Source organism: Pleurodeles waltl, chromosome 4_2 (genome assembly GCF_031143425.1).
Source record: "Pleurodeles waltl isolate 20211129_DDA chromosome 4_2, aPleWal1.hap1.20221129, whole genome shotgun sequence".
NCBI classification, from domain to species: domain Eukaryota; kingdom Metazoa; phylum Chordata; class Amphibia; order Caudata; family Salamandridae; genus Pleurodeles; species Pleurodeles waltl.
The window spans coordinates 744,258,948-744,403,126 of record NC_090443.1 but is presented as its reverse complement, the minus strand read 5'-3'; the positions used below and the strand labels follow the sequence as shown (position 1 = coordinate 744,403,126).

The following is a 144,179-nucleotide window of genomic DNA, read 5'->3' as shown; positions in this document are numbered from 1 at the left end:
GCCAGTATGCCAACTAGTGAGGCCAAGGATCACCCTATTCCACCACCTGCCAAGGTGAAGAAGGGGCCCACATGCCGTAGGGAAAAGCCGCACCAAACACCCAGCAAGCCATCATCCAAGACAAAAGAGGACAGTGCCAACATCCCAGCAGAGACTTCCAAGGTGGGGAAGGGACACAAGGCTAAAGGGAAGTCAGCTCAGTGCACAGAGCCTCCGGGTGAGGGACTGATGTCACCCCTTCTTCAAGACAGAACAGCAACCTGTACAGCAGTTGCCAATGCCGAAAACACCTCCACCTGCACAGCCACCTGCACGTCTGCTGCCTCTGCAACAGTCCCCAGCATCATCCCCAGTGGGCAGCCATCCGAGGCTGCAGGAGACGTCCTGCTGTCTCCCTCCACAGATGCTGACATATGCACCACTGCCAGCATCTCCGCCACAGACACCGCCGCAACCACCACCACCTGCCCTGCGACGTGCTCAGACAGTGCCACCACAGCCGACATGAACATCATTCCCAGTGGGCAGCCGTCCGAGGCTGCAGGAGACATCCTGGACCCTGCACAGACTACATGAGGCACCACAACCAGCACTGGCAGTACCAGCAGTTGGCAGGCAAAGTCGCCGCAGGGTGGAGTGTGTCTCTGCCTCCATGGAGTATCATGATACCTGTTCCCATAAAATCTTTTGGCTCACACACCCAGGTGAGGGACTGGGAACTGCCACACACCATGTGCAGCACTCTGGGCACCAAGCCCCCTCCAGAACCAGTGGAGAAAAGCATCCACTACCCCAGTCCTTGGCAGGATGAAGCACTCTGGGCACCAAGCCCCCTCCAGAACCAGTGGAGAAACGCATCCACTACCCCACTCCTTGGCAGGATGAAGCTCTCTGGGCACCAAGCCCCCTCCAGAACCAGTGAAGAAAAGGATCCACTAGAGAGTGGGCAACCCACCCACTTGAGACACTTGTGAGACTGTGGCTTTGCACTCCCCAGGACCAATCAGTGGGCAACCCACCCACTTGAGAGACTTGTGAGACTGTGGCTTTGCACTTGGGCATGGAGCCCCCTTGTGGCGCAGTGGCGTCGTCCCATCATCTGGCTGAGATGCTCCCCCTCCCATTCCCCCTGAGGTGCCTGTATATTTTCGACCTGATGCCCCTGCAAGGTTCTCTCCGTTTTGAGGCAGGGATCATGTGTGAGCTTTGCCCATGCATTTTGGGACCACTGGTCCACGGACAATGAATGGAACACTATCCGGACTTGTGTATTTGTTGTACATTTTGTATATATTGCTCTTTAACAGACCTGTTTTCCTCTCTGGATTTTCGATGATTACACTCACTAAAATCATTTAATTTGGTCCTTGCATTCTTCCAGGGGGTCACGGGGTGTAACTGTAATGTTGCTGCATTTATTTGTGTGTATGTTGTTGTGGGTGAGGATGGGGGTGGGGGTGTTTCATGTTACGTGTGTGTCACTCTCTTTTTCCTCCCCTCCTGTGTGCTATGTGCAGTACTCACCGTAGTCGTCGCCGCCGTCTTTGATGTTCCTTGTAGAAGAGGAGGTAAACCAACATTGGTAACACCTGTAGTTCAGGCTCCATGGCGTCCTGGTTCCTCGCTGGGTGTCGAGAGGTGAGTGGTTTCCCTTCTGTGCACTGTTTCCGGCGTGCTTTTGATGAAATTGGTACCGCCCCGGAAAAGCTGGCGGATTGGTGCCTTGTAATACAGTGGGCGGTACATTGTCTTCTGCCTGTCTGTTGGCGGTTACCGCTGCGGTGTTTGTTTCTACCGCCATGGCGGTCGGAGTATTAAAGTGGCTGTCTATGTTGGCAGTTTCCGCCATGGTCGTGATTCAATTTCTTTTACCGCCGGCCTGTTGGCGGTATTACCGTCGCTTTAGCACCGACAGCCAGGGTTGTACTGAGGGCCTATGTCCCAAAACCTAATAACCTCTCTGACGTATCTTCAGGAGGAAATATGAGTTCCGACTCTGAAAACGACTCTATCCAGGGCACATGACAGAGACGGGGATGGCGCGGTTCCCAACGGAGGTGATGGAACCAGCCACACATGATGACCCCCTTTCCTGCAATGAGCAATCAGCCCTGGGGGTGGACCCCCCATTTTGGACCCCCTACTCATTTTCAGACGCCAATGTATCCTCCCCACCCTGCACCCTGGGCATACACTAATGTTCCTTTTTAGGGTCGAGCCTGCGTTGCATGCGCTCCTGCATGCGTATCGCAGGGAGACGCTTTAGTGTTTAGAAAAGGGCTCGGAGCCCTGTTGACGTCACGTCAGTGTTTTTCATTGGTTCGTGGGCTTGCCTATTCAAATCTGCTTGCTTTCATTAGTCGAAGGAATGCATACGTCATGCCTTTTCCGGTGGCTAGCCCTCCTCAAGCGCAGCGACCAAGTACAGAAAACATGCGAGGCTCACTGTTTTCTGTCCGGCTCGTGGACTACTTTTTCTCTAATTTACTAGCGCAATTTCGCTTGGCAGAAGTCGAGCTCTTTACATAGTTAATTGTACTTTTTTGGGTTCCGTACATAAATTCACTTTTGCCGATAGGTGAAAAGTCAGGTTAGGAGTTTACAACGCTATCAGCTCTAACATGAGCAAACGCAAGACCCGTTGCATTGCAAATGCTTGTTTAGAAAGCGGTCAGGGAAGAGGGAGAGGAAGAAAGAAGGGAGTCGATTGGAGACTAAGAGAAGAGACGTCAAAACCTGAGATGCAGAAAGAGAGTACTCCCAGCAAGAGCAAGATATGACTGATAAAGGCAACACTGTCATAAACCTGAGTGAGAGGAACCTAGATGAACTGTAAAAAAGAACACTAGACAAGGGACGTGCTCCAACCCCGAAATTAGACATTTTCAAACTAAGAACTGAACTTGCTGAGTTTTTTTGCAAAGTTCGACTTGAGACCTTTTTTAGGGGACACCCCACCCCTAATGCGGAAGCAAACAGAAACACTGGCCTACATCCAAAGTCTAAGTTCCTTTATCTGAGTAGTCAAATGCCACCAGAAGTTCTAGCCTTTGAAAAATCAGTTAGCTGCAAGATTGATAATATGAGACTGACACCTGCTCAGATATTGCACAACATCAGTACCCAAGAATTGTTAATTATAAAGTCTCACTTCAAATACTACAAGAGTAATCAACCAAGCTATTGTGATAATGCCAACAACCATGTAAAAGGACGAATACCTTTGCCTACTAGGAAACATGCAACACTATAAAAAACTATCCAAAGACCCCACCCTCGAGATCCAAGACAGAGCCGTATTGGTGTCTAAGGATTGGATAATGAGTGGGTCACTAAATACGAGGCAGCTTTTCTGACTCAAGCAAACGCTAAAATACCATACTTTTACATCCTTCCTAAAATACACAAAAGCAAGCATCCGCCCCCGGTAGACCCATTGTCTCTGGGATAGACAATTTTGTGATACCTTCTTGCAACCCCTTGATAAATGAATACCTACTTATTTAAAAGCCACTAACGATGTCCTGAATTTGCTCGAAGGGATGCAGTTTCATACAGATATCAAGCTTTTGATTACTTTGGATGTAGAATCCCTGTACACAAATATACCTAAGGAGGCAACTCTAGAGGTAATTAGTGAAATGCTTGTCAGCATCACATGGGAATCAATAACCCCTCCAGAGTTCGTACTAGACCTATCCCATTTAGGACTAACGAGGAACTACTTTGAATTTGACAACACTTATTACCTGCAAGTGCACGGACATCAATGGGCAGTACTGTTGCCCTGAGCCTAGCCTGTCTATATGTGGACTCATTCGAAAGACAATACGCCTTTCATGAAGACAACCCATTCTAAGAACATATTAGATTATGGAAACGCTATATTGATGATGTCCTTCTGATCTGGATTAGGACACCAAAAGAAGCCTTATCATTTGGCGAATGGCTAAATGACCTGAACCCTTACCTGAGATTTACCATAACCATAGGAGGCACAAAGCTACCCTATCTAGAGCTTCTTATTTATGAGAAAACTGGTTTCCTGGTGACTGAAGTATATTATAAACCCAAAGATCGGAACAATCTCCTCCAGTTCCAGAGCTTTCACCTGCATTCTCTGAGAGAGAACCTACTAGTAGGCTAATTCCTTTGACTGAGACGGAATTGTTCCGATATTGCAGATCATATGAAACATGCCAAGAGACTTACCAATAAACTTCTTGCAAAAGACTACCTTGTCCATCTCATCAGAAGAGCTGATAAAATGCTACGCCACAACCCCAGGGATCAGTTGTTAGAACCTTACAAACGTACCAAGAGTGAAGATAAATTAATCAGCGTGACCGCTTTTAATCCGCTTTCCAGCAGGGTACAAAAAATTATAAGGGAGGATTAGAAAATGTTGACCTCAGGAGGACTGCTTTTTAATCAACCATTAAATGTATTCAAAAGAGCCAGGAGCATACGTGATATAATTGTTCACACATGCCCCGAGCCAGGGGACCAATGAACAAACAAACGACTCTGTGGCATGTGCCAACACCGTCAGGGTATCACCCCTGTGGTAATTGCAGTATGTGTCACTTCACAAGAAAAACGACTAAATTAGATCTAGGTTTACAAACTCCCTGGGAATTAAGAACACTTTCGAATTGCAACAGTAATAATGTTATCTACATGATCATATGCCTGTGCCAACTCAAGTACATTGGAATGACAACAAGAAGAGTTGGATAGCACATCTGTGAACACAGAAGTACTATCCTCTGTAACCGTGATGCACCTAAACTCACAGATCATTATATCAAGAACAACCATTCTCCTGATGAGATGGAATGGTTTGTCATTGACAAACTGGACCAAACCATGACTAACATGAAACAAAAACTCCTACGATATGAACAAATATGGGTCAGGAGATTATGAACAGACACCACAGGACTCAATGATGAACTACAATGGTCAATGCTATACAACTAAAGAGATCAGAACAGAGGACTATACCATGAGCTATACCATGACCATTATCACTTTCACTATTAATTCCTTCGGACTTGAGCCCACTTTCCTCCTTAACCCACTCCTTCTTTCTCTTCCAGGGAGCCCCTTTCACTCCCATCTTTCTTTTCCCTTGTTCTTCCTATTCTTTCTTTGTTTCTCTTCCCCCCTCAATACCTCCCCTTTTTCCATTTTCCTTCTACCCATCACATTTTCCCCTTTCCCTCCTATATCCCCTTTCCACTTCTTCCTGTTTTCCTCCCCCTTCCCCTCATTCACCTTCCTCTCCCTCCCCCGTCTGCTACTCCTTCCTCCCTTTCTCTTTTCCCCTCCCTTCCTTCATTTCCTTTCTCCTCTTTCTTTCCCCACCTTCCCTCCCTCTGCTTTCTTTCCCCCTTTTCCCCTCCCTCATTACTCCTTTTACTGTCCCCCACCAACCCCTTTTGCCTTTCTCCCTCAACCCTCCAGTCCTCTTTTTCCACACTTGTTTTGCAGCAGACTCATGGGACTACAATTCCCATGAGTCTCAGTTCAGTACCTTTGATTATACAAGAGCCCACTGGGCTCATGGCACTACAAATCCCATGAGTCTGGGCCTTGGAAATAGGCATTGCAGGACGCGCCCCTGCGTTTCCCGATCGTTTTTATCGATCAGTTATATTTAGCTCATCCTTGCTTCGGCCCACTAGTGCAAGTGGCTAGGACAGGGACCCATTTAGGTTGCAAAACGGATTGCCACTTTTGGAGTAGTAAGTCCACTGACCTCACTACGGGCGGCAGCGTCATGTTTTCTATATATTCTGTCACTCGTCTCTGTCATCTTTTGTTTTCTACTTTTGCGTTTTTTAGTTCTGGGCAATTCCCTGTGTTGACTTATGCCTGATATCATATAGTTAATAACTAGTTGTCTGTGACATCTGTGTGCTAGACAGATATTCTTTTGGTTTTTGCAATTTGTCCTTCATTCAAAGTACTGAACTTTACGCATTTCTGACCTAATGTTATGATACCCTACTAGAATTCTTCCCTGATTCAGACCTTTATTCCTTCATAGACTGTGACTACAAGGGCCAACCCCCCTCCCTTTTCCCAGACCAGGGGCTAATTGCCCTTCCCTTATAGCGTAAGAGATCAAGCGCCTATGTGTGTTACTTAGGGCCCTAACAGTAGCCTTGTACAGCATTATCTCTACAGCAATAGCATTTGCATGGTTGTATGTGTCACCCTTAGCACGGTTGTTCACATTTTGTGTGCAGTGATTTGCAGTGATTACCACTACGCCATGTGTGCACGCCGTGTTCTTAAATTATCCCACTATTTTCTTTCCCTTATAGGTCTTCCTAACTGAGTTTTCCCTCAGGTAGGCCCAGAGTGCATTTTATCGATTTTTTCACTTTCTAGTTTAGCCAGCCACCCCTGTATACAGGAGGGATCCTAGGCCCTGACAAATGCACCAGACCAGTTTGGCTATAGGGTAGGACAGAAACATGCTGGCCACATAGACAACACCTTGAACCATTATATTCAGGAGTGTCCCAATTGCTTTTAATTTTACCAACAAACACCGTCATTAAAGGAATAGGATACACCGGGGATTTGTCCGGTAATTTTATTTTATAGTCTCATCCAACTGGGTCCCTGCTTTATCCAGAAAGATATAATTTTAGCACTCCCTCAGAGTTCCTTTAACAACGAGGTTGAGTCTGCCCAGGTGGTATCATCCTACCTGGGTGGGAATAGGTGGTCAAAGGATGAAGCATGACACTATAATATATTTAATATATGTATAATTATATATATATATATATAATATATAATTACCACCTATTTCGTAAGGGGAACACCCTCACCCCTCATAGAACACAGGATCACCACCACCACACCCAATGCCGATAATTAGATCACCGCGTTCGTGATCTGGTGGCTATTTGAATGGCCCAGACTAGCCTGTTCACTAAATTCCCCTCCAAGTTACGTTGTTGATTCTTATGTCAGAAAGGTAGTAGAGGGATGAGACACCCACAGATCTCTCTTTGTGTGTAATACACCATTTAAAAAGCCATCAAGAAAGTGACAGACTAGCTGCAGCAAGGTGTCTCTACAAGGTGTCTCTACACAAGCTTCCTCTTTACTCTTTATCAGTCAGGAACACTATAATATTTGCACTGATTTTAAGATTAAAATGTGGGATTAACTACTACTACCCACATGCCCTCTGAATAAAATAGCAGGACTTGTTGAGGGTCAGTGAGTTTCCCATAAAGGTCAAACAGGGAGTAGGTATTTTCTTCACTGTAGTTCTCAGTGGTCCCTTGGCTGTAGCCTCAGACTACCAAAATCTGGTGCACTCCATAGACCTACCACTCTGGTTGGACACACAATTCCGGACATGTTTACAGTCGCCTAATCTTTGGAATAATAAGGATCGACCTGAACGACCTTTTTTACTACTGCTTTTGAAAATCAGACAACATTGTGTCACAATAAAAGCAATGCCTCTAAAATAAATTTTGGCAGGTGGCTGACAGCTCACCAGGTCAGTGGAGGTGTTGGATCCGCTTTCATGTCATAGGACCGCACCAGTTTTAGAGTTGGCTCCTGCATGGTGGAGATCCCTGAGCCTTCAGTGGAGTACAATCAGTTGCATCCACAAAAATGGGGTATAAAATGCAGCATTTTGGGAAATACCACACCAAAATCTCATCTGCATGTCATGGTATTTTCTGGGCCTTTTTCCCTGATAAATATTGCCAGATATGACCTGCTGAAATTTACCTAGGTCAAAATTGAGGGGATGGTGTTTTCCTGCCAACTCCTAATTGTAATAAAAGATACTGCATGTCGCAATTAAATGGGCCACTTTCAGTCAGGTCCTTTAAATTAATGCGATCCGTGCAGAATAGATGTACTTATTTACTGCTACAGGCAGTTGCAGAGGTATGGCTGAGCTTGCCCCATGAAATTAGACGTTGCTGTTTATGTTATGATGCAACATCACAAAACAAAATAAAATGAGGGACGGAGTGTTGAAACTTTTCAAACACTCACCCCCAGTCATAGATCTGGGTTTAATCCATTGTTATTTTGCTTGCCACGTCACCTCAGTTTGGATCCAGCCATATGCAAATCAGCCTTGACCCTGGGTCCCTTGCTCACTGTGCCACTAGATTCATGCTAGCCTGGCTGATGAAGGGTGATACCCTGAAACCAGTCCCATGATGCTTGTTTCCGGTCCAGGGAGGACCTGGCCTGGCAGTTCGGGCTAGACTGTTCCCATGAGGAATAAGGTCAAGACTTATTTGCAAATGGATGGGTCCAACCTGGGGTGGCATGGTGAGCAGAAGAACGATGGATTAAACCCAGATCTGTGACTGGGGGTGAGTGTTTGCATTGTTCAGCACTCCATCCATCATCCTTTTGTGTTGCTATGTTATGATGCAATCAAGTCACTAAAGCATATTTTAGTTGAATGCCCCTCACTCTACAAATGTTGCTGATTATGTTGAACCAATACAGGAGATTTCAAACAACTCAAATTTGCCTGTGCATTCAACTACACTCAAAAGGTTTTACCACATGAATTGTTTTGTATGTATCACATAAAAATCTGTAAAAATAAACAATTGAGCCGGAATATATCCCTATCACAAGAAAGTCCTTGAGCTTTAATTATTAATGATTGCACCCAGCCATTGGTATAGAGTCAAGTTACTCCTTTTAACGGGTATTTCGGTTCTCCCATTTTTTTCATTCTACCCCAGAGTCTTACATCGTGAAACGCATCGTATGAATATGAAAAGCCTACAAATGCCACTTGTACCACCATACACCTCATTTTAATGTACTTTTGTAATATTACATTAAAACCTGTTACTATTGATAATTGAGCAATGTTGTATGAAATTCAGTCTGTTCCACTGGAAATATATTATTACCGTCTGCCCAAATTACGATACTTAAAGTTTGTTAGGAAATCAATGAACCAGTAGATCTACTAAGGTTAAACGTTTTTAGTTCTGGGGTACTTTTATACAATCCTTTTTTAAAGAAAGGACTCAATAAAAATAATCTAAATAAGTCATTACATAAATGCCACCCGCTGGTCTAAGTCACCTAACACAAGACTCTTCCCTATCCTCAATGACTGAAAGTGACAAGCCCTTGTGTTCACAACCAGGACTGGCATTAGGGCAGTGTGACTGGTGTGGGAGCGATGGGTGCTGACCTCGGGAGGAGGGCACTGACTTCAAGGGGGTGGTGTGTTTAGATGTAAAAACACCTACTGCAGAGTTCCTTATGTGTCATGTTTTCAGGCAGCTTTAAAAATGTCAAGATAACTCTTGACTTGACCTGTGCCTGATTAGCAGTTCGCAAACGGTTTTCACCATCCGCCAAACTTTCGATGGGGAGGTTGCCACCACACTCGCTACCTTCCTGCTGGACCAATGAAGAGATTCCCGCTAAGTCAGCTGGCGAAAACCTGAGTTTCAACCCACTGGCCTAGCGGGAGACAGCCTACAGCATTGTCTCCGGCTCATAATTGAGCCGGCAGCAATGCTGTAGAGCGCAGGGTGCATCAACACCCTTGCAATTTTCACTGTTTGCATGGGCAGTGCAAGGGGCCTCCTGGGGCCCTGCCAGCATTTTCATGGCAGTAGTACCGCCATGAAACCACTTGCGGAGAAGGGGGTCGTAATCCCCAGGGCAGCGCTGCTTGGAGCACTGCCCTGACGGATTAGGACCGCCAGCATCTCCAGACCGCTGCGATTTCTGATCCTGGTGGAGCTGGCAGTCCCGTGGCAGCCCGACTATCAGGATTTAAATATGGGGCTGGGACCACCGTTAATGCAGTGGTTCGATCGCCATCTGCGAACCTGGTGGTCTTGTGACCACCAGGTTTGTAATTAGGCCCTTAATGTTCCTGCTGGAGAGAGATAAGAGTTTTTCCTAGTGTCAGTTTTGACTCGCCATAAAGTAGTGCAAAGAGTTAATATGCCTGCTGCAAAGAATGGCACGTGCAGATCACAGATCTGTATTTTATGTGGATAGCTGAGTGAATTACTGCTTTTGTCACAGAGCTCCTTTTGATGTCACCGTAGAAGAGTGACTCTTACAAACTGTCATGAAAGAGTTGCATGCAAACTACATAAAATAGGTTTGGACATTATAAGCCTAAATATGACATTGGCGGTCAAACCACATACTGCCAATGCCTCCCGACTGCCGCATTATGATGCTTCTGCGGGGCTGACAGCACAGTTAGTGCGGAAGCATTGGCTTTGGCTCTAAGGGAGAGCAAAGGCCAATTCCAACTGCACTGACTGGGCCACCAACATATTCCGCATGCGAACAGTTGCCATGGAAGATAGTGTGCATACCGACTGTCCTGGCAGAGAATGTCAGTGCACTGCCAGCAACATGGGCAATATTGGTGCAGGGGCCCCTCTGTGGCCCTTTCTCTGTCCACACCATGAAAAGGTCAGCTGAAAGGCAGATCGTAGTATTCCACCGCTCTCCCGACTGCCGCCGCCGTGATGGGTCAGGAGTTGGTTGTGACGGTCGTCCTGTGGCGGTCCGACTGCCTCCATCTAAGTCAGGAGGTCTGACCGCCACGGGAGGCTGAAGTAGCACCACCAAAGTCAATACAGCAGTCTTCGGACCGCCATACCCGTAATCAGGCCCTATGTTGTACTCCCCGGTCTTTCATTATCTATTTCAAATGTTGCTGAAAAGGGTTTGTTTGGGTAGATATACATTTTTATTAGTAAAACCAACCTTTACTAGTGGTTTAAACAAATGAAAAGTATGGAGAGAGGGGCGATGGAGAGATGAGGGACACATTTGGCCAGTGGTAGTGAGGGAATCCAAGGAAGAGGTCATTGGGGTGAGGGCCAAAAATGATTGTTGCTAAAGCCTAAACCCGGCACAGTGCACAACCATTGCAAAGGGAGAGAAAGGCACGTAGGGTGCACCTCCCCTGAGAGATGGCTGAGGATAAATTTGCAGCAGTGGGACAACGCATACCCTGCTCATTCCAATTACATTTCGTTCTAAACATTCATAATGGTGGAAATCATCAGATGCAATGAGGGTAGTTTGGGGTTGTTTGTTTATTCTTGCACCAATTAAGAAACATTAATGTACAGTTTCACAATAGTTTCTAAAATGTATCAGATTGTCCCTATATATTCAATATTTTTTTACACAAAAACTTCATAACGTTTCAACTGATTTTTGCAGAGAGTTTTGATTGCTTCTAATAATGATAAGGTGTTTAGAGACAAGGCAGAGATCCTGGGAACTGTAGAATTCTGCAAATAATACACAAATATGTATTTTCCTTCAGAAAGGTTCCTATGACATAGCCTCATGGATGGTTGTCTAATATATCATCCCACATAGACTTGTTAACTTCACACCACTATCAAAGTTTCGTGGCTTGGAGCGCTTTTCATTTGAACATAATGTACAAAGCCACGGGCTAAGAACTGGCACGCTTGAGAGAACACTTAGAATGTTATCTTTCGACAAAGACTCTATTACAGGGTTTATTAACTTTTTGGAGGCAAAACTCGGAAGCAATAATGTTACTTCGTGCTCAGGGAAACTGGCTATTGTCAGGAGAATAAGGGAACCAGTCCCAGCAGCCAATACCTCATAAATGTAGATTGTTGTGTCATAGATTCACTGGCCCTCCAATAGCCCAAACTTTGCTTTATTCAGTGCTCATACAGCATGGTTTAAATTAAGCTGCCACCCAGTTGAGGGACATTCTAGAATTTAACTGATGTATGGGTAGCACATTTTTACTTTTATCAGATTGGATTTTGAAGTTGATTGAAAGAGAAGGGGTAACAGGACTTGCAGCAAAAATATAGACCTTTTATGTGTTCTTCCACCTCTGTATTTGGCAATAACCTTCCCAAATGCAGAGCCTGTACAGGCTTTTTTTTTCAGGAATATTATTTGTAGGCTCCACTGAAAATTGAAAAGTGACCTGTAACTAAATCACAGGGTAGAGGATATCACTACTCAAAAAAAACGCCTAATAGTCCCACCATGAATCACACCCTATCATGTGGCATCCATCTTTCACAAAGGATGACATAGTGTTGGAAGTAATTCGCTAAGGACCTTTATGTTTTTTATGTGCTGAATATGGTTCTGTAATGTAGACTTTCCAGTCCACCATAATTTTTAGTGCCCCCACCTACCACGAGAGAGACCACCACATAAACCAATGGCTTGGCATGAAATTACATGACAGGGACAGTTGTAATGTGAATACTGCAAATGCCTCCCTACTACAGGGTACATTTCCAGTGCACATTTGTCATAGTGGCAATTCCAATATGCCACACAGGCATGGTGCAAGTGCCGCCACAGAGGTCTTCCCCTGAGGTGGTTCCCACAAATGCTTGACAAGCTCCCTCAGATAAATAACTGCAGTGGTGGCCACCATAAAATACTGAGAACCATGCCTTTGCCAATGCGAAAGAAGTATTTCCCCTCCCACCCCAAAAGTTGGAACGTTCTCCATAGGAACGTTACACAAGGCCACTGATTTTGCAATCACAACTGCTTTATTACTTTATATGCATTTTTGGAACAGTAATTTACTTGATATTGATTAAAATCAATCAGACATAATTCAGATATAATAATATAGGCCAGCACAGACATAATATTATCACTTCCTTTGAGTTATCAAACAAATTCTGACACTCAACAAATTGGGTGATAGACACTTGGGTTTTCTATTTAACCTGATTTGGATTTTATGATGCAACAGGTGACCTGAATGGTCAAGGCACTTACTGCAGACCTTGGAGCATGGCTTGTTTTGATGTTAACTCCGGTCCTACTGCACCAGTTGAGGAGGAGTTGTTTGCAGTTTGCTCCTGGCGGTCTTCTCCAGCCATTATGAGTGCTTTGTGTTCCATTCTGACCCCTAAAAATTGGTTATTCCTCAATGCTTTTTTACAGTCTCAGAGTTTTCTTGTTTGGATCATGGTCTGTCCTCTAAATGAACTTGAACAAGTCAGTACTGCTCCCATTAGACTCACTGAAGAATATAAGCAGCACTTGTTTGCCAACATTGGCTATATGTTAGCAGGATCTCTGAATATTTCATCATGGACATACACTGATGCACTTCTGGCAGTAGCCTTTGTATCATTGAGATTTAATCTTTTTTTCGCTCCTCCACGTTTGCCACTATATTTTTTTCTAGGCATCTGTGTTGCTGTGGAAGAGCAGCGAGTCACATGTTGGAGGTTTTTTTTTAAGGGAGGGCAGAAGCTCACAACCATATTTGGGTAACCGTCCGCGGTTCTACAGGGTCACCCCCTCCCCGTGACCCTGCTTCTTTTTTAAGAGGAAGGGGTCTCTTCTTTTGTACCACCTCTGCCATTAAACACTGTGCAGTAGTATTTTGTCAACCTGCCTTAGCTGTGTCCTTTGTTCACTCGGAGCCATACAGGCAGCAAAACGTCATTCAGTAGGAAAAGCACTGCACACAAGCTGTAGACCAATAGAAGACTGACTCATTTCAGTACTTAGGGGTGATGATAATAAACTCTTTAGATCAGAGATGTACATTGAATTTTGACAAGGTGACTAAAAACCCCAAAAAATCTATGGATTCCTAGGTTAAGCTACCACTCTAATTGATGGGCTGAGTGAACCTGGCTGTGATGGTTGTGTCAAACACACAAAAAGTGATGGGAGGAATGCTTGCAATTTGCCTAAGCACTGGCACTTACTTGGGGTAGTATTCCAACCTATCTTTCTTTTACTCAACTCACTCTTGTCTTGCTCCAACAGGAACAGTTCAGCCTGAACTGCCAAGCCAAAGTGCTTTCTGAACTAGAACACAAGCAATTCAAGACTAGTTTCAGCCTGATTGGGCATCTTCAGTCAGCATGTCTGGGCATATCCTTAGAATTAGGGCATTACATCAAACACACAAAAGGTGATGGGGGAATGTCTACAATTTGTCTACCCACTGGTAATCACTCTGTTTAGCTTTCTCACATATCTTTCTTTTTCCCACTGTGCCACCTCAGATTAGACTGACCCATATGCAAATCAGTCCTGGTCCTGCTCCAGTAGTAAAAGTCCAGCTAAAACTTCCAAACCAAGGTCCTCTCTGAACCAGAACACAAGCAAGGTAGGACCAGTTTCAGTCTGACTGGGCCTCTTCAGTTGGATGCAGGTTGGTTCCAGAGGCACAGTGAACAAGGAGTCCACGTCTGGGCATTCCTTTGGCCACTTAAGGTGTCAGTTCAAACACACAAAAGAAACAAAAGAAGATGGGAGGAATGCTTGCAATTTGTCTAGCCACTGGCTAGACAAGCATTCCTTGGGGTAGCATTTCAATACATCATTATTTTTCCCACTATACCACAGCCCAGACGTGGGTCCTGTGCTCACTGTGCCACTGGAACCATGTTATACCAGACTAAAGATCCCCAACCAGGGTAAAACTGTTGCTGTGTTATTTGCATGAACAGTTACAAAGTAAAGCATAAACATTGCAAGCAAACCAAAAAAGAGTCTGTGTATGCAATACCCTTATCTCAAATTTCCCCATTCAGCAAGACAATAGTCAATCGTAGTCTTTGGGTTTTGCTACAAAGATTAAAATACCTCAAAGCTTTGATATTTAGAATTCAAACCGACCCCTTCGTAAATGTAAACATCCAAAGGTAATATACTGTTCCAACCACAGTAGCACTTCTTTTGTAAATGATGAACTCCACAATTGGACCGTTTGGGTTGAGAGAAATATTCAACAAGAATCAGGAAAATGCTGTGTCCTGCATGAGTGAAGTTACAGGATGCACACAAGACCAAGTTCTGGGTTCTGGTCCATGCACTGTTTATGGTGCGTCAGGTTTAATTTTAGAATAATGGAGTTCATGGTACGTCCATTCCCAAGGACAAAATCCTGCTAAGAGAGAAAAGTATCAGCAAATGAGAACTCTGCCAAACCAAAATAAAAATCATAAACAGAAGTGAAGTAAAATAACTAACTAACCAAAAGCAGAAACAGATATATGTCCCGTATGTGGCACAACATCTGAAATAGTTGAACATTTCATGTTTTTCTGCCCCGCCTATTCTTCTCCCAGGTCAAAGTGGATTCGTAACATGTGCCGGGAATTGGGGATAAGAGACTGCACCTCTGCTTTGAGGATTTAAAAAAATCATCATTCTAAGGTTTTAATACATGCTGTTAGCAAGTATTTGCTATCAGCATGGCGCATACGTAACTCTGCTATCAGCAATGAGTTTTAAATATGAGCGGATAAGTCCTGTTTACTGTGCATTGCTTGTATGGGTTTTATTGAATTATATTTTATGCCTTTCTGATTTTACTATTTACTATTTATTTATTGTATGTTTGCTTTGATGATCTATTTGATCAAATAAAGCTTGTGACAAAAAAAAAAAAAAAAAAGCTAACTAACCAAATGATAACTTGGTGAGCCAGATGCATTTTAATACGGAGCTAATGGCTCGCATTAGATCTATGGTATAGTGTTTGTTGCAATTATCGGTTGCTATATAGGAATATATGTACCACCTCTTTCATAAGCTTCCAACAGACAAAACAGACAATATGTATAGTCTCCCATCAACCTACTTCTTAACAATGTAAATTGGACCTTTATGGATAGAAAACCCACTCAGGGGAAGTTTTCTAGTCCCTCATAATATTTCAACTCTCTGCCACATTATTTTGATTGTTATCTGTTTTGTGAAGTATTTAAAATGTTGTGTTTGCGTGCTAAGCTTTAGTATAATATTTGTTTATGGATGGTTCACATTTGTTGTGAACAGGCACTTAATTACTGGATCCTATCTCTCCTCTTCCCTTAATCATTGTAAAGCTTTAGTAGATATTTTAACATTTCAGTATATGGTTAATATATTTGTTCAGTTGAATATTTAATATCATTATCATTTTAAATGACGTCTCACTAAATTTAATTTTTTTGTGTTCACATATGGTTTAGCTTGATCTCTAAGTCTTAAATGATCACTTTTCTCGCCTTAGGTCCTGGTTTACAGTTTGGCAGAGAGGGCACTACTTCACAAGGGCGACAGCCTACCCTCTATGGCAAACTGAAGGTCCCCTCCTTAATTTAAAGTCAGGCAGACCTTCAGTATGAGACGCCTTCATCTCCAACATACACCTCTGACAGCCCAACAGGGCGAGGGAGTAAGGGCTGTTGGAGTCTTTGCTAAGTGTCCACCCACCCAAGATAGAGTGGGCAACAAATGAGTAAAACCTGTCAGTAAGGGGCAGTGAAAACTGCAAAATGACCCCCACGCCATGGGAGGAATGGCATGGGGAGTTGCATACGATGGCAACAGAGGGTCATTGATTGTTTTTTTTAAAAACAAAATCCCACTTTGGGGGTTTTGTTTTTGAAAATAAAACAAGTCATTGAAAATTTGAAGTACGGATCCGCCATGTTGATGGAGCTGTACGCCAAACTTTCAATGTATTCACTGTTGTGTCAGAGGTTCCTGGAAATGCAAGTAATGACCGCTGGGATGGCAGGAATCTCTATATTTGGCAGGAGGAGTACTCTCGCCATAGTGGGAGCGAAGTACTCGGACATGGGGACAGTACATATGCTGTCCTCCAAAGCCTTAAGCCGCCCTCAGTCAGAAATGCTAGCTTCCTAATGATTGTGTGATAGTGTCTCCACCCTAGAAGCAATGGAAGAGAGGCCATCTCCCTCTCCTAGCAGCACACAATGATGTTGATGGTCTTTCATGATCTGGATTCAGGTTAGCCTTGCCAACAGAACCTCAAGCTCTAGATAAAGGCTTCTTGACTCTAACAGAGTACTTTCAGTGGCTTCTCACCTTTAATGTGCTAAACGTACTTGGTTTATTGTGGGTAGTCATTTGCTGCTGAAAACCGGCATTTAATGTTTCTGCTACAGTTTGTATGAATTAGTTACAAATAATAAAAAGTAATGCATTTATTATTTACTTTCAGTCCTACAGAAGAAGTGGAAAACCTACAAATGACGGATGATGGAAGTGTTTGAATTGACCTGAGTCACGAGAACTACACCGGGTGAAGCCTATCTATTACTTTAGCTCTCCTGCACCTTTTCAAGCAGGCACCAGGGAAATGCACCATTTATTGAGACCAATGTAGTCCTGCATGTGCTCATCCGCATGTTACTTGACCTGTTCGACATTTGAGCAACTGATTTTTATCTCTCAGCACTTAACCACAAGTCAAACACTAAAAGATGCGTTCAGTGCTTTATTTTATCGGTGGTGGGCACCGGGGCTCATTTTTGGAGACCGGGATTTATTTTTCATCATTAGACTTTGGCAGAGAGCAACAAAGAGAGAGAGGGAGGTAAAGAGGGACAGAAAAGAGAGAAAGAAAAAGGGAGAGAGACATCAATATAGAGGCAAGGGGAGAAAGCATGGATGACAAGAATGCTCAACAGTGAGATAAAGAGACAGTAAATATAGACGGTAGAAGAAAGAGCCTTCCTGGCTAGACATCCCTGGTATTTGGAGCCCCCTTCATTCACCAGCACCAGCAGCCTAGCTTATAACCTCTGGGCTCCTGCAATTATGTTTGCATTTATTTATTTGTTTCCTTGTTTGTTTAATTATGTATTTATTTATTTATTTATCACAAATTAAGCATCAATGAGAATTTTTAAAAAAACTCCTCCAATATGTCGTGGAAGAAAAATACCCTCCCAGAGTAACCTAAGTGACAATCTGTGCTCTAGTGTGACATAACATTAAGAGCGATCTATAAAGAAACAGGGAGTCCGAAGGCATTGGATGGGTCCAGATTTAGTGGTTTTTTCACGTATCTGGTATTTCTTCAAAAGAAGGCAGTAACATTTTTGGAACACTGTTGCTTTAGTTACATGCTGGAACAAAGTCCATACTGTCATTGGCCAAAGCCAGTGTTGTATCAGAGCCAGTGGCTGCGGGTGAGGCCTACTGGCGGTTATTTTTCCTCATCAGACTTTGACCTAGAACAAGAGAAAGATAAACACAGAAGGGAGAAAGAAGGGGGAAGAGAAGGAGAAAATAAACCGTAAAAGGGAGAAAGCAGAACGTGCAGGAGTGAATTTGAGGGGCTTGGTGTGTCTACTGATGGGTGTAAGCTGCATGAGTGGAAATCAAGACTACCCGGCCACGCTATCTGGCACCAGGCCTTCCCTGGCAGCTTCTGAGAAACAGTTTGGGTCCCGGCATTTATTTTTACAAATTAAGCGCTGTTTGTGAAGCGGATTTTGAGACGGGTAATTGCCATAACTTTCAGTAACGTTCTCCATGACCGAGCCAAGCCGAATCCCCGTTCTTGCCTGACCAGTTTGCAACCAGAAGAGAAGCCGCGGTGTGACTGTGTTCAGCTGCCTGAGGGGAACTAGAAGTACTTGGCAATGACCTGCTTCCTACCGGAGAAGAGTGGCCCTATTGTAGGTCCTGCGGTGCCCTGCAGCCCGTGTCTTGGAAGCCACTTGAGCTAATGCGCTGCCCGAGGCCTTCATCTGCAGAGCTGGGTTTACTACGAAAGACACTGACACCGGTTCTGTCCCCACACAAGGAGATAGTCTTATTCCAGTGACCCACATGCCACGCGGGTATCAGTATACGGATGTCACAGTGTCCTCGGGCTCCTCGGGAAAGGCCCAGCATCGGATAGGAAGGTATAACAATATATGTGAGAGGAATAAAACATCAGCTGTAAAGGGAGACAAACACTTACATGAGGCGCCCTGAGCAGAGACGCCATCAAAGAAGAAATTATTGTTTTGCTGCAGTAAATCAATTATTAGAAACTGTTTTAAAATAACCTTTCCAAATTCATCGTTCAAGTCGACTTAGTATTGTTTCTGCCCGGGCCTGGCACACAGTGTCATTGCTCTCCCACAGACTTTACACAAATAATACCCAGTGTTCTGTCATTTCTTAGTTCTGCCTGCCAGCGGTGAAAGGTGAACTGGGGAATTGCGACACGGGGTGCTCAGGGTTTTGCCTAACGCTCTGGGTGCTTGGAAGCAAGTTCTGGCTGGCCTTCCTTTGCAGCTTGGTAGCGCCCATAGGTGCAGCAAGTACAGTGGTGCCGGGATCCAGAGTCCAGAGAAGCCACTAAACCCTGATTATTGCTGCATTTTATAATTCAAACAGAAGCCGGGGAGGGGGTCACTTCCATCCTTGCACTAGGGCCCATGACACGCTAGCCATGCTACTGGTGGCAGTGAGTGTTGGAAACACTCATTAAAATATCGCTAATTATCTTTCATACAAGGTAAAAACAAGTGAGCATAATTCACTTTACAACTGTTCAGGGAATAGATTGTTTGATGCATTACCATGAACATCTCAATGTTAGCTGCATGAAGTTAGGTCATAGAACTCAACTCACTCAATAACAGTTATCTGCTGGGGTTGCTTGGCAGTGAAGGCAGATCCACAAAAGAATGTGCTCTATCCTAATAGAATACCTTTATTTATCAATTTGTTTATTATTGAATTTTTAATGTTACCTAGCTCTCATTTAGATGAGACCAGCAGACACAGCTGAGGATTGACACAGGCGCTGTTGTGGTGGGTTATATGAAGAGGTGGGTCTCAGGAGTTTTCTCTGAAGATCCCTCAGGTGGGTTGCTAGATCAGTGCCAGGGCTGGAATCTGCCTATATCCATATCTCATTTATCTGCATTTGGGCATCAAGAGCGGTTGTTGGCATATTTAAGGTCTCTACCGAAACATTTATTAAGTAGTTAGGGTGAACAGGTACCACACAGTTCTGGATGGTAGGCCTTTACAGCTGTGCCATATGGTAGTTACTGGAGGCATTACAGAAAAGCAGTATTTGTCTCTTCTCTTAAAGTCCACAATCAGTTGTCTACTAACATTTTAGAACTTTTGAATTTGGGCAATCCAGTATTCAAAAGGGTCAGTTGACGGTGCATTTTGTGACCCACTGGCTTGAGTGTCTATTCCACAGTCTTGGCCCCGGAATACTCAGAGGATTTTGTCTGACTCGGTGAAAGATGTTTAAGACCTTATTTATCTCTCGAGAGGTGGTCACTACCTGACTGGGATGCTGTAGGCATCATTGCACCAATCACAGCTGGCCTTCAACATTTAGAGGTCCTCACCCACAAGCCAAAAGTGATATGGCAAACACTGCCGGAGCTCTTTTGACAAAATTATGCAGTGCCAGTCAGCCCACCACACCAAGGTAACATGACAGACAGGAGTTTTTATGTTTTTTAAACACAAACTCTCAAGAGAAAGGCTTGTTTTTGAAAAACAAAACATCAGTGTCTCTGACACACTGGGAACCTTGATACTTTGTGTGTGGGCCGAAGGAAAAAACACAGCGGACACTTTGTTGGAAGTCTATCTGAAATATAATGAACCTTGAGATATAAGTTGAGCCACCAAGTGTGCAGTTATCCACTGTTTTAGTGCTTGTTTCCATCATATTTCGAAGACAGCGAGTTTCTGATGGCTCATTTTTTTTACAATGCTGCCTAATTCAGTGTTTAGGGTAGGTTAAGTGGCTAAGGCTTGGTGGATAGCAAAGAATATACATATTTTTAAGAAAGAGGTTGCCATTGAATATTTCCCAGTTTTATTGCTGGCTCTTATACGCTTTGTCCACACAAAGGCATTATTAATGTAAATACAGAGCACCATGCGAATAAGAGCACAATTTCTGATGGCCAGGTGGGTTTAGAGATGGGATCAGCACTGTTGCATGGTTGCTCAGATGGTTTATCACCCTCAGGAAATACAGTACTTTTAAACATTTCAATATATTTTGGCATACTTAGTCCTGCACTGGCTTTTCCATGTGATTGGGTGCCTGTTCCTGAAGGCATCCGGTGACTTTGCCTCATAGATCTTTGCGCATATTCCAGTGATTTAAAATTGATCCCAAGGGGCACAGCGATACCTTTCAGGGCTGGCCTAATAAGGTTTAATTTCCAAAGGTGCAGGCACTTTTGTTGCAACATCGTGTATTATTTAGAGCCAGGGCCATGCCCACAGCAAATGTTAGTTCTGTACAATAGGCGGTTTAAACGAGCAGGCTGATTTCCAGAGTAGCAAGGTGTACAAACGAGTTCCCTTGGCCATGGTGTTGATTTGTGAAACGAAGATGAGGTTGAAGTCAAAATGATCCTCAAGTTTATAACTTTTGGAATGAAGTATGAGGGGAGCCCATGTTGGAAGAGCAGTTGAAAGGAGTTGACTTTGAGCCAGTCCCTCAGGTAATTAGAACTAACATCTTTGGTTCATTGAAACCGAGGTAAGTTTTTATCACCCACATGTAAACATTGTCCTTGCCCTCTGCAATTTTAGAATGATTCTCTGCTGTTCTCTAAATGGATGTGTAATCTGAGTGCATCGGAAATTGTACTTGGTGGTCTAGGATGTAGCTAGTCTAGAGTCATGGAAAAGGGCAGACACTGAAGGGATTTGTAGTATATTTTTACTGTATGGGGAAGTGAAAGATTCTCCCCATATGTATTTACTGCAGTTGTGAAGATACAAGTGAATCCATTCAAAGACCATTACTGATATCTCGACTGATAACTTGAGAAGGGTAAGCAGGATGGTGTGTTTGACCATGTCGTAGGCTGCTGAATGGTCAAGGAGGATCAGATGTCCCTCACTAAAGATTATGAGGAGCGCTTCTCTCATGTTTACCTATGCTGATTCCGTGCCTGAAGATGGTTTGAATTTATACTAGTGATCATTCTAGCTGGGGGTCCTGTTCCAAGGACTCATGGAACTGACTGGTGACTTCTCTTTCCTAGATTTTGGATGCTTAGCGGAAGTTTGAGATCTATGGTAGTTGGGAGGCACATAAAAGTCTGACATAGGTTTCTCGAGGAGGGAAGGCGATCACTGTGTATTTAAAAGAATCAGGAACTGTAGGACAAATTATGCTTATAACAAAAGCTTTCTTCTTGAAAGCTGCTGAACATAGTTCCACTGTAAATTTTTAAAGGAGGTGGCCAATAAGAGATGTTGGGTGATAAGTGGTGGATAAGGTGATTGCACCATGTTACTAATGATGGGTTCATGGACATTACAGATTTAGGTCTCAAAGGAATCCATCAGATCTCCATAATATGAAGATGAATAATGTGAAGAATCTTCTTCGTTGGATTTAAAGATATAGGTAGCGTTAGACTTTGCATCCTTGGTGTGGTCTCCCCTAACCTTTGCCTCTGTTTCCCAGATTGTTAATGTGTGCTGGACTCTGTTTTTTCTGTTTTTGATCCTCTGGGCACTTTACCACTGCTAACCAGTGCTAAAGTGTAGGTGCTCCTGTACAAAATGTATGTATAATTGGCTATCCATGATTGACATATTTGATTTACTAGTAAGTCCGTAGTAGAGCGCACGAACGGTGCCCATGGCCTGTGATTTAAATGCTGCTAGTGGGCCTGCAGCACTGGTTGTGCCTCCCACATTAGTAGCCCTGTAAACATGGCCCAGACCTGCCACTGTAGTGTTTGAGTGTGCAGTTTTAAACAGCCAATTCGACTTGGCAAGTGTACCCTCTTGCCAGGCCTAAACCTTCCCTTTTTTATACATGTAAGGCACCCCTAAGGTAGGTCCTTGGTAGCCCCATGGGCAGGGTGCAGTGTATGTTAAATGTGTGACATGTACTTATGTTTGTTACATGTCCTGACAGTGAAATACCGCCAAATTCGTTTTTCACTGTTGCAAGGCCTATCTCTCTCATAGGTTAACATGGGGGCTGCCTTTAAATACTATTAAAGTGCAGATTCCCTTTAAGAGCAGATAGAAATCAGAAGTTTAGGGTCTCTGGGCTCACAGTTTGAAAATACATCTTTTAGTGAAGTTGGTTTTTGGATTCTGAGTTTGGAAATGCCACTTTTAGAAAGTAGGCATTTTCTTGCTTAAACCATTCTGTGGCTCTGTCTGCTTGTGAATTCCCTGTCTGGGTCAGTTTGGCAGTTGGGCTGTTTGCACCTCTCCTCCAGACAGTGACACAAAGGGAGCTGGGGTGTAGCTGCATATCCTGATGAGCCATCAGTGCTAGGAAGAGGAGGGAGGTGGTCACTCACACCTGAAAGGCACTGCCCCCACACAATACAGTCTCCAACCCCCCTGGTGTGTGACTGGGGCTTGGCCTGCACACGGAAGGATCTTACAAACACTTGATACTTTGCTTTAAAGTTTGCCAACTTTAAAGGCAGGAAGGGGTATAAACCCCTGCAAATTAGATTACTTCAAGGACTCAAGAGGAACCTCTGCCTGGAGAAGAGCTGAAGAGCTGAGGAGAAGTGCTGCCCTGGCCTGTGACTGTGCTGTGTTGGGCTATCCTGCAGTTACTGCTTCTGCCTGTTCAAGAGGACAGAGACTGGACTTTGTTTTGCATTCTTGCTTGAGAGGTATCTCCAAGGGCTTGGAGAAGAGCTTGCCTCCTGTTTTGAAACCTCAGGGACAACAAAGGCTTCACCCCCCAGTTCTGAGTCTGCCTGCTATGGACTCTAGCTTGCAAGATGGTGCCATTCCAGTTCCTGGGCCCCTGGAAGTGAATTTCTGGAGAAAAACCTGTCTAATGACGCAGGACGATGCTGTGCAACTTCGTAAAGGATGCCGCTGTCCAGAACTGCAGCGCTGCCTGCCCCAAGGCTGTAGACCTCGCAGAAGTGCGACAACCCAGATTAACCTGTAGGCTTCACGTCACTCCAGCCGCTAATCCTGCCAGCTTCACTGACTTCGGAGTGTCGTAAGTCCGACGTCCGTGATATCCAAAGCCATCACAGCGCCTGCAGCCCAGTGATGTCATCGCGACACTGTGAGGTTGGCCCACAGCATTGTGACTTCGCCGGACTTCGTACCTGCTGGAACCAAGGGACCTTCTTCGCAACCGACGTCGCTTCACCTCCACTGCTCTGCAATAAGGACCCGATGCTGCTGCGTGAGGGCTCTGCCCTTCAGCCCCGTAGCACCGGAACCGACACAGCATCGGATCCAGCGACGCCTCACTCCCTGACTCCGTGCACCAGCCTGTTTTCTACATGTTAGCTAAGGTACTGTACCTTAGGGGTCGAACGAGTTCACAAACAGCATCATTTGCATTGCATTGTAGGAAATGACTCAGTCCCTACACTGTTTAATACCAACTTGCAGCATTTGTGCCTCTAAGCACTATGTTTGTGCTTTTAAGTGCTAAAATTCATATTTTTAACTGTATATTGTGGATTTTTATTTTATTTGGTCTTGTTTATTTAGATAAAATATTTACTATTTTTCTAAACCTGTGTTGTGTCATTTGATAGTGATTCACTGTATTGGTGTGTTTGTTGGTACTAATACTTTATACATTGCTTCTGAGTTAATCCTGCCTGCTCATGCCAAGCTACCAAGGAGGTGAGTAGGGGTTAACCAGGTGTGTTTCTCCTTTGCCCTGACTAGAGTGAGGGTCCTTGCTTGGACAAGGGGTACTCTGACTGCCAACCAAATACCCCATTTCTATCAGATAGATAGATAGATAGATAGATAGATAGATAGATAGATAGATAGATAGATAGATAGATAGATAGATAGATAGATAGCACTGACATTCGCAAGTTGTGGATAGGAGTACAGTCCTTAACTCACACAACCATGCAAACCATACCTCGCACAACAAATGGTGATTTCTCCAATCATCCACCTGTGCAATATTTTATGAAACCTTAGCAATCTACATTTATGACAAAATATCTATTATTACAACCACAATAAGGACAACTTTAAGAAAAATACAACACTCCCAAGCCAATACTGAGAGCAAGGGATAGCAACCCTCTTGTCTCTTCTACCTTTCCACTAACAGCTTATCCACTTTTAAACTTGTTTCTGAAGGTCTGGTTTGTGAAAACGTTTATATAATTTCTTCAGGTTTGCTCCTGGACCCATATACTGCACAACAATGTAAACTTTTTTTTAATGCGCTGGCACAACAGGTTAGTGCTCTCTGAAATCTATATTTCTAATCAAGAGTACTTCTATCCACCTAGAAGCAGGAATTTGTCACCCCTTCTCTAAATAAACCTAATTTAACGTAATTTAACACCTGATGACCCTGCTAGCTATCACTACCTTTTTGAGATAAGACTGTGTAGAGTTTCCTCAACACGCAGCTCTGGCAGTTTATTGAAGGACATAAGGTTTTTGACAGCACTCAGTCTGGTTTTCATGCTGGAGCATATTAAAAAAACTGGTGATAACAATGGGTCTGCTTTGTTGATCTCATTACATTTGTCCGCAGCATTCAACACTGTGTACCATTATATTCTTTTCCAGCATTTCAAAGATATCAGTGTAGCGGGCACAGCTTGTAAATGCCCATTTCATTTTTATCAGACCAGTCTCAAATGCTGTCTATGAAGCTTTTCATGTCAGACTTTAAAAATATATTGCTGCTGACTACACATCCTATAGTGTGCATAAACTGCTCATCCTCTCAAGAACATTATAGACTGAAAAGTTGCCTGTGTGCGGTTGATGACTAATACATTTCTGTGTCTTGATGCAGATAAAACTGAATCATTGTTTTTAGAAGGCCCCTCCTGTTGCTCAAACATTTGGTAATTACGTGAACTAGGCCCTTCAGCGTCCAACAGGAACCTGATTTCTGTTCAACAACATATCACAAAGCTTCACAAAGCTTCCATCTAGTTGCTTCCCCGTTTTGAAAACACTGGGAATGATATTTCATCCATTACTTCAGAATCACATGAGAACTATGATCGAGGACTTACTATTTACTTAAATTCATGACTGTAATTCCTGTTATGTAGGACTTACAGCCTATTTGATGTAAAAAAATGCAGCATATTCAAAATGCTGCTGCACGCTGCCTATTGGGGCTCAGGAGAAGATCCTAAATCTCAAAGCATTTCATCTCTGATCCCCTGACCTGCTTTGGGCCAGGAGTACACTTCGGCTCCAACAGCCTGCCTCCGTGTCCCTGACCCCACCGTTTGCTGCAAGAGAAGTTCGAGTCCCTCCACCACCCGCAGGCACCCGACTGTGCCTCATCCCTGGTGCCTAGTGGTAGGCGTGTCTAGTATACAGTGTATTTCATTTTGTTTTGTTTCCATTGCTCGTATTTCGTTTAATGTATTTGTTATTTGTTTTTCCACACTGTTTTAACCTTTAATCTATGTCCATTTACTGCTCCGCTGTGCCCGCAATTTTTTTCCGGCTGGTTTTTGTGTCCCAGCCGCTGCGTCCCCTGCAGCCCTGCCCTGCTTTCACCCCCATTGGACACTCCCTCCCACCTGCCACCTCCCAGCTGCTCCTCCCTCCCACCTCCCCTTCTTAATGGCGGCTTCTGTGCGGTTGCGCCCCGTCCGTGCCTGGACCACGCCCAGCGCCCGTCCCTCTGGTCCAGGTCCACGCTCCTCTGGTCCCCTCAAGCACCACTACTCCTCCACAGAACTCCTTGCTCTCAACCCAGGCCAGCACCCCGCCTGCGCCCAGGCCAACCCCAAACACACACACGGACCTTTCACATGCCACTCATGCCATTTCTCCTGCATTGACACCAGCACCAGCAACACCAACAAGCACCACAACAACACCAAACTCCCCAATCACCTCACCTGCATCCTCCTTAACACCCGCTCCGTCCACAAGCATGCCATCGAGCTTTGGGACCTGCTCACCACAAACTCTCCTGACATCGTCTTCCCCACTGAAACATGGATGAACTCCTCATCAGAACCTGACATCGCCATAGCCATCCCAGAAGGTTACAAAATCACCCGCAGAGACCGCACCAACAAACCTGGAGGAGGTATCACCATAATACACAAAAACTCCATCAAAATTTCCACTAAGACCAACGACACCCTAGACAACGCAGAACACCTACACTTTCAAGTACACATCAACGACAACACTAACCTTAGAGGAACCCTCATCTACAGACCACCAGGACCCTGCCCCCCATTCTGTGACACCATCGCCAATGCTATCAGCTCCCACGCCCTCACCTCCACAGACTACATACTCCTTGGGGACCTTAACTTTCACCTGGAAAGCACGCACGACTGCAACTCCACGGCCCTGCTGGACAACCTCGCGAACCTCGGCCTCAAGCAACTGGTCACATCATCCACCCACTCAGCGGGACACACGCTAGACGCCATCTTCACCTCCAGCAACCACATCATCTTCACTCACACCACCAAACTCCACTGGACTGACCACCACTGAGTCTACTTCTCCTTCATGAAACACACCACCAACAACACACTACACCCTACTGCAAGTGAAACAAGATCTCCAAAGAACACCTGATCTCCAATCTTGCACAAGCTCCACCTCCCATCACCAACGACCCTAACTCTGCCACCCTCAACCTCACACAATGGCTAGAAACTTCCGCAGACTCCCTCGCCCCTTTGAAAACAAACAACAACACCTGCACCACCAAGACCGCCCCCTGGTTCACCACAGAACTTCAGTCTTCCAAACGAGAATGCCGAAAAATTGAGAAAGCCTGGTGCCAAGAACCCTCAATTACCAACTTCTCCGCCCTCAAAACAGCCATGCGCAAACACCAGCAACTCATCCGGACCACCAAACGGTCCTTCAACAAAGAACGCACAGACAACAACACACACAACAGCAAGGAACTTTTTGCCATCATCAAAGAACTCACCAAACCCAAATCCTGCACCATCGACCCCCCACACTCCCAAGAACTCTGCAACTCCCTCTCCAACTACTTCCACCGCAAAATCGCAGACATACACGACAGCTTCACATCATCAGCACCCACCATCACCACCACCGATACAACCAACACCACAACACCCTGCCGCACCAACCTACTGAACACCTGGACCCCCACCAACGATGAAGAAATCGGCAAAACCATGAGCTCCATCCACCCAGGCTCCCCAACAGACCCGTGCCCCCACCACATCTTCAACAAGGCCAGCCAAATCATCGCTCCCCAGCTCAAGGCCGTCATCAACAGTTCCTTCGACACCGGAACCTTCCCAGATATTTGGAAGCACGTGGAAGTCAACACTCTTCTAAAAAAAAAGCACTGCAGACCCTGAAGATCTCACAAACTACCAACCCATCTCTCTTCTCCTCTTACCCGCAAAGGTCGTGGAGAAGATAGTAAACATACAACTGTTGCACTTCCTGGAAGACAACAACATACTTGATGTCTCCCAGTTTGGATTCCGCAAGAACCACAGCACTGAGACCACCCTCATCGCCTGCACAGACAACATCAGGACCAGATTGGACAAGGGCGAGACCGTCACCCTCGTCCTCCTAGACCTCTGTGCAGCTTTTGACACTGTATGCCACCAAACCCTCCGCTCACGCCTTTTCGACACCGAAATTCGGCACAAAGCCCTGGACTGGCTCACCTCCTTCCTCTCCGAAAGAACCTAAAGAGTTTGCCTCTCGAGTTTGACCTCGCCCTCGCTACAGTCCCCTGCATCCAACACACCACCTCCGGTGGCAGATCCTTCCCCCACCTCGCTGCCAAGACCTGGAACTCCCTCCCCACCAACCTACGCAAGACCCAGGACCTCCTAACCTTCAGAAAGCCTAAAAACCTAAAAACATGGCTTTTCGAGCAGCGCCTTGAGACCCTACTGGGTGAGTAGTGCACTAAAGAAATTATTTGATTGATTGATTGATCTCACTCCACTGGCTACCAATCAGAAGGAGATGTCTATTTCAGACATTAAAACTTTGTTATAAAGCCTTTTATTCTCCATCTCCACACATACAATGCATGCAAATTCTTTTCAAATGCTACTCCCTTTGTAGAGCTCTGAGATCTCAATTAGCAGATCCCTTAATCATCCACAATTCTTAAAATCATATAGTGGTAGCTGTGCTTGTTGACTATCACTCCACAAAACTGGAATTCTTTGCCACAAGAACTGCAATCAATCTCTTACCACCTTTACTTTATGAAACACCTGAAAACTAAATGTTTAGCAGTCCCTAAATTACATCAGCTTTCTTCTCTCTAAATCTTGACCATTCTTACCAGGGCACCTAATGAGAAAGTGTCCTGCTTTATAAAAATATCAATAAATAAATGCAAGTATGGTGATCCCTGTTGGAGGGGTACCAGAGAAGAAGAAAACCCAAGAGTTTATGATTCATGTCCCCAACATAATCAGTGCCAAAAGATCCAAGCTGAACAACAATGAGCCTAGAAACAAACTGCACCAAAAAGATTTCCAGAGCATCAGCACACCACCACCTCCCTTAAACCCATTTGCAGAATCCTTTAAAATATTACTTCACGTAAAGGTACATTACTAGTTTACAACTGTTAAAATATGCCAGAATAACCACGGTATGCTACTGAGGTAGTATTGTGGATCTTTAAGAATGTTAATTCAAACATTGTATTTTGTGCTCAAATGTATTTTTTGAATTTGAGCTCATGTGGCACACATTGGTATTTTCATTATATGCATTCCAGTTATTGCTGATTATTTTTCATTTAAAACGTGATCCCAAGATTCATTTCACATGTGCAATCCAGTCATCCCAAGGGCTTAGTAGTATTTTTGCAAGTCAAATTGAGTCAACATTGTAATTCATGAAGATTCCAAATGAAATAGTTTGTAGAGAGAGGATTGTGAATAGCAGTAGGGAGCCTGGTGATGGCTGCAGGGGGAAGAGCTAGGAGAGGCCGGACACTTGGTGAAGAAACTTTCATAGAGAGGGAGTACTGTTTTCGAGGAGAATGCATAACTGGTACCCTTGTTCACTCTTCTAAAGAAATAGGCCATTGGAGAACAGGGGCATATTTACCGTTTTTTGGCGCAGGGCAGCGTTGCAAGCCTTCTTGCTGCGCTGCCCTGCATCAAAAGAAAAGGGCAGGAATGCGCTTTATCTATAAGATACGGCACATTCCTGTCCTCTTCCCCAGCGCTGGCGCACAATTGGCTGCCATGTGCCAACGCAGGCACCCTTGTGCAAGGATGTCTCCGTTGTAGGTATGATTGTTTTTGTGCAGGAAGTGACACCTTCTTGCACAAAAATAATCAATGGAGGTGATTTCCTCTTACTATGTGTGCTGCGAAATGCAGCACGCAAAGTAAGAGGAAAAATCGAGGAGAAATAAAGTTATTTCTCCTTGTCACACGTCCCGTAGGCTCTTGACGCATTCCCAGGTTTACAGCATATTGTAAATGTGGGAATGTGTCAAATGCCATGAGTGTTACATGAGAACACCCAACGTAATGCCCATGGCACACCTCCATATCGCAGTTTGAGGAAAGTCGCTGCATTGCCTCACTCCATATCTACAAGGCCATGAAAAGCTGCAGTATGGCTTTACGAGGCCTTGTAGATGTATCTCTGCAGTGTGCGCCACAGCGGGGGGCTTGTAAAACAGCCCCACAGTGCTTCTGTGATAGGACGCAGCCAAAACTGAGCTTGAAGGGATGTGTTCAGCGCCAAATCCCTTACTGGTAAAGAAATGTCGTGCAGACCTGCATCAAGACGAGAAGAGTCATTGCTTGTATACGTTGTTAAAAACATCTCTAAGACAGCAATCAAGAAAGTGCATATTTCATGAAAGTCCTTTTTTGAAAGCTCCATAATGAGACGACTGTATGGCTGAGCTGCAGGTTATTAAATGATTTATGAATATCCGCACGGTGAACTAACAGCGTGGAACTGAGTTTTATTTGATTTATTCAAAGAAAGTCGCACCAATTTTGAAAGAGCAAAGAAGTCATCTGAGTTGTTCACTAGCTTGCACAGAAACGTGACTCAGGCTTTACCTGAAGCCGGCACCAGAAATGACATAGGGGTTTCCCTAATGAATGAACTTGAGTATTTATCTGAATTTTATATAACTGTAGCCCGAATTATTTCCTTCCTTTAGGCATGCTGGTGCACAGAATAGTGTACATAGAGGTTACGCAATATAGTTAGTTAGCTTTTAGGTATGGTTCAGGAATTAGGCTGACATTAATGTTTAATTTTAAGTAGTATATCCGTGCAGGTTTGTGCACGAATTACTAAGAGTGTTTTTTTCATTTATTAAATATGTGTTAGTATTATTGATTAATTAAAGAATTGCAAATGATGTTTTTTCGTGTTTCTCACCTCCATGCTTATACTTACATCTACGGATGGAAGCACACCTGAAGAACTGATCTTATGCAGTTTTTTTCACTTGCACACTTGGTATTCATAGGGCTCTTACTCTCAGTTTTAGTGTCATTTGTGTGAGTGGTCCCTTGGCCCAGAGACCTAGACATATGCCAGACCCTTGTCAATGTGTACACGCACCACTCTCAAGTCATCACTCAGCATAGTCCCATACATCTCCATTGCATTCCAGCTTTTCTCGGCGGTGGAGTAGGGCTGCAGCTATCCAGCTATATAGTAACTGTAGAGACCCTATTCATCTGTGACATCCATAAATTCTCAATTACTGGGTTTATGAGGCTTTTCCTTTAATACAAGAGTTGTACCATTACACTGACATGTACAGCTAGCTTACGGACTTGTGAGGCCCTATCTAAGATAGGAAACTGTAAATGAGCTATACATATTGTTGTGATTGGAGTGGAAGAGCAGAGAGCTTTCTGTGTGCATAAATTATGTCATGACCTCTAGTTTCTCATATGGCTCCTGTGTTGGCCATGTCTACCATGCTTGCCATGCCAGCCCTGTGCCTGGGAAAACGCATGGTGGGGAATGGGCGTTGAGGGGACCTGAACACCACCGTCCCTTATCTACACACATTCAACCTGTATATTATCCTCTTGCACTGCTGACTGATACTTTATCACACCTACGTATATCTTACTTTACTTCTGCATTTGGAAAGAGTAGTGTCTTGTTGCCATCACCTTGAATGAGTAATGATTGCATGGAGGGTAATAGGGAGTCAAGGGAGACTATGGAAAGAGATCCGTGAGCTGGGGGTACTCATATCACTGTCTCTGGCTTTTCATCACCTGCGACTGCCCGTAAAAGGTCCTGGGGGCCTGTGGGTTGGACTCCTTCATATGAAGCCCAGACTAACTCTACAGTCTAATTCAGTAAGCCATGGACACACTGACCATCTAATTTTTCTTAAGTTTTCTTCTTCCTTTCTATTTATTTTTTACTGTTGGAGGAAGGCTATTAAGGAGACATGGCCCTACCAAGATGTGTGGGGGTCTGCCTAGGGCTAGATGAAATCTGAGCTCTATGGCAGAACATCCCCTAAATTGTACGGGGGCTTCTCAGCTCACTCCACCCTTAACAACAGCCTCACACCTGCAATCTTCGGTGTGAAAAAATCTACCTAACCAGAATCAAACTACTCAATAGTTTGTGAGCAGGACATGTACTGCTCCTCCGTCATGAACTTTGAAAAGCAACCCTTCAAAATTATAATTTGCATGTTTTTGACTTTTTTGATGACTGATATTCTATTGTATTCGTGACATTGTATGGTATTGGCCTGAGCTAACAAATCTTTTGTCTTGGTAATCTATATTCAGACTACGGTGCTCCCTGATGATTGCTGCTCATTGCGTTTTGCTAATCATGACCCTATTGGCATCCTGTAATAATGTGAATCCACACCAGATGAAGATATGTGGTAGGAGGTATTTATTACAGCCTCAACCAACAGCCAGCATATCAACTGTCATGCAGAGAACCCTGCATCACAGAACCTCAGAACAAGCTGGTTCCATGCCCAGTGTTCTGGCATGGAGCCATGTTACATCATTACACATCCCCTTACTGTGCACCTTATTGTAAAATACCAAGGCCTCAGAAGATTGATGGGAGAAGGCGTGTCTCCATTGCAGACACAAAACTACATTTGAAGGCAGAAAAGTCATGCTGCAATTTCAGTCCCTACCACCATTACAAGCCTCTGGGTGAGACTGATCGCTGCATGTGTGAAATGCAAAAATCCAGTATTTGTAGTACAATAACATGTGGAAAATTACCTACTGCATGGAAATGTATAGAATATACCATGTGTTCCTGCACCATCGACTGAACGATAGCACCTCGAAACCTGATTATTTGAGATATTTTATTAAATATATTTCAGCAGTGTTCATTTAACGTTTGAAAGGATTGTCTTGAAGAAAATACTGTTATAATCGAAAAATATGTAAAATACTACCACTATACAAACTAAAGCTAATTATTGAATTACTATAGTCTGCAACATACATCGGAGGATATCACACATTTAGTCAAAAAAATTCGGCGTTCCTTCAGGATTGCAACCCATTCATTTTAAAAGCCCACACTATTTTATCTTTGCTTAATAATTTATTTCCAAGTGACTTAAAGTGGGCCTGAGTGTGTTTCACCACACTACCATTCAAGAAAACGTGATCACTAGCCTCTGCTAACCTGGTGAGATTTGAAGCCCAAATGAGATTCTATCCATTCAGTGAGCTTGCAATAGTATCTGGCTCTCGAGGTTTCAGTGACATTAAGCAACAGCAATGCCTATTGCAAGGACGGGCGATTTCCCCATATCTCAATAAGTCCCAAACGCTGTCCTTTTGTTTGCACCTGGCATATTATCTAGTGCTGACGCAGATGTCTTAATTAGAAATTATTAGTGAGTGTTTACGTATTTTGAATAATGATTTATGTAGAAAATGAATAACGTAGAGAAAAATAATGTGCACGTTTGAAAATGTGACCTCGAAGAATGGCCACCAGTGTTCACGAATTCTACTAATTTATGATTAATACTCATGAAATATTGAAAATGTATTAGATTCATGTAGTAATATGTCATATTAATGATTATGAAGTATGTTCTAGTTTATTAATTGTAGGCTTTAACTTAGCGAGTGTCTTGGCCTAGTTTTGCCAGGCCTCATGCAGAAGCTGTATTTCTTAGAGTTTAATAGAAATTTCTGACAGAGTGAATTAACTGTGAAATGCTCATTGTTTAATAAAATGCTTAGCAGAAGCATTTCCTGAGAACGACTAACAGGAGATGATGTCTCTAAAATGTATCAACTCGTGTGTAATGTGTGTGAGAGGTTCTTTCCCAGGACGCGAACAATGAAGACACTGACTGGAGAGGAAGATGCAATAATTTCGATACCTGATGAGCCGGAAGATGGGAATATCGTAAAGCAGACCAATCAACGATGTGTGAAGCATGGAATATTAGAATTCATAGATTTGGTAGATGAAAATTATTGGACAGAGTAATAATGTACGATTAGTTGACCAACAGGGAATTAGGGGATAGTTTGGGTGACTTCGATATGACAATGTGACAGAGGAGACGAGGTTCAGATGAGACCAGATTTAAGCAGACCATTATACAGATCTTACCCCATTATGAGGTGAGATATTGACTTAAGAAGAGATTTGAGATTCTGTCATTAGGGTCATACTCTCTGACTGAGAGCCTGATGTTTGCTGATCGATGACCTGAGGACGAAGACTGATTCTGCTTGCTGACCCATACTGTGGATAGGTAGCTATGACAATATGACTGAATTGTATTTTTATGCCTTTTCTTTCTAGGTACCAACTGCGCTATTTTAATAGTTTTCCTAGCTAGATGTTTTCTAAATTTGTGTTCTAAATTGTTTTGCATGAAGCCCCACATGCTGATGGTAATCTGGGTTAGTTGAGGCTATTCTCATGACGACTGACAAATTGCAGGGACGAATGTTTGACGAGCTGTCTCACTGAACTCTATGTATGTGATTATTTCATCGCAATTGACTTTGCTATTGATCTGTACCATTGCTTTAGAATGTATTGTGATTCAAGCCTTGATTAGATTGTGTTTCTTCCATCACTTTGGTCAACCAGTATTGTTCTTATATGAGTTTCATTTGATTTTGAGATTATTCTACATGACTTTAGCATTATTAATATAAGGGAAATAAAATTATTAAACTTTTACTAAATGTATGGTTCTTCATGGCTGGAAGGCCATGAGGTGTGATAATTTCTGACTCCATTGATTATTGATTTGCATAATGATTATTGGTTATTGTGTATTGATTATTGTTCCTGTTCTGAAACCATGGTAGGAACATCCTAAACGAGTCAAAAGGTTCATCGACCTATACGTGTCCCCTTGTAAGTTTACTTATTAAGGTCCGACACGCTAACAGATGTGGTAGCAGACTAATGGATTGTCTCTTTAGGAGCTTGCCATAGGTGTGCTGTACAGAGAGAAAGGTGTTAACAGTTATGGTAGCTTTTATAAGTGTCAAGAACAGAGTGGCAAGTGTTAACAGTTGTGAAAAGATTTTGTACAGGTGTCCCTGGTTATGGTAATAGTTTGAGATTAATACGTTAAGAGTTCAGTATTATTGAGATTTGAATTTGTTTATTTCAAAATAGCATTTGTAGAGAGAATGATGTTCCCTTAAGGCCAGAAATGACTTTCCCAGATACTGCTGGGTATGTTCTTGGCGTTCTAGTGATAGAGTGAGAGAGATAGGTTGCGCTTGCACAGCTTATGCAAATCGCAGGTGAATTGTGACGTATGGTTGTGCACTCCAAATGAAGTTTTAGTAGGAGTGTGCGTAGTCCACAGTGTGATAGTAGGGAAGTCGTCGAACTTCACATGTGTGTGGTGCTTTCTGTTAAAAAATTGTCTACATGGTTGTTGATGTACGGACCGTTCGTGGTCTAAGACTCCAGAGTATATTGAAAAGTGTATGAGACATTTGGTTTTATGTTGTAATCTGTCTGGTTTAGTAGGTTTATCGGGCGTGGTCAACGAGTCAGTATGTGAGCAAAGTGAGCGAGAGGAAAATTTCAACTGAGATTTGGCGAGTCCTATGTGCACCAGTTCAGACCCATTGATTGGTTGAGAATAAAATTTGCGGGTCGAATTTTGCTTGCGAATCTGGGAGACCGAGAAAGAGGAAAAGCTGCATGAGCGAAAGGGCCATTGGTGAAAATCCGTAAGGTTTCTGAAGCAATTGTGTTACCTTCCTGTAGTAAACCAGCAGATTTGCTTTAGTTTTGGGGTTTTTGATTAGTATTCGCAATATTCTGCATTAGTTTTTTGCGAATTGAAGTTTTGGAGGACGAACTGCAAGACTTTGTCAGCCCCAGTAAGTGTGAGTGTGACCTCACTAGAGCCGCGCTGGGATAGCTTGGTTAGTGAGAAGGGTTGTGCACCGATTGGCAGCCCTCCGTGAGAGGCAAGTGGTTGAGAACATGGGTGAAAGGAATCTTGGGAGTAAAAGTAATTTCCTGATTTAATTTGAATACACAAAAAGTTGAAAAGATTAAGTTTTTCAAGGCATTGAAAAGTGGCCTAAGGGGAGATACTTACATTAGAGCAAATATAGGAGAGCCTACCCAGCCAGAAAATACACCTGCTTACATTGTAATGGAGGAGCGAGGTGTTGCACCATGTCTTTGGTTAAAACAATGGTGCAAGTTGACAGAGAAAAATGGGAGCTTAGCATTTCCTGAGAATGGGACGTTCAATTTGAGAATTTTGGAGCAATTGCGGATGGCACTATATGAATCAAAGCCCCTTCGGAGGCCAGCACAGTTTGAGGCATTAGCAGTTTGGGAGCTGGTAGCTTGACAGCAGCAGCAATTGAAATTCGAAAGAAGAGTGAGAAAGGTAGAAAAGTCTTTAGTGGAGGCTAAATGGGATTGGGAGCAGAAAAGGTGTAGATCAGAGACTTTGCAGGGAGTTAAGTTGTTTCCTGCTATTACACAGGAGGATGAGACGGAAGGAAAAAAAGCAACTAGAAAGACTAATAAAAATCCGTCTGAGAGTAAAGAAGCAAGAAAGTCTTCCATAGTAGAGGAGGAATCAGATGCTGAGGATCTTGTTACACAGAGATTGAGAGAACGACCACCACCGTATGCAGTGCATGAAAGTGGTCTGAGTACTAGTTCTGATCCAACAGCCCCAGCACAGGCAGTTGGGACAGTAAATCCGGTACAGATTGATACTAGCCAGATACTGGGTGTGGTCCAAGGTAGTCATAATGTGTTGACTACTCCAGTAGTTCAGGCACAGATGCATCTGCCACCGATACAGAGAATTTATCCTGATGTGCCTGTTTTAGAGACGACTTCGAACTTAGTGGTGCCTCCAGAGCAAATGGTTTCGAGACCACTGTTGGTTCAGACTGAGCCGACTCCGATTTTGTTGCCCCAGGTACAACCTGCCGGGGATGCCAAGATTTACACCAATGACAGGAACGCAGTCAGACTTGACTCCGGTAATGAATCAGAGTATGGAAGTTACTCTCCCACAGAGTACGAGTGCCAGAACAGCCCCAGATGCAATATCGCTGCAGATTACTGTTGGTCCAGTGGTACCATTATTTGCGCAGAAGAAACCAATTATGAATGAACCAGGAACGATTTCTCAGAGGCTAATGAGGAGGGGACCAGGGGCCAGATGTAGGAAAGGATTTGCAACTCGCAAACGGCAAAAACTGCCGTTTGCGAGTTGCAAATCGCATTTTCCTATGCAGAAATGCATTCTGCGAGTCGGACCGACTCGCAAAATGCATTTCAGAATCGCAAATAGGAAGGGGTGTTCCCTTCCTATTTGCGATTCCTAGTGGTATGCAATACCATTTGCGACTGCATATGCGGTCGCAAATGGTGTTGCAGTTACCATCCACTTCAAGTGGATGGTAACCCACTCGCAAATTGGAAGGGGTCCCCATGGGACCCCTTCCAGTTTGTGACTGGACCCAAAAAAATTTTTTCAGGGCAGGGAGTGGTCCAACGGACCACTCCCTGCCCTGAAAAAATACCGAAACTAAAGGTTTCTGTTTTTTTTTTTAAGTGCAGCTCGTTTTCCTTTAAGGAAAACGGGCTACACTTAAAAAAAAAAAAAAAAACTGCTTTATTTAAAGCAGTCACGAACACGGAGGTCTGCTGACTACAGCAGGCCTCCATGTTTGCGAGTGCCCATAGTCGGTATGGGGCCGCAATTTGTGACCCACCTCATTAATATTAATGAGGTGGGTCATTGCGACCCCATACCGACTCGCAGACGGTGTCTGAGACACCGTTCTGCATGACATTTTGCGAGTTGCAAATAGCGAGTCGCTAAGACTCGCTATTTGCAACTCGCAAAATGCTTCTTTACTACATCTGGCCCCAGATGAACAAATGCAGGTAGTCTCTTCTATGGGTCAGACCTTTGATGGGTCGAGGTCTTTGTTAGATCTTAGTCCACTTGTTGCACTCCCAGATGCGGTGAATAGACCTATTGCAGATCAGAGCTTTAAGCTATTGACACCGCAGACACCGAATGCAGTGGTACAACAGGTGCCACCGGTGAACGCAAGTAACATTTTGTTACAAGGACTGACAGCTCAGCAGTTAACTGAATGGTTAGACAAGCTGAATACCCCACAGAATACTTCCAAGAGAAAAGAGCAGATCAATTGTGTCGGATTAAGCATGGAAGCTGGTGAACTAGTTGAAGAAACAATGGGGGTGAATAGATTGGAGTCCTACACAGAAGCAGAGTTGAGATACTAATACCCAAGAATCACGAGAGAGGTGGGCAAGGTTCATCAGAGATTGGCAGATTTGGCAGAGAAGCATGGCATAGAAATTGAGAAAATGAAACATCTCAAAAGAAGTTACAGATTAGATTTTCACGCAAAGGATTTTGAACACATGAGGTCTGCCGGAATGAAGGCACATCTTCAGGAATTATTGCAGAGTGCTTAAGTTTGGGGCGCATTAGAGAAGTAGGAAGGCAGATGGGTGGACAAAAGAGACAAATGAAAAGAGATTCTTTAGAAGTGTCTAGAATTGTACAACAGGAGAAGGATCCGGTGAAGATTCTACCAATGAGGGACATCCCAGGGGAAATTTTGTTCATGTCCCTTGGAGCAGGAGTGATATTCTGTCATTTACGAACCATTATCCAAAATTGAGAGAGAAACCAGTAGAGTGGTATCAGCAGACAGACAGGTTTGTGAAACTTGCAAAATGTTTGTGGGAAGACTTGAACACCTTACTGGAGATAGTGGTTCCAGCTGATTTGTGGGTTGAGTGCATGAGAGCAATAGATTGGCCAACAAGTGAACCAGAGAAGGTTAAAAGTACAGGTGCACCATCTCCTAAGGTAATGAAATATTACTATAAGGTAATTCAGTTCCTGAAGATGAGGATTTTGCCCCAAAACATTGATTGGCAGGGGATTGATAGGGCAGGAGGTAAAGGAGTGGATACATGCGTACTATGAGAGATTGTTAAAGGCATTCAAGGAGTACAGTGGCAAAGAAGCGATTGAACCGAAAGACATGCTGCATTTTGTGTTCAGATTTGTAGAAGGAGTGACACCTGAGATAGGTCAGATGATAAAGAGTCATTTGATTTGCTGGCAAGCAAAGCCGATTGATGAGGTGTTGCAGTATGCAAAATACCGTAGTGATGAGATTGAATTGAAACCGAAAAAGTTGAAAGAAAGGCGATGGTGATGCAGATTAAGGCAGCTCAAACAGGAGTGCAAGGACATTTTGTGCAACAGATGCGGCAGCAGCAAAATGTCTTGTTTCAGCTTCAGATAAGAGGAAGGGTTTGTGGAGGCAATATGAATCGTGGTCCAGATTTGAATACTGTAGCGGTGCAAAATGATGTGCAGGGGATGAAAAAGCTATTGCCCTGTCACATTTGCGGAACCGTGGGACACTGGAAGCAGGAGTGTCCGATGATGGTGCAAGAGGGTGTTGTTCAGCAAGGTAACAACGTCAATATATAATAAGGGGACCAAGAATGAGAGGTTCAAATTCAAATTTCCAAAATAATGTAAATCAAGTGCAAAATTGCCAGCCTGTGCAGCAGATGCACATGCCCCGTGCACAAGTATCACAGTTGCAGCCGATGCAGCAGCAGGTCCCCATGGTACCTAGACAGGAAATGCAGATACCTCAAGCCCTGATGGACCAGCAACTGATGAAGCTTTCTCAACAGGTCACAGGTCAGAGACAAGACAGAAGTAGTAACACAGTGCACCAATTCCTGTTACACAGTGAGAATGAAATAAACAGTGAATGGATGAGTGATAGTTCAGATGAGAAGCCATGTGTGCTTGCGACCTCTGTAAAGGTGGATCAGAGAGGACCCTATGTGAAGGGAAAGGTAATGGGTCCCAGAGTCACATTTCTGGTGGACACAGGAGCTACACACTCTACAGTAAGAAGTGCAGAAGTTCCGAATTTGCCCCGTTTAGGTCAAACAGTTCAGTTTGTAGAGGTAGCGAATCAGTATTTAACAAACCTGATTACAGATCCAGTGCAAATTGAGATTGGCAATTTCCAGGGATTGCATAAATTTGTGGTCTGCAATTTGAGTCCGGTCTCACCACTGGTAAGGGACTTGTTGCGTAAGACAAAGTGTCCGATTACTTGCTCAATTGAGGTAATTGAGATCCAGACAAATAGTGATGATGAAGAACATCCAGTCGCAGAGACTCAGTGTGAAACCACAAATAAGGAGTACCCTTTGATTGAGTTCTTCCCAATGTTCACAGTGAGAGAGCTTCATTCTGATTTGCAGGGAACGGTGCAAGAAAGCATGTGGGAGTTGACAGGGGAAGAAGTGGGTCTGATCAAAGGAGTGGAGCCGATTAAGGTTACCTTGAAACAGAATGCAGTGTTTCCACAGTTCCCACAGTATAATATGCCACAATATGTCCTGATGAAAGTGGCTAAGATAATTGCAGATTTCGTGAAGCAGGGAGTTCTCTAAAAGAGGTGTTAAGCAGTCCATGTAATTCACCAATAATGGGATTGAAGAAGCCATGTGGGAAGGTTTGAATTGTTCAGGATTTGAGAAAAATAAATGACATTGTGGTCAAGTGTTGTCCCGTAGTGCCCAACCCAGCTGTAATAATGTTCCAGATTCCATGTGATGCAGAGTGCTTCACAGTGGTTGATTTGTCACAAGCGTTTTGTTCTGTGCCCCTACATGAGGCTAGTCAATTTCTCTTCAGTTTCAAATTCTTAGATCGAGTCTACTGCTGGTGTAGACCTCTTCAAGGGTACACGGAATAACCTTCCTTGTTTAACCAGATCTTGAAAAATAATTTGGATTTGTTAGAGTTACCTTTTCAGTCGACTCTGGTACAGTATATTGATGACTTGTTGATTGTATCCAAGACAAGGGACGAGTGTAAGTATGACTCGATTGCCCTGCTGAATCATTTGGGAAAGTATGACAATAAAGTGTCACCTTTAAAATTGCAGTACTGTCAGAAGGTAGTGAAGTAGTTGGGTTACAAAATTGAGAAAGGGTCGAGGAAAATATCCAGATTATTCATGAGGTAGGCATTTGCGGCCCCCTTGCGAATCGCAGATGGTGTCAGGGACACCATCCAACATTCAGAATTGTGAGTCGCAATTCTCAATGTTGCTACATCTGGCCCCAAGTTCAGTCCTGAAGAGAATATTGACAGAAGGTACACGAAAAGGAGATAAGTGGCCGAATTCGCAAGTGAAGAAAAGGAAAGAGGTGATATTTGAACAAACTATAGAGGAAGAAGTAGACACTGCAAGAAAGGAAGAATTAAGTGAAGGAGAGTTGAATGGTGATCGAACGTTGAAAAGAAAGAGAATAGCAAGTCGACGATACGCAGGTCCTGAATGGGAGTATGCAACTACAAACGAATGGCAGCAAGAGTTTATGGGGGTCATTATGACCTCAGCGGTCTTTTTCAAAGACCGCTGAGGAACCGCCGTGCTGAAGACTGCCAGTGCAGGCGGTTTTCCACTCGGCGAATTATGACTGCTGGCAGCCCTCCTTCCTTTTTCGGAAAGAGAGTCGCCATCAGCCATACTGGCAGTCGGCGGGGAAGTGGAGGTTGCTCCACCTCCACCGCCCGTCATCAGAACACCACCCACCAAATCACGTCTCATGATTCGGTGTGGCCGTGTTCTGGTGACGGGGAGCTGGCGGCGGAGCAGCTCCCATGGATCCCGCCCCCCCCCTTGAGGATCAACAGACCAGGTAAGTTGATCGTCCGTTATGGGAGGGGGACGGGGGGTGTTGTGTGCATGCATGGGGGTGTGCGCATGAGTATGTAGCGGGGGTGTGTGAGTGCGTGTATGCATGTGGGGGGCGTTGTGTGTTTGAAAATGTGTGCGTGTCTGTTTGTATGTGTGCGTGTATGACTGTGTGTGTGTCTGTTGGTATGTTTGTTGGTAAGAGTGCGGGTATGTTTATTGGTGGTGTCTGTATGCTTGTAGGGTGGGGGGGTGCTCCAATGTAGGGGTGGGGAGGGGGGCCCTGCCACCTTTGGGGGCTGGCAGCGGGGGTGAAGGGTGTGGGGGGAGGACTCGGGTTGGGGGAGACCCCTATCAGTGCCAGGGAATGAATTCCCTGGCACTGATAGTGCCTACCGCCATGGATTTCATGGTGTTTCCAAACCACCCGAAATCCATGGCGGTCTGCAGGGTCGTGATACCGCCGGCAGTCTGGTGACGCCCGCCGGGCTGGAGACTGAAGTCTCCAGGCCAGCGGTCGTCACAGCCCTGGTGGTCGGAATGGAGAAGTGGCGGATGACCATGGCTGTAACCGCCATGGTCATAATTCCATTTTTTTCCCCGCCGGCCTATTGGCGGTATTGCCGCCACTTCTCCACCATCCGCCAGGGTTGTAATGAGGGCCCATGTCTTTTTGTTTTTATGGGGAAGTTCCGAGTTAATATTTTGAGGTGACCTGAAGGAAGATCAAGGAGCTAAACCGTTGAAACAATCTGAGAAATATTTTGGAGAAAGAGACTGTTGAAAGTAACCAGAAAAGACATTTGATAACCTGATTTGACTTTTGAAACCTGATTTGACAAGCTGCTAACTGATTTTGACAAGGAAGAAGGGTTGCTGGAAGTGAAACTGAACTGCTGAAATGAATTGTCTATTTTTGATTTTTGCTGCAAGTTTTAACGTTGCTTCTGCTTTCTCATTCTTTACAGATCATGGCTGACATAGATAAGCAAATTAGGGAGGCTAAGTGCTGTAAATATATGAGCATTGGTTTGGCAATTAAGTGTGGGATATTGTTTATAGTATTGATTGAGGGAATGTCTGTTCTTGAAGTGGAAGGAGCCAACCAAACTACTGCTTTTGAGACTACTACACTAACGGCTTTAAGTTAGGTGAGAAATATTTGCATGACTATACTAATTCACAAGGAGAACTTTCTTCTAATGTTTATTGAGTGAGTATGTTGAGACGATGGATGCAAAGGATTGTCTTGTGTGTACGCAGATTCCTTCATCAGTCGCGGAAGGATTCACTTATCATAGTCTTCCATTAGCATATGGGATAGGTTGTAGTCTGTTACTAACAAGGTTATATAACCAGGAGTATATTCAATATTTCTATTCTAACCATGATGTTGTGTTCTCATTTGTTCCTATTATTAGGTATTTGAGTAGAATAGCTGAGGATAATGATATAGTGCTAGTTAGAGGATTCTTTGAACCTACACTAACATTTGGCACAGCTTATGTGCACAGAAATAGCCTTACATGCTTGCTTACACCTTTAGAGAAAAGCTTCTTAGATCATTCTGACGAAAGGCGCTGAAGGGGAAATTAGAAAAAGGCTTCGAGAAAATGACTTACAAGAATAATTATGCTTACACTGCAATTAAAACGCAAGGGAATCTAGCTTTAGATGCGTTACACATAGGGAAGCTTTGTACATATAGGCCAAAATCGCACACTGACACTTTATTTGTGGGTGCAAGTGAATGTAGGCATGTGTTTTTGTTTCAGAGTAAATGGACATTTATGTTGAATGGGCAGGACCCTGCGATTTCAGGCATATATTATGTCTGTGGACTTAATGCTTATTACCGCCTTCCAAGAGGATGGTATAGAACATGTTATTTGGGGATAGTTTTCCCAAAGATTTACCAGATGGAGGATTTGAAAAAGTTTCCAAAAATGACAGAATTACATCATAAGAGACAAAGGAGGGAGTCCTCTTCTGCGATTGTGGGGGATACATTTGGTGCGGTGATTCCTTCAGTGGGAGTCATCCTGAATTCGATCAAGATTCGAAAGTTGTCTTCTATTGTGGATAACATGCTCACAAATTTTTCAGGGGCAGTACTCCTGATAGATACTGAATTGGCTGCGGATAGAGCTATGACTCTTCAAAATCATCTTGCTGCATACATTCTTTTAACGAAGGATGGCAGAGTCTGTAAAATGATTAACTCTAGGGATTGCTGTTCTTACATACCTAACAATAGTAAAGAGATAAGAGACTTAGGGCCAGATGTAGCAAAGGGTTTTTCCCATTCTGTGTCAATGGGAAAATGTATTCGTACATATGGCCCTTACTTACTAACCTGACTAACACAAGTAGTGATTTGAAGGAGTTGAAAGAACCAGGTGTTTGGGAAAAATCTGGTAAGGGGTTTGCTTCAGTGGGAAATTGGCTTAGTAGTATTTGGAATGGGGTACTATTGAAAATAATACAGGGAATATTAATTGTTGTGGGTTGTCTATTAGGAATATGGGGATTATACAAATTATGCACAAGAATTAAATTGAAAAGGTCTAAAAGTAATCAGAGGAGGTAAGAAAAGAAAAGGGAAAGAATTTATAGGGAAAATTCAAGGAGAAGACAAAATGTTGAAGAAGTTGAATTATAAATTGTGAGAGATAAATTTGGTGTGATGACACATTTAGTCATCAGAGGAGGGATTGCGGAAGCAGATATCTTAATTAGAAATTATTAGTGAGTGTTTATGTATTTTGAATAATGATTTATGTAGAAAATGAATAACGTAGAGAAAAATAATGCTCACGTTTGAAAATGTGACCTCGAAGAATAGCCACCAGTGTTCACGAATTGTACCATTTATGACTAATACTTATGAAATATTGAAAATGTATTAGATTAATGTAGTAATATGTCATATTAAGGATTGCGAAGTATGTTCTAGTTTATTAATTGTAGGCTTTAACTTAGCTAGTGTCTTGGCCTAGTTTTGCCAGGCCTCATGCAGAAGCTGTATTTCTGAGCGTTTAATAGAAACTGCTGACAGAGTGAATTAACTGTGAAATACTCATTGTTTAATAAAATGCTTAGCAGAAGCTTTTCCTGAGAACCGACTAACAGGAGATGATTTCTCTAAAATGTATCTACTCGTGTGTAATGTGTGTGAGAGGTTCTTTCCCAGGACGTGAACAATGAAGACACTGACTGGAGAGGAAGATGCAACAATTTCGATACCTGACGAGCCGGATGATGAGAACATCGTAAAGCTGACCATTCAGCGACGTGTGAAGCATGAAATATTAGAATTCATACATTTGGTATATGAAAATTATTGGACAGAGTAATAACGTACGATTAATTGACCAATAGGGAATAAGGGGATAGTTTGGGTGATTTCGATATAACAATGCGACAGAGGAGATGAGGTTCAGATGAGACCAGATTTAGGCAGACCCAGATCTTACCCCGTTATGAGATGCAATATTGACTTAAGAAGAGATTCGAGATTCTGTCATTGGGCTCATACTCTCTGACTGAGAGCCTGATGTTTGGTGATCGATTGATAACCTGAGGACGAAGACTGATTCTGCTTGCTGACCCATACTGTGGATAGGTAGCTATGACAATATGACTGAATTGTATTTTTATGCCTTTTCTTTCTAGGTACCAACTGCGCTATTTGAATAGTTTTCCTAGCTAGATGTTTTCTAAATTTGTGTTCTAAATTGTTTTGCATGAAGCCCCACATGCTGATGCTAACCTGGGTTAGTTGAGGCTATTCTCATGACGACTGACAAATTGCAGGGACGAATGTTTGACGAGCTGTCTCACTGAACTCTATGTACGTGATTACTTCATCACAATTGACTTTGCTATTGATCTGTACCTTTGCTTTAGAATGTATTGTGATTCAAGCCTTGATTAGATTGCATTTCTCTCCGTCACTTTGGTCAATCAGTATTGGTCTAATATGTGTTTCATTTGATCTTGCGAATAATCTACATGATTTTAGCAATGTTATTATAAGGAATTTAAAATTATTAAACTTTCACTAAACGTGTGGTTATTTGTGGCTGAAAGGCCATGAGGCGTGATAATTTCTGACTCCATTGATTTTGATTTGACTAATGATTATTGGTTATTGTGCATTGATTATTGTTCCTGTTCTGAAACTATGGTTAGAACATCCTAAACTAGTCAAAAGGTTCATCGACCTATACACGTCCCCTTGTAAATTTACTTATTAAGTTCTGACGTGCTAACACTAGGCAAACCCATCCTTCCACTGTGGTATATATTTATGGACTGCACACATTGTTAGGCCTCAGTGGGGATTTTTCTCATGGTCTGGTTCAGTCAGTCGATCAGGGATACATCAGTGGTGGGCACTGTCCATGGTATTCCACGGCACCAGGGACCAGAATCGGCTTTAGGGCAGGACGATTGGTGCAGCACCACTGAGCCTGACCTAGGGAAAGGGTGCTGACCTGCAAGGCGGGGTGCGATGTGTTAGCAATAATTTATGATTTAAGAACATCTGCTGTAGAATTGCTTTTCTTCCAGCTTTCCAGCCTTCAGGCAGCAATTAAAATGCTCCTCCTAGAGAGAGGAGAGAGTTTTCTTTAGCAGCAGTTTTGACTCGCCATAAAGTAGCGCAGAGGGTGAATATGCCTTCTGCAAAGAACGAATGCCGTCTGTATTTTAAGTGGATAGCTGAGTAGAACAGTGACTGTTAAAAACTGTCATGAAAGAGCTGCATGCAAACACTAAGAAATAGGTTAGGACGTTATTTTTTTTTCCCCAGTCTTTCATGATCTATTCCTAATGTTGCTAAAAAGGGTTGATTTGGGTATATAATTTGATATACATTCTTATTAGTAAAGTCAGCCTTTACCAGAGCTTTAAAACAAATGAAATGTATGTGAGAGAGGGGCTATGGAGAAATGAGAGGCAATTTTGCCCAGTGGTAGTGAGGGAATCTGAGGAGAAGTTCTTGGGGCGGGGATGGCAAAAATTATTGTCGCACTGGGCACCACTAGCGCTAAAGCTGGCCCCGTCAGGCACTATTGCACTTCTTTTGAATAACTAAGATAATTAATTTGTAGTGTTGACTCCCTAAAATGAGCAATATTGAGCAATCATGGCTACTCCAGTAGGCGGCAGTAGGCTCGGAACTGACTTCACTAGTTCCCCCCAAGTCCTGGGAACTTAGGGTCTCTCAACCTGGTACATTTAGATATATAGGTCAAACACTTCTGAGGTTTTATGTGAGGGTCCAGGCAAACATTTTAACCATAATAACTCAGGGCTATAGAAGGAGGCTCTTCAAACAGTTCCTGAATCAGAATGAAAAGCCTCAGCCAATCTGACACCATACTAAGAACTATGGCAAGAGGGAAAAACAGAGGAGGGGTGTGGCTTGGTGCCAATGGCATAGGATGGGTTCTGTGGCGCTCCTGGACGAGCACTGTCATCCAGGGCCATCTTGTGCAATAAACACCAACATCTACCCAGATTTCTCAAGTGCTGGACCTTTCATACATTGAGGGACCCTAGGACGGACATAACTGGGTCCCTGGGCTGTGCTATGTGAGACCCCAGGGACTGAAGACTCCTTGCGGCCAAATCCAAAATAGTGGCCTAACGCGCTTAGGCCAAAGAGGACTGCAGCAATTAAACGTCTGGCCTATAGTGGGCAGGACTGATTAGCACACCACTGAGGCAATGCTAGACCCTGAGAGTGCCCAAGAATCGGGCCGCCCTGTGCTGGGTTGAGCAAGTGCTGCATGGCTGGTGATTGCATGGGTCGGATTGATGATGGCTTCTCGAGAGGGGAGCTTTTATGCATCACAAGCTGCACAGCAGTGAGCCATGTTGCTGGGGCAGCAGAAAGGGCACAATGTCCAACTGAACCTTATTCCCGCTCGCTGCACTGTCTTAGGACGTGCTGGCTGATGGCCAGGGGGTGCCCAAGAGCAATACCTCAGCAGGGTTGACACTGAGGAGACAATCCTCACCTCATGGGCATAGCTGGTGTTTCAGGACTCATCGGCTTGCGGCCTGTGGCAAGGAGGGACCTCCTGCTGCCAGCTGCCCTCGCCTGTGGCCTGTTGGGTTGCCCTTCTTTGGGGGCTGTCATCTCACCTATGGGAGTGAGACACTGGATTGCGGCGAGGTCATGCAAACCGTGGGGTGCTAGTGAGGAGCGCCACCATGTTTTTGATTGCAGAGGGGAGCCTACTACAGTGAGAGCAGGGGGCCCCGCAGGAGGCCTACATGGTGCAGAGTGCCTGTCAGCATGCCCTGGACGGGGATCACTGCAAGCCCTTTGGAAGCATACCTACCTGTGAGTACTACCTGGCACAGGGAACCGAGGCATACGTCTTTCCACCCAATTGCACCCCCTTTGCTATTTCACCTCTCCCACCGCCCACCCTGCTCATTGATGGAGTAAGAGAGTCCCCCCTGGGTGGTCAGCAGAGGGGCCTCACGAGAGGGTCCATCTGAGGGAGCTCCCTCGCTTACTAACTTACCTGCCCTATTTGCTGTGCTGAAAACTGTAGGGTGGGGCGCTGGAGCTTCTACCCTCTGTGGACCTTGAGTGGGCAGACTGCATGTTGTCTTTGCAGTGGGATCTTGAAGTTCAGAGTTGGTTACGGACACTGAGTGGCACCTAGGGTCTGTTGTTGCACCGTGCTCCCTGGCACTGTACATAGTTCCCTCCTGGCACAGTGCCCCCAAGGTGATATCTACACATAGTTATTATTGGATAGTGGTGGTCACGCTGGTGCGGCCTCCCCTACTAACAGTGAGTGCTCCTAGAAAGAAACTAAGGGCAAACACCTGTAATAAAAAGGAAGCAGCGGACAATGGTGCATCCCAAGCATTGGGCACTGCAGACACGGCTGCAGAGCCCTCTGGCATAGGTCCTCCTCTTGGGGGTCCCCAGGGAGCACCTTTTGACATTATCCTACAGGTCATAGCTGCCTTTAGGGAAGTGCTTGAGCTGAAGATAGAAATGGTGGCCACAAACATAGGACTACTGAGAGATAATCATTGGAGATTATCTGAGAGAGTGACCACCAGGGACCAAACTCTTGACAACATCTCTCCTGAACTAACATTCCTGTGCAAATGAATGTGAACTATGGACAGCAAGGTGTGGACCATGGAAAATAGAGCAGAGGATGCAGAAAACAGAGCCAGGAGAAAGAACCTACTCACACTCTGCCTCCCCAAATGGAGAGATGGCCCAGATGAGGGCATTCTAACCTTCCTGGAGAACTGGCTCTGTGATGTGGTTCTCCCAATTCTGTGCCCTGGAACGGGCACATCATGTGCCAGTCTGCCTGTCCCTGCAGGGGCACCCCTAAGCCGAGGGTGGCAAAGCTCTTGTATTATAGGGACCTGGACCACATCTTGGACCAAGCTCGAATGAAAGGTGACATCAGGATAGAGAATCAGAGGGTGATGATCTTTCTGGACTTCAGGAGGGAGGTCCAGACACAGTGGGCTGATTTTATGGAGTCCACGAGGTGCCGTTATGCTATGGTGTTCCCTGATAGGCTGAGAGTGAAGACGTTCACTTCTTTACATTGCGTTCTCTGCTGTGGGAATAAAGCACCTCCTGGGGGAGAAGTACACTCGGCTGAAAGTGTAAAAGGGGTGCAACGGAGATCCACCAGAAGGAAACCAAAGAAGGGATCGAGCTGCCCCATCCCTCTTGCAGGTCTTCCATGAACAACAACGGGCAGTAGAAGTGGTGGCAGCCATCAGCAGTACCAGGTCTAACCCAGTATCTGTGAAGGGAGAAGGTAATCTCAAAGACACAGACTCTGATCATGCTTTGCTTTCATCTCACAGGTCGATGATGTCCCCCTCCACCCTAATCACAACTGGCACCTCAGATGAAATCATCTAACTGTATTGTTGCTGTCGCTTGGGAGCTGGGCAGCATGTGAATTGGTATTATGCCAGGAAACTGTTCCCCGATGTCCTGTGTTATGCCTGCTGGGTCTACTGTAGGCTTCAAATTATTCTTGAACGTATCGGATAGTGTGATGCAAAGCTGGGAGCAGCCGTAACTGGTGAACCCCCCAGCGTTGCTATGTGAGCTGTTGGCTGCATGCACGTTGATTGTTGGTTACTTGGCTTGGATGGGGAGTTATTTTGTTCTTCTTGTACTGGGGTTGGGGAGTTGAGTATTTGCAACATGGGTGTGGGGATTTATGTGTTGGAAAGCCACTAACAGTAGGGGATAACTCCTATCCGCTGGTCCCCTCAATGGCGTCCGCTGTAGCTTATAACTTTATCAGCTGGAGCATCAGAGGGGTTAACAACATGACCAAAAGGTACAAGGTATAATCCTATCTGAGAAGGAGGGGGACACAAATAGTTCTCCTGCAGGAGACCCACCTCCCTGCTACTGAAAGAGATGCAATTCGTAAGAGATGGAGGGACCAAGTGTACGCTACATCTTACTCAGCCTTTGCTAAGAGGGTCCTGCTTTTGATTCTCCCAGGGGGTACTTTTCCAGAAGACACACAAACTGGTTGGCCTGCATGGGAGATACATAGTGGTTACTGCTTGCATGGTGGACCTAGATCTGACTATAGTTGGGGTGTTTGCCCCTAATGTGAACTGGGGGCTACCGGGCAGGCCTGTCTGGGATCCTGGCTCTGTATATGATAACGAGCATAATACTGGGTGGGGACTTTAATTGTGTGGCGGCCCAAACCTTGACAGATTCCATCCACTGCTGGGTAACTCTCCTGTCCATGGACTGACACAGACTTTCCTGACTTGGCAGCTGAGGGGGGGATTAGAGGACTCGTGGAGGCTGATGCACCCATGGATCAGAGACTATTCTTTTTATTCTGGCATGCACAAGCTTCATGTGTGCCTGGATACTTTCCTGTGCTCCCCTGGAGTGCACGGGATGATCCAAAATATTGAGTACCTATGTCGAACAATATCGGTTCACAACCTGGTCTTACTATCCCTCCAGTGGCACAGGAAACAGCCGTACATCCCTGATTGGCATCTCAAGATGGAATTGCTGGAGGATCATGTCTTCCTTGACAATATTCGTGATGCTACATGCACTTACTTTGAGGAAAACAAAGCCATGGCCATCTTGCCGCTGATTGAGTGGGACGTGTTTAAGTCCGTGATCAGGAGTAGATGTATTGCCAAGGTAGTGGGAGTCTGACAAACAATGATGGGGGAGGTCGAAACCTGTGAGAAGTCATTGCGGGAGCTGGAAGTGGCCACGCCTGGAGACCCAAACCTCAAACAGCTGCTACTGGACACCAAGGACAACTGGCAGTTCATATTGATACTTCGATTAACTGGAGTATATGGTTCATGTCCATGCGAAGCAAAACAAAGTGGGGACTCTTTTAACCTGTCTGGCAAACACCACAAACCAGGGCACCACTACATTGGAGATAGCATCGAAATCAGGGGACTAACTGTACACTCAAGAAGGGATAAATAGTAGGTTTGCAAGCTACAATAGGTCACTATATGCCACCTTGCCTGAGCTACTGCCACGAATGGTGAATAACTCTCTGGAACCCTTGCGCTCACAAATCTGATGATGGAGGAGGCAAAGGCACTCATTGGTGCCATCACACTGCAGGAAATGTGCGCTGCACTTAAAGTTATGGCCCAAGGTATGGTCTTGGGAACCAACGGGCTCCCAGTGGAGTTCTAGTCAGCGCATTCTGAAGCTTTGGCTCCTAAATTAGTTGCTCTCTATGTGGCAGCCTGTGACTGAGGGTGCCCACCTCCCTCCACGGGGGAGGTTCTGTTGTCCCACTCCTCAAAGCGGGCTGCCCGCTTCATGGTATTAAGTCCTACTGGCCCCTGTCCATGCTGAACATGGACTATAAACTGCTTAGTTGTGTACTGGCCTCCAGTCTCTTCCAGCTTATGACCAGACTGATACATCATGACCAAGCGGGGTTCATACCTGGCAGAAGTAAGGTGCTAAATATCCGACAGCTTCTCTCGCAAGAGATATAGAGAAGGCTTTTCACATCTTCCGGTGGGAATTACTTTATCAAATGATGTTGAAAATGGGCTTGTGTGGGGAATTGATCAGTTGGACCAGGTTGCTCTATGCGGTGCCTACAATGCCGGTTGGGACCGGGAGGTGTATATTGGACAGCTATGCTGTGAGAAGTGTCTGAAGTGGCATACCGGGAGTTGGACATAGGAGGCAGGTTACATCATGCTGCTTCTTATGCGGAATGACATGCTCCTGTTTTTGTGAGATGTGACTGAATACCTGCCGGGAGCAACATCTTTATTGAAACATTATGGGGGTGTTTCAGGCCTCCATATTAACTTGAAGAAATTTCATTTATTCCCCCTCAGCAAGGGGAAACCCACGCTGCACTAACTACCGTGATTGACATCTGTGGGGTCCTCCCTGGTATATTTGGGGGACAGGATTTACCACCACCCAGAGGATCTGCTGGACAGAAACATAAGAGCTGCCCTCAGGGGCTTCTGGTACAGTGTAGATTTTTGGGAAAAACCTACTCCTTTTTTGACCAGGAGAATAGCAGTGGTTAAGATGGTGGTGCTGCCTAGATTTTTATATTTTTCAAAAACTTTTCCCATTATTATACCCCACCGACTGTTATGGGATTTGGATTCATTGTTAGTTGGGCTTGTGTGGGGTTCAGACAGGCGCTGAGTGGCACTCACTAACTCGCAACGCTCGATGGACGAGGGAAGCCTTACAGCTCCGGATTGTGAATCCTACTATCTAGCGGTTCAGTGCCTCCACCCAGGCAGAGAAGAGTGGAAAGGGATCCCGACTGGCCTCCTGCTATTTCAAATGGTGATGAACCTTAGATGGTTATGAGATGTCCCCACTGACTTGCAAGTAGTCCTTCATTGCCGGCAACACGCCCTACAGCGCACCCATACTAACATGCCCTTCTTATCTGACCTTCCACTGTTGGAACTGGACTAATTAGACCTAAGACATGCATTTAGAGGACTATTGGGCTGGTCCCAATATGAAGTGTCACGGGTGGGAGATCTGTATGAGGGTGGGAACTTATGTCCTTTGAGGATTTCCCCTCCACATTTGGGATTCTGGTGGGCCACTTTGGGCAGCATGACCCAGTTTTGGAGAGCTGGGAGCCTAGTTCCTACATATCGTATGGTACTGTCCCTCCTTGGTTGCATATTGGAAAGGAGTGACAGATTGTATCAGTGATATCACCCTGAGGTCCATCCCTTGTACTCCTTTGACTTGCTTACTGGGGTGGGTTCCCTTGTCCACCCACATGTACGATCACCACCAGGTTTGTAGGCCTGGACATGGTCCTGGCGAAAAGAGAAATCACCATAAATTGGAAATCCTGAAGGGGCCCTGGGATGTCTAAATGGAGAGAGGAGCTCACCAGATGGGCGGTTTCTGAGAGTGGGATTTTGTTTCAGGAGGCACACAGAGGATGCAGGGGGACGGATGCCGCCAAAGCATGGGATCGCCTGGCCGATTGTCTTAAAGTGCCTGCCTCTGACACCCCAGTTGGTTCCCAGCAGACTAACAGTGACTCAGATGTGGGACGGGACTAGTTGAGCCTACATTGGTAGACTGAAGGTGGGAGCAGAGGCTCACTGACATCTTAATGGGAGGAAGGGGGCAGGTGGCGGGGGCATGTTCTTGCAGACATTGTTATTGAGTGGACATACCAGATGAGTGGCAGTTGTGAGAGGCGCATAGCTTTTGTTAGCACAGAGTAAAGTATTTTGAATATTCACTGACGTTCCTTTGATGAAACGTGGTTTATATTACCACTGAGCTGATTTGCTACTGCCTAATGAATTAGATGAAGATATTGGTTGTCTCACTACCTCACCCCACTGATGCTGTTTGTACTGTTGAAAATGTCAATAAAATCTGTTTAAAAAAAGAGGGAGACACAACTTGTACCCCACGTAGGTTGGGAAAAGGATTATAAAGTTCTCCACAAGCCAGGGATTGCATAAGGTGGGTAATTTCCTCAAGATGGCTTCTACGTTCCCTTGGCCTTATTTTTATCCTACTGGCGAAGGGTCATCCCCTCACCAGGCAGTACTGCTTCCCCTTCTGCTTTCAGGGAAGGTTATAGCCTTCCCAGCCTTAGTGGCAAACAGGAATTTTCAAAGTCTTATTCCTGGTATGGCATCTCTATGATCTTGCAACACATCTAAAAAACAAATTTAATAGCTCAAAAGAGGTATTGCCTAAAACTGTATGCACTGGTGGAATGCCAGAACCAGTCGTCAAAGGGTGTGAAGTTTGGCAACTCTGGCTACCCAGAACTGTGTTCGTCGTAGAGAGTTTTCTCCATAAAGGAGGGGTGAGACTGTCACCAAGAAGTCAAAGGAACTTGTATTCTAAGGAAAACAGTGCACACTTTTCATTACCAAAAAACTCCCAGTTCAGAAAAAAGGTGTGGCCACAGATGGTCAAAGGGGTGACTTAGAGGAGGGATAGGTCTAGTTCCAAAGTAGGGGGTAAACTATCACAGAACAAATCTGGAAGCAGACCTGCCAAAGCAGTAAAGGTCAGTCCTTTTTCTCTGAGGGGATGAATGTGTTTCATATTCCTTCCTAGACAGGCTAGATGGTTCTGTAAGAAGAAACTACATAAGCAATGTTACATCCATGAGGCATAATAGAGGAACCTCCACCTCGTGCTGTAAGCGAGTGCCCTCCACACACCACATCTACACAGAAGCAGGTACAAACATACACCCACAAAATATCATCATTCACTACATGCGGGAAGTAAATGACTCTGAAAAGGGGAAACTGACAGATATCACACAGAGGATGCCAGTAGACTTTTAAATGCTTTACGTATGTGGATGATACTCAGATTGTATTTTGCCTTGATGCAAATTGAATCACGCCTGCTACCTTGCATGCCTGCTTGACTGCAATTGTTTAATAGAGGAGTGCTCATTTCCTTAAGCTTTCTAGGTTGGCTCATCAGCAAGACTGAAAACCTAATTGTGTAATGTTTAAGAGGAGTCTTGAACCCACAGTTTCTGGAACCTATGTCCTTGGCACTGCCTAAAGTAAAATGTATGTGTGTATACATAAACTAGCATCTGAATATGGCCCTTCCAGCCAATGTGATTTATTTGATATTTTTCTGTGAGGATTTGGGTGTACTATATTATATGGTGGGGAGGCCTTATTGGGCAGTGCACTCAAAAATATTTTCTTGGGTCCATTCAGGTGTGTTTACTAAACCTTAAGCTCAACCCTGGGTAGCTGTGACTGTGAGCAGTAAGGCTTAGCAAATGAACAACACACTAATTCATTAAAATGTATATGTTTATTAATTTTCAGAGAACTTAAGTATCAAAATCCATTGGAGGATTCCGGAGATATAGATTTTAGAAGCAATAAATAACTTGTATATCAAACAAGTATTGGCCAACAAAATGTTTGGAAACTTTTGGAAAGTTTGCAAAAGTTCGTTCGGCAACTCTGGCCCAAGCTGAGACACCAAAGGGCAAATTTATACTCTGTTTGCACCGAATTAGCGTCATTGTTTTTTACTCTAATTCGGTGCAAAACTAAATCCATATTTATACTTTGGCGCTAGCCCATCTAGCACCAAGTTTATAGAGTTAAAGTAATTTTTTGGACGTGGAAACCTACCTTGCCCTAATGAGATGCAAGGTAGGCGTTCCCGTGCAAAACATGACTCTATGGCCTTAATTCCATATTTATACTTCTGTGCAAAAATGGTACACGGGAGGGAGGAGGGGTCAAAAAATGTGCAAAGCTTGCTTTGCCCTATTTTTTAAAGCCTGGTTCAGGAAAGGCGTTAGGGGACCTGTGGGCCTATTTCCATGGTGGAACACCATGGAATAAACCCGCAGGTGCCCTCCCCAGGCTCCAGGGACAGCCCCACCCACACCTGAGCGACTGTGGAGGAAGGGGGACCCCATCCCAGGTAAGTATAGGTAAGTACAGGTAAGTATTTTTTTTTAAAGTGCCATTGAGGGCCCTGAAATGGCCCCCCCTACGTGGCACTGGGTGCAATGGCCATGCCCAGGGGACCCTGGTCCCCTGTGCTGGCCATTAGGGTGGTGGGCATGACTCCTGTCTTTTCTAAGAAAGGAGTCATGTGGTATGGATGGTTTTGCATCAGAAAATGACTCTAAGCAGGTTAGAGTCATTTTTTTTACTTACGTCATTTTATGGTGTAAAACCCACTTCTTCCGTACCGCCAGCCCCACCCAACTAACAACATTTTTTTTATGCTAGCCTACCCTTTGCACCGGCTTGCACCATTCTATAAACATGGTGCCAGGCTGCTGCACAGAAATGGTGCAAGCCTGTGCTAAACTTTATGGTGCAAAACTGTGTTACAGCAGTTTTGCACCAAAAAGTATAAATCAGGGCCCCTAGTCTGGCAGGGGAGAAGTCTAGGGGGTGAGAAAGGACACCTTGGACAGTTACCTGGCCACCAAAGCATTTTTAAGGTAAGATCCAAACTTTACAGGACGACGTGCCATAGACATTAATGGAGTGGTGCTGATGTTGAGAGATGCAGGTAAAAAGATGCTCAAAGGATGCTCCAGTTGTGGTGCAGTTGACGAGGCTGCCTTTGTTGGTGTTCCTCGATCCACAGGTGAAGTGTGGCAAACTTGGCCACAGAGGTCAGGGTCCCTAGAAATTCTCTACATTGCAGTAGCCAGACAGCCGATGCTGGGCTATTAGTCAGTCTTGTAGGAGGTTGGCCTGGTTTGTGGTGGGTACCTAAGGTACTTACACCTTACACCAGGTCCAGTTATTCCTTATTAGTGAAATGTAGACAGTGTCTAGAAGCCAGGCTCTCTATGGATAGTGTGGATGAGCAGCCAAGGCTTAACTAGGAGACATGCAAAGCTCATGAAATACCACTGTAGTCACACAGTACTCACACACATGAAAGAAAATACTCAGTGTTACAAAAATAAAGGTACTTTATTTTGGTGACACAAATGCCAAAAATACCATAGAGACTATACTCCCTTAGGAGGTAAGTAATATACAAATTATATAGACTAGTATGCAGAAATAGTTGTCAAAACAGTGCAAATAGTGAAAATCACAATAGTTAGGAATGGGCCTTGGGGAACACAAACCATATACTAAGAAAGTGGAATGCGAAAGCTGGTTTCCCACCTAGGCAAGTGTAGTGTGTAGAGAGGTGCTTGGAGTATTAGAAAACACCAAAGGTAAATAATATAACCCACCCAGAGCCCAGGAAAGCAGGAGTAAATCACAGTAACTTTCCTAGCACACAAGAACACGAGAAAGAAGATTATGCAAGAACCAGAAGAGACTGCACGACACCAATGATGGATTCCTGGACCTGAAGACCTGTGGAAGAAGAGGACCAAGTCCAAGAAGCACTGAAGAGTCCATGGAGAACAGGAGCCCCTGCTAACCCAGATGAAGGTGCAAAAGAAGGACCAGTTGTGAGGGATAACAGTCAGTATTGCACCCAAGAAGACAGATGTGGGTTCCTGGTTGGTGCAGATGATGTCCCACGCCGGACGGCTAAATGCAGCCTGGTTTGCGTCGCTGGATTCTGCCAACAAGCCTTGGCACACGTAAAGCTTGCGGTTAACAGAAAATGGCACTGTCCGGGACCCTGGTGGACTCTGCCCAGGAGGGGGACTCAGAGAGGGCTCTCAGCAACTCAGATAGCTCTCAGAAGAACAGGCAGCATACACAGGAGTCCAACAGCACGGGGACAAAGAAGGTGCAAAAGGAGGACCGTGCAGCACTAAACAAAGGGATTCCATGCCGCCGGAGAACCACTCAAGAAGCTGTGCATCACAGGAAGGAGTGCTGGGGGCCGGAGCTGCACGGTGCATGAAGACCTTTGTGAAAGGATGCCAACAAGCCTTGGCAACTGCAAAACATGCAGTGCATGGGGGTACTGTCTTGTGTGGGGAGGCAAAGTCTTACCTCCACCAAAGTTGGACAGTTGAACATCAGGAGCATCGTGACCACTTCAGTCTACCACCACTTGTGTTGCTGGATCCACACACTTTGTAAGGAGAGAGGACCCACACCACCAGTCGTCGCTGCATAGGGGTACCTGCGGAAGCAGCAAAGTGACTCCTTCACTTCAAGGGAGATTCCTTCTTTCTTCTGGTGGAGGCTGAAGACAGGCAGTCCTCCGAGGATGCACGACCCTGAAACAGTTGCAGTTGCTGGCAGGAGCTGAAGATACAATGTTGCAGAAGTCATCTTTGCTTCTTTGTTGCAGTTTGTAAAGTTCCTGGAGGGTACAGATGCAGTTTCTTCGGTAAGAAGGTGAAGTAAAGGATGCAGAGGATTCCTGCTGGAATCTTGCAATGCGAATCTGGAGAATCACCCAAGACAGAGACCCTAAATAGCCCTGAGAGGGGGATTTGTCAGCTAAACAGGAAAGCACCTATCAGGTGAGGGCTCTGACGTCACCTGCTGGCACTGGACACTCAGATGCTCCCAGAGTGCCTGCTAACTTGGAATCCAAGATGACAAAACCCAGGGACCCTCTGGAGGAGCTCTGAGCACCACCCCTGGGGTGGTGCTGGACAGGAGAGTGGTCACTCCCCTTTTCTTTGCCCAGTTTTGCACCAGAGCAGGGACTGGGGGTCCTTCAGCCAGTGTAGACTGGATTATGCTAGGAGGGCACCATCTGTGCCCTTCAAAGCATTTCCAGAGGCTCTGGGAGGCTACCTCTCCCAAGCCTGTAACACCTATTTCCAAAGGTAGAGGGTGTAACACCCTCTCCCAAAGGAAATCCTTTGTTCTGCCTTCCTGGGCTCGAGCTGCTTGTGCAATAGGAGGGCGGAAACCTGTCTGTGAGGTGGCAGTAGCTGGGGGTGCCTGGAAAACCTCAGAAGGCTGTAATGGAAGTACTGGCGGTCCTCAAAGGAGCCCCTAGAGTGCATAGAATCATATAACCAATGCCTTGGGGTATGATTCCAACATGTTTGATACCAAATATGGCCATATCCGGAGTTACCATTGTGGAGATGGACATAGATAGTGACCTATGTCCAGTGCACACGTAAAATGGCATCCCCGCACTCACGAAGTCCGGGAAAATGGTCCTGGAGGTCGTGGGGGCACCTCTGCTAGTGCAGGGGGCCCCTCACACACAGGTACTCTGCACCTTGACTTATAAGTGACCTGGTGCAGTGTAAATGGCAGTGAAAGGCTGCACACACCTTTTCACACAGGCTGCAATGGCAGTCCTGTAGAAGCCTTTGCACCCTATGCACAATAGAAATGCTGCAGCCCATAGGGATCCCCTGTAACCTCTATGCCCTGGGTACCTAGGTACCATATACTAGGGACTTATAAGGGGGGACCAGTATGCTGATTTTGGGTGAAATACTGGGTTACTAGTATGCATTGACAAATTTTAGAGGAGAGGGAGCATAATCATGGGGGTTCTGGTTAGCAGGATCCCAGTGAACACAGTCAAACACACTGACATTGGACAGAAATTGGGGATAACATGTGAAAAAGTGGGTACTTTCCTATAAGTCTGTACGGCAGTTGGGGCTGAATCCATGGGGAGAGGGGGCTAGTGTCCCTTGGGTATGACAAATCCAGCCCAAGGTTCAACAGACATGGATTCAGGTTTTGCTACATCAGATTTGTCCTCTTGGATGCTGGCGACTGGTAGTGGCAAAACATCTGCTGTGGCTATCTAGTTAATGATCTGGGCAACTTCAGCTCTTGTGGAGCTGGTTCCAGGAGATCAGCTGACTGATCCTTTGAGTCACTGCTGTTGTTGGATGTCGGAAATCAACTTTTCCCCAAGCCAGGAGCCATAGGCATAGTGCAAAGTTTGCTAGCCCAAAGTGCCGCAGGTGCAGTCTTTCCGAGTGTGCAGCCTTTCTTTGTGCGGGTCCAAAGGCAATTGGGCAGTTCTTCTTCAGTCCCCTCTCTGATTCCTGCATGATTTTAGGGTCAGGGTACCAGGGGTGCTGTATTTATTTCAGGAAAGTGCCCCGAGGGGACCACCCTGTCACTAGCCAATGGGTTACTGGGTCTCCTCCTACCTAGTGATAGAATTCCTGTAATGTATGGCATCTGGCTATCCCAGAATGCCACATCCTTGCCTCTTGCAATATAGCACAACCCTTCCTCTGTCATCAGGAGCTTGGTAGCCCACCCTAGAGGTGTGGCTAGCTGAGGGCTACATGACAATGGTAAAACAAGTTTGGCTGCAAGTTTCCCCTCTCTGGTCCTATCTTCATGCTGTCTACAGGATCAAAAGGCATCCTGCTGCTCAGGGGTGTTGGTCCAGATGGCCCATCAGAGGTGGCTTCCCTTTTGAAGCTCGCCTCTGGGCTAACCCTGCGAGTGGCCTTCCTGACACAGGGGGTGGCACCTTGCTGCTGCAGCACTGTCTTTGTTCCTGAACCTGGAAGTCATTCACATGTTGCTCCAGGTGATCAGAAAGTTGTCTGTGTGTGTGTGCCTTTGTGAGGCTACGAGATGACCAGAGCACAAAGTGGCAACTTTCTAAAGTTGGCTAATTTTAATAGTGACATTAATATCTTCCTGGTCATCAGGTCGAATTTAATGCAGCAATTTATTTCATACCTTACATGACCCAGTTAGGTAAGTCCCATTCAAAGGTTAGCTGGGTTGGGATGTCACCCGGTAACTCTGTGTTAGTCAATAGGGCTACTAACTTTACCCACAGCAAAATGATTATTTGGAAGTGTTGCTGTTTAGACATTTAGAAAACATATGTCTTAACAAAATACACCTATGTGTCATAGGACTCTATAGGTCTTCCTTAGAGGAGAATAATATAGAATATTCAGAGATAGTGTGGCTTTGCCATTGGTTTCAATGGCAAAGTCGAACTGGCAGTGAAAACACTGTCCTTCTAGTCTGCAGTGGCAGTGTACAGAAAACCCAGTAGCTGATGGACCAGATGAGGGAAATGGGGGTGAAGGGGGCTGTGGGAGGGAAGGACCTGCAAAAAAGCCTGTTTCCTTACAGCTTCCATTATAGTAGGGTGTTATACATCTCCTTTATTTGTGATCTAGCCACAGGGCCTGTAGGCCAGGTAGGTAAATGTGGAGTTAAGAATAGCATACATATATTCCTCCATTTACATATATGTATATATGAATATATGCACACACCCACACACATTTTGACAATTGCAATCAGTACTATTGCAGCTGGATATTAATTTTCTCATTTTGTTGTACTACACCGCTAGATAACTTCTAGCGTAATTTTTATTGTCGCATTAAGATTAAATTATTTACACAGATTTCATTGAGGACTGCATCAGAATGTCTGTTTTCTGGGATAAGAAAGAGCATAAAACTTCCCCTTTGAAAGAGATGGTCATTTTTTAGGTCTTTTTGTCCGGCCCAAAGAACCTTTCAATAAAGAGGCTCAGCATTTCTTAATTTTCATTACGAACTCCATGCTCCAGACAAATACATTTTACAACGCTCTCACTCCGTTTCTCAGCAAAGACACAAAAGAATGAGACCAAGCATTCTCAGCGGTATAAGCTCCTTTTTGGAACATCAAACCACTGTGCAGACGACTAAACTGAGGAAAAAAACACAAAATAAATATTTTGTTGACGTCCTCGTGCTCCACTAAGCTTTCAAGGCCAATATCTAGGCAGATTAACAGGGAGAGTGTGAAACAGATCAGGACTTATCCTGGGCTGTAGCATGGTTCTCCACTCATTCAAGGTTCTATGTCACATCAACATTGCCGCCGGCTCGTAATTGAGCCGCGGCAATGCTGATGTGCAGCGGGTGCAGTAGCACCCATCGCGCATTTCACTGCCCGAAATTTGGGCAATGAAATGCGCAACAGGGCTCTGCCTGGGGGCCCCTGCACTGCCCATGACAAGTGCATGGGCAGTGCAGGGGCCCCCTGAGTCCCCTTACCGCCAGCCTCTTCCTGGCGGTGCAAACCGCCAGAAGCAGGCTGGCGGTAGGGGAGGCTGCCCTGGCGGATTAGCACCGCTGGGGCTAAAATGGCGGTATACCGCCGGCCCCGGCGGTGCGACCGCGGCTCTACCGCCACGGTCCAAATACGCAGGGAGGCACCGCCAGCCTGTTGGCTGTGCTCCCGTCGTTTTGGCCCTGGCGGTCATAATACCACCAAGGTCATAATGACCCCCTAAGTTGTTATCCTCAGATTGATTCGTGAGAGAGGTGTATGTGCATCGAACAGAATATAATATGGACGATGGGAGGCCTCAGTTGAATTCAGAAGAGCTCCAACCTTTTTTTGTGTTAATTAAATAAAATATTTCATAATTTTTGCATCCTTTGATGAATGCTTAGGTCTGTATTTTTGTGAATTGTTTTGCGGTTCAAGGGCCATATGTACGAACACATTTTCCTATAGACACAGAATGGGCAAAACTGCTTGCTACATCTGGCCCCAAATTACCAAACATGTTTAAGCTGGCTTTAAATAATGACTCAGTTGGGGTCCCTGGATTCCAATAATGATTCAGTGGGGGGGGACCTCAAATTCCAGTAATGATTAAGTAGGGGTCCACCGAAGTTAAAAGGTCAGGAATGACTGGTCTTTGGCAACTGGAAAACCACCATGCAAAACGTTATTGAAACGTGCAACAAAATGCAAAGTTATTGAAAAGTGTTAAAGTCCCACTTTTCATCAGGCTCACCTACTTGCAAAAAGGAGACTCTTTCATAGGTTTTATATGCACAAAGGCAGCTAGTAAATGCAGTTCAATATTTTGTGTTTCGGTATTACCAGCCTCCCACTTTAAACTGCAAGGCATTTCCAAATCCTTTACAGCACAAAGGGACTGTTTGCAAAAGCCTGCAGTCTGACTAATTCATGAATATTATTGGGGTAGGATTCAGCTTGTGATGGATTGTGAAACGTTGCAAATGCAGGATGGAGGTCTGCATGAGACAGCCCCTCTCCATTCCAGCATTCGCATCCACAGTGCAACCCTGGACTCTCAACGCTGCCCCATTACCGGGATGGAGGTCAGCTGAAGCCTACATACCGGCATTTGCAATGTTTGACGACAAGTCGCGAGCTGATTCCTGCCCATTTGATATTCAGTTGAGTGTTTTGTGGCATTTTGCGAACACTCTGGCTTTAAAAGTGTCAAACGTGGTCTATAACACAGCTAAGTAACGCATATTTATCAACTTACGGCAAAAGGATGAGTGAATTCTGCTCGGTTTCCAATATCTTGACAGATCACGCTGGAAGGCGTTCAACTATATTATCTACTCTACTGCCTTTCAGTTCTTTTTCCCATGATTTTGTTCGCGTGCGTTGTGTGTGTATAATTAACGTTTTTAAAAAAGATACCCTAAGCGATTTTCAATGCATCATGTATGCCTCATCAGAGGACAAATGAAGACACATTTGAGGAAGATACTTCTGGATTGGGTTTTGAGATATGCTTCACCCACCTAACAGAATCAGGAAGAGAAGCAGTGTTTGGTGATATATATATATATGCAAGATAGCAGTTGTCATTTACCTATTTTGAGTCACGAACTGGCGACGGCAGTGGGAATTGATGACACGACCTCAGATCCACATGATGAAATATGCTAGCTGCCAGTCCAAAAATGGTAGGCCGTGTCCTGGACAAGGGTGAAAACAAGCAATCCTAGCTTTACTTCAGCCATACTGGACCTCATTACCAAGATGCAGTTTTGATCCGTAAAACACATCAAGCTTGGAAACTAAGCTCTGGTGAACCTACCAATTATCGGTCGGAACGTAGATATCACAAAAGCGATGGCTGAATGCTCTTGAGTCAATCTAGACCACTGATGATTAGTCTGGGTGCATTTCATTTCCATAGGTTTTGCTTGTTTGTCTGATTACAGCAGGTACCACCCTTTCCAAATCAGTTGTGGTCCTGCCCCAAGAAAGGAAAAGTTTGTAGAATTAACTGGAGCGGTAAATGCATCATTTCTATTGTGGTCATTTCTATCACCAATGATTCTGTCTGATATTGCTTCACCATGAAATGCTAATTTGATGAATAAATGACACCAATTTTCATCTTCACACGACCGAAATAATTGCATTCCCTTACATGTCATGAATATTTTTCACTGGAATTCTTTTTTGTAGGCCCACTGTACTTCTGTACTTTCCAGAAAGTTCCAAAATAGAAATCAAATATTAAATCAAAGATACGTACAATTTTCGAAATTTTTAGGCAATGTCTGCTTTTTAAGACCAAACAATATTCTTGCTTTTAGCCGATGTATTTTAGAGCTTGAGAAGGCCAGGCAGATTCCCCAACAATAACGTTTTGCGAAAACAATGACAAAATAAAACTAGCATAAAGAAAGCCAAACGGTTGGCAGCCGACACTAAACCTATTGGCTTTGTCAATGCTTTGTTCCTGTATTTCGTTTACTTGATGAACTTGGCTGACTTTAGTGCGCAATCCGCATTAGTCCTTAGGGTCTGATTTATGAAAAGTTAGCGTTGCCTTCATGTCATTTTTTGACGCAAAAGCAGCACAAACTTACAAAATAATAATAAATATAATACGCTTTTGCGTCAAAAAATGATGTAAAGGGGGCGCTAACGTTTCATAAATCAGGCTTTGGTTCCTTAATTGATACTGTAATTCATGCCTAATAACCTAATCATGTGTTTGCTTTCATATTTTGATTTATTCCCTTGCTGTTTGAGGACTTCTCATTCAACTTTCCTGATAGACACTGGAAATAGGAGTACGCCGTGCAGCAGCACCCCCAAAAATAAAACATGCTGAAGTTCACAAGGTGAATGAGCAATAACGATGCCTTTAAATTGTGTTTTTATCTTGTCATATTTGCTATGCTTCAAAGAGAGAGGTCAAATGTATATTAGCGCCTACTTTGCCTTCTCTGACTGCAAAGAAAAGGTTGTAGGATGTCAGGGTTTTAATAACATACAAAAACATTTAAATACCTATATATATTTGGTACAAATATTTAAAAACATATAGAAGTTAGGAAAGCACAAATGAACTACTTTCCTTTGCAATTCTGAAGAGTCCTGGAAAAAAAGAGCCTCATTTATGAGTTTTGCCGCAGCACAGCAAGTCACTTTGCTGCACTGCCCTGCATCAAATGGAAAGGACAGGGATGTGGCGTATTAATAAAATACAGTACATTCCTGCCCCTTCTGCCTGAGTACACATTGGTGCCTAGTGCTAATGCAGGCACCATTGCATGTCTGCGTTGTTGACATGATTGTTTTTTTGTAAAAAGGGACACCTTCCTGCACAAAAACAATCAAAGGAGATGTTTTCATCTTTCTATGTGTGCTGCAGAATGCAGCACACATACAAAGAGGAAAAAACAAGGAGAAATAAAGTTATTTCTCCTCATTACCCCTTCCCTGGGGAAGCGCATAGACGCATTCCCAGGTTTACAGATCATTATAAATCTGGGAATGTGTCAAAACCAATGGGTGTTGCTTGGGAAAACCCACTGCAATGCCCATGGAATGCCTTCTTGATGTAGAGTAAGGCAACGCAGCAGGTCGCGATGCCTTGCCTTACTCCATATCTATGAGGCCATGCAAAGCCACACAGGGTGGCTTTGTGTCACCTCATTGATATGATTGAGAGTCCTTTACCACCAAAAGTGACGCTCTGTCAGCGCAGGACTCTTGTAAAGGAGGCCCAAAGATTTTAACAGGATCAAAGCAAATTAAGGCACTTAACTTAGTGATGTGTAAATGATCAATATTTGCTGAAATTCACGGGCATATTTTTAAGCCTTGTGCGGGCTGGTGCAGTGCTTTTTCTTATGCTCCGGTGGGGCAGTGTGCAAACCAATGTCTACAAGGCCACGCAAAGCCATTTGCATGGCTTTTTCATGGCCTTGTAGATATGGTGTATGTAAAGCAACGCACTGCAACACTGTGTCAGGGAAGCGGACCATGGGGGTTGTGGTGGGTGTTCCCTCGCAACACCCATGGGTTTTGATTCATTCCCAGATTTACAAGAATCTGTAAACCTGGTAATGCGTTAAAAATGAACATCTCCCTTGGGCAGGCGTAACAAGGAGAAATATCTTTTTTTTACTTTGTTGTTTCCTTTCTGCAGCACATGTAGAAAGAAGAAAATGCTTCTCTGGATTGTTTTTGTGCAGGAAGGCACTAGAACAATCCTACCGACAATGCAGACACCCTTGCTCAATGGTGCCTGCATTGGCGTTAGGCAACAATGTGTGCGCCAGCAAAGGGTAAAGGACAGAAATGCACTGTATCTTGAAAATATAGTGCATTTCTGTCTTTTCTAATTGCCTTAGGGCAGCACTGCAGCAATACTTGCGACGCTGCCCTATGCCAATTCATTGAAAATATTCCCCACAATTTCCACACAATATGGTTTGTGGGCTTTATATAGCTTTACCCCTAAAACTGCATGTCAGTGCCTATTTTCAGGAGTGTAGCTTCACGTGGTGTGTGTGGAGTGCTACACCCCCCTAATCAATGAATTTTCTGATAAATAGTTGGGTACAAAAGCTTGTGAGATATCTGTTGGATTTCACCAGGAATTTTTACATATATTCAGACAAAAACGCACACACACTGTCTCCCTCTCCGTTTTTAAAGTCATCAGAAATATTGGTCATTTGATAAAAGATTGCGTTTTTCCTCACTTAGTATCCCTACCAATCCGCATTCCTCTCTTTTCACTGCCCCTTTCACTCTCCTGCTGATTGGGTGTGGCTCGTTTGCTATACTTGTTCTTTGTGTGATGCTGAGATTTTCCCATCCCCTATAACTTCAGTGATGTAACACTGATGGCAGCACTCGCACTCCAAAAATTGTTCCACCATCACTGCCTTTGCCTCTGTCTTCTAACTTGTTCTTGCTTGATGAACTCTGGCCAGCCCTTCGTATATTGGGTGATAGGGCACAGTTGGTGGTAGATAGAAGATTGCCGTTTGTACCTGCCATACAAGTCATATACAAGGGAGAATTAAGCAAGCACAATTTCACACGTCCGGACAGAAAGCGTGGTTGGGTATACAACCTGCCAAATTAGGTAGCACACCTTTATATTGCTAGCATCTCTTCTCTGAGGCTTCAGAAGGTGTGAGAGTGAGAAGTGCTGCCCTCAGGGCACCCTAGAGACAACAGCATGGACAGCGGCAGTGGTGGAGTGGAAACTTCCGACTGCTGAAACTAGAGCTTGATAAGCAGAAATACCCCATGAGATAACTGTTCAATTTTCACTCCTATCAAAATTAAATGTAAACGTTTTATTTAAAAGAAAACTGGCATGGCACAGCCTGTCAGTGAGTAGGAGGAATGTTCCAACTGTTTAAAACAAACCAGGGTACGTTCAAACTCTTGCAGAAAAGCAATTTCACTCTTTCTGGTCAGACAATGGGTCAAAGAATATCAAGAGGCAAGACTTGATATAATAAGGGCCACTGGAGTATGCAGCAGAGAAGGACCAAATTATGTGGCAGGGTTTACTAAATTATGTGGCAAGATAGGTAAACTATGCAGAATAATTCAGCACAGCTTGTGTTACTATCATTGCCTAAACGTGTTATGTTTTCACATGTTAACACTAGGCAAAGGTTTCACCTCCTCCAAATACAACATTGACATCCAAATAGAATAATAAGCATCTGAAAGATGACTGGTCAACCTTTGCCCCAGACCTTCCACTGGGTGGCAGCACAGGTAACTCTGATTGTAGTAACTTTTGATCTGTTTGAGCTAGAAACAGCATTTTGTTTGTTAAAATCTGCAGGTTATGCAGTAGAAGATGGATTATGTGCCAAATGCAGCAAATCCATAACGATGCGAAAAATGCTGCAACCACAATATTGCATAATTCAAGTGGCTCTGGATATAATTCACAACATGTGGTTATAATATCCCTTTCAGCAGGCAGTGATCCATCCGGTGCTATTTTGGTGCAAACAGGAGTCGTCTCATGCTCCTCAAAGACAATAAATGGACATATATGAACGTCTGCCAGGTCTAGACAAGAACCGGCATCTCAAAGAAACTTAGGAGAACATCTGGAGAGGATCTTGGGCAGCACAGAGTAGCAGCTTATAGAAGCTAACCGCAATCTCCTTCACAGGTGTGGCAGATGACCACCAGCCAGTTAAATCAGATTCTCCTCTGGCCACTAGGAAATCCGAGGGCAGACATGTGACACTGTAGGCTACGTAATTCACATTCTCCTAAAATAACCCACAGTAACACCCAGTGAAGGGAGTACTCAGAAGGACGACTGTAAAGAAGATGTTGTTATATCCTCTGACTATGCTATTAAGTGGCCCCATTCTTGGCATCTAGCCATCTATACATTGTGTGAACGAATCCACTAATACCCTTACGGTTGAGGGGGTGAAGACAGCTCACTGTTTGAAAAAGGAGATGATGCCCTTGGATATAGTATGGATTACAGTAGCTTAAAACCTAATGGTCATGAACATTTCTCTTTTTCTGTTAGGTGGAAGCAATCAAAAGAGATATACAAAGCCCTTTTATGATCACAAACACTGTGGATTGGAAACTGACTGGGTTTGTGACTACAGCCGGTCTTGCAAAGTATACAAACCCCACTTTTTTAAGTCATAGAAATCTTTCAGACTCACAAAAGGGCTTTTGTAACCCTTTTGAAATCCCTCTCCTATATGTGATTTGGAGAGTGGTGTATCAGTGGTTTGTGTCTGCAGTCACAAACCATGTATCAGTCTTGACTTCTCCGAGTTGGAGATGATCGATGATTCACAGCTTCCCCTTTGGGAATCTTGTTGACAGCACTGGTGGTAGCAACTGGTCCGGATGACTACTGCATTTTCCCCTCCGATGTCTTCCCAAGATGGAATGCTTTTTAAAATTAAGGCAGACCCTGCCCCTTTATGAGCACAGGCAGTTTTAAAAAATGCTCGTTTTTCGGGAATGCAGGAACGAAGGTCTCTTTCAATTGCAGTCCTCCATCCTTACTTTAGTGGCCAACCAGCCAACTGTGGATCGAAATTGCTATCTACCTAATTAATATTTGTAAATCAGTTGATTTTGCCAATGAACCATTTTTGATGCCACCTATAAGTGCATAGGTCTCATCACAACTTGGTGAGTAAATTGAACATCCATGGTTTTCTTGTTTTCCATTGGGAATAGTACATCTGGCCTATGCGGTCTCTTTCTTGCGCACATGTGCTCAATATGAGCATATAGAATGCAGAGGTCTCTTGTAGCTGAAGACAGGGTCACAATTAGACCTAAACTTCGGGGTGAGGAGCTAGTACTTCAAGCCACAGTGGCGGGGCTACCATGTCACACAATGTTGGTAGACACGTCCTCAGAGACAGTATGAGAGCACACATTGCCAATATGTCTGGGCTTAATGTGCTAAAACATGCAAACAGCACTTTATTTGTCTGTATTTTAGTGCATCAGCCTATTACAACCAGATCTATTGGCTTTGCCAATAATTTCCACAAAGCTACTAAGCACTGCTGGAGATCCGAGAGTATTCACCACACCTGCGTCCATCGGATGTCTGCAGGATGGTTGGTACAGAGAGAGTCTTGCCCATGTGTGCATGTCTGCTACACAGATAAGAAAGCACTGTAGCCTTATTGGAAAGGTGTCTCCTCTTACCAAAAACAAAGAGACATAATAAACAAATATGCCCGAGGAACAAGAAGATGTGTAAGGGGATCTCCCAATAAACACAAGAAATAGACTTACATGAACACTAATAAAGGTGTGACACATACTAGGGTAAAGAAAATTATTTGGGACTTCTAGCTAAATGCCACAAAAAGGGGGAAGTTCACAAATAGCTAAAAAGGAAGGCACATTCACAGAGTGGAGTAAGTGGGATAGCTTCACAATGTAGAAACATACGTGTTTATATTGTTATAGCACAAACTTAGCTGCAAAGTAACAGAGTGTTGGATATTATGAGTAGTAATGGAAGCCAAAGCAAGATTGCATACATCATGTGAGGACTTAAAACTTTGAATTACACAAATTGACATTCAATTAAGGCATTATCAGTTCATCAGAGGTTAAGTCATTTGCCCAGAAATGCACAATTGTAGGTCAACTGCTAAGCTGGATTCAAAACTAGGTCCCCATGTTGACTTAGTCATTTCTCCACATCTTCTTCCTTAGTTGATCTAATAAAATTAAAAAAAGGGTTAAAAGTTGAAAATGCTCCCAAAGTTTACCTTCACCATTCCTTGTGACTATTTCTATTCTTGTAGTATTTTCCCATAGGCATTACGCTGTGTTCCCCATGAAGTCTAGGGAGTAGGCCATATGTAAATTACTGTGTTATGTAGGTATTGTACATCGGCCACACTTTGATTACACTGTCTCTCATTTAAGGTTTAGTTTTGTCTATGTGCATAAGCACTATGAGTTAAAGTACAATGTGATGTTTAACATAAATATTTACGAAGATCAAAACAAATAAATTATTTTTTTAATAGTGATGCATCTCCATTGTACCCATCAGGGTGGAACAGAGACAATGGTCCAGATGATGAGTACCTTTTTTACTGGGGTATTTTTTATCATTTAAAATAGTATACAGAATTTTTATGATTTTTTTTTCATTTTTTGGCACTACAATCCTTTCTTGAAATAGCTACGCGCTTCTCTGACAGGAAATCACCAATACTGAAAATTAAAACTATAAAGCTAGGTTCTGTTTGAAAGTTGCAGGTTAGATATTTATTCACGAAATAACAGATACCTGACTTGGCCAAATTAACACTCAATCACATTTTCTTTTTCTACGAATGAAAGAGGTTTGGCTAAAGAACACAAAATGTAACTGTGCATATGCAGCACGAGAAATTAATTATGGTAAATAATGTTGTCAGCTATGTCTATGAAGGAGCCAAAGCTGTGTAAAAATTAGATTAAATCTTGTTATCGGGCATCAGCAGCAGAAAACCCACTGCTGCAGGATTAGAATGAGTGATATGAGGATAGCCAGACAGAGGCCTGGGCATAGATCCATGTATGTGGAAAGGTGTGGCCATGCTTGTCAGCCCTCTGTCCCCCTCTTACTGGGATGCTGTATCTCCAGCTAACTGGCACCAACTGCGCCAGCAGCCAGTAAGAAGCTTATGTTTCTCCACCTGAACAGATGCCAATGATCTCTCGCAGGAAGATGGAAGGAATAGCTAGCAGTCTAGGGAAGTGCGTAGACCCTTTAAATGCTGAGGAAACCATGATTGGACCATGAGGCTGCTTAAAGAAATCCCTCCTTCTGTATTCTTGAACTTCACTCTCTCTCACAGGCTTTAGGTTTCACGCATCCATCCACTCAGTTTGGGGTTTGCCTATTGCTATTAAGCTGGGAGAGGTGGTAACAGAAGGACTGACAATGAATGACGACATTGTGCATGATGTCCTGAAGAAGCAGGACATTGGCATGAGTTATATCCATTGTCCGCAGAGTGAAAGCAGCAGGAACTGACAGTATATTTTATGCTTAGTTTGGAAAAACAACAAAAGTGCTATACCCTAAATGTTTCTTTGCACCTGCAACATCCACAATTAGTAGTGCCATCGCTGACAGTCAGACTTCTGGTGATGAAGAGAGTGAACGTAATAGGTGAATTGTGCAGTAAAGTTTGCCTTAGCATAATTTCTTGCTGCTTGTTCACCGGTCAATCACACTGCCATTGCCAGTTTCACACGTTTTCTTTCTTCTTACCATCTTAGTCACGTTCTCCTCTCATTTCTTTAGCCTCTCTTTCGGCCCTCCTTAATTAATGTCTTACATGTTCGTGCTCTTCTCTGTCACTGTTCTCTATCTCGTCTCTGTCGCTCTTTTTTCACAATTTCTTTCCTTAGTACCTTTCACTACCATCTCCCCTCCTAGCTTCTCCTCCTGACCCCCTTTCAGTGTCAGTCTTACCAATCCCATAGATTAGGAGCTGGTGACTGGTGTCTCAGTCCCCACAGAAGTTCAGCTTTTACATTACAGAAATGAATACTGAAGGAGCTGCACTCTGCCTGTGGACTGCCTCAAAATAATCTATGAATCTCCAGAATTCTGTGTGTAGGGGCTCAGCCCTATGTATACAGGAACTCTGCTCTGGTTCAGTGCAAGAAATTAGCTGTCTGCAAAGAACTCAACATTCTATCTGGAGAAGCTCAGCTCCACCCATGCACAAACTCAGCTGTAACTATGCAGTTGTTCCGGACTACATATGCAGTGACTCAGCTGTATTGTTAGGGCCACAGCTGCCAACTTTGGAACTGAGAAACCAGGATTGAATACATCCCCAGATTCTGGAAAAATCCCTTAATCTTTGTGACCTTGTGTTTTGTTACATGTGCTCCTGTAAAGTGCTCCATTACCTTCAGGTCGAGTTTGTGCTTTATTGAAAAAGGTCAACTTTATCTCTGAATGTGCTCCACTCTTCAATAGGACGGGGTCTGTTTATGACAGAGACCTACTCTCTCTGCATGTGCAGGAACTCATTTTATTTGTGCAGGAACTCACTTATGTCTTCTAGGTTATCTGCACATCTCTAGAAGTGCAACCACCTTCAGTTTTGGGTTCCTGGGAGCAGGAAAAAACAGGAAATGTCATATGGAGAGCATGAATACAGGGACAGAGAATAGTATGAAAGTATAAACAGTGCTCAGGTGACTGCCTATGGACAATGTGGTAAAAGTAAAATTACACTGCAGTACACAGGAAAATAAAGTGGCACAGGGGACCAACATATGGCCAGTTACTGAGGTACATCTTCCAACGGTGCCCAGAGGATCCACTTTTGGTGCTGCTCCGGAATGGTTAGAGTCCAACTTACTGGTTGACCCAAGTGGGCTTCCCAAGTATGAGAAAGCGAATGAGTTCACCTTGCTGAATACTAAGTAGGAGTCATAGTGGAAATCTGGGGGTACCAAATTACATTTTTGGAGGGATGGAGCATGAAGAGCCAGCCCATGGATAACCATGATTTAAAGAATTTCAGACAGAAAATTTTATGTCTAGCCTTGTATTGAAATGAATGTTTAATACACATGATATAAATATTTTGAAGTGTTTCAATATCAAGAAATGTTATGTATGAACCTTTAGGAAAAGAAATATGGCTTTCAAAAGCAAGTGTTGTGGCTCAGGCTACTTCATTGCTTTCATGCATAATGGGCTGGTTTAGTGTATTCTCCCAGGTGTCATTCACACTCAACCTCGGAGAGATCTAGCCTTGTATTGAAATGGATGTTCAATATACATAATATACATATTTTGAAGTGTGTCAATATCAAGAAACTTGATGTATGTATCTTTAGGAAAATAAATATGTTTAAATCTCAAAACCAAGTGCTGTACCCTCAGGCTACTTATTTGCTTTTTTTTTTTAAATATATTTTTATTGATTTTTCAAAACAGAATGGCATAGTGGAGCGTAGCGCTGGTGACTATTGGTTGAGTGTGCAGGCTTCTTAGTGCTGTGGCATGCATGCATTGGGAGGGGGGGCTGCTGTGCTATCCATGTTGGCGAGGCATTAATGATGGATATATATGCTTCCCCAGATGTGGTGATGTCTTTCTGCCGGAGGGTGGGCCCACAGCCTTCCGGGTGGGTGCAGCCGTCTGTGATTCAGGGGGGTCTTTCATCGTTTTTGGCTTCTAGCCTGGACACTAAGACGCCCCAGGTCTCGCAGCCCGCCTGTCGCAGTCCCGTACGAGCTAAATTTGTTAATACCTGATGCTCAGCGCGAGCCCAGCGTAACGTGAGGGCGAGCCAGACTTTTAAGTCAGGTGTGCTGCGAGCCTTCCAGTTCATTGCTATCAGTCTTTTGTACATTACATACGCTAGATCCACAAACCTGTGCAAGTGTTTATTTCTTTTCGTCCTTGTCCTTAGTCCGAGTAGATAGGATTTGGGATTCGTGTCCAGGTTGAGCCCCGTGATTTCCGCTAAGGCTGTGACCACCCCCCCCACCGCACCCCCAACCGCGGGCACTCCCAGACCATGTGATAGAACTGTGCTGCTGGTATTTTGCATCTGGGACAGGCTGGGTCCGATCCGGGGAACATGCGCTTAATCCTGGCCGGCGCCAGATATGTCTGATGTAGATAATTGAACTGTGTGTATCTGAATCTGGGGTTTCTTAAGACCTCGCTTGTGTGGCACAGAGCTTTTGGCCATTCTGTCTCTGAGATCGGAGTGGGCAATACGGTATTCCACCTCTCCCTAGCTTTCTGCAGGTTGTCTTCCGGGGGTCTGTTCAGAAGTTTATAAAGGTTTGAGACTGCTTTTCCTTGGGGATCCCAGTTCAGCATGTGGTGCAGGGTGACTGAGATATCAGGCTCTGCGTCGCCAGATGCCCACGTTTTCCTGATTGCATGGCATATCGCGTGGTATGCCAGGAATTGCCCCGGATTGATCTCTGTGAGGGCCTGTATAGCTTCGAAAGTCATTAATTTCCCTTCCTCGAAACAGTCTCCTACTGTGCTTATACCTGCGTCTGACCAAGTTGTAGGTGAATATGAGCCGGCTTCCACCCACCCGGGGAGCCGATCCAATGGGAGGAGTGGTGAATAGGGTAGCCTTTTAATTCCCTTTTGGATATACTTCTTCCAATATGTGTGTGCCACTATCATCAATGGATTTGTGCATGTGCTTTTAGTCTGCTTGTCCAGCAACCACACTAGTACGGGAGCGCCCTGGAGTCGGGATTGCAGCCATATGGTTTCTGCCGAGCTGGGACTATGGAGCCAATTTAAGATCCACTGCAGCTGTGCGGCCGCAGAATAGAGCTCAAAGTTTGGGGCGCCCAGTCCACCCATTGCTACCGGATGATGCAGCGTGGTAAGTGCAATCCGCCTTCTGCCCTCACCCCACACCAGCTGTAGTAGGATGGAGTTCAAGCCAACGAAAAAGCTTTTGGGGATATTGATTGGCAGGGCCGCAAAATAATACAACAGTCTAGGTAATATCAGCATGTTATCTATAGCTACTTTACCCAGTGGTGAGAGTGGTAATTTATTCCAGAAGCGTATTGAGCTCTTAACAGAGGACACCGCTTTCCCCAGATTTCCATCCCTTAGATCTTCCGCCTTGTGGTAGACGTTGATCCCTAGGTATTTAAATGTGTCGAAGCACCATTTTAGGTGGCCTGATGGGGCGCTCTCTTGCCTCGCAGGGGGCCAGCTGGTTAGTGGGAATATACAGGATTTCCCCCAGTTAACTATTAGACCAGATACCCTTCCGAACTCGGATAGTAGCGACATCACTGGGGCCAGCGAATCCTCAAACTCTGCATATGTATATCAAGGCATCATCTGCGTATAATGATATGGAGTGGAGAGTACCGTTCCTTGACACCCCCCATTCTTCTTTTTTGGCCCGGACGCGTACAGCTAGTGGTTCCATCGCTAAAGCAAACAGGAGGGGGTAGAGGAGGCAGCCCTGTCTTGTTCCCCTGCTAATCGGAAAGGTTTCTGATATTACTCCTCCCGTCTTCACCCTGGCCTGTGGGGCAGTGTACAGAATACGTACCCAGTTTATGAATTTTGGACCAATAACTGCATGGTGGCAAACAGGAAGTCCCATTCTAATGTATCAAACGCTTTTTCTATGTCAAGCGATATCACCACTTCCTCGAGTGCGGTCGGGGAGGTATCTCCCATCACACTGAGCAGCCTCCGAATATTTAGAAAGGTGTTACGTTTCGGGATGAATCCATTCTGGTCATCATGTACCAGGATATGCATGTAGGGAGCTAGTCTATTAGCCAGGATTTTGCCAAGTATCTTACAGTCTAGGTTCAATAGTGAGAGAGGTCTGTAAGACCTGACGTCAGTGTGGTCACGCCCCTGCTTTGGAAGGACCACTATCATTGCCTCTCTCATTGAGGGGGGCAGGATACCGTTGATCCCTGCTTCTTCGAACGTTTTTAGGAGGTGTGTGTTAAGGTGTGTCGCAAAAGTGGAGTAGTATTCTGATGGCAGGCCGTCTGTACCTGGGGCTTTATTCCTAGGTAGTTGTTCGAGGGCCTTATTAAGTTCCCCTAATGTGATGGGGGCTTCTAGTGTCTCTCTGTCGACGTGCATTAGTTGGGGCAGAGGAGAGTCTGCTAGAAAGGACACAAGCTGTTGAATGGTGCTTGATGTGCTTTTGGTGTATAATTGTGTATAATATTCCCTAAACGCATCATTTATATTGACCTGCGTAGTAGCTATTGCGCCTGCGCCTGTTCCTATTGCCCCTATTGGAGGGCACCGCCGGTCCTCCCGCAGCAGCCACGCAAGCAGCCTACCAGATCTGTCGCCTTCCGACTGTAGCCTAGCCACGTGGTGTCTGTGGTCGTGGAGGCGTAATGTGGCATCAGCCTTTGCATGTTCCGCGCGCGTTTCCTTCAGAGCCGTGTATGGCGTTTCATTGCGAGCAACCGCGTTTTCTAGTACTCTTAGTTTCTTCTCCAGCTTGATAACCTCTGCGTGAAGTGTGCACCTCACCCCCCATGTAGTGGAAATACAATGTCCACGAATCACCACTTTGTGTGCGTCCCACTCCATTGCTCTTGATTTTGTGGTGCCGGTGTTTAGTTCCCAGTACTGTTTTAGCGCTGTTCTCAGTGAGTCTGTGAATGCAGGGTCATGTAATGCTTCCGCTTGTAGCCTCCATGTTGGAATAGCCTGGCGCTTCCTGCCCCAGTCCAAGGCTATATTAAGCGGTGAGTGATCTGATAGTGTCTTGGCTAGATATTCTGTTCCGCTGATCCCTGTGCAGATCTCCTGAGTGCCCCACATCAAGTCTATCCTAGTGTGTACCTTATGTGGTGCTGAGTAAAATGAATACTCCCTGTGTCGTGGGTGTTTCATGCACCATATGTCATGAAGGCTCATGTTACTAGCCCATGTCGATAATGGGCGGCTGAGGTGTCTAATGACTACTGAATGTGTGGGGGGATTTGACCTGTCCAATGCTGGATCTGTCGTGCAATTAAAGTCTCCTCCCCATATGGCGGGTGCTTCGGGGTTCGTTAATAGCGCTGGAGTGAGTGTACTCAGGAACTCAGGCAGTGCGCTGTTGGGAGCGTATACCCCTATAATTGACAATTGTTTGCCGTCCAGCTTACCCTCCACCACCACATACTTGCCCTCGTGATCTATCTTGTGCGATGTTTGAGCGAAGGGGACACTTCCTGCTATCCAAATGAGTACCCCCCTCGCGAAGGATGAAAAGGATGTGCCCACAATCTGACCTCCCCATTTACTACGTAGATCCTGCAGGTCTGGGTCTCGCAAGTGAGTCTCTTGTAGGATTGCAATATGTGTGCCATGGCGTTTGAGTCGTGTGTGCACCCTGGCCCTCTTGCCCGGAGTCCCCAGTCCCCTGACGTTCCAGGTGATTATGTCATATTTGTATGTGCTATGGGTTGTGGATTGGGCCATATTCAATTTGTGAATGTATGTCTCGCACCCCAGAACCCGGGAAGCTCCACTGGGTCCCCACCGCCCCCGCAGCCCCCGCGGGCGGGCCCCACACCGCCGGGCATTTGTACAGTGTTGTGAGCAGACCGGTAGTGCACGAACTAATAGTTACCCTCTTACCCTCCCCAACTGGATCCCAACCCCAACTGTGAACTTGCAACAGGCCACACACCCATAGTGGGTGCGGGCTAAGGTGTATCCGTATGGATATCTGCGGGGGAGCAATAATACTATCCAGATGCGGCTCATTTTAGGGGCTCGCATCCTTCTGCAGACACGGTCCGCAATTAGCTTGGGGCGCTCCCAGGGCACGGCCCTCCGCCCACCCCACCTCCGCTCTGCGTCACCAGCTGCGCACAATATGAATAAAGGAGTTATCTCCAGGAGCAAACGTGTAAGGATACAGAAGTTCAGGTGATATGATCACCTATTTCAGGAGGAAGTAGCAAAGTTCAGTTCTGTGCTCCGGCTGTGGCGGTTGGACCCCCCTAGGGGGATAGTTCAGTGGTTTTTGTTCAGAGTGCGTCTGCGGACCTGGGGGTGAACTCCGGGCCTCTCAATGCCTCCGTTAATGTAGAGTCCGAGCTGATCGAGTCCGAGCCCTCCACTGGATGGGACCTAAGCGTCTCAAAGGAGTTCTGAGTTAGTAGGGGAGTTTCTTTAAGGGCCCTTGCTCTCTCCTCTGCAGCCTGTTCCTCCGTGGGTTGACCCCTGGCGTGCCTCTTAGATCGTTTCATAGGTTTCGTCGTTGACCAGTTCTCGTCAGCACCGGCTGCCTCGCGTGGTTGGGCGAAGCCTTTGGCATGCATCCACGTCCAGGCATCTTCCGGAGAGGTGAACACATGGGTGCGTTCATCTGTTATTACGCAAAGTTTAGCGGGGAACATTAATGCATATTTTATGTCATACTCCCGGAGGCGTTGTTTGACTTGGGTGAAGGAATTGCGTTGCCTTTGCACATCCTGAGTGAAGTCTGGATAAGCATGAACAGTCGAATCCTCATACCTGTATGGGCCTTTGCTGCGGAACTGTTGGAGTATGGTATCCTGGTCCCTGAAGTTTAGGAACCTAGCTATCAGTGGTCTCGGAGGTTGGCCCGGTGCCGGGGGGCGTCCGGGGATTCTGTATGCTCTTTCCACTGAGAAGAATTTGGATGGAGTTCCATTCAAGACCTCTTTAATTAACCAGTGTTCCAACAGGAGCTCTGAGCTTTGATCCAGAGATTTTTCAGGAAAACCGAGAAACCGTATGTTGTTGCGGCGGGATCTGCCCTCCGCCTCCTCTGCTCTTCTCAGCAGTGACTTAACTTCTGCATCTAGGCGGAGAATTTGTTTTTGGTTATCCGCTACCGTGGGGGCCAGTTCACTTAGCGCCGCCTCCGTTGTCTTCATTTTATCAGATAGTTTGCCATGGTCTACTCTAAGGATGTTCAGATCTTGCGATACCGTGTCTATCCTGGTTTCCAGTGAGGTTTTAGTGTCCATGATTGCTTGCAGAACTTTCTCGAATTGTGAGGAATGGGACATGAGCGTGGACTCCAATGACTGCAGAGAGGGCGTATGCTGCTGATCTCCGGGTGCCTGGCCTTGCGTGCTCCGATCCTGGTTTTTAGCTGATTTGGGCCTTCCGGCCATTTTGACTTATCTGTTGCGGCCTGATTCCTCCTAAAATCACACGCACACCTGCGTTCTCTGGGCCCTGCAAGCGAGGAGGGCATACAATTCCCCGCGTGGCCAAGCCAGTGCAGACTTCAGTGTTTGAGGCTTCGGCCCTGCTGATGGTCCTCTAAGCGAGATCTTATTCAGGCGATCCAGTACCTCCCGTCGCTAGTTCCACACACGTGTCACAAGCCCCCGGTCGGCAGCCAGCTCCAGGCTCTAGGTCCTCTTTCGGTGTGGAGTAGGGGAGTGGCGTTCCCGAGCTTAGTGTATTACGGGCCCGCACAGTTCTTTAAGCGCTATTCCACCCTGTGGTGCAGGTCAGCACCATTTAACAGAGGATATGGCTTAGCTTGATCCTGACTGACCCTGCACGGACCACGTCTGTGGTGGCCTCGATATCCAGCTGCAGGCTCAGAGACGACTCCCGGGGCGGGCGCACCGCGCCATCAGACATGAGATAAAGGAGGCACCCCCAGTGGCCCACGTAAGGATTCGTCACCCGTCCTTCATCCCCCCTTGTGGGCGGGAGGGGGTAGTCGGCACAGGGCAAAGGCAATGACTCCCAGTTCCCCTCACCGTGCACCCGTCTCACCGTCAGGACCTCCAATCTGGTGCAAAACCCCACCTCAGGAGAAGACAACGCCAGCAGCCTCCTGGAGAGGGCACGGCTGCTGTGGCCGAGCTCACAGCCGCCCGGCAGGCTCCACAGCCTTGTGAAGCATCCGGGGGGGTCCAGGGAGCGGGTCCCGACCCGCTCATGGAGCGAATTTGCCCCTGGCCTATTGTTGTACTCCCACAAGGCCTTTTGCGGGGGGGAAGTGCGTCTCCTCGCTCGTTCCCAGCCGCGGCTCGCCGCTGTGCCTCGGAACTCCCCACGTCCGGCGGAGGGGGGGGGGGGGAGAGCCCCGATGTCCGATATCCTGGCGAGGGGGGGGGGGGGCGAGTCAGAATATGGGCTTAACGCCCTCGCGAGGTGGGTCGCTCCCGGCTCCGCGCACCCACCTCTCTTCCAGATTCCGGGGGCGCGACCAGCCCGGCGTGGCCGACAAGATGGCGGCCGCAGCTTTCCGCTCCGGTCCGCTCCGCGGCAGCACCTCCGCCCGGCCGCCCGAACGCACCTGGAGCCACCAGCAAGTGGAGAGCGGCCGCAGAAGCGGATCCCGCCACAGGGATGTGGCAGCGGCGCCCCAGGAGCGCCCCGCAAATTTTTCCGTGGCGAGCCCAAGAGGAGCGCTTAATCAAGCGTCCTTCCCGGTCGCCATCTTGGCTCCTCCCCCCGGCTACTTATTTGCTTTAATGCAGAATGGGGTTGGTTTAATCTATTTGTCCAGATGTCATTCCCACTCAACCTCGGAGAGTCCATCACTTGTGTCAATGTAAAATGTTGTTTCTGGACCCACACTTGAGCTTTAAAATCCCCTCTACATGCAGACATTCAAGCAATGGGAAGTATCTGTACTGTGTCTCAGTAGAAGGTGCATTAACACACAGTAGTACATTGCCAGATGAAGTTGGCATAGTGTAGAAAAAGGCAGGGTGGGCACCATCTGCTGTGGCAGAAAGCTTTGGTGGGCTAAGTGCCAGGTGCTGTCCATGCACAGTGCCATGCAGATCCACTTGTTTGTACATGACAAGTTCAGCTAAAAAATACCCAGAGCAAGAGGCACACACGGGGTTCTTTGGGGTAGAGTATATGAGGTCAGCACCCAGCATCCTTTGATAAGTTGTAGCGCAATATGGCAAGCCATGTTTCTTCCTACTGTGGTGCACATGTCCCACCATACCCAAACTGAGCTAGGTTGCAATCATGAGGTAGAGAAGCACTGTGACGAGCTGCTCTCCTCTGCTGCCTTTGTAGTGAGTGTTAGAGTAACTGCCAGGCTGTTAAAGTAACTGTGTGACATGACATTATTATCAAACTACCACCCTGACGCCAATCCTTCCTGAAAGATTTACAGGCAAAATCAATGCTTGGGCCATGGTTGACCTTCCTTCTGGGATAGAACAGGCAGCCAGGAGCATTTTGCTCAGAGACTGCCCTCTGGACCATCTTTTAAAAGTCCCTGCCCCCACTATTAAGTGCTGGTCCCACCTACCATCAACCACCAAAACAAGGTAACTGCTGCACAGACCCATATTTTCCAATAACACTTTGCATGTTCTGACTTTTTAGCCAGTACTTGGAATTTTTATGACCAAAAACACAAGCTCCCCAGAATGCAAGATGTGGTTGGCAAAAAACTCTGGACTGCTTGATGGACACTGAACCAAAGCAATAGCATTTAAAAAAAGAAAAACGTTCTCTTCTTTTGTTGCATGTACATAGCAATTTTTCCCTCTTGTCAAGGGTACTAAGAACCATATAAATGCAATTATATAAAATTAGGGCCACTGGAATTATGCGACAGGGGAGGGCCAATTAATGCAGCAGGGTTGAGTAAATTATGTGGCAAGCAAAGGCAAATTTTGCAGCGTAATGGGAAACTATTCATTACTTTGTTATTTTTACACTTATTAGCACTGTGTGGGCATTAATTGTACCTCGTTAGTACCAGTTTGATACCCAATTAAAGCAGTAAGCAGTAGATAGGTGACCAGTCAAGCTTTGTGAAGGGTCTTCCACTGCCCAGCAACACGTGTTGCTGCGTATTTAGTGACTTTTGAACCGTTTGACTTAGAAAATAAATATATTTTTGTTAAAATCTACAGAATATGCCGCATATGATGGATTATGTGGCAAATGCAGCAAGTCTATGGTAATGTGAAAAATGCTGTAGCCGCACAATTGCATAATTCAGTTGTCCTGAATACAATACTGTGTACCTTCTTTGACTGGAAGGTCTCAGGTTAACAGCCAGGTTGGGAACAGGGATCGCCTTTCAGTTGCAACTGCTGCCTCCCTCATCACAGTGTTAATGGGCAATCATTGTCTCAGTGAGAAATGCTAAAGCACATGGCCCTGCACAGTGAAAGCCCCCACCATGGGCTCTGTGAACTAGCATTTCATTATTTACTGTTGACCTCCACTCCTCCTTTCCAACAGCAGGAAAAGCTAAAGTGTCTCTTAAAAAAACACAGAAATTTTTTTCTCGGAGTCGGACGCTGGCTTTTCAAGCAGTGCCCTGTTCAGGCAGAGGCAAGCACCGAGGAACCTGCAACCCGGGCTCTGACCACGACGTGGAGGGGGGTGGGGGTCGAATTGGGGGCAGAAGTTCCTTTTGCCCAATGGGAGTTGCGCGCCTGGCTGAAGACCTTATGGGTAGTAGGATTCCAATCGGGTTATGTTAGCATTAAAATGCTCCTCAAGATATTGCAGAATTGTGAGCTATGTTCTAAAGGCAGCAATCTATTGTTAAGAAAAACACTTCACAAAGCAATGGCGAATCTGTGAAAGGGTACAGTTGTGAATTCCTGTTCCGGGTCACAGTTCATTCAATTACATTTGCTAGGTCTTCTGTCCCACCATACACCCCAGTGAAATCATTCTATGTATTACAGATCTCGTCTAAAAGGTTAAACATTAAAGAGACAACATGAATACGAATTGTTGCAAGTAATTCTTGTTTATTGTTACACATTGTTTTTCTTTCATGCAAAAATCAGGAATTACATTTGAGATTTGTAAGTAAGTGGTACTTTTCTTGTTGTCCAAAGAACATTTCTGCCATGATGAAACAGATGAGCAGACTAGGCTGAAGCAAATAACCACTTTTGTATGGAAACGTTAATGAAAACGATAAAAAAATGTCTGTTTAGGTCCAAATATAGTAACTTGTTTGTGCCATATTGCCCACACGATTTTTGTTTTATTCCATTGTGGCAAAGGCAAATGCATATTAAATTCACATACTACTTTATTATTCTTGAGGGTTTCTCCAAGTTGTCTAAATGGCAAAAACCTCTGAAAAATAACATAGCCGTCAGATAACACTTTATCACACAACATCATTATTTAAGGAGATCTCTCTCATTTTTTACCTTCATATGCTTTGCCTGACCTTCAACCACAAGAGTGTGGCATTGGACTTTAATAAAAGTGACACAAGAAGGCACCTCGCGGACTGCCAGCTAACAGGTAGGGGCGACTTGTGTTTCTGCTCTGCTCCTGGTAGTTTCCAGGCTTTGTCTGGCATTGGAGAGGGTGGCACTGTTTCAGAGAGGACAACTGATGACTTGTAGGCATTGGTAGTACTAAAGGTGTCTCGTACCCAACATTAACATGGCTTAGGTCTTCTGAAGTCTATATTTGTCATGCTCTTGTTGTGTGTAGGGTAGTACTGGGAAGGAGGATCCGAGTCTGCACTGCCTTATATGTACTGATGCAGGCACAGGTCACTAACCACTAACTTACTCAAAGTGGGAGAAGGCATTTCATGGATGTTAATACCCTACTTATGAGCTCACCTAAGAAGGACTGAAACTGCAGTCAGAATCTTAGACTTGTCCGGAAAAGTCAAAGGTTCAGACGGCTGCCGCAGTCCCATTATGAAGAGATCAGAAGCACGGAGGGCAAATGTTTCCACGTAACGGAATAGGTAGGATAGAGCTTTACAACGGTTAAAAGCCACTCAGGAGTCTTGTCCATTGAAGCAACCAGGGAAGTGTACTCCTCCATTTTATTTAGAAATTGCCAAATTCAGAGGCAGTTGATGCATTAGGGAAGGAGAAAGGAAAGGCACTGGATGAAGCGTCTTATGTCATCAAACGTTGGTCATTCTTAGCACTTTAGGATACCCCATTTTTTTGCTGGGATACGGGATGGCTATTTGACTTCTTTACTGCACATTTAGACTAGGAGTCAGTTGGGATCATTGTTTTCGGAGATTGGGTGGGATATTGGAGTGCAGATTGGGAGATGGGCTGGGAAAAAGAGAGAGATTATACACAGACATGGGAGTCAGGAGGTAGGAGGGAGCATGAGATAGTGGGTGGAAGTAGAAAGGACACAGAGATGGGAAGCAGGTGGGAGAAGGGACGAGAGGGTTGGGGAAAGTAGAAAGGATGCACGGGTGTCAAGTGTGCAGGAGGATGGAGGAGAGACTAGGGCACAGCAGTGTGAGAGGAACACAGAGACGCAAGCGGAAGGTTTGAGAGGCTGCCAGGAAATCTGGCTGGACAAGTGAATGGGAGTAGAAAGGAGATTGGTCAAGGCTTATCAGCAACATGGATTTGAAAATGAGTGTGCCCTAGGAAGGGGAGTGGATGGAGACACAAGCAGTGTCTGGGGTTAGTCGAAGCTTAACTTTGTAGTCTTTAAGAAGCCACTAGGTAGAGGAAAGACAGATGCAACTCGGGCAGATTTTAAGTCTCAAATGGCCACATATTGGGCCCTTGGACCCACTGGCAACAGTTGTTTTCACTTTATAAAAATATAAAATGAAGAGTATTGTATATTCCCACAGTAGCTTTGCTTGACATGCCTAATGGTCTGATTAAGGCATAAATATGGTGGCGATCTACTTGTTAAGGCCTCTCACACTTTCCGTAGCCCATTCACTGCACTAAAGTACTCATAAATCACAGGAGGACGACAAATACCACGGAGTTTAAAATCTGTCCATCCATAAACTGTAGTAAAATGACCTGTCTTCTGTCTGAAGTGAGGCAGTGCTCCGGATCTCTTACAATCTGCGGTGCCTTTGAGGATCACTTCAACCCTGATTGTCCCTCAGTATTAATAATCAGTAGCATGACCATGGAAAGGCACTGCTCCCCGAAAATGTATATTGTCTCCCTAAAGCTGATGTATATTTCTCCAGTTGAATGGTCCCTGGAAGTCGATTTGTTCCTCCCTTGTTAGCTGTGAAGAAAGATAATGAGATCGATCAGATATTGTGCAGGAGAAAAAGCATTAATTTAATTTTCTTATCAAAATAGCAAAAGACATATTATAACATCCAGCCGCAAAATTCCAAACAAGGTAGCGTTCTCAGGTGTTCCCGGGTCTATGCGTGAGTAGTTGATCAAGTTCAAGTTTTCTTTTTGCATGTTGGGATTTGCAGTTCATATTTTATACTGGCATTCAAAAAGAACTACACATCCCAGAATGGAAAGTGGGTGGGCTGGAGGGGATAGCCCTGCATGAAACTGGGACTATCTTGCAGACTGTCTCAGCCGTGGGCAATACCTGGAGAATGTCAAGGTATAAAACACAATTTCGAACCAGGGCAAGAGGCCGAATGTGACACATTAGATCATGTAGTGTTCATGTGTCAGGGGTTAATCTGGCTGTTGCTGTGCAATAATCCTGCTAGCTACTCACAAAGACTCCCGCTTCCAAAACACACCCTCACAACTCACAAGTATAAGAGATGGAAGAAGATCTGCAATTCATAGCCCAAACCGCCTGCCCTACCTTGTCGCTGAAAGAAATTGTTGAGAGAACAGCTGAAGATAAATGCCTACGAATGGCAGTAGAGGCAGCAAACACCTACACATACAAAACGTTAATATCAGGACTGCAAGTCCGAAATAGGGCTAGTCAGGCACCATATCAGCATTGTGAGAGTGGGGCATGAACTTTGTACTAACACCGAGGGACTAGTTGTAAGGTGGTGCAACATTGCAATCCTTCAGTCCATCTTGCTTATGTTGACATTGTTGGTGCATCAGGGTCACGAGAGACATCGCAAATGAAAGCAAGACTACACCACAAAGCATGGTTCTCTAACATGTATGTGATCCCAGAACAGGCGATCAACGAGGGCAGATTGTGCCAAGCCACTGGGACAACAAATACTTGACTGAAGAAGCTTGCACTACACAATGACCAAAAGTCAGAACATTGTCAATGGGAGATACTTTCTGATAGGAGGTAGTCTGGTCTTCTAGTCTGGCCTGCACAAAGCTACCAGTGAATAAAATCATTTGATCGACAGAGACTGATCCATCCGTTCGAAGCCACAGAAAATATCAAACACACAAAAGGTGATGGGAGGATGCTTGCAATACGTCAAACCACTGGCAATCACTTGGGAAGCATTGCAACCTGGCGTTCTTTTACCCACCATGCTACCTCGGATTAGACTCAGCTATATGCAAATAAATTTTGACCCTGCTCCAATAGGAACAGCCCAGCCCAAACTGGCAAGCCAGGTTGTCTCTGAACCGTAGCACAAGCAACCCAAGACTGGCATTGTCTTGTGGGGGACTCTTCAGTCTGGTATAGCTTGGTTCCATGGCACATTGAGCAAGGTACCCACATCTGGGCTTACCCTTGGGCTCTTTCGTTGTCACATCAAACACACTAAAGGTGATGGGAGGATGCTTGCAATAAGTCTAACCACTAGCAATTGCTCAGGATAGCATTTCAATCCATCATTCTTTTATCCACCATCCCACCTCAGTTTGATACATCTATGTGTAAATGTATTTTGACCCTGCTCCATTAAGAACAGTCCAGTCCTAATTGCCAAGCCACAGCCTCTTTGAACCAGAACATAAGCAACACAAGAATGTTTTCAATCTCAATGGGGCTCTTCAGTCAGGGGTAGCTTGGCTCCAGTGGCACAGTGCGCAAAGGACCCACACCTGGACATACCCTTGACCCTTTAGGGCATTACATCAAACACAAGAGAAAACATAATAGCGTATTGAGTCCCCACAGGCCTAAAGACTGACAATGGACAACTCTTTCAAGGTGCTGAGTTCCAAGCATATCTTGAACTTTAGCAACAATGCTGCATACCATGACAGAAACGCTCCTTTTTACTAATTTCCAGTTAGCTCTTGAAATGTAAGCTGTGAAGTTATTTAATATACCTCATATCGCCTTGCTTGTGGTGTACCACCATGCATCCCTATATCCTGACACTGGGGATGGTGGAACGTATAAATAAAAAAACGAGAGAGGGTTCATGCTGACTGCGCACCCCATAGCTGTGAACATATGTGCATCTCTGACGACGCGCTAGGGCTGTTGACGTCATAGCAGTGGGTAGAGGCCCAACATCACACAGTTCTCAGCTCCGTCACATTCTGTTTCCTTGTATAACCTAATATAATGTCTGCTGGTAACTCAAATGTTCACCCAGGAGTTTCTTGGTGCTGTATAACAAACATTACTCAACCGAGTGGCAAGCATTATGTCTTTGCTTGGAGGACGAAAGGCAGAGAGGACCAAGCAATACTCGTAATCTGTATCCAAGGGGACAAACACAGATCCCTGCAGTAGCATCAGTATCCCTGGAGCCATCCTACCCAGATATGTCTAAGATATGTTTAGAGGATGTGTACTTTGAAGATGCTGCACTTCCATAACATATGCTACATAACATGAACTGTGGTCATCTAATACAAAAAGGAGCCCAACACTCTAGATGAAATAACAAGGTAGCCTTCAACTCATATAAGTGTTCCCCACATCAAGGGAAGTCGCAAAACTTCAGTTTTTAAAGTGTTTGCTTCCTGGTGCTCCTTGGTCCTCTGCCAATAGATCTTCTTAAGTGCCAGTGGTTAAGAAAATATTGTTACTCTTGAATCAAAGTCTGCATATTATAAGTGTTCTGTGTCAATGGACGATGCCGGCCCTTCAAAGGCATTTCAATGGGACTAAACCAATGTATGCTGATGATGCTGGCATATGTGTTCATCTGCTAATGATTGGCTGTGTTTGGGTAGATCGCCTCAGGTTTCGTTTAGGCTTTCCTCCGAAAGAATTGCCCATTATCCACCCATAGTTTAAAATACATCGCTGTCCCTTCAAACTGGTCTGCTCTGCGGCTGTCCTCTATCCCATGTTCAAACAAAGATGTGGTGAGATCAGTGATCAGGAAGCTCTGACCGTTTAATTCTAGACCCAAAACATATTATTGACGTCCAGGCAAAGGCGTGACATAATTTCAGGTCCCCTTTCTTTAGCTGTCGGGTAGTTACATGAGAGGATTGCTCATGTCACTCGTTGCACAGTTTACATTTCTTTAGGCTGGATCTTTTGTCACTGGGATATTTTGTTGCAGCTTCTCTTTTACGCCCTTTTGTCACACATGGATTGTCAGGAAAGTCACAAATATTTCATAGCTTTGGGCACCTGATCACTTTCACACTGAATTCCCATTTCTCCAAAGTGTGGGTGAGAAAGTGGGGGCCATGGCACCGCTCGGTATTACCGAGATGGACCATTAGAACAACCCCTCGATTTCAGTTCTACCTTTTCCAGATGGAGGCTCTTGAGCTAGCTCATGTTGAGCAGTCTGTACTGGCCCTGGAAAAGACATCATACTTGCTGTGGGCTCAGCATGTTTTTTAACGAGTGTGAGGTCCCCGACAGCCTAATGACATGTAAAATTACATACTGCATTATTTGCAGTTGAACTTGCCTCCAAAGGTAAATATTGGCATTTCTTTGTTCCAGGTGGGCATCCCTGTAGAAACCTCTGTGTCGTCTAAAAGTCACATAGGATATTATACAATATCTCAAAACAATCAGTACAATGTCTAAGGACTTCCTGTCAAACTACTGTAAAAATGCAGTTGTGGTAGCATAACGTGATTTTATTTTCGCAAATTCTGTGTTTAGTTAATAACGGTACTGTTATGTATGATGCAACCACCCTTATACAGATGGGAGGGAAGCGCTTATAAAAAACAGAGCTAAGTTCAACATAATAAAACATGCAAATCTCAATCAATGGTAAAGCAAATACAGTTCTTGCTTAAATAGTCATGCGAGACTGTTCCAATTACAGCAGCCAGCGACATGCAGGCTTCATGTACAAGAGAGTGTTTATGTGGGATGAATGAGACACATATTTACTCATACCATTGAAAGGGAGAAAACAGAGGCACATCTGGATTCTAAGCTAATTAAGGGGTCAAAGTGTCATTGAACAATACTGAAGTATCTCCTTGATGTGTATTCAAAGATAAATGCCTCATGTTCTAGTCTAGATTGCCCTCGCCGAGCCCTATTGGATTTTATTTCTTGTAATCGGTCTCATTGGTTTCATAGTTATTGCCTTGCATCATGACACTATGTAAGTTCGGCGCATTGGAGAATTTAACTGTTTTGTGATATGTCGTAATTAAAAGTTTTCAATAATTGTAATTTTGAAAAGTTTTTTGCAAGTTTAATATATATATTTTATTCTCGAAATGTTTCTATTTTCATAGATTTTAGGGTGTGTTTACACTCTTGATTGCTTAGAGGACAGTGTAAATATATTAATTAGGTTCCTCATTATTTAATTTCACAGACAATATTATTTTAGGAATTGAATTTACATTTATCACAGCAAAATCGTAGACTACGGGTCTCATTTACAAGAACTGACGCATCACTGCTTTGCAGCAGCGATGCATCAAACGTTCTTGCACCTCGTCATTACAGGTTATGACATCATGGATGCGTCATATTTACAATACGAGGCACCATGGCATAAGGACCCAAGGTTGGGTCAGAAATTCTGATGCATCTGTGGGAAGGATGCCGCAATGCATCAGCCTCAAAAGTGGCGCATTGCTCAAGTTGCCCTTACACTGACACCACTTCGGCAGTGCGTCAAAAATCAGAGATGATGCATCAGTTCTGACTGACACAAGTAGCCTTTTGTGTGGGGACGAATGTAAAAGATTTTAAAATGGCGGAATAGCACCCTGTACAGTGTTACATTGGTCCTGGATGCAATGGTTGCAGTATGGCTATGTGGCACATTACACTGGGCGTAGTCTTCTTATGTGTATGTAGAGACCTAAGTATGTGTGACATAGTGAGTGACAGTGTGATGTGAGTGAATGCCAGTATATATTGTAATGTTAAGTGGTAATCCATGTATTATCTACCTTATATGTGTACTTACCTGTTGTAGGCTGGAGTTTGCTGGCCTGGACTTGGGGACCCATTCCTCCATGGAGAAGTGACAATCTTGGCCTGTCCCTTACTGGGAGTGCACATCACATAGCCTTGCTGCAGTGATTGATATCATAGGTTCCATTACAAGGTTGGTCAAGGGGTCTTACAACATGATTATCACATGTATAGACCCACTACTAGTCAAGGGGGTGTGAAATAGAGGCATAGTCCAGTGTGTAAAGTGACTTCTAATGGTCAGAGTCCTGTTATAAAGCCACTACTTCAGTTCCCACGCCTGGGTTATGGAGGGGTTAGAACTAATGCCACTGCTACCACTTTCACCACCAGTGTCATGATCACCACTGTCATCACCATAATCATCACTACTACCACCATCTCTATCACTATTACTAACATCCCTGCTACTCTCATCACCACCACTATTATCACTATTGCCATCATCACAACCACCACCACTACCACTTTCACCACCATTATCATCATCACCATCCAATCTCTAGCACCTGCTGTAATCCTTCTGTCCATTAAAGGCCCAGGAGACCCAGAGACAAAACCAGCAAGCCTTCCTTTTCCTCTGACTCCCTACCAAAATCTAGCATGCCAGGACATGGTCAAGATTGTCTTGTGGGGCTACCTCCACCTCACAAGCCACCTTTTCAACCACACTCTCCTTATTGCCTCCTGGAGCACCAGGTCCTAGCCTGCTCCCCTTACCAGATGCACTAAAATGCCAGTGAGTGGAAAGGCAAACAAAAGACCAGAGCTGATGTTGGTCCCCTCCACAGGCTTGCGTCAGCTGGTACAGCCTTACAAAGCCCATGTGCAAGGGTGACTATGTCGCAGAAGCTCACTCGGTCAACAGTAGATGTGAAGGTCAAACAGATTCAGAGCCAACTGTGGCTCGAGAGACTACTGTCAGAACCCTTTCCATGCCCACTGGAAGCTTCACTGTCTTTGTCCCAGCTCTATAGCCCAGAATAAGGGGTGTGAAAGGAATTTCCACCTCATGGTACCTTGCTCTCAATTCATCTGCCATGCTCCTGCTCTCTCTCCTGACCGGGCATTTCCTTTCTGCTGCCCTACCCTACTGTAATGGTAGAGTTCTATTTGCCCCCAGTCATGCACTTGCTCCAGCCATTTGTTCCTCTGCTCTTGTCCTGCCGTTGTTCACATCTCATTACTGCCCCCTGCCTATATCCTCCTCTCCTCAACAAGGTGATACATCTGAGCTGCTGTGTGCACTTGCAGTTCCTGTAAGCTCCCCTCCCTTAGCTGGAAAAGCTGCTGCCATTCCCTCTGCACAGCAGTGAATGACATATCCTTTACTTTCAGGAAGGCTAGATTTGCACACGTTAGTGGACTCACTCATTATAATGTGCAGCAGCAGTCCCGAAGCTAGCACATTTTAAAAATGGCACTGCAGAAAGTCAGTCTCTGGTAACAGTCAGATAATAAACGGTCAACACAAGGAAATTAGAAATACTTCAGAAGTGGAAAAATTGTTCACAAAATAATATTATAGCTATCGGTGGGCGTAACTCACATAATTCCATGCAGCGTAATCTCTCATAATTGCCTATACATTCGGCAAGATTCCACAGAATTACACAAGAAGAGTAATTCTGCATTTAGCCTACTTTCTTGGCACAAAAATGCCCCCTTGCTTCCAAAATGGGCACAATGATGCTCTTTTTTATAGTAAATAGCCCTAAATGCAACGCAATGTGAAAAGAGAGCACAAGCAGCCACTTACTCTCGCTAAATGTGCACTTAAGTAGGATTTTCCTCCAATTTACTACCAGCATATATCACTTGTTTTTTTACAGCAAAATGCACTCTAGCATTCAAAATGGATGCAGGGTTGCATTTTTCGTTAAGAAAATTGCACTAAATGCAACAGAACATAAACAGCACCATGAGCAGCCACTCGCACTCGCTACATGTGGTAGGATCACTTTCCTCAAATTACTCTTAAATATGCAAGTGGGTGGCGGAGGTGACCAGGATACATGGTCAACAGAATGTGAACTCCTGAGCTCCTGACCAGTTTCTATGAATTAATCCTCTTTAATCCTGCAGAATCCTGTTTACAGATCGCAAAATGATGCCATCCCAGAAACACTGACAGTGTGTGGTGCCCCACTCCTGCAATTGAGGGTCCCGGACTACTCAAGTGAAGCGGGCAGAATGATTGAGGCCTGAGCCATGTGGCAAGGAGTAAAGAGTGGCCTCCTGTAGTGAGCAACAACTGATGCCTGGCTCACACAACGGATCTGCCCACCAGTGAGAGGTCTTGAAGACGCTCTGCTCCCCCTGCAACTGCCCTGGGGGCTCAACAGGGGCGGGACAAGGAGGTGAGGGGCCCAGCAGGGTTGGAGCCACAGCCCAGAGACTGCCAGGGGCACTGGGATTGGAGGGGCACCCTCTGTCTCCACCCTGCCTGCAACGTGGCAAGAACATCCGATTGGGCAGTGGCCCCTGGTGAGGTGGTGTTGGCAGTCCCCTGGGGGCCAGTAGGCCTGCCAAGATAATCCACGTTAGACACCGAACAGACGCTGGACCGCAGCTGTTCAGGGGGTCCCAACGTACCCATTGGAAGAACGAACTTGACACAACTGTTCTGCTGTAGCTGTGAACTGGCTGCCAGTGGGGGACCCAAGATGCAGACAGTGGTGCCTTGATGGGCGGGTGGCACACGGTGCTCAGATGTGTACTGTATCCCAGTGGAGTCTTCCTAAATTTTCGCTGCCATCTTTATGAGCTCGTAAAAGTGGAGCTAGTACAGCCGGCTGCCTGGGCGCTTCAGTGGCAGATCAGACCTTCTACCAGTGCAGCCCCAAGACCTGTACTGAAGTGTTTGTCTCCCTTCGGGCCTCTAGTATCACGGGGTGGGCTGATCTTGGTGGTCCAACCATACGAGGAGCGGCGGGGAGCGGGTGCTTGGCTGCAGTCGCAGTGTTCCTGCTGTGGCACTGGTGCCCCCACCCCACCGGATAGTGACTGGGAGCCTGCACCTGATAGCACCTACTGGCTGGACATCCCTGGCTGGGCCCCAGCCACATCCCTTGCTTCAACCTGGTGGGGGTACTTGTACTCCTACACATTGATTCCCCCATTGACTGTCTGGTGGGCAGCCACCTGGGGGGTTCCACCTTGGTGCCTTAGTGGCCTAGGGTGGTTGTACCTGTTAAAGACCCTGCCTTCACCAACTGACAAACCATCTGGAGAATTTACAAGGGACCCAGGTGCTGACGCATGTTGCGCCTCTTGTCCAGGACAGGGGATGCTTCTTGGCACAGTGGAGTCCTGAACAATGTGTGTGTGCCCTGGGCTGATGGGTGTCTCCTCCCCTGAGCACACATCAGGAATCTAAGGGTGCGCTCTGCCCTCCTCTAGCCCCTAGTAGTGTCACCCTAACCTCATCAGGAGAGACACTACACTGGTGCAGTGACAACACCATCGCGGAAACCTGAACTGTAAGGAGCACTCCTGGTGTGACTGTAGGGGCAGATGGGCTTTTTGTGAAACTCCTCATAGAGGAGGGGGATTGGCCTGCTTAGACTGCCACGGCGATTGTACATGTTCGGCTGCCCAGAGCTGATGCTACTGCAGGAGTGGTGGTTGTTGCTTCGCGCTCCTTGCGGTATAGTTGGTGAGAGGACCCAGCGTTGTCTGTGGCCTGGAGTATGGGAAACCTCTCCCCTCCGCGCATCACAGGCAAGGACAAGTCAGCCTGTTCAAATCTAGCGAATACTATAACCCACTATACCACACCGTGACAGCCCACCTAAAGAATAATGCAGCAAATGGGACCGAAGTGGGGGAAGCATCAGAGGAGAATGCGAAGCCCTCCCAGGTGGACCTATTAGCTGCGATTAAAGGCTCCAGAAGCGAACCGCCACACAAAATAGAGACAGTGTTGATTGATCTTAATCTGTTGCAGGCAGACCTGCAGACAGTAGCGGACAAGGTCAAAGCATCAGAGGGTAATATTGCAGACCTGCAGGAGGAGGTGGTTGCCTTCAAATGTCAGGAGGCCCAGATGACTATGATCACAAAGGAACTGGAACAACGAGTGGAGGATGTGGAGGGCAGCTCCCGGTGCAGTAACATCTGTGTCCTGGGGATTCCAGAGAGGGCAGTGGGGGGCTCTGCTGAAAAGTTTCTTGAATACTGGGTGGGCACTGTACTCAGTCCATCGGGCCTCCCTGAATTCTTCGTGGTGCAGAGGGCACACAGAGCACTGGTGCCCCTGCTTGGGACCGTCCCGAGGACATAATCACCGAAATCCTCAACTGTTGCAACAGGGACTGCGTCCTTCATGTGGCCAGCGAGGGGCTGGCCCCACTCTTCGGCAATAGCAAGGTAACCATTTATCAGGAATATACTAAGCAGGTGCTGGAGCAATGCAGGTCACTTCTTGGTGTCAAACAGAAACTGAGGCTACTCCAACTTCAGTACATGTTACTGTACCTGGCAAAACTGAAGGTCTTAGAGCAAGGGAAGGTTCATTTCTTCGACAGTCCAGAGGTGTGGGTATGGCTAGAGATACGAGGGGAGACAGTGTCACCACACTCTGAACACAGCCAAAAACGAACCTGGGGCACCAGCGGTGGGAGGGAGTCTCGCTGCTGCAGTTTAACCAGGGACGACCCCCAGCACCAGCCCGCTGGGGGACAGGAGGCTCATGGTACGTGAGGGCAGCACCATGCAGCTCAGCACAGTGAAGGTGCAGGATATCAACTTGCTGCCAGCGGCTGATGGAACTGAAAGAGGGGCCTTGAGCCCAATGCTGGACTTTGTGCCTGACACCCTGGTTGCCCCAGAGAAGGGGCGTGGTGATGCCTGAGTGGGAAAGTGGATACTGCTATACTTCTGTTGGTATGATGGCATGCTGAGCACAAGGCTGAGGGGGTGAGACGGGTGGCTGGGGGTGTTGATGCAGAGAGTGACTGCCTCATGTGCTACTGGGATGTCCGCATCATTGTGCCGCCCGCAGGGGTATGAGAGCCTGCGCATTTGAGTTAAGTAGGGCAATGGTGATTGTTGGTGGAACATGCACAGAGATGTCTAGGTGCAGTACTGCCTCCCTTGAAGGAGGATGACTGGCCGGGGGGCTGGCCGGTGGAGTGAGTTCACCAATCCCTTTTGGACTGGCTGGGATGCTGCGCACATCCTGGCACATGCATTGGGTGGGTATACATAGTTCCAAGGTTGAACTATGTCCGTCGGTGTGGGGGTTTGTTGTGCAATGCACGTTTTTGTTACACAGCTTGCAGCAGTCAGTGGGTACTAGCACATGGTGGAGAGTTGGGAGCCTATCATTAGATGCCACAAATTATGATGGGGCTGACCTTAGACACTTGACATGGAACGTCAAAGGGTTAGGGGCATACACTAAGCAGAGTAGGGTACTCACTTTTTTAAAGTGACATAAAATCTCCATAGCCTGCTTGCAGGAAATGCACCTAGACAATGCAGGTGCTACACATCTCAACAAGAAATGGCGAGGGTAGGTATTCCACTCATCTTACTCAACGTACTCCAGGGGCACGCTAATCTGAGTTGCGCCAGGGGTCCCGCTCTCCCTCATGCATACGGGGGCTGATGTGGGTGGTCAATTTGCCCTGTTGCGGGGGTCCTTGGACTGACATGCCCTGACCCTATTGAACACCTATGCCCCGAATAATGATGACTCCACGTTTTTACAAAACATGCAAGACTTATTAATGCATGACATTGACATACCGCTCCTGTGGCTGGGCAACTTTAACTGCATACTGAACGCCGACCTGGACAGGGCCCCCCCCTAGGATGGGTACCAAACCTTTAATGACAGCCACAGGGTGATGCCAAACATGGGCATTGACAATATGCGGTGGATGAGCTACTCAGCGCAGAAGATATACACCTGTTATTCCACCATGCATAATACATAAGGTAGACTGATTAGGATTCTAGTGGCAGGATTCCCACGGGTGGAAGACATTGAGATGACCCACTTGGTGCACTTCCTGTAAGATCACTCCCCTGTTAGCTGTGCTGTGCATTGGGGAGAATGTGCGCAAGAGGCTCGTCCTGGAGAATGTCAGCAGACATACTGGAGGACCTGGTTGAAAGGGAGGCACTCTCACAGGCACTGCCAGATTACACAACGGTCAACTGGGGTACCACGTCCAGTAGGGCCATTGAATGGGAGGCTCTAAAAGCGATGTTGAGGGGCACTTGTATGAACTTAATCTGCGGAGTGTGTAGGCAGCTTTAGCAGAAGCCCAGTAGGGAAGAGGCGGTGGGGAGCAATCACAACCGATGTCCGTTGCAGGGAGCAGCCAGTACATTGACGCATAGCATACATTTGGGTTCAACTAGGCAAATATACGCTTAAACAATACAGGCAGAGGCTGCATAGAGAGGGGAATAAGTCAGGTTGGCTGCTAGCTTGGATACTCCGCAGGGAGCACCCCCTGCTGCTGACAACACACCTGATATCGCTGGATGGCACCAGAGTTGCCATGACGGCTGGGATAGTAGGCTTCTTTCAGTAGCATTTACAGCGTGTGTATGCTGTAGATCCCGCCATATCTCCGTTTAGTTATGTCTCATTCCTGGAGGGTCTGGACCACCCACAATTCGCGCCGCTGGCTGCTGAGCCACTCTACCTCCTTATTAGCCTACCTATAGTGTCAAGTATGGACCATGGGCAAAGGCGCTTGGCAGTGATGGTTTTCCTCCTGAATTCTATCAGGCGTTCTTGACAATGGTCATGCAGGGACTCCTGGAGGTTCTTCTGGAGGCACGTGAGAGTGGTCTACTGCCCATGTCAATGAGGGAGGGAGAGATTTGCATGTTCCTCAAACCAGGAGGGTTTGAGTCCAATTCTGACGCTTATTGGATGCTCATCATACTTAACGCAGATGTGAAAATATTATGCAAGTTACTCTCCGATCGCCTGGTGACCCACATGTCTCAGCTGGTACACGAAGACCACTGTGGGTTCATCCCCGGTCGGAATACCAGTATAAACCTTAGACGTCTCACCTATGTCCTGCATGAAGTGGAGCACCAGGATAAGGAGCTGGCGCTGGTTATCTGGGCGTGCCGGAGACTGTGGGACTCGGGCATACATCTGGGAGACGCTCAGCACATAATATCGCTCTTTGTGGATGATGTGCTTTTCTCTATTGCTACCCCATGTGTAGCACTGCCCATACTGTTGCAACTCTTAGATGAGTTTGGGGACCTGTCTGGTATCTGCCTCAACTGCAATAAATAATTGCTCTTTCCCCTGGCCTTCTTGGTCACTACACCATTGGATCGCCTCCCGAGCTTGGGACTGCATTGGGAACTGGCACAATTCCAATATCTGGGGATATAGGCTGCACATACTGAGGCACAGCAGCTATGCCTAAATATGGATAAGGGTCTCAACGCCCTACGGAAGTCAGTAGCCTTCTGGAACACACTGCTGCTATCACTGATGGGCAGACTGGCTGTGGCCAAAATGGTGCTGTTGCAGCGATGCCTGTATACATTGCAGAATTCGCTCTGTCCCTTACCCAAGAAGGTCCTTAAGCAGCTGAACTCTGAACTCATATCATTATTGTGGGTGGACAGCTGCAGTAGTGTGGCCTTGACCCGACGATACGAGGAAGAGGACATGGAGGTGCCAAGACTTGACCTGTACTATTATGCAGTACTTTTACAACATGTAGCTAGATGGCTGGATGGGGGGACACCTGGGAGAAGCACCTACTAGCTGGGTTGGTAACCACAGACTGAATACCCAAAGCACTAATGGAGGGGTTGAGAGCCGCTAAGTACCCTGTCCTATGTTCTTCGTCAGACAGCACACATATGGCAACGTTATGTAGCAACGGTCGTAAGGCAAGCTTACTTTAACCAAGAACTCCCTATCTGGATAGTGGTGCCAGTTCTGCAAATGATGGACAATACGTCCTTTCAGGCCTGGAGGGACAGTAGCTGTGATCTGTTGGGAGATCTGTATCCCGATGAGTTTTTCATCTCCTTTGAACGAGCCTGCAAGAACCTTGCACTAGGGCCAGGACACTTCCTACACAACGCTGGACTGAGTGAGGTGGCCAAATTGACCTGGCCAACATACCTTGCTGCACCACAGTTAACGTGTACACTGGACAATTTACTGTTCTGCGGCGCAGGTCGGCACCTAATAATACATCTATACAGGGCAATCAGGGTGGACGTGGCTGGTCCGCAGCCCAGGCACGTGCTGCATGAGATATGGACCTGGAGTCTTCGTTAAATGACAGAGCATGGACTGACATCTGCAAACTGACACGAACAGTGTCTTGTAAAGCCCACTTTAAGCTGGTACACTACAGCTTTCTCCACAAGACGTATGTGACTCCCAAGTGTCTTCGCTGCATATCCCCCACCCGACCGGACAGTTGCCTGCACTGCAATGTGGGTGGGGCGGACTTCTTGCACCTGGCATGGCAATGCTGGATAGTGCAGAACTTCTGGGCACAGGTGGTGATTGACGTACAGTGGACCACACGTTTACAAGCTTGTTGTATACTACTACACTGTTTGTTCGGCTATGTTAAGAGGCCAAAGGGTTGTAAGATGTCTCACAAATTCCTACAATTGGGTCAAGTCCTGGCCAGGTCAGAGCTCCCCCACAGTTGAACAATGGCACAGGGATATACAGGAGTGGGCACTGGCTGAGGAGGTGCACAAGAAGCTGAATCGGCATGATGATGAATTGGAGGATGGCCTTCAGGTATGGAGGAATGTGTATGATATGCTTTTAGACCCACATGCAGACACGGAATCCGCTGACAGCAATGACACGGGTGTGAGTGTGGATGAGGACACAAATTAAGAAAGGGGGTGGATTAACCGCAGCAATGTTAGGGTGTTTAGGCTGCAGGATTGGTGTGAAGCCAGCCAACACCAAGTGCTGGAGCTGGGTTGCCAGAGCAATTGTTGCTTTAATGTTAGTGCTTCTCAATATAAACTGCCATGTAATGTGTATAGTGTTAGTCAGAATACTGCCTATTGTTCTCTAAAGCTGAAAAATAAAGGGTTTAAAAAAATAACGCAAGTGGGAATATTTGCATTATTACCAGCAACACTGCATCAAAGAGTAACACGGAATTACCAAACCTACTCCGAGTACTCCGGTGTGATTAAAATTACCCCTGTGCCTAATTGTAGTAAGGTATTCCATGATTGGTTAAGTCTGTTTTTATATAGCACATCATCTACTGCTTTCAAAAGCCCCTTGGCACCCTTTGCAATTTGTCAGCATGGTCCAGAGGAGAGTGTTCTCGCATTCATTGGTGGGATGATCTGAAGAAAGTTGTAACAGGAATCCTGCCATAAATTGTCAGGTGTCCTGTTAACCCTCCACTTTATAAAAACGGCCTATTTTGAGAGCAGTGAAAGGTGTAGTGAGGTGTTCTATAATGAGATATACTGTGACTTTTGAATTGTGTCATAGTGGTGTGTGTGGTGTGGTTTTGATGTTTGGTAGGGTGGTAAAGTGATGTGTGTTGGTGGGTGGTATTTGATGAGGCTATTGTGATGCGATATAGTATGGACTGGTATAGATGGTGTGATACAGTTTGATGAGATTTCAATACATATTGACAGATATGTTGTTCAGTGGTGAGATGTGGTATAAACTGGTCTTTTAGGAGGTTGTGCAGTGTGTTTTAGACTGTGTTATAGTATAGTAAAGTGTAGTGTCGTACGCAATGGTGTGGCTGTGGTATGGGGAGGTTTGGTAAAGTAAATGATGTGTGAAAGTACAAATGGAATGTGGTGTGGCATGCAGCGGTCTCCTGTTACACGGTGCACTGGGAATGGTATGCTGTCGTGGTGTAATGGGTTGTGATTTATAATGGAATAGCATGGCAAGGTTAGTAATGTGTGGAATTGAGCCAGAAGCAGAATGTACTGTGGTATGTGGGCATGTGTGCATCTGTGGTATCAGAATGTTGTAGCATAATGTTCTGTTGTGTGGTTTGCATGAACTGTATGCTGTGAAGTGGCTTAGAAAGGTGTGGCATGGAAGGTTGTGGGTTTTGTTATAATATAGTGATGTGGTACAGTCTGTTGTCTGTTTCCTAATTTTTCCATGGTTGTTTCTGACTGATCTCATGTTCATGCCTGTAGTCTTCCTGCTTGTGTTCCCTAGTGGTCTTGCCTGCCAATCCTGCTGCAGATGGCCATCCCACACTATTTGCTTATCCCAACCTGCCACAGGCGGCCATACTCCAAAGCCTGGAGGTGTGCACAATGGGCACTGACCACAGGGCATGACCTACGTCCAAGACTGGTGCCCAATCTGCTGCAGATGCCAAACCGTACACAGCCGCAGGGCCTGACCTTTGCCCCCACTTGATGGATTTGCATAAAACGTGAGATGGGGAACTCAAACTTGCCGAAATGTTTTCTGGAAAGTTGGTGCTGATTTGTAAAACTGCACCAAAACTATTAGTAAACAAAAATGCATAAGGGGTAACAGTGTTATATGACACAATATTGCCATCTAGCAATTCTAATGACATCATAAACCACAAGGCTGAAAGCTGAGTGGTTTGTAAACGTCACGAGAACCTCGAGATGGCAAAATAGGGCTATATTACACATTTAAACCGTTATGTATTTTTTTATAATATGTGTTTATTGGGGGATTTGCCTTGAAAAAAGCTTTTCTCTTCAAAGGACAATTAATATTTGCCACTGACTGAAATAAGAATGTTTAGGTTTTGTATACATTTCATTATAAAATTGTTGACACAACAATGGATAATTTAGAGGGCCAATAATTTTAAGTGATTCTATGGCTGCTGTGCTTACTGTATGATTATGGATTTACATTTGCAGATTTCACAAAAAACAATTGCTAGCTCAAATGGATGAAAATGATACTGCCAGTAAATGTTCAGCATAATTTGAATATTTGCTGCATACTAAAAACTGTGCAGAGTGGTTTGGGGCTGATGATTAAACCTTAATTTCACATGGAAGAGTGAAATATTTTTTATATTTTATGGTTCCCTGAGCAATACACGTTTTTGTACCACTGCATTTATTTATATGTATGTATGTCATAGAACTTGGTAATGTCAATGGCATGCTGTGTTGGTTACTTGGGCATGTGGCGATGTGCCTCTACAAAACATATATGTCCTGATAAATTCCCCCAAACTGAACTTCAGGATTTTAGGTGTGTGTTGATGTTTTATTAAGGTGCTAGGTGTGTTACTATTCTTTATCTTTGTACTCTACCTCCAGCCCACCACCCTTCCACTTGACCTTGGCCTGCCATCTCTAACTCCAGAATCTTTAGTCACTCACCACATCTATCAATTAGCCTCACTGGTCCCTGGCTTCGCCTCATCAGTATTCCTTCAGTACCACTATTAGTACACATCAGCAGCTTGATGACATGAACAATATCCTTTGTCTTCATCATTCGAAACTCAACATTTCTTTCTTCTTCCATAAACCCTTCTGCCAGGCCTGTAGTGTGTGTCCCATGTTATCATGTCCATCAACTCATTGCCTTCTTTTGGCAGCAGCTGAAGCCTTTCACAGTCATGCAGCTCAAGTGCCCACTGGAAACAACCAACTAGCAAAGCGATTGACCTTCCCACATGCAGAGGTCACCTGTGTTCACTTCAAGGGTCAAGGTTCGTATTCTGCACAACCTTCTTTTCCCGACACAGTCTGGGCGCCAGGACAGCAAGCTGCTTCTAGAACTTTCCCCTCTAACTACTAGGACCACCACAAATCTCCAATCCGCAACAGACACTAAGGGCCACCGGGCACACAGACATCACACATAGCTACACATATATATATAATTATGTTCAGCTCAACAGGACAGCATGTAACAGAGCTGTCTTTGCACTGTTGGCCATCTGAGGAAAACAGAGCCCAGCCTGGTCAAGGGACCTCATTGCCTACCCCATTTGTGGACACAACCACCCTTACTTACTGTAGACAGTACGACTCTTCAAGTAGTTTTGGCAAGTGTGCACCCTGAATATCGAACTCACAATATTAATGCGACAGAATATCATTGACAAAATATAAAAAAATATTTACAGGTAACTCAGTCTAGATTTTCTTTATCTAACACCACATATATGTACCTACGTGGTACATATATCTTCAAGCTGCGTTGATGAGGAGCTAGCAATGGCAAATCTATACTTCCTTATATGTACCTACCATTTGATATATTGTCCCTCGATATTCTCCAAACACTATTGATGTTGGTGTTGATATTATGTAGTACAACAGTTCTGCCACCTCTAGAGCTAGTAAAGCAATGAACGTTTTGAAAACTTCTTGAAAGTGAAGCCAAATAAACAAAGGGGCAGATTTACAAGAAAGTGGCGCATAGGTCCCGATGCAGCACTTTTCTTGCGTCCCCCGACCGCCACCTTTCGACAACATGGTTGCGCCATATTTATAATACGGCACACCGTGCGGTCATTAACACAACAGCGTCAAAAAATGTTACTCTATTGTGGCGCTTTGCTGCACTAGGATCTACAATTTTGATGCTTGTGCAGCAAAGCAAAGGGAGGCCCATATGTTACTATGGGTGCGTCACTTTAAATGCCTACCTAGGGCAGGCATTAAAAATTATGGAAAAACTGGTGCAGTGAAATGTTGTAAATTTTGACACTATGTCTGACGTAGCCATAATGTGGCACAAGGAATCACAAAGTGGCACAATGCAAGCATTGCACCACTTTGTAAATCTGGTGCGGAGAAAAGGCCACCGTAGTGGCGCGTTAGCATAAAAGAAATGGCACTAGGGCAACGCAAGGTGGCACAAGGGGCTTGTAAATATGCCCCAAAATGTTGTCAATTATAAATTCGTCAACTTGCCTTGGATGCAACCAGTGGCATTCATTGTTGGGAACCTGGCCCCCTCCAGTTGGCTGAGCTAGAATCCTAGGCATAATCATTACCTCTGCTCTTTCTATCACAGGTCAGGTGGCAACCACCACTAAATCATGCTTGTAACATCTGATTTGCGGAAAATGTTCTATTTCTAACTTTTCACAGAAATGTATGACTTGCAACACTTTTGTGCAGTCGCGCCTCTACTTTAGCAATTCCCTTTATTTGGGCCTGTCAAAAATGTAAATAAGTCTGCTTTCATATAAAGATAAAGAACATGGCTGCTCGAATTCTGCCAGACTGAAGAAATGTAAACATATGCCCCTGCTCTCCGTCACCTCTTTTTGTTCCCGGTGTCTAAATGGACCTGTTAAGTATAAATCCCTCAGAAAACACGCGTGTGATTGAAGTGTATGTGTATTCTTCACAGAAGTATTATGGATAAGTAATATAAGGAAACTTACCTGTTTACCCGGACTGATCTTTGCATGAAAGTTTGGACGTTATTCTGCACTTCTTTTCCCCCTGTAAATCACTAAAATAAAATATTTATTTAGTTTTTATAGGAATTTAGTCCAAAAACAACCAGATGTTTTAAAGCAGAAGGTCTAAGAACTGCGGAGATCTAAACGTCCACACAGTGCTGCCAATAATGACTTTTAGCAGTCCTGTGTCACTTCCGGGAAACAATGGTTTTTAGCAGTCCTATGTCAGATCCAGGGAACAATGGCTTTTAGCAGTCCTATGTCATTAAACAATGGCGCTTGGAAGTCCTGTGTCAGAACCAGGAAACAATGGCTTTTAACAGTACTGTTTCAGATCCAAAAAACAAAGACCTTTAGCAGCCCCGTGTCAGACCCAGGAATAGCTCTATGAGGAAGTCCAGGGCAGAAGTCAGGACAAGACAAGACTTAAGACTTATGTTCCATTTGTGGAGTATACTGAGCATAATGGTGTTATCACGTTGTGTTTGTTGGTGATCGTTTTTCCTGAGAGTGTATTATAACTTGTGATTGGCGAGCCATCTAGGGGCAGGATATAAGATATGTGTTGTCTTAAGGTGGACAGAAACAAGCTAGTCCACCTTTAATAGATTCTACTACATTTTAAAAAGAGTGGTTTAATATGTAGGAGGATAAGTTTGTGTTTCTTTTGCATTACACTAATAGTTAAAATGTGCATTTATTTCAGTGTCTGATCAAGACACAAAATCTAGAAAAAGGTTAATTTTGTAATCAGGATCTATAATGACTTTTTGTCAATAAGTGGGACAGGTTGTCCATCAACATTCTGGGGATTCATTATCAAAGCCAATCTCACTGTACAGTGTTGTGTGAAATTTATTAATCATCGGACGAGAAGTAAGAGCCATGTTTGTTAGTACTGGGAGCTCCTAACAGTGTTTTTGCAGCTACTAGTGAACTAGTGAACTAATGGCCATTAAGGAGACCTGCACTAGGCCGTCACTGGATCAGCCTCACAGAAGTTGGCAGGAAAAGAGGTTGTGTCTATAATGATAATAAAACTTGTATGATCTAACCTGTGCTATATTAAGGGAGGCCGAAGCCTGTGATGTCATTGTTGTACTTATTGTGATTTTCATGTGAAACAGTAACAATTATGTTTAAAAAAAATGAAAGAGACCAGCACCTTCTACCATTAACAATAAATGTAAATCCTATCACCATCTCACTGTATCATATGATACTAGACTTCAGTTCAACTAATGATAGGAATGTGAAGTGTATTTGTTGACATATATATTAACAGTGCTTAATAACTGTATAGGACTTAGTCCATTTCTGAGCAGTTCCAGGCATGACTAGAATAATTTGCAGTAGCGTTATTACACAATATTACAGCAAAATCATGCAAGATTACGCAGAATTATGCACGGGGTGTAACCATGCATTATTCGTTATTTTCTTAGCACGAAATGCACTTTGTGCCCAAAATTGACCAAAGGATGCATTTTGCACTATGAAAATAGTACTGAATGCAGCAGAACACAAACCACAGCAGCCACTCGTGCTCTTCTGCTCTGGATTAAATTTTCAGCAATTTTGTGTCACAAGAGTAATGCAAAATAACCAAAATTACTCTGATTACTCCAGCATAATTGAAATTTCACGCAGACCTACTAAAAACCATGCCCTTAAAACCACGCCACCTCTGCCAAAAATTAATTGATATACATTTTTATAATAGTTTGCTTTCACATGGACTTTAAACATTAGAATGATATACACAGATATATTTCAATGCATTTTCACCTGGAAATTCAGACCTTTGCTTGTTTCTCCTATACACTGGCTAAGATATTCAAGGTTTGAAATATTTTATAGTCCTGCAAAATGTAAATCTAATGGATTTCCGTGTTAGGTCGAGATATTGTATTTATCAAACCAAATAAGATTTTTGTGTGGTCATCCCAATTCTGTGATTTTTAAATCTTGCTTTTGTCTCAAACTTGGTGTGATTTAAACATAAATGGGAGATTACCCTGGACTTCTACTACGGACTCCACCGGCAATTAAAGGCCCGCTCCCTTGTTAAAGACCTGAGCTGAAGCATGGGCAGGCCTTTAATGGCCGTTAGAGCCCGCTACAGCGGGTTCTAAGGCTATTAGAACATTCTGCCACTAGAGGGGAGAATGTTCTAATGAATAAAACAAAGTCCTCACAGAGCCTCCCCTCGGGCTCCGTGAGGAGAACATTGGAATGTTGACGCTTGGGCTTTTACCAGCCACAAGGAGCACTCAATTGTCTGCAATGGAACTACCAACATTCCAATGTTCTAATACTTGTTCATAATATCAGTTGTTTGGGAAGTGTGGTTTGTGATTCAACACATCATAAACATTCTCCTTTACAATATGGTCCAAAAGGAGCTCCTGTATCCAAACACACCCTCATTTTGAAGAGTTATTTGACTTTACCACACACTGCATTTTCTATGTGCTCGAGTGGTTACTACCCAGTACGTGCAACAGTGCTATATTTTATAAAAGTGCAACCCAATGGTTTGTAATCAACAACAAGAAAAAAGCCCAAAACTTGACTAAATTTCCTCTAATGCTTTCACATGTAAAACAAGCATTATATTTCTCTTACCCGTTCCAACAGAACTGCCAGAGCACGTAACTGAAAGACAATAGCAATAAAAATAAGAATATATTGCAATGTTAAAAGATTAGCTGAAAAACAGTTTATGTCAATAGAATATTGTACATATCAGTGGGTCTTGTAATTAGTATGATAAAGGCACAAAATGTGCATAAAATGTGCAACTCTGGTGTGGAAGCTGTGTGCAATAGGCAAGGGCAGTGTTTCCCAAAGTGTGCGCCGTGGCTCCCTGGTGCGCCATCAGAACTCACCAGAGGCGCCGCACACTTCTAGGGAACACTGAAATGCTTTCATTTTCAGACTACCGTAGGGCCTCACAGTGGAAATAAATCGAACTTGTTAGGGTTTTGCATGGTTATGTTGTAAGTTGTAAAACCCATCAAGTTTGACTTGTTTCCACTGAGAGTCTCTTGGTACAACTAACAAAGCTGCATGGTAGTATGACAGAGAAAGACTTGCAGTGGAAACAAACCAAAGTTGATGGATTTTACAATAGACATGGTGACATTGCAAAAACCTAACGAGTTTGATTTATCTGCACTGCAATTCTTTCTGTTTCAAACTACTGTACGGCTCCATTCTAAAGACAAGTTACGTTTAGAATGGAGCCCAATAGTAGTATGAAAAAGAAAGAATCACAGTGGAAATAAATCAAACTTGTTAGGGTTTTGCAGTGTTACATAGTAAATTGTAAAACCCATCAAGTTTGATTTGTTTCCACTCAATGTTTAATTATTTATAAATGAAAACATCCCTGAAAGCTATCCTCTGAAACACGTGGCTGCTGCAGTTAAATATGCATTCACAGAACAGTGAGGCAGCAGTAATCCTAAAGCCATTTTAGGCCTCTTCAATCCATTTACAGCCTCTCCCTGCCCCTTCAGTTCACTCTTGCATCTTTCTCCAAATGTGGAGCTTTTCGGTCCTTCTCTTCCTTCATCTTTCCCATATGTGCCTTTGCTTACAGTAAATGCCTGATGCAGAAAACCAAGGCCCATATTTATGAAACGTTTGTGCCACATTTGCGTAATTTTTTTATGCAAAAGCAGCGCAAACTCACAAAATATAATAATATTTTGTAAGTTTGCGCTCCTTTTGCGTAAAAAAATAATGCAAATGTGGCACAAACTTTTCATAAATACTGGCTTAAGTGCCAGTCCTTAGAAATAAGTGCCGTGCCCCCCCACTGGAAACCCAGTGCTTAATTTGTAGATAAAAATGTGATGGAGCTCAAAGCTCTCTTTTCAAACAAGCGGATGCTGCATTTAAATGTGCGAGCCTTCTCGGGCCTCTTTAATCCATTTACAGCCACTCCCTACTCCTTCAGCTCACTCATGCAGCTTTCTACTTTCTCCCTTTGTGATGCTTTTTAGTTTTTCTCTTCTCCACGTTTCCCATATGTATCTTTTGCTCTTACTAAATGTCTGATGCAGAAAACCAGAAACCACCTGCTCAAATTAAGCCCTGCGGAAAGCGCTGGCTCAAATTAAGCACTGTTAGCACTGCGATTCTTTCTCTTTCATACTACCATACGGCTCCATTCTAAAGATGTTATGTTTGGAATAGAGCTCTACGGTAGTATGAAAAAGAAAGAATCACAGTGCAAAATTCAAACTTATTAGGGTTTTGTAATGCGCATTTGCAGCCCTGAGTAAGCCATGTGGGAATGCCATGTGGGGATGTTATGGAAGCCACAGCTGTCAGCGTCTGGATTGGTTTGGACCAGCACATGACGTCTTGCCTAATAAATAAAGAGCATGTCCATTTAGGCAGGGTCAGGCCCAATCAGGACAATGATAGTGTTACTTCTGTCCGTGTTCTGCAGCTACTCAAGAAAAGAGGATAATCATGAAATTACTAAAATGTCAACATTTAAGAGGAAAGTGGGAGATTAAAAAAAAAGAATCTGGAGAATGTATTTCTCCCCTTGAGGCCTGAATCAGGTCTATTGTCATATATGGGACTTCCAAGTGTGGTGCTGGAAGATCTGAGATCAAAAATGCTAATGTGCTTTTTTTTTTTTTTTTTTACTTGCCAGGATCAAGGAGAAAGCATTATGGCAGGCAGAAAGAGCGTGACAAAAATGTTGTTCACTGGCCTGCAGCAGCAGATTACTGGCAGTGCATTCTCCAAGTCACTAAAGACAAGCCCCTATCGCAGAAGCCCTTTATCAGCTTCAGCCCAATTATTTTTTAGGAAGAAAAATGGAAGTGCTCCCGAATCCTGGCTTACATCCCCCCACCCGTCAAAAGTGACATGACAGGGAACCACAGCCAATGGCCAATCGGTCAAGGGAGCCGCGGGTCTAAAAAGTTTGGGAACCACTGGGCAAGGGAAATGGAACAATATAGAGCAAAATATTTAACCCATGTTAATCCATAACACGCTAGAAACATGAGGAATAATGGTCATTGTCAGTGCTGATGAGTGTGGTTGCTTGAGTTGCATAGAAAAATGTGGTTCTTGTGGGCCACTTGTGAGGTGGTCAGTGGTTCTTATGGACTACTTGTGAGGTGGGCAGAAACCTATACAGTGGCAAGTGAACAGGCAGTGTGTTTCAGAACCTTATTACAAGGAGGGTAACGGAGTAGATTTGTAAATGGTTAAAGGGTTTCTCTGGTAGTGAAGTCTGGTTGGCTTGACGGGTATAGTACCAGAATACTGAAATCAATATATTGTCTGACAGAAGTATTGTGCCTAAACATTGTTTATAACAATATAACCTTTACATCCAATGGGGCCGTATTTTTGAAAATTGTGTTAGGATACAACATTTCTGTCAGAGATATTTTTTCTAACAATATTTTGAAAAACAACTGTTGGGATGGTTTGAGGACGGTGGAAAGAATAGGAAATCGGCTGAATCTGAAATATGGGTGGAGACTTTCTACATAAATGAGTCCCAGCCAGACTACTCTCAGGAAAGGGTTGTGAGGCTAAAGCAGAAGAGGGTAAAAATGGTCATAAAGGAATAGTAGAGGAACTTTTCCATTGTTAAGACGTAATAGCCTTGAAGACAGACAAGTAAGCATTTACTAAGGGTTTGCTTCATGGTGTTGATTGGGGTTTAAGCATAGTGAAGTGTGAGATAAGGAAAGATTGCTGGGGTGTTGCGTAGATGGAAATTAGTGACTTTGCCTGTTGTGTTGATGCAAGTGGATATCACTGCCAAAGTAGAACCTCATATCTTTACTTGAGGAGACTGGGTTCGTGGAGTTGGTATGGGAGCTGTGTTCTGCTTTGAGCTTTCAGTGTATGAAGTTATATGGTTTCTGTTTTGAAAGATTCAGTATAAGGTATGCAGTTCCATTCAGTGACAGACAGCAGTGAAGGACTTAGTCATTTGTTGCTGTAGATATATAACAAAGGCAGTGGATAATGCAAAATGATGGGGCATCTTCCTGGCATAATGTGGTGGAGGCACTGGAGACTCCCATATTGACAGATATTGATCGGCCTTGGGCTGAATGGGGACCCCAGAAGGTTTGGGGCAACCTGTGCTGTAGGAGCTGCAGGAGCTTATGTTACACTCCTGAATAAAGGAAGGACAGCAGAAGGCAATTTGAGTGTCATCAGAAACTAGTAGGAAAAGTTAATGTAGGTTAAAGGATAAGGGAGCAGAGTCAAAAGAAAAGGGTTAAACCAGAGCCATGAGTGAAGTCAACTGGTAGAGAGAATGGCCTAGAGCAGTGGTTCTCAACCTTTTGACTTCTATGGACCCCCATTTTAACATGACTGGAATCAAGGGACCCCCTTGAATCATTATTGAAATCTGGGGACCCCCCACTGAGTCAATACTGGAAGCCGGGGAGCCTGACCTAAACATTGTCAATGATTTGACTGCAAAACAATATACAAAAAATACAGAAACAAGTATTCCGTCAAACACATACACAAACGATAACATTTTATTTACAAACAAATATACATTTCATTTTTTTTATTTTTTATTTTAATAGGAAGGTTGGAGCTTGCCTAAATTAAATCAAAGCCACACATCAAGCATACTATATTCTCTTTGATGCACCTGCACTGCTCCCACAAATCAATTTGAGGATACTAATTTAATTTGTAGCCTCCAATTTCAAATTTCTCAACATTTACAGTGTGTTTTAAATTTTCAAATTCATTTATATACACTTTATTAATCTGTCAATATTTAATTTTGTAAGGAGTCACGGACCCCCAGAGGAGGCTTTGCGGACCCTAAGGGGTCCCTGTTGGGAACCACTGTCCTACAGCCAGAGAGGTTGTATTACCTTCAGTAGAAATAGTTGTCTCTGTAGGAGGTGAAACAGGAAAGCAATGTGCGTGTGAAACCAAGACTAGACATGGTTGAGATTTCTGGGCAACCATATCAAGGGTAGCACATCGGTCAAGAAGGTTCAGTAGGCCCAGTTGTGGTGAGAAAGTTCAAGACTTGGGAACCATCTGTCTCGAGAAGGTAAATAAATTGGTGGTGGAAAGGTGGGCAACATGTTAAAGACAAGCTTCTCAAGCATTCTGAAGAAGGAAAGGGGAGGAAGAAGATGGCCATGGTTGATGAGGAAAAGGTTTTTTCCGATCAAGGATAATAAGGAAAACAATCATGAGGACAACATTGAGGACTGTCTGTGATCAGGAACTTTAGGCAACTCTGAGTAGCAAGTGGAGTGAGGTGGTACAATACAATTAATGTACAAATGAAGGAAAATAAGTATGTTGGGAAATAGTAGGTAGTAATCATACGCCAATATGAGATTATTAAACAGGATATCATATCATAGCATAAGCAAAAGAAAAAAGCAAAAGCAAAAGAAAACAAAATGGTGGGGGTGGGAGTCAGTACATCACACGTTCTATCAAACATAATATTCCATAAATGTTTTGTTACCTGAATATGTCCTTTTAGGACAGAACGTAAGCTTCAAACCATCGTCATCTATTGGTGCGACTACCACGGTGTATACGTCCCCACAAGCTACATTTGTGACATCACAGTAGCTTGAACCGAGGCTGGGAGAGCATGTGAAATTGCCTTTTGATCCAGAAAGATCTGCATTGTACTGGACTTGCTCGGCAGAGGCCCGCCAGCTCACTCGTATTCCATTACTGGAAAGTCTGTATATCCTCACACCCATGGGGCAGCAAGCACCTTGAAAACAGAAGAAGAATAAGACAATCTGGTGAAGAAATGGAAACCATGTTTACGTTATGGAGCATACAGAATGTACCAAAGGCAAACTGGCCCTAACGATTTCTGCCGTCTGTCCCAGAATTATAACTCAATCTCATATATACCGCCTAATAGTCCTAATATGCTGTGCTGACCCTCTGGGTGAAGAGAACATGTTTAGCTAGACATGGGAAAGCAATAATAACATATCCCATAAAGGATTGCAGATGTTCTTCAATATTTAATATATTTGATGGGAACCCTGTATTGCTATTGGTGAAATGCTGTCAAAATAATTACACTTGTTTTCACTTTGTGGGTTTTATTTTGATTTCAAAATCTTTGTCTTGATGGCGGAACTGGTTGGTTTATGTTCTACCATTATCAGAAATGGTGGAAAAGAGAATCAATATAATAAAGAAAACACCCTGAAATGTTAGGGGGATCTGTATGCTAAACAGACCTGAAGATCAAGAGGGTCAGCATGAGGTGCTGGTAGCGATTTTTACCCTGTTTCTGGTTGCTCCTCACACGTTGCTTATTCTAACTCTTTTCCTCTCCGCTATTAGATTCTTCTATGTTCTTTGCCTTGCTTTCTTTTGGGTCTCCAACAGCCCCCTTGGTTCATTTATCTCTTTTTGGATCCTATCTGTTAACTCTATGTTGAAAGCTTTTCAGGTATCTACTTATTTGTATTCTTATGAAATTTAATGATGCCATTTCTATCTTGGCCTGTCCGGGATTGGATGTTTTCTCACTCTCTTCATCTTAAACCTCCTAAAACTGATACTCCATTTTGTTCTGCTATCTCTCCTCATGACTGTCCTCCTCCTGTGGCTATCTGCTCCTCTCTCTACTTTCACGAGCAATTAGGGCCTCGAGTGTTACCCTTTTCTTCTTCTCAATTCACATGTTCTGTGCCAAACACACTTTCTGATTTTAGCATTATATTCTACTTTCTAATTCCCCCCTTCTTGACTTTCCTTGCTATGAAATATTGTTACCGTTCTTATCTTCTCTCTTTTGGGTAACTGATTTTTAATTCCGCTTGCTCCCCCCCTGTTTATTACTTAGTCCCACTGCTTAACTCCTTTAACCAACTTCTTGTTCACGCCCTTTGTCTCGCCCATACCTCTCCTCAATGTCTTTCTGTTCTGGTTCCCGATCTACTATTTGTCTTCTTGGTTCCTTTCCTTAAATCACGTTTAAGTGTATCATTGGACTCATCCCCACTGCCTTTTAACTTTCTTCACTTTACAAAAGTGGATGTAATTTACTTTTTACGTTCCAATTCAACTCACCAACCGCCGCCTCCCAGGCTCTCAATTTCATTTTGCTTCTTTTCCCCCATCAGCCTTAGGATTTCCTCCTCCTTCTTCTCCCACCACTCCCCTGCTTTAGCTCCTGTTGTCTCCCTCTACAGGTGTGCTTCTTAACCTCCTCCTCTTCTTCCTCACTCGACAGTCTCGTTCATGATTGTTTGATTATATTTTAATCTACACCATTCAATTGCCATTCTTGAATTCTTTATTGAATGCACCTTATAAGCACAAAAAGTAGAATAAAATATTCCCACTAAAGAGAAAATATTTTACTCTGTAGGGTGGTGACATATAAAAAAAAAGTCCTATTACGTTTGTTTTGTATTAGACCAATGTAATAGTCTCTCAAAACTTTTTGGATTAATTATTATTTTAACAAAGGTCACAGAAATATCAAATCATGTCTGCATCTCTATTTCCTCCCAGCATATTCAAAGAGAGCAAATAATTCGGTGTGAAAATTGCAGAACTGCCTAGAAATTCCTGTGTGACTTTTAATCACTGATGTACTGTCATTCACAAATTGCCCTGACAGCGAGCTTGCATGCAATGGGCTTGTAGTAGAGCACATGTGTACACAAAGAACATGCCTGCGCATCATGGAGTAGCACATGATTCACTCTTGTCTACAAATGGTAACACATTTTGGTCATCCCAGCGCCCCAACAGTGTGCCTCATGGTCTAATGTTCTGTATACATCATTAATTATGTAATACGTGGCAGATGAAGACACCTAAATATATTATCAGTTGAGATGAAAAATTCCAAAGAACGTTGTTTAACATTCAGCCTCCATTAAAGAAACACAAAAGGGTACACAGCACGTGGACTTAGCTTCCCTCTTCTTACTGGAGGAGTAGCCTTGGTACGTGCACACTGACTTCAGCCCTGTTTCGCTGATGGCTTCCAACGACACGGAGTAGTTGCTGCTACAGGTGATACAGCCCAGAAGGCAGTGGTTCTGGAGGGTGGTGCACTTAGCCTGGCCTTTTGACGATTCCAGCATTGTGGTGTAGGTCTGAGCCCCCAACGCAGTTGACCAGCTGACATTGGTCATGGCCTGGGTAACTTGAACTGCTTGCAGATTAGTAGGGCAGCACGGAGCTATAGCGGGAAAGGAAAAGCACTGTTAGTTTTAGACACCCCAGAAAAGCATCTGGGCCTGTGGTTGTTCTGTAGCAGGTAGGAGAATGCACGTTTAAAATAAGAACATCACACCAAAAACAAAGGTTACTGACAGTAGCATTAAGAGGTCACTAAGTGCTTCACAAGGTCATAATCACACAATAGAAAGTCTACATAGCATAGATCAATGCCACACAGCATGTTTAATGTTCAGAGGACCTCAGAAATAGATAGCCTTGTAGCTGATAGTATGGGGTTTGATGGCTTCTTACAGGAGCAAGGGTTTACAGTTATTAGACAGTTAGTGTCAGGCCCACGGCGCTACAATATATAAATGAAATGTTGCTGAGACCAGGTGACCCAAATAAGCAGGATTTACATTAAAAACAGTAAATCCTGATCAACAGAGCAATGATGGAATAGCTAGTTCAACCCCACTTTTAGAAAACTCATTAGCTCATTCATTAGTTTCAGCAGATGATATGACTTGCTATCATCCATGGAGCAATGTTATCAGCTGACCAGGTGTAAAAAAAGTATAATACCAAAACGCTTAATGGATTAATCAGCAAACTGATCCAATTGCTACCTTTCATCTGTTTTAAGGCACGTTAAGAGTTCACCTTACATATTTGTCCTATCTTTGAAGGTATGGCTGATGGCAACAACATGCACTTTGATTTTGTCAGAGGTAGATCAAAGGCTGCAGTTGGCTTAATGGTCATAGGATTTTGTGGTAGTGAAGGTTAGAGAGAGTTTTGTCTACAAGAGTTTGAGAGGTGTCTAATATTAAAGTGTACTTTTGACGTGAAAAAAAGTGTTGAGAAACTTTGAAGGCTGGCCAAGCCTCGCTAGAGGTAATGACCAGGGGATAAGCACCGGTTCTCCTATGGGCCAGAGAAGGAAGAAGAGGGGATCATCAAACTGGACATATATATTTTCATGGCTGAGGGGATGTGTGAAGCTTTATAGAAAAGAACAGTGTGGCTTAATGTCAACTGGTTTGTTTAGGGCGCAAACTTCAGAAGTATTTGGGGGAAGTCTGAGAAGCTTGAGAATGGTGAATACTAATAAATAGACTGCAGCGATCAGCAATATCCTGGAACAGATTCATTGTGTTTTTACACCTCAAAGTCCAACCTAGGTGCCCTAAAACCTCAATAGAACTTGTTTCACAGCTCCTCATTAATTCCCAGGAAAGACGCTGAAAACTATGTCTGATCAGAGACTCAATCAGGCTCTCTTGACTATGGTACAAGGTTTATTTCTAGACTCTTGTCTAATGCATAAATGCTCTTGATTAAATATATTGTGGAAACAAAAAATATCTTGGAAAATCTTTACTGTTTCAGCATACTCCTGACATGCAGCTAAAACCTCATAACCTTTGCTTGACCACTTTGATTAACCATTTCATTAATATCACTGAATTGTGATTCTGAAGGTCTTGCTTCAGGAATGATATTGTAGACCCAAAACATATTGTCCTATGGAGTTCTATTGCTTCTTCCTGGAGATTTGGACTTTACAAGAATGCATTTGTATCTATTGTGTCGCAACAGATTGCTTCATAGATTGACAATGCTCACACACCTGTTTCTAAAGGCACAGCGTAGCTGGGTAAACTCAGTCCTGATGGGGAACTTGCCGCAACATGCACCACAAACATGCATCCACATGGGAGACCAGCCAGTGTGCAGGAGATTCCAGAGCTGGTGCAGTTCCACGTTCCTTCATCCCCTTTGGCAGTCACAAGATATGTGACATCATCATTGCTCGACGACTCCCAGTAGACATCAAAGCTGGATTTATCAATCATTGTAATATTTAATACTTCAGGACTGCAAGGGGCTAAAAGAGGTAACACAATACATTATTTAAAACACATGTATGTGTATAAAATGATCTAGGAAAATCAAGCAGTGGAATTGCATAAAAAGGGATGAGAGACTGTGCATTGAAATTTTATTTTTAAAACATTTTTATGAAAAACCTCTTTGTTAGTTACAGTATCTACATTAAGACCAGAATATTATAGTCAAATAATAAAGTGTTGATACAATTCTACAGTCATATCAGTTACCATTAGTTTCACAACAGTCTGTCACACAGGGATGTTTCTTCTTTTCAAATCAACGTTTACAGATAGAAATCATTACAAGAGAAAGATTAGGAGGGTTATGGGAAAAACAGCAAAGAAATGAGCGGCAGAGGGTATGTACGATTTAACGAGTAAAACTCCTCCAATCAAAATTTCATATTACGAGTAACCATAGAATCAAACATCATCAAACATTTTAGTATTACTTTCCTGTTTCAGTAAGATGCCTGCTCCAACCCACCTAAAGAAACAAGATCTTAAATCCATGTTTCAATAGAGGGTTTCCTATTTGACATTCAACACTGTCTTCTAACAAATGTTAACACATCCAAAATCCACAAGACTATCTTTTCTCTGAATCCAGTGGAATTACTAGCGCACCTTTTGTCCTACCACGACCTAACTGCAAAATTAAGTCATTGTTGTACTTGTCCAAAATATATGGATAAGACACTTTTGCTAGAACGCCATCTCTAATTAGATACCACAAAAGTATCACCCTGTCTCCATTATAATGTGTGATGCACATCAGTGCTTTAACAAAACACATGCTTCGGAGAAGCAGGTAGGGTCTGATGCAGGAATCACTTTCCATCGGCCCCCCATGGACGTCAAATCACCCAAATGCCAGGGGTAGCGGAAGTGACATAACACACCATTTCATCTTTACTTTCACTCACACATATGCTTGCACAAACATACATTCAGTCACAGATACGCTGTCTTTACATAAGCACACTCCCCCACAAGCATGCACACAACATTTTACTTACCTCAGCTCCCAAGGAGGGTTATATTAATTTTTTATTACACTAATAGTGAATAACATATTATTCGCTATTTGTGTAATAAAAAAACTGACTGAAGATAAGCAAGTAAGGGCCACAAGCAACGTCCATAAGGACGAGCTGCCCCTGTGTTCCTGGCACTGCTTGTGACACATTTGAGGCCAGGGGTCGCAAGGAGCAAGTTCGGGGTCGCAGCTGCGACCTCTGGCGACCCCTAAGTGACGTCCATGCGGCTCCCTAGTTATTTCTTATCAGCTCCTGACTGAATAAGACATGCCAGTGATCAAGGTAAGATAATACCTATTCTTCCATGGTCTATTTCTTGAACTCCTTCGGGTATGATACCTGGTCCTCCACCCCATTGATCGCCTTACCTTAGCAAGCCTTTTAGACCCTAAGTGAGCTTTAACTGCATATTTACTCATGCATCTGACAATGGCCCAATGCCCTGTTGATACTGTTGGAGTTAGGAAAAAAGTTCAACTTCTAACAGAAATGATTTTAGGCAAAACCCAAAAAAGCTTGTGTGGGTGGGCACACATTATTTTCTTTAGTCGCCTTTGATTTCAAACCACTTTATTTGTGCAAATGTATAATCCAATATGTTAAAGAACCCCCTTTCCTGAAGTACAGTTTCTGTGGGCTGTCTGCCATGATGCCTTCGATGGTCATACAGATCAGAATACCATTGGGGCATGCACTAAAAATCTCTTGTACTCTGAGTCACATGGACAATGCTTGTTCCTGCAGTGCAGGTGCATGCATGCACATTTGAGCCAGTTATTGAAGTGCAGGTCCAATAGTGGTTCAGAATACTAACAAGGCCAATTTGTACATATCACTAAATGCTTGTGTCTTGGCAGAAAGAGTGTTTGCAGATCTGTTGACTTAGCATCACTAACAGACTCTTTTTTAAAGTTTAAGCTATATAGATACCAGACAGTATCGTTCAGCAAATTCATGATGACACACTGCATAACAATTGTACCTGTTGTCACGTATCTCGATGGGCATGAGGTGTTGCTGCCCAGGATTTCGCTGAAGGAGTACACTGTGATGGCGTACTTGGTGTCGCACTCTAATGCAGAGAGAGCGCATACAGTTGACGTGTCATTACAGAGTATTACGTTGGATCCAAACACGGCTTTGGTTTCGTACATTTCAGCACCTCGGACAGGAGACCAGACAATCTCGAGAGTGTCACCGGATACATACGCTGGACTCACGTCTCCAGGGCAACAAGGTGCTAAACGTTAAACACAATAAGTCCAAGTTAGCTTCAACCGCATAAACAGTTAAATCTCTCTCTCTTTCTCTCTCTCTCTCTATATATATATATATATTTATATATATATATATGCACATATATATATATAATATATATATATTCAGAACCTAACTATAATGTCCCTGTAGATGTATAAATAAAAATAGTACATATATGGCTTTACATATTTGCGCTACATTAAGATAAATCACAGTTTGTTGATTCTCAAAGGGGATGTGTTTTTTTGTTGGATAGCTGTATGCCACGGCCGTTATAAATATTTCGGAGCATGTCTTGTGCCTGGGTCTTAGTTGTTCATAGGACATCCCCTTGGGCCCTTTTGAGCACCTAGGAAAGCCTGTTTTGAAACATAGGGTATGGATCCCTTCAATGCCCATCCCAAGGGCATTTTTAGGTCAGGCATACAGGCACCTTTTAGCCATCTGTTGTAGAAGACCTATCGTGGACACTACCAATACTTAACTGCGAGACTGGAGGTCTGATAGAATATTGATTGCAAAATTATTGCATGGACAGATGTGTCAAAATATTGAGTACTAAGTGCACATAGGTAAGTACAGATTTACTGTTCTTAACTCCACATCTATGTACCTTGAAGATACATATATGTTCGACGTATGTAGGTGTGCAGTTAAGTATGGTAGAACTTTGTTTTCCCATAGAAACTTATCTTCACAATAATTTTGTCCAAACCCCGTGAAATTTAGGTCAGCTCATTGCTTGCCGTTTGCTTGCATTTTATTTGATGGCTTTTCTTCCTCTTCTTATGTTTCTCCCTCCTCTGGAGCCTAGTTTCTTTACCATCGTAATGATTAGATGACTTTACCTTTCCACTGCTCACATTTAGGAGACTGCTTTTTTTCTTTTCCTTCAGCACTCCACGGGAGTGTATGTGTTTTCATACTCTGACCCCCATATGCTGCTTTCTCTTCAGATCTGCCTACCCCACTTTACATTTTGCGCCTGCTAAGTTCTTCTCTTGCTTCCCTTGTCCCTCGCTTTCGGTCAGAATTGAATTATTTAACCAAGCTCCTACTTCCATTGCTTTCTTATGCTCCCTGTTGCTGGGGATGCTCTGTGATATTTAGTTTTTAATTGCCATACTGTTGATTCAATGATCCTCCCATCCTGTTCACCTTTTTTATTTTTTTACTCACCTAGCTTCTCTGTTGCTCCTTCACACTCCCTGTTGCTGCTGCCTCTCAGAGGTGTTTACTTTTTAATCCCTCTTCCCTACTCGCTCCACCATCTATCCCTCAAGACTCCCTCTCAAATGGTTATTAGGTTGCAGCCCACCAGACAGCATAGGTGTCTGGTTTGCTAAAGACATCTTGGGGACATTCAGAAAGTTGACATAGGGATGCATTCTGCCGGTTGCTTGCCATTGGCTTTGTAATTTGTAACTTACATTTTTTTGCTTTCCATTTGTCTGCTTTATTTGTTATAGGCTGTCCAGCCTGGGTTTGAACCTTCCCCAAACCTCATTTACAGTATCCTTCTGAGTGCTCCCTTTCTGTAAACAGACCTCTAATTCTTGTTTTTATCTTGTCACACTTGCTGTGCATTCAAAGACCAAGGTAGAATGTCAGGCGCTGTCTTTCAAGGGTGCTTGTTTACTTTTTTTTCTCACTTAAAAGTGAGAAGATTTATGTGATACTTTTGCTGGATACTGGGGGTAGGAAGGTTTTTTTTTTCCTAGCACACGACAACATTTAAATGAACTGTGTAATTATTTCAGAACGTATTACAATTAGGAACACAAATTAAGCATATTTTTGTTCTTTTTGAAGTGTGTGGGAAACAAATACTTTAATATGATCAAAACAAATCATTACAGTAGGTGATGCAATTTCCACACATTTCCGTTTGTGCACTGTATAGTTTTATTAGCAAAATGTATGTCTGTGCAAACATAATTGTCAAATACAATTGAAAATGTGTTGTTTGTAATGGCAGTGCGTTAACACACTATGAATACTCCACACTACGCCACTCCACTCTAATCTGCACCACTCCACATCACTGCACTCTTCACCATTTCACTCTGTACCACTGCACTCTTTGCCACTTCACTGTATACCGCTCCAGTCTAGGCCACACCAATCTACTCTGCACAACTCCACTCTACTCCACTGTACTCTACACCATTCTGCAAGACTACACTCTACACCACTGCACTCTAGGACTATACACTCTACGCCAATGCACTTTAATCTGTAACACTCAACTCTATGTCCCTGCATTCTATAACAATACACTGTACACCACTCTAATGTACTCTGCATCACTGCACTATATGCCAGTGCACTCTTCACCACTTTACTCTACACCATTAAACTCTATGCTTCTCTACGCAACTGTATTCTGCCCTGCACCACTCTACTCTATGCCACTTCACTCTACTATGAATCGATCTACAGTATGCCACTGCACTCTAAGCTACTCGATGCTATTGCACTCTACGCCACTCTACTCTTAACCAATACACTCAGGGGGTCATTCCGACCCTGGCGGTCCATGACTGCCAGGGCCGGGGACCACGGAAGCACCGCCAACAGGCTGGCGGTGCTTCCAGGGCCATTCTGACCGCGGCGGTAAAGCCGCGGTCAGAAAAGGGGAACCGGCGGTTTCCTGCCGGTTTTCCCCTGGCCCAGGGAATCCTCCATGGCGGCGCTGCTTGCAGCGCCGCCATGGGGATTCCGACCCCCTTCCCGCCAGCCTGTTCCTGGCGGTAAAACCCTCCAGGAACAGGATGGCGGGAACGGGTGTCGTGGAGCCCCTGGGGGCCCCTGCACTGCCCATGCCACTGGCATGGGCAGTGCAGGGGCCCCCTAACAGGGCCCCACCATGATTTTCACTGTCTGCTATGCAGACAGTGAAAATCGCGACGGGTGCTACTGCACCCGTTGCACCCCTGCAACTCCGCCGGCTCCATTCGGAGCCGGCTTCCTCGTTGCAGGGGCTTTCCCGCTGGGCCGGCGGGCGATCTTCTGGAGATCGCCCGCCGGCCCAGCGGGAAAGTCAAAATGACCCCCGCGGTCTTTGGGCGGTTTCCGCCCGGCGGGCGGTGCCCGCCGCCCGCCGGACTCGGAATGAGCCCCTCAGTGCCAATGCACTCTACACAGCTGCACTCTACACAACTACACTCTACTCTACATCACCATACTGTACACCACTGCTATCTACATCTCTCTACTCCAGTCTACACCACTTCACTCTATGGCACTATACCCTACTCTGCACCACTCTATGCTACTCTACTCTGCACCACTCCATGTCACTACACTCTATGGCACTTGATCCTCCTCTGCACTCTACGCCACTGCACTCTATGACATTTGACTCTAGTCTATGCCACTGGCTTCTGCATCACTCAACTTACGACACTCCGTTCTATACCACTCTATGCCACTGCACTTTATGACACTGCACTCTACACCACTGCACTGTATGCCTCTGCACTCTGTGCCACTTTACTCTGTGCCAGTTCACTCTGTGCCACATCACTCTACTATGCACCACTCTAATCTATGCCACTGCATTCTACGATGCTGCATTGTATGCCACTGCAGTCTTTGCCACTATACTCTATAACACTCTATGCCAGTACACTCTACACCAGTCCACTCTGCTCTATGCCACCCCAGTGTATGCCACTCTGCGCAGTTTCATACTGTGCCACTCCAATACACGACACTCTGGGCCACTCAAGTCTACAACACTCTACTTCACTCTTCGCCATTCCAATCTACGGGGGGGCACCTGTGGACCCATTCCATGGTGTTTAACCATGGAAATGGGTCCACAGTTCCCCTAACGCCTGGTCTTAACTAGGCATTAAATAATGGTGCAAAGTAAGCTTTGCACCATTATTTGGCCCCTCCTCCCACCTGTGCGTCATTTTAGCACGGGATAAATATGGGGCTATGAGGATAGCATAGTTTATCAGATGGGAATGCCTACCTTGCATCCCATTGATGCAAGGTAGGTGCACGCATTCAAAAAATGGTGCAAACTCCTATATTTTGATGTTAGACGTGTCTAACGTCAAAACATAAATATGGAGTTAGGTTTGCGCTGAATTAGTGTCAAAAAACAAATACGCAATTTCGGCGCATACTGAGTATAAATCTGCCCCTCAGTCCATCACCTCATTTACCTAAGGTTCAGGTAAACATCCAGAGCCCTCTATGTGCTATGGAGGCTGGCAATGTATCCTTGCAGATAATGGGCAACTACAGATTACATCCCTTTCGTTTACTTACCAGTGGTGTAATTATACACGTCGCCTAGTGGACTCTGCCCGGCCCTGTTGTATGCAAAGACAGTGATGAAATAGGTGAATCCACATTCCGCTGGGAAAGTACAATGTGTCAGTGATGTGTTGCAGTTCACCTCCAGTCCGTCATCACTTTTCACAAATACAACAAAATAGTCCTCGAGCAGCACGTCAGACCAGGACACGGAGAGGGTGCTGGGGTCCTCCTCTGAAACTGTGATACCACCTGGAGCACAGGGAACTAAGTAAAGCACAAGCAAGTCTGTTAGTAATTTGCACAAATTGGTTTCAGCATACCCAGCTCGAAATTAATATTTTTCTAAAATCTGCAATATTTTGCTAAATGTGTTCCTGCGGGGCTAACTAAGCACATTGAGAAACACAGAAACTGAAGCATGGAAATTAATAATTTGGAGGAAATTATAGACCACGAAAATCAATTAACAAGATCAGCTAAGGTGCAAGCCTTTAAGATTTTGAAAGAGGTCCTACATGTGAAGTTTAAAAATGCAGGAGTAGCGGTGCATACTTAGGAGGCTTGGTCTGAGATTAATCAGCATCTGATATTTTATTTAAAAAATTAGAAATAGGTAGCAATCCATTTAAGGACATTCCTTTCATTGGATCAACCATCAAGTAGAAAGATCAGGGAAAATATTTGGTCCCCCCTAGAATCCATACCTACTTCGGACCTGTCTGGTCTGAATGACCTAATGGTATTTGCCAACGTTTTGTACACTTTGTGATTCCAGTGAGAGCATAAGCATCCCACAGGATACACACCTATTCTTGGACTAAAATGGTGACAAAATAATCATTTTGCAACTTTCTCCGAAGTGTGAACCAGGGAGCAAACCCTACTAGACTGGGAGAAAACTTAATTTTTGTTGTGTCCATTTGACATAATAGCATACACATAACACGAGGGTCAGTGATATTTCAACTCTAAACTTTTAAAAGACCGGTACACTAATGGGCTTCCCGCTCACATTTCTCAATCACAATTTACTATAATCCAATTTTCCAGAATGTATTAAATTGTTACTAACTGATTGGCTGCATATTTAAAAAAAACACTGGCTTGTTCAATTATATACGTGCAACTATGAAATTCACCTAAGAACCTCTTTAAACTCGGAATTGCATATCTGCCACTACTACCACTACTACCTCGACCCATCCCTCATGAAAAGAAAATGAATAATATTTTCTTGTAACTCATCTAGTGTGTTTAAAATTATTTTTCTATACAATGATACTATCCCCTATCATTATGGAAAGCAGGTTCAATAAAACTTTACTGCTGGACTGAGCACTGCTTGGCCACTTTTGACGTAGTTCTGAATACTGTCTATCCCTGTTAGAAAAAAATGCATCAATGAGTGAGATGTGTTCGCTCGATTGAGAACTTGATTGGAACAGCTCCACAAAGAACCCACCAACATTACCAAGACTTCTCCCATTATAGCAGTCTATACATTTTCACAGACATGGCCTCGATGCACACATATTGCATTCCTACAAAAGGAGGGATAACATTAAGGAGTGGGTGGAAATCAGGGTTCCTGAATATTTGCAACTGTTGCTAAGATGTTTTTAGAATTGTGAAGGATATCCTAAAAGGTTTGATACCTACACATGCTGTCCTCCTACCTGCTTCCCGTAAACAAGCAGGCCCAACAAAGCGATTGTGGATGGTTAACATTAAATAATTGTATATAGAGCCACTGAATCTAAGTGGGTATTTTTTTTAATTTACATAATTTATTACCGATTGCATGTTACTCCATTAGCATAATTAACATTGAAAGAGATCGTATCATTTTAGGAAGCACATTAATAAGATCCTGCTTGAAATACATTCACGATAATGTCAACTCGTGGGATAGAAAAGAACAATTGGAGCAGAGGTCTGGGCTGGCCATCAATGCTATCAGTGCTTTGGCGGATGATTCTATGGTTTCTTGGCACAGAGGAAGACGAAAAGGTATTTTTTTGACAGATGGATAGCTTCACACAAGCAACTCTAAAAAATCCTAGGAGATTGGTGTGGTGGGTTGGTGGTGTTGTGTGGAAGTAAGACTTGATTGGTGTAGAAAATAAAGACAACCACATCAAACTGCTTTATAATTCCATCTTGTACAAAGCTGAACCCAAACTGTTTTTGACCATATGAAATGATGTTGGTCCTGGGGTTGGGGCACAGACTTATAACACAGGCGGTTGATCAGTTGCCTTTGCTAAAGTAGGTTTGGAAATGAGGCGTGCTCTAGGTAACCTAAACAATGGAGGAACATCACTGGCATGATCAATGCAAAATCAATCAGGACTATCAAAGCATAGGTCACTTACCAGTTAGTAAAGGCTCTGCACTAGAAGGTAGGCTGGGTCCTCCATCATTGCTTGCAATGAGGGTCACTGAGTACAGCTTTCCACACTCAAGTGAAAAGATGGTGCAGGATGTGGATGATGATGTGCAGTTGAGGATAGGGTCTCCGGCATCACTGAAGAGGATCAGTGTGTATTCTGAAGTTCCATGTGCTGTTGGCCAGCTGAAAGTGGCATCCAGGTTTGCAACATCGAGAGCAGAGGTAATAGCTGCTGAAACTGGAGCCTCTGGACCTGTTTAAATCACATATATTTATAAATGTACTGCGGATGTTCCAAATTCCACATTGTATTAAATCACATCATTCTATCATGTCATACTCAACATGATGAGGACCATATTTGGGTGATCTTGAACTTTGCCTCCATATTAAGTAGTATGACAATATCTCTCACTTATAATTTCAAAAGTCCACCATATTGGCTCATTCATAGAGAGTAATGGGCCACAGGACCACTCGCTCTCTCATCATAAACAGCTACTAACAGACCACAGAACAACCTACATATCTGCATGCTTCATTATAATTGTGGAATCAATCATAATCCATTCCATGGCCTTGATGTCACTATGGATGCTGACCGCAACATAGAGTTGATTAATTACAAGTAAGATTAATTACATTAACAACTTTTCCAACTTTCATCACTCTTACCTTCACTGTATTTTCAACTTGGCATTCACAAAGAAGAGAGAGCTAATAGATTAATTTTATAAGTTCTACTAAGTTGGATACTTTCAACTAAATTGATTATAAGCTTCCAGATAATCTGGAATTTTGCCATCTCAGGCATAAAATTAAGTTTCAGAGCCCTCAGTGTTTTCCTTTGATAATCAGAATCTCGTTTGCACATATGTATCTCAAATAAACTCCCTTTTCTAAACTTAAGATCTACTTGCCATCTCACTAACTAAAAGCTATGTAACAGATTTCGGTCAACACCCTACTCTTGATGTATTCTAGTCTAGACTGAATGAAATCCACATTTGTCATGGTTTAAGACCTGAATAGTCATTGCAAATTAAGAATGCTGTTAACCCTTAGCCTCAACTTTCCTCCACTTAGAGTGCTTAGATTGCCCTATGCTGAGGTATACTACCATACAGTAAAATAAACATCAGCCTTGGTCTTTTTAAAGTGGATATCACATAACATGGTTCGATATTCTGTTGCAGGTAATCTACGCCAAAAGTAGACAAGTCCAGTGTCAGTGGATATCAGGCATGCCTTTTCAGGGATAAGTGGGTGTTCTCCACACATGGCAGTACTGTTCTAATAGCCGTTTCCTGACAATAGCAGCAGACAAATTCCCACTCAAGGATTTTTCAACTCACACTTTCCTGCTCTTCTTCTGGTATTCCAGACTGAATACTAGGATCTGTTTTATGTGAGGGTAATAGGTACTATTACTGGATTTAGCTGGGCAGGAAGGAATTGGTGAACATTTTTGGAGGTGCTACCACTAGACTGAAATGTCTATACATATTGATATTGATTTAGTCATCAAGGCATCAAGTAGTTTTCAAGGTCACTGTCCATTGTTTTAGCAATTACAGCTTTGCTCTTCAAGTTGTAGTGGCATATTACATTATACAAAGATAACTATGGATTTTGTAGCTGGGTAAGGAGCACAACGTGCAAAACAGTTTCAATCAAACAAAAGACTATAAGTGCCATGCAAAGGGAACGAGGTATGTAAGCAGTTGCAGCAATTTATTGCTGCAACAGTCACATCATAAACTTTTTCGTAGTACTTACGTGTTATTTGAGTGAGAGTGACACTATCTCCAGGATTTCCATTTTCATCCCAGGCGATGACGACGATGGTGTAGACGGTACCAGGATCAAGACCAGTGAATGTCAGGTTGGTGTCAGTAGTATTCTCAGTTATTGTACTTCCCAGCCCATCCGAGCGCACAATCGACACCGAGTAGGACACCGCTGACATAACGGGACTCCACACCACTTGCACACTGTCAGAACTTTCAGAGCTCGTACTGACGTTTGCAGCTGCCAAAACTGTGAAAGAATACCAATACAACCATTACTCAATCTGCACACTAGCATCACAATATTATTACAATACATGAAACTGTGTACAGAAAGAGGTGTGACACTTCCTCCACTCTATGTCCCTTGGATCCTGAGGCTCCAAAAGGAGTGGTGAATGTAGGCAGAGGCGATGCTGGCAGAGGATGACATTTCTTCAGATCCTTCAAGACTTCAAGACTGTGGTAAGCTGTGGAGATGGGACAAGGCCGCTGCTGACAGAGATTGTCTCCCTAATTCCAAGAACAGTGAGTGAGTAAGAACTGTGCACTTTGTGGCCAGCTGTTGCTGATTAAAGTACTGTGTAAAGTGTAGTCCTAGTTGGCGCTGTGACATAATTGCAGTGGCGTAGCGTGGGGGGTGCAGGGGGGGCCGGCCGCACCGGGCGCAACATCTGGGGGGGGCGCACTTGCGAGTGCTAAAATCCACGGGTTAGGGGGCGCAAATTACTTGCCTTGCCCCGGGTGCTGACAACCCACGCTATGCCACTGCATCATTGTGGTGTACAAAGACGTTAGTTACATACTGCTGTAACATCACAGTGGTGTACAGTTGCTCAGGGGGAAAGAGTGGAATGACATCACAGAGTGTACCACTGCTTTGGTTGCTCACTGATGTAACATCACAGTGGTGTCTAGTTGCTTTGGGTGCACACTGACATTACATCACATAATTCTAGATCATATTTCATGAAAGTGTTGTGTCTTTTATCAGTTAAATGAGACCACATTCAACATACATATTGAATATTGATAAGAATCATAACAGAACAAAAAATAGACATCAAAAGTAGCAATGCTGATTTGAAGGTTAAACGGTAAAGGCCAAGGTTAGTAGGACGGCCAAGTCGGACATTTAAAGTTTTGGCTGCACACAGCTTAAGCTGTTTCTAGAAACAAGTAGTGTTCCCAGTGTTTAACGTATAATTAGAGTGGGCATTGTGTCAGACATTTGTTTATGATTGGATGGCTGTGAAGCCTATTTCAGTTCTCGACTCTTGATTTGATAGCTTCCCTCCCTATTCTCAAGTTTGTTCCACACAGAAGCATTTCTGTCTCCCAGGGTTCTGATAGGATAAGTTGTATCCTTCCATGGCATATCTCAGGAGACTCTTTTATTTAGTATTCAGCACTCCATTGGGAGTGCATGTCTTCTTGATTTTCCCCACTGTATCGTCCTGTGCCCCCACAACCCCCACCATTCCCCAGGCTCCCTTTTCATTCCTCCAGGGATCCCTCTGTTGTTTCTTTTTTCACTTACTTATGTATTTTACAGGGGCCAGGCTGCTGCGAAGTGCTGCTGTGCCATTCGCTTCCTTTTTAAGACTACATGCACACTTGTTTTTCACTTTTATTACACTGTAATTTACCATTCATCATGGCAGTCTACCATGTTAGAATCGTAAATTAAATATGGCCATCATTCCAGCAAGGCACATGCACGCATCAGTGATCATCATGAAATGGCTATTTTTCAAAGAAAACCCAGTGTAAGATTGCTAGCCATGCACACGATTGGCAAAAAACACTGAAAAAAACGATAGCTCAGATTTTTAAAGCCAAGACCTATTGCCTTTACTCATCCTTGTTTACATAAGGTAATAAAGATAACCACCACAATGTAGAGCAGAATAGTTTTCGATTCAATATCACAAAGTCCGTATGAATGATGCATGGATGGGCAAATGTATATGTAATTTCTTTATATTTTGAAGGGCCACATGCAGCTGAAGCTCGACCAAAGTATGTGGGACTGGCATTTGGCTAGAAAGGGTTAGTACAACACAGGTTAGTGCCATTGAACAGAGGTATTTTCCTTCATGGGTTGGTGTGAGTTAGGTCCTTAGATGATAAGGGTTTAGATGCATTAAGTGCCTGGAGTGGGACATGATTCCATTCCCACTGGGATCAATGGGGGCCTTGCATTTTTATCTATCTGCATGCACATGACAATAAATAGCCACTGTATGGTCTGGTTGACCAACACTGTGGTTCCATGGGTAGGTTGCACAGGTATGTGGAAAGTAGAGTGAACACCTCCCTCCAGATTATTATGGACACTGTTTCCAGTCCTGGACTTACAATGTCACAAACTAATGTGTTTGGGGTACAGTAGTTTTGTTTTGGTTCCATTGAACTAATTAGACTAACCTGTCTGAAAACAATGGTTTGTAGGGGAACCCTTCAAGGCTGAAGTCAGTGTCTCTAATGACCTAGTGAGAGGTGGTCCCCATAGACCTGTGGCCTCCCAAGCCTGTTTTAGCCTTTGGTTTCGACCCCTGTGTCTGCTGAATGACTGTGGATCCTACTATTTTGGAATATTGGGATGGCTGTAAACATATCAGCAATTGCACAGATGGCAGGGCCCATTTCCTTTTGTGCAACTATGAGAATATCCTTGGCAAACCATTTAATCTCTTTCATGGGCAGCCCGTTTATAGCACAAGACAGCTAACCTCTGGGTCTTCTACCTTCAACCAGCCATGTCAGAAATTCTGCTTCTGTCCTTCCCCACACAGTGACCCTTGTGCCTCAGCTGGACAATCGGTTTCACTGTTAGGCAGCTTGTGCCACAGTTTCAAGGGACAGAGTCCTGCAGCCCTATGCATATCATCATCCCTTAAGATGCAGTGACCGCACAGCTGGTCACATAGTCAAAGTATAGTTGAAAAATATTGCTGGGAGGATACTGCTGTGACATCTGTGCCTAATTGTTCAATCCAGTTCTTAAAAACACAGTCCGACAACCAAAGAGCAGCATGGTAACCTTACAGTTTTGGCCCTAGATCTAGAATTCAGCTTTGCATTTAATTTTAATGTTTCCTTCCTAGTTCTGCCCCACACCAGAATTGTGTTTCTTCTCTTGGAAATAAATTCCTGCATGCACCACACTTGGTCCGGTGAACCTTATCACCCCGTGATTTGGAACAGGAGTATCTAACTTTTGTAAAAAAGTGCTGAATCCAGAAGGATAACTATCAACTTTGTGAAGGTTTCCCATTTAGATGATTTGTATGTAGCTGTATCTTTCGTGGACATCCCATAATTCTGGTATGGATCCAGACTGGGGCCAAAGGTGGACAGCCGAACATCAGAACCACTTCTCTTTATTGCCAATTCCTTAGTAAACACAGGCACCACTGAAATATGTTTTAAGTGAGTTAGGAGATAGTTCCAGTACTTCTCCACAACAAACTCACTTCTTTGTTCTTCCAGGATTAATGGTTGCTTTGTATGAGCATACCATCCGTTGTCACACTATTCAAACTCGAGCAGATTTGTGAACTGAGGTACAGGGCTACAAAAAGCGACCATATCAAGGTTGGACTGGCCTTTAGGCAATCAAGCAGTGCCCGATGGGCTGGTCTGAAATCTTGGTGTTTGTGCTGTTTTTTTCGATGTGTGTGGGCCTGTTTTATGGTCTGGTCAGTCCGTTTTTGTTATTGATTTCCTTCATATTAAAACAAATGTTGCCTGCAGCAAGCTCATATCCATACAGTGTTCCATAACTTGTACAATTGGCCCCGTCTATTTTCTGTCCAACGCTGACCATGGACCATATTTCCTACCTCAGTCAGAATTTATCCTAATAGTAATCCTGTGGGCAAGTAGCTAAGTTTGGGCAGGTATAATTATTAACTCCAATGTGACCCAGATGAAGGGTTCATAACTATAGCCTCCTGGTTCTAATCTTGTTGATGGGAGGTCTCAATAAAATTAGCCTTGTCACCTTTTGTTTTTTCCTGGTGATTATTCTATACATATAGAAGTTTACATTTGTGGCTGTTCAGAGAAGTTGTGCAGTTTCCAGGCTGCAGCAACAACAATAAAGTGGCGAGGATTTAGAAGCATCTATATTATCAACATCTTTCTCTGGACAAGGTAATGTCCAAAAGTTTAAATAAAAAGTGCTTCCTCTCAATGAAGGAACATGCCACGTTGAATGGTTGAGGGCCCTAGCCATAGTTTTATATGTCATTCTTAGGTGGAACACATATACCCTCTTATGTCGTCCTATTACTGATCTTGATATGCTAATAATGTTTGTCTATCATGATCTACCCCCTATTCTTGACTAAAGCAAACTTCTGGGTGTGTAGTAGTTAACACAATTACTCAGTGAAACGTAGGCTCTGTCGACACCCTGTATGAGTATTCTGATCTAAACAAATCTCCTGCTATTTGCTTCCTCTAATCACACTGATGTGGTCACTCCTTGGACTTACACAAAACATGTCCATAAAAATTACTTGCACCTTTTCCATTGATCTCACTCCCTCGAGTTGGTTTTGCGTTACAGCTTGCATTAATTTATAAACCTGATGCATTTCTATTCTCATGTCCTCAGGGTTGGTCATCCAGCTTCCCATGTTCCAAAATACTCACCCACATACATACTCAACTTAGCTCACCCAAGGTTGCTTCCAAATTTTGCTGATCTTAAAAAAGTGGTGAGAGATGTGTGATGAATGCCCCAACTTCTGAATGCCCACACTCCTTGTTTGTGCAAATAGAATCTCACATCCTCAGCTGTATAAACGTTCCTTGGAATGGTCTTCTTCTTACAACAAGGCACTAATAAGGGTGTTTTGGAAACTAGAATGAAGTGCTGAGAATAGTTTAGATTTTTAACGTAATTTGTTGTTGGAGGAGACATTCAAACACGCCTGTTAGCTGCAGGAATCAATGATCAGATAGTATTACTAACCTGCAGCTCTGAAAGGATTTGCAAAGCCTAACCTGGTTTTGATTTCGGGTCTGTATTCTTTGCAAGAGGTGTTACATTACTGTCCCTTCTACAATGGTCTTGCATCGAAGAATGTTCCAAATGTAAAGAAATGACGTTTGAGGACCCATTTGTTCGAAAGAATAACTGTTCCCACTGTAGCTAGAGTGCCGGAGGCCTCTACCTGACCTTATTTCAGAGTTAGCCAGACTATGTTACGGATATTAAAAGTGTTTATCTTCCGTGCAGTAAAAGAATGAATGGAAAAGTTGAGTTTCATCAGTTTTTTTATAATTCCCGAATGTAACTCTATGTGCAGACCTGATGCGCCAGTCAAACCCGGTTATCAGATTACTCAAATCTGATCATCCAAGGTCTGCCCACTAGGTAATGGATCCACGTAATGCAAAAGATACATCCATTGGTACTGCAGCTGGGGTTAGTATATAGCGCAAGACTATTCACACGTGCAGCCTGGTTGAGAACATGCCCTACTTCATGGGGCCAGCCAGTGTAATTGTAATTGCATTTATATAGTGCTTACTACCCCTGACAAGGCTTTGAAAGTGTAGAGAAGAACAGTTCTCTTCACCCAGTCCTGCATTGGAAAAAAATAACCTTCAATAGGTATTCTAGAATGTTGCTTAGTTTGATGATGCCTGCTTGGGATTTGAGACCTATTAGGACATGATTCACTATATGAGCCTTTGAAGAAAGCAGAAATCTGTCTTTGTAGTTGCAATAGAAATACAACCTGTTTCAAGCCAATATTGGTGTGTGAGATTTAGTGGCACCTAGTGTGTTAATACAAAACATAAGCTTCAGCCCTACAGGGCTGAGGAAGGGCTTCTTATTTTATAGTATAATCCAATATGGCTGTATGACTGAAAGGACCCTGAGTGAGTGAGAAAATAAGTGTGTAGGGTGAGTGAGTGAGTTAATGAGTAAGTCTATGCATAGAAAAGTGAACAAATGACTTCAAGTTTCACTTTCAAGCCTCCCACTCATTTCTTGAATTCTGCAACAACCTGAAGACGTGGTTCTTCAAGCAATCATTTTAGACCCCACACTTGTCTAGATTCACCTCCTCTGTGTCAGGAAACACTCCCAGGTGAGTTGCCTCTTTACAAACCAACATAAAATAACTTAACATAACAATGAATAAAAAACGTGTGTGAATGAGTGAGTGATTGTGTGAGCCAGGGAGTGAATCAATAAGTGAGTCAACAGGCAAAACAGTCTGTGAGTGGATGAGTAAATCAGTCCTGGAGTAAATCAATGAGGGAGTCAATCAGTGAAAGACTGAGTGGTTGGGTGGTCCTGTGGTGAGTTAAGGACTGAATCAAATGGTGAAAGACTGAGTGTGTCATAAGGTGCGTCAAAAAGTGAGCAAATGGGTGAAAATATGAGTGACTGAGCTAGTTAATGAGTGGAAGACTACATGAGCTAAAGAATAATTGAGTGAGCTACAGGGCGAGTCCATAGAACAAAGGGTGAATGAATGTGGACTGAGTCAATTGGTGAAAGAAAGTGTGAGTGGATCAGGGAGTGAGTGGGGGAGTGAATGAATGAGCCAGGGAGTGTAAAATGAAGCATGCGACTAGGTGAGTGAGTGAGTAGTAAGTCCAAGAGTGAGTCAGGGAGTGAGTTAATGAGTGAAAGAGTGTGTCCTTGAATAAATGAATGTCAGTCAATGTGTGAGTAAGAGAGTCAAGGAATGAATGAATGAGACAGTGTGTATTACAGAGTGAATGAGTGAGTGAGTGTTCAATGAGGTGAATGGGTTTGGAGAGCCTGAGACTCAGTGAGTGAGTCATTTCTTACAAAAGAGAGATTTTGGTGAAAGAGCTTTCAGTCAAACCCTAAAAGATACAACTTACTAGATGAATTAGACAGAGTGTAAAACTGTTGCAGTTGACTGAAGAGAATACGTTACCTGTCTGTGTGTACTTTGGAAGGGATGGCTGACTCATCCCTGCAGAGTTTATAGACCGAATGGTCATTTTGTAGAGGACGGCGGGATCGAGCCCGGTCACGGTCCCTGGTGAGCTAGGGACAATGGTCTCATAGAACAAGGGTCCATTGCGGGCTGTGACGAGGTAGCTGCTGGCTCCCGGGACGGACGCCCACTCCACAGTGATACTCTTACTTAGCTCGGAGTAGGCCTGGTCTATAACAGGTATGTCAGGAGCTGGAGAAAGAAAGACATGGAGAACCAGATGAACCCTCCTTCCTTGAGTTATCCTATTTTCACACATTCAATCACCATTTCTTTTTGACATAGCATATATTTTAAGAAAGCTTCAAACTGTTTTACTGCAGGACCTTCCATTAATTACACAAACTCATTAGTTTTATTGGACCAGTAACATGGAATGGGGAATTAATGAGTCTATTAATTAATTAAGTGATGAATGAGTCAGTGGCTGCTTGTTTTTGTAGAATGGATGAAAAGAAAAAAAGAACAAGTGTAAAGGATTTCAAACAGACCACCCTGATTTATTCCAAAGCTGTGTCAATGCAAATGATGCAATGCTTTTCAAGGATGACCCTGGTAATGGGTATTGACTGCTCCACTAAGGCTGCACTATCCCTCTTGGCACAAGTCATCAGATTTAACTATGAATGCTAAGACCCTACATGTATCTGTGATGTCACGCATGGCATTTGAACCTCCACTACCTGGTATAGTGCCTAACCATGTTTATACTTTATCCACTTCTGGAGGTTCAAGGGCGCACAAAGTGCCATCCTTACACAAATGAAGACCTTACTCCAATCCTATTTAGGCAGCTCTACAATTAATAACTGGCTCTGAAAGGATGAGGAGGGTAGCCATGGCCACAGAAATCTCTCCGCCCCTCGTAGGAGACTGGGTGCATGCAAATTCCTGCGATCCGTAAATCACTGATGGTGACACACAACATGGTTTGATGCAGGCCTACACGAGAGACATGTTTAGAAAGTCACTTCTACTGGCTCAGAAGAAGACATGATGCAGCGGCATCATTCCAAAGTCAAAAGGTCGGAGACAGAGACATGTCATGACTCACGACACACTGCTGTCACACAGGGGACTTCACACGATCTTTCATCACATGACACGCCATGCTACTATTTACTAGGCAATATTTATTGAATACCTAGTCTCAAGCGTGCTAAACACACAGTTACTGTTAGAGGCACGCGCATTAGAACAGAAACTGCAGAGATGCACTCTTTCTAAAATGCAACACTTAAGATTGGCACAATCACAGGTGTTGCAAAGTAGCCCGTATGAGATACATGCAGAACCACCTGCTATCTCCTGCTGCCCCTGATTAAGGCCCCGGTCGTGGTATCTTAGGTCACATCATTGCATCTGCAAGAATGTATTTGCCTGTCTTCTTAGGTATTTATGTTAAAACGGCTTTATCATTGTGAAGCATTTAGTGAAAAGACTTCACCCCGTTAATGGTGGTGATATGATCATGAGCTTCGTTTATGGTTCCCTGCCCCGGAAGTGCAGTTAATGACACATCAGTGCTGCCCTCCTAGACCACATTTAAGGAGGGGCATCCATATCTGATCGCATTCGGCACACTAAAGGCTACAATTCCGAAAGATTTTTCCACATGAAATGTGATATCTGTGGAAAAGCTTCCAACTCCATATACAATACTTATTGCTGCTTCACAGAGGTACCACCTGTGCAGCATTGCATACAGAGGTGCCACCTGTAGAGCATTGCATACAGAGGTACCATCTGTGGAGCATTCGATGCAGGGGTGCCATCTGTGGAGCATTGCATACAGAGGTGCCATCTGTGGAGCATTGCATACAGAGGTGCCACCTGTGGAGCATTGCATACAGAGGTACCACCTGTGGAGCATTGCATGCAGAGGTGCTATCTGTGGAGCATTGCATACAGAGGTGCCATCTGTGGAGCATTGCATACAGAGGTGCCATCTGTGGAGCATTGCATACAGAGGTGCCATCTGTGGAGCATTGCATCCAGAGGTGCCATCTGTGGAGCATTGCATACAGAGGTGCCATCTGTGGAGCATTGCATACAGCGGTACCACATGTGGAGCATTGCATACAGAGGTACCATCTGTGGAGCATTGCATACAGAGGTGCCATCTGTGGAGCATTGCATCCAGAGGTGCCATCTGTGGAGCATTGCATACAGCGGTACCACATGTGGAGCATTGCATACAGAGGTACCATCTGTGGAGCATTGCATACAGAGGTGCCACCTGTGGAGCATTGCATACAGAGGTACCATCTGTGGAGCATTGCATCCAGAGGTGCCATCTGTGGAGCATTGCATACAGAGGTGCCATCTGTGGAGCACTGCATACAGAGGTGCCACCTGTGGAGCATTACATACAGAGGTGCCATCTGTGGAGCATTGCATACAGAGGTGCCATCTGTGGAGCACTGCATACAGAGGTGCCACCTGTGGAGCATTACATACAGAGGTGCCATCTGTGGAGCATTGCATACAGAGGTGCCACAGCGTGGACGGTCAGTGAGGTATGAAGGATTTTCCACACTCATAGGTCACCCCCATATAATGTAGCGGGTGTATGTATGGGAGTATCCGGTCAGGAATCGTAATGACAATGAGGAGAACCACTATAGGGGACATATTTGAGTGCATTCACAAACACCCCTCACATTTAACGGCACTTCTGAACTTACACCTTAATAAATCAGGTATTAATGGAGCAGAAAGTGTGCAAAATGTTAGACAAACGTGTATATCAGCACTACCAAGGAGGCATAATTTCTTACGAATTGGGCCCTATGGAACCTATCTCAATTGCGATGTTTATGTGTGGAGTTCTGTTATGTTCTGGAATGATCACATGCAATCCTGGACCGTGTTCTACAAAAAACACTTGACCCCTGCAGTCAGTGGCAAGTTCGTCCTTTCACAAATCTCAACAACATATTGCACATAATTGAGTACATATATTATCAAGCAGCTTTCTGTGTCCCAGGCATCTGTACATGCATCACATGTAAAACGAAACCTTTGGTGGTGGCATGCTATCCATGACCCTGATGTGCACTTTACACAGGTACATTACCAACACTGAGTAAACTTCTACAATGTTCAAGTATTAATCACTTTTGACATCAGCGCAGGCAGGCAGGCCCGCTTCACCCTCCTTCACAACAACGGCACAGTGCCCGCTGTACCCATCATTACATATGCGAAGTGGATGCCACCTTCTCAAGCGCAAGTTGGCTGATGTGGTAGGCATTGAGGTTACGAGAGAGAAGAATTCTTTGACTTAGAAAGCTGGTACCTGTTTTCCCCTTAATGGTTCCCAAAGCCAGTATGAATCCAGGGCTGTTGATGGCTTCGACGGAGACGTCATACAGCGTGTCTGGCACCAGGGTGTTGAGAGTCCCAATGCTGACCGCACTGTTGAACACGGCAAAGACCGACGGGATGAGCGCAGAACCGACAGGGGTGGCCGTCACCTTGTACGAAGATGCGCCTGCAAACTTGGCCCATTGCACGTAGAAGCTTTTCTCCGTCAGTTGAAAAATGGACACGTCGATAGCTGAGGTTTGCAAAAAAATACAAGATTTATCAGCGAAGCGTGGCGTTTGTTCACTGCCTTTCAAAGCAAACTTTTTCGAAAAACACATTTCATGCACTAAGATCAACGTTAAGATACGTATGATTTATATGATTTATATGATATATATATATATATATATATATATATATATATATATATATATATATATATATATATATATATGCTGCATTTGTACACAAAATATATACAGGCATACTTTTATGTATGAGCTCACCCTCATCTCATCATATAATTATAGACATATGTGTGGGAGGATATACATATTTCATCAATGGAAACGCTATGGAAAGCAAAATGCCTCGATTCGAGCACCTGCGCAAAAACCATGCAGCTATCTGACGCGCTTGCAATTCATTCTAATCGATGAAAAAACGTGCGCTCATGTCTGTGTCAACTGCATACGAAACATTTTTTTGTTTACCTGAGCTTTGGGTAGCAGCCTGAAAAAAATAAGATGTACATTATTAGGATCACAAAGAGTAACAACTTTCCATATCAGAAAATCATATAAACGGACTTTTTAAGTAAAGAAGATGACATTCCTCGATAACTTCAGTGAATCCCCCCCATCCCCGGCATAGACTGGCCCTTCCCAGACCTGCCCTTGACCTCAGCTCGAGCCTGGACAAGGAGATGCAGCGCGGGAATGCGGGTCGTGCTTCTTGGACGGGGCGCTCAGAGCCCCGCTGCTGACACACCACGGGCCGCGGGCGGCTCCTGACAGGCTCTTAAGGTCACCGGACTGACCTCTGTGCCTGGTTCCTGATAAGTGCCATGGAGGACCCGTGGCGCAGAAATAGCACGACGCCACTTCTGGTTAGAACTGCGCCGAGCAACAAAGATGCTGACAAGAGACGTGAAAATAGGTGGGGTTGTGAAATATAAAGTCCAACTCTGGGAGGTTGTTTCAAAAACATGCATGAACTTACCTTCTCAGCACAGGTGAAGAAAACCCCCACCAGAACGAAGAATCTGACGCTTCCTATCTCCATCTTGACTTGCACCGCTTTATTCGTCGAGTAACATGTGCCCTCAGCAGACAAGCCGGAATCTCTAAGGGCTTATTTCTAAAACTGGGATCGCCTTACTACACTGAAGCTCTGCTAAAACGCATCCCTTCCCTTCAGATAGTGAAAATAAATACCTGCTTCTAGCCACACCCTGCAGCTGAGTGGGCGGCCTACAAGCAGTGAGGGCTGCGGAGGCAGGAGAGAGGTGCCCTTTTCACTCGGGACAAAGAGTGCAGCAAGGAGCCAAAATAGAAAAAACTCTTCATTTTGGTTAAATCTCGTTTGTCATTTCAAGAAATTTTGGTTTGAAAGATTTTTAATTTCTTCAGGTAGTAGCGTCGAAGTGTTTGTAAACCACAAAAAGTAGAGTTTCAAAAGCTTTTTTTTCACCTGCAGAGCATGATATTTTGTGAAAATGACATAATTCCTGTGAAATATGGATTTGTTTGTTTTTCACAACAGAGCATGTTATCTTTGAGAATAAGACATAATTCATGTAAAATAGGGATTTCATCCAGTCGAGGCTTATATTCAGACTGATTTCCTTCCCGTACATTTGGATAATGACAGTTGAAACTGTTACAGAATTTCCCTTTTCCGTTGTCTAATAACTTATTTTTCGTAGAAGCTCAGCAAAGCCTGGGCCTTGTAAATAAAACCAGGGCCTAATTTTAACTGTGCCTTGCCGGCAACAGCCCCAGACACTTGACACACAGGCAGAATTTGTTTTATAACAAAAACTGAATTTTCTAAAATCGTATATTCTTAATGAAAAACCTTTTCTTCTTTTTACTGCAGGTATAGTCCAGTGATTCACTTACTGCTATCTACAAACATATTATTTGGAAAAACCTGCTGTTTTCATGCTAACCACACGAAGATAAACCTACAATCTAAAAATACATAACAGGCAACATGCATTCTATGTTCCTATATTGCTATCGTAGGGTCCTGGTGACAGGCACAATGTGTGATACATGCAATCTTGAGGTCAACTCTTCCTTCTGGTGGTAGCCTGTTAAGGTGCCATAGGTTCGGGAGATGTGGTCAGATTTCTTCACAAGAGCGGTTAATTGGGCAGTTGCTTGCAGTGTACCTTGAAGGGGTATGATAGTGGATATTCAAAGGTCTGCAAGGATGGCTTTTCCAAAATCTAGGTGAGTGAGTACCCTTGTCCAATAGGGACCACAATCCTAGTCAGGGTAAGTCACAACACAATCCAAATTATCCTGTGCTCACCCTCTGGTAGCTTGGCACAGAGCAGGCAGGCTTAACTTAGAAGGCAATGTGTAAAGTATTTGTGCAATAACTCACACAGTAACACAATGAAAATACCACAAAAATGCACCACACAGGTTTAGAAAAATAGATAATATTTGTCTGAATAAAAAAGGTAAAAACAATGAAAATCCAATGTACAGAAGCAAAATTATGAATTTTTGAAGATTAAATCCCACTAATGTGCTTAGAAACACAATAGCTCCAACTGGGGCTATCACGGCGTAGTTGACAGAGTCGTTCCCAATAGTCCGACCCCACAAGCGCCAGTCATGGAGTCGCATGGATCCCCGGGCACAGTACCTTTTGAAATTTGTTAAAAACAAGAGCGGACTCCCACGCCCGGGTGGGCCAAATCCTGGGGGCATTTATTTACAAATGTAGTGGGGGGCTCCTGGCCCCCTCCCACTGTCCGGTGGACCGGGCACCTCCCTGGGGCATATCATTTATATGGGGGGGCTTTTGCCCCCCACTGCCCTGGGTGCCACCACCTTCCAGGGCTGTATTATAATATGTGGGGGCGCCCAGCCTCCTCCCACTGCCCCGGGGGCCACCACCTCCCTGGGGAAAAATGTAATTGATTTGCAGAGGGCCATGCAGCCCTCCCGCTGCCCTGGGGATCACCACCTCCCCAGGGCAAATATTTTAAAAACAGAAAGGGGGTCCCTTTGGGACACCCTAGCCTCGGGGATCACCACCACCCTGGGGCCATGCATATGTTGAAGTGCAGCCACTCTGCCCCCTTCGAGGAGTCTCTGATGGCCCTGGGGACCGCCACCCTCCAGGGCCGGCCCCTGCTATGTCCCGGGGTGCCCACCCCAGGATATCACTGTTTGCTGTGGCTTGGCTGCAGATCTGCAGCTGCAGCCAAGCCACAGCAAACACTTGGGTTTTGACAGCGGGACCATTAAAGCAGGTCCTACTGTCAAAATCTGAAGCTGTTTTAGAGTTTGATGTTTGATATTCTTAGAATGAGTTATTTGTTTCCAATTTAAAATTAAAAAAAGTATTTTTTTTAGTGAAAAATATAGTAATTTTTTATTTAAAAAAAAAGGAAATTAATCCAGCTGGACTTGAACTGCCAAAGCTCAGTGTGAAGGTCTGTGACCTTGACGCTGAGCTATAGGGGTTAATTTTTTTTTGCAAATCTTTGTAGCACTTTATGGGCTTTCAGGGATTATGCGGAAGTCCGCAAGGCTGTCCCTATTTATTTATTTATTTTTTAAAACATTTTGAATGAAAAGCTCTTAAGGGCTGCCTGGCACTGCAGGGGAAGCCCTTAAGGCTTCCCTGGCAGTGTCATTGCTTCAGCAAGCATGGAGCTGCTTTGTCACAGCTCCGTGACTGCTGAAGAATTCCATCTATGTCCCTTGAACTTTGCCCCGGGGGGATGATAGGCCCCCGAATATATTTAACTAGAAGCCCTGCTGGGGTGTCGGACCCCATGGCAGCAGGGGTTCCATAGAGACTCTCTTCACTTTTTTCAAGTCTTGCCCCGGGGGTTGGTGTTCCCCGGTGCCTGGGGGAGGCCGCGACCCCCCCCCACATATATTTAATGCAAAGCCTCAGGGGTGGTGGTCCCAGGGGCACGGGGGGCTGCAAGCCTCCCCGCATATATGTAACTCGAAGCCCTGGGGACCACCTTCACTTTTTTCAAACTTTGTCCCGTGGGGTGCTGGTCCCCGGTGAGTGGGTGAGGGCCACAGGCCCCCCCCCCACATATATCTCAAGCAAAGCCATGGGAGGTGGTGGTCCCTGGCATGCAGGGGGTGAGGGTGGCCCCCTGCATATACTTAACTCAAAGCCCTGGGAAGGTGGCAGTTCCCAGGGCAGCAGGGGAGCCACAGGTCCCCTGCATATTTTTAAATGGATGCCCCAAGGAGGTGGTGGTCCCCAGGGCACGGGGGGCCACGGGACCCCCTTCACTTATTAAATTGAAAGCCTCAGGGAAGTAGTGGTCCCTGGGGCTCGGGCTGTGGCGGGGCCAGGAGGCCCCCCCACACAAAATTAGTAATGCCCCCCGGGACCTGGCCCACCCAGGGGTCTATAAAAAAACAAGCATGGTAGCCCACAATTGTTTTTTTTGCTGCAAAACGTTCCGCAAATTCGAGGCAAAAAAATAAAATCTATAAAAATACTTTTTTGCTCTGGGGGGGGCTCCCTCTGAGACTCCACCCCACCAATGCTAAGTGGTCAGGGTCAATGTTCCCTCAATTTTTTTTCCACTGTGTGGCTGTGTAAGGTCTCTGTGCAATACACCCAAGGATACGTGCGCCAAGAAATTGATCATTTACGTTAGCGCATAACTACCAAGATCATTGACATTTGCCTCTCCATAGCTTTGTTTTACCACTAAAGCAAAAAAGGGATATTTTCATAAACATTGCTCCATGTAATAGGGCATTAAGGCAGTATTGTGACCTGGTAGCACACCCCAGGGACATGACCAGTTAAGTACCACGACACCCCAGTAAGAGAAAACAGAAATCAAGAGGTTGAACCATTATGAAACTTTAATGAATACTCTCAGAGCGCTGCAGAGGTCCATATACATCAAATAGAGCAAGTTGTACAATTAGTTAATGTTTACAATTTGATGAACACACTACTGATAAATGCCATGATTCCCCTGCCAAGAGACATGCTGAGAAATGTTCTTACCCAACCCACACATGGACTGTGGGAGGAGCCGCATCAGAGTTTAGACAAGTCAGGGTCCAACATTAAATGTGTGAGATGTTTGTTTCTCTCGCCGGTCCTTGCCATTCTTCCAGTGCTGATAAACTTGGTCTAAGTCAACTTTCCCATTTGAGAGGTAAGCCTTTATGCTCATCAGCATATCGAGGTGACTCTCCTCAAATCTGTTTCTTAATTTGGACTTGAGTGAGTTCATGAGGCTGAATCCTCGTTTGCAGTCTGCACTTGAAGCCTGAAAAGTTGCACAGACACCAACAAACTGACATACAACATTATACTGTGCGGCATTTCACAGAGTGAAATTCACTATGGGGGTTATTCTAACTTTGGAGGAGGTGTTAATCCGTCCCAAAAGTGACGGAAAAGTGACGGATTTACCACCAGCCGTATTACGAGTCCATTATATCCTATGGAACTCATGATACGGCTGGTGGTATATCCGTCACTTTACCGTCACTTTTGGGACGGATTAACACTCCTCCAAAGTTAGAATAACCCTCTATGTCTTGAAAGGTCCCAAAGCATCCACTTTTTGTATGTTCTGCCACCACATATTTATAATCTCTGTATTGCTGAACAACATCATCAGGGATGCCACAATCACAGAGGGAGCAAGACCTTTTTATACTTTTTAACAAGTCTTTGTACATTCTCAGTCCCAAAATCAAACTGTGATTGTGTTGTTACTGCATGGAAATCAAAGCTTGTCCATTCCTTCAATTCATCTTCTGGGAACCTTCTTTCCATGTGCTCACAAAAAAGTTTAATAAAAAGATAAAATCAACTCACTGTTATGCTTTCGGTCTTCTCTGTACAAATCCATCAGATTTCTTACTGTGTTGCTCCAAAAGACAGCGTCCCCCAAGTACTGTTCCTTGATGTGGCCAATTTTTGCTCTTGCATACTGTACAACTTATACAGTGGTCAAAGAGTTTTTTTCTGAAACAACTTGCATAAAGATGCAAGTTGACTAAGAATGTCATACAGTGCTGCAAGTGAAATATGGCAGTTGAGTCAGATAGTTTCTTGTAGCACTACTTAGAAGTTGGGTAATTCTCCTCAACCTTTACATGCTCAAAGTATTTAAGCGCAACCTCATAATTATGCGAGAGTGCACCAACTGCAAAATGCCTGAAAAGCCAACGCACTTCATTCAGTGGCCGAAAGGCGACCGCTTCACAATCGGTGACCAAAGCAATTTCGTCCAACTTTGACTTCCTTACAGGAGACCAGGAGAGCACAGTTTAGACAGTCCTCAGTAACATCTCCATCTCCAAGATCATCTGCACTTTGTTCCAGGCATCATCAACTCCCAAATCTTCTTGGTGAGCAACACAATGCTGCTCAACTAGATGGGGAATGGATTGTTTAAGGTGGGCAGCAACACCATTGCTCTTGCCCAGCATCACTGATGCACCATCTGACGTAAACATGACCATTCTCATAAGGTCTAGTTTATTGGCAATGTAGAAGTCTCTTACAGCTATAGTGATAGCCTCTGCAGTACATGTACTCAGAGTTACTATTCCCCCAAACACTGTTTTGTGCTCTGTTGATGCTACAGAACGGAACTTAAAGTAGACGATGAGCATTTTTGTAACTGAAATATCTGTGCTCTCATCAATTATCAATGTATGATATTGAGCGCTGCGAAGTTCTACGATGGTGTCAGAGCGTATCACGCTGTTGATGGCCTCTAAAAACTCAAAGGCATAGTTCTTGCTCTTCCAGCTGTCTGGTATCTTCACATATAATGCAAGGTGGTCAGGGATGTCTTGAAAAGACAACATTGAAGTGTTCATCTTGACCGCTAGCAACACATTGTTGATGAGAATCTTTACCTCTTCCGGCAGAGATCTTTGCCATTCAACCACTTCGAGTCTGTTTGCTCTGTCAGTGGCGGTTTCTGTCAGCATGGTGCGCACTCCAAAACCAAGCCTGATAGCAGCACTTTTGTTTCTTAAGGTCACCAATGCAGATCCATGAACTTTGCTAAATAGATGGTGTTTCAAGTAGCCCAGCTTCCAGCCATTGCTCCATTTCTTCCCAGTAGAAAAGTCTTCTGCAATCTTTGCTTCGACACATACTTTACAAATCAGGCCTACATCTGGGTTGTATTGAAATAGCTCTCCCAGTTGCATGCAAATCTTGCTCCATGACTTAGTTGTCTTAGTCTCCACAGTTTCGTTCATCCATTCTTCTTTGAACACAAGACAGCATTTCTTTCTTGGTGGTGAAGTGTTGTCCTCTGCAGAAGTGACAACTTTGCGCTTGAACATTTTGGTGGCAATCAGCCTGAGCCCACTATGCCGCAATGCCTGC

At 44.4% G+C, this 144,179-nt stretch overlaps 1 protein-coding gene across 1 annotated transcript; it reads right to left on the bottom strand.

Annotated features, from left to right (window-relative positions):
* Window positions 1–82,743: 82,743 nt before the first annotated feature.
* Window positions 82,744–133,386, bottom strand: FNDC7 (fibronectin type III domain containing 7). Its single transcript, XM_069232400.1, has 11 exons — window positions 133,206–133,386; window positions 126,254–126,514; window positions 124,458–124,727; window positions 122,092–122,346; window positions 117,527–117,784; window positions 115,243–115,500; window positions 113,374–113,628; window positions 110,920–111,180; window positions 106,035–106,064; window positions 103,386–103,456; window positions 82,744–84,999 (listed from the first exon to the last, which is right to left on the bottom strand). The coding sequence occupies exons 1-10, from the start codon at window positions 133,270–133,272 to the stop codon at window positions 103,425–103,427; spliced, it is 1,947 nt and encodes a 648-aa protein (XP_069088501.1). The 5' UTR covers window positions 133,273–133,386; the 3' UTR covers window positions 82,744–84,999; window positions 103,386–103,424.
* Window positions 133,387–144,179: the final 10,793 nt, after the last annotated feature.

Bases quoted from the DNA above. Each gene is read 5' to 3' on its own strand.
- FNDC7 (XM_069232400.1), bottom strand. From the start codon at position 133,272: ATGACCATTCGGTCTATAAACTCTGCAGGGATGAGTCAGCCATCCCTT. The intron at 126,515-133,205 runs GTAACGTATTCT...ATTCTTTCACAG, and splicing joins TCCAAAGTACACACAGACAG to TTTTGGCAGCTGCAAACGTC. The intron at 124,728-126,253 runs GTAAGTACTACG...TGATTTAAACAG, and splicing joins CACTCTCACTCAAATAACAC to GTCCAGAGGCTCCAGTTTCA.